The sequence below is a fragment of the Mytilus californianus genome, unplaced genomic scaffold (genome assembly GCF_021869535.1).
Source record: "Mytilus californianus isolate M0D057914Y unplaced genomic scaffold, xbMytCali1.0.p SCAF_4, whole genome shotgun sequence".
Lineage (NCBI taxonomy): Eukaryota > Metazoa > Mollusca > Bivalvia > Mytilida > Mytilidae > Mytilus > Mytilus californianus.
The window spans coordinates 60,614,686-60,736,632 of NW_026262690.1; the positions used below are offsets into that span (position 1 = coordinate 60,614,686).

The window sequence follows — 121,947 nt, forward strand, 5'->3', positions numbered from 1 at the left end:
GTTAATGAACAATAAAGATAATCTAAAACAGTGTAAGGGAGGTAATCCAAATACAACATTTTGGTTACTTCCCTTACACTGCTTTTAAATTATGTTTAAAGAAATGCATATTTATAAAGGAAGACCAGTAAAAATATCTGCAAATGTTTTCATCTTTTTTTTTTTTACAAAAAAATCCATATGAAAGATTTGACACTATATTTTTATTAATTCTATTATAAAATAGATTAAGTTAGCACTATGGTAAATTTAAATGGGTAATTATGGTTGCCAACTCCATTGGAAATTTGAATTGAGATTATGACCATATCTTGAGGGAAAGAATTTTTTTGGGGGAAAAAGGGGGGGGGGGATAAAAAGAAATTGTGGGGGGCCAATTTTTTCTCATTTCAGATTTCAGAAATTAAAAAGAATTATTCTTCAAATATTATTTTTTTTTCAAATTTCAAATATTGAAAAATTTCAAGAAGTAATCTTTAATTGCACAGTATGGCGCATTAGATTTGTAAAATCTTTGATCACATTTATTTATTTGTTATGCCGAATCTAACAGTGTATTTAGATTTTTAATTTTGGGTCCAGTTTTCAAGTTGGTCCAAATTGGGGTCCAAAATTAAACTTTGTTTGATTTCAACAAAAATTGAATATATGGGGTTCTTTGATATGCTGAATCTAAACATGTATTTAGATTTATTATTTGTGGACCCCGTTATCTAATTGGTTCATATTGAGGTCAAAAGGGTCCAAAATTAAACTTTGTTTGATTTCATCTAAAATTGAATTATTGGGGTTCTTTGATATTCCAAATCTAACCGTGTATTTAGGTTTTTAATTTTGGGTCCTGTTTTTTAAATTGGTCTACATTGAGGTCCAAAGGGTCCAAAATTAAACTTAGTTTGATTTTGACAAAAATTTAATTCTTGGGGTTCTTTGATTGCTGAATCTAAACTTGTGTTTAGATTTTTGATTATGGGCCCAGTTTTCAAGTTGGTCCAAGATAGGGTCCAGTATTTAAACTTTGTTTGATTTCAACAAAAATTGAATATATGGGGTTCTTTGATATGCTGAATCTAAACATGTATTTAGATTTTTGATTATGGGCCCAGTTTTCAAGTTGGTCCAAATTGGGGTCCAAAATTAAACTTTGTTTGATTTCAACAAAAATTGAATATATGAGGTTCTTTGATATGCTGAATCTAACCATGTATTTAGATTTTTTATTTGTAGGCCCCGCTATCAAATTGGTTCATATTGAGGTCAAAAGGGTCCAAAATTAAACTTTGTTTGATTTCATCGAAAATTGAATTATTGGGGTTCTTTGATATGCCAAATCTAACCGTGTTTTTAGATTTTTAATTTGGGTTCCGTTTTTTAAATTGGTCTTCATTGAGGTCCAAAGGGTCCAAAATTAAACTTAGTTTGATTTTAACAAAAATTGAATTCTTGGGGTTCTTTGATATGCTGAATCTAAACATGTGTTTAGATTTTTGATTATGGGCCCAGTTTTCAAGTTAGTCCAAGTTGGGGTCCAAAATTAAACTTTTTTTGATTTCAACAAAAATTGAATATATGGGGTTCTTTGATATGCTGAATCTAACCATGAATTTAGATTTTTTATTTGTGGGCCCCGCTATCAAATTGGTTCATATTGAGGTCAAAAGGGTCCAAAATTAAACTTTGTTTGATTTCATCAAAAATTGAATTATTGGGGTTCTTTTGATATTCCAAATCTAACCGTGTATTTAGATTTTTAATTTTAAGTCCCGTTTTTTAAATTGGTCTACATTAAGGTCCAAAGGGTCCAAAATTAAACTTAGTTTGATTTTAGCAAAAATTGAATTCTTGGGGTTCTTTGATATGCTGAATCTAAACATGTGTTTAGATTTTTGATTATGGGCCCAGTTTTCAAGTTTGTCCAAGTTGGGGTCCAAAATAAAACTTTGTTTGATTTTAACAAAAATTGAATATATGGGGTTCTTTGATATGCTGAATCTAACCATGTATTTTGATTTTGGACATTGGACCATAATAGGTAAATTAAAAAAATTCAAGTTCTTAGACCACATTCTTTCTGTGTCAGAAACCTATGCTGTGTCAAATATTTAATAACAATCCAAATTCAGAGCTGTATCAAGCTTGAATGTTGTGTCCATACTTGCCCCAACTGTTCAGGGTTCGACCTCTGCGGTCGTATCAAGCTGCGCCCCAGCGAAGCATTTGATTTAAATTGGTCTACATTAAGGTCCAAAGGGTCCAAAATTAAACTTAGTTTGATTTTAACAAAAATTGAATTCTTGGGGTTCTTTGATTTGCTGAATCTAAACATGTGTTTAGATTTTTGGTTATGGGCCCAGTTTTCAAGTTGGTCCAAGATAGGGTCCAGTATTTAAACTTTGTTTGATTTCAACAAAAATTGAATATATGGGGTTCTTTGATATGCTGAATCTTAAACATGTATTTAGATTTTTGATTATGGGCCCAGTTTTCAAGTTGGTCCAAATTGGGGTCCAAAATTAAACTTTGTTTGATTTCAACAAAAATTGAATATATGAGGTTCTTTGATATGCTGAATCTAACCATGTATTTAGATTTTTTATTTGTGGGCCCCGCTATCAAATTGGTTCATATTGAGGTCAAAAGGGTCCAAAATTAAACTTTGTTTGATTTCATCAAAAATTGAATTATTGGGGTTCTTTGATATTCCAAATCTAACCGTGTATTTAGATTTTTAATTTTAAGTCCCGTTTTTTAAATTGGTCTACATTAAGGTCCAAAGGGTCCAAAATTAAACTTAGTTTGATTTTAGCAAAAATTGAATTCTTGGGGTTCTTTGATATGCTGAATCTAAACATGTGTTTAGATTTTTGATTATGGGCCCAGTTTTCAAGTTTGTCCAAGTTGGGGTCCAAAATTAAACTTTGTTTGATTTTAACAAAAATTGAATATATGGGGTTCTTTGATATGCTGAATCTAACCATGTATTTTGATTTTGGACATTGGACCATAATAGGTAAATTAAAAAAATTCAAGTTCTTAGACCACATTCTTTCTGTGTCAGAAACCTATGCTGTGTCAAATATTTAATAACAATCCAAATTCAGAGCTGTATCAAGCTTGAATGTTGTGTCCATACTTGCCCCAACTGTTCAGGGTTCGACCTCTGCGGTCGTATCAAGCTGCGCCCCAGCGAAGCATTTTATTGGTTATTATCTTGAAAATATGGTCATTTGACCCCTTAAGGAGTTATTGCCCTTTATAGTCAATTTTTAACCATTTTTCGTAAATTTTTGTAATCTTTTACAAAAATCTTCTCCTCTGAAACTACCAAGACAAATTTAACCAAACTTGTCCACAATCATCATTAGGGTATCTAGTTTAAAAAATGTGTCCGATGACCCCGCCCGCGAACCAAGATGGCAGACATGGCTAAAAAATAGTACATAGGGTAAAATGCAGTTTTTGGCTCATATCTCTGAAACCAAAGCATTAAGAGCAAATCTGACGAGGATAAAATTGTTCATTATGTCAAGATCTATCTGCCCTGAAATTTTCAGACCAATCAGGCAACACGTTGTTGGGTTGCTGCCCCTGAATTGGTAATTTTAAGGAAATTTTGCAGCTTTTGGTTATTATCTTGAATATTATTATAGATAGAGAAAAACTGTAAACAACAATAATGTACAGCAAAGTAAGATCTACAAATAAGTCAACATGACCAAAATTGTCAATTGACCCCTTAAGGAGTTATTGCCCTTTATAGTCAATTTTTTACAATTTTCATAAATTTTGTAAATTTTTGTATATTTTTACAAAATATTTTCCACTGTAACTACTGGGCCAAGTTCATTATAGATAGAGATAATTGTAAGCAGCAAGAATGTTTAGTAAAGTAAGATCTACAAACACATCACTACACCAAAACACAATTTTGTCATGAATCCATCTGTGTCCTTTGTTTAATATGCACATAGACCAAGGTGAGCGACACAGGCTCTTTAGAGCCTCTAGTTTTGAAAACTTGTAAATGGTCAAGATCCCTACGGCGAAACACTATATATTCTTAAAATTGAGAATGGAAATGGGGAATGTGTCAAAGAGACAACAACCCGACCATAGAACAGACAACAGCAGAAGGTCACCAACAGGTCTTCAATGCAGCGAGAAATTCCCGCACTCAGAGGCGTCCTTCAGCTGGCCCCTAAACAAATATATATACTAGTTCAGTGATAATGAACGCCATACTAAACTCCAAATTGTACACAAGAAACTAAAATTAAAAATAATACAAGACTAACAAATGCTAGAGGCTCCTGACTTGGGACAGACGCAAAAATGCGGCGGGGTTAAACATGTTTATGAGATCTCAACCCTCCCCCTATACCTCTAGCCAATGTAGAAAAGTAAACGCATAACAATACGCACATTAAAATTCAGTTCAAGAGAAGTCCGAGTCTGATGTCAGAAGATGTAACCAAAGAAAATAAACAAAATGACAATAATACATAAATAACAACAGACTACTAGCAGTTAACTGACTTGCCAGCTCCAGACTTCAATTAAACTGATTGAAAGATTATGTCTTCATCATATGAATATCAGGCACAATCCTTCCCGTTAGGGGTTTAGTATCATACCATCATAACATATATGAGAAGAACATAACCCGTGTCATGCCAACAACTGGTTTTTAAATAAATGTGTTTAGTGCCGATGCAAAGACCCTATAAGTGAATCAATATTAACGCCAAAATATGCAATCTTTAATGACCTGACAACAGTATCGTAACTATATCCCTTCTTAATAAGTCTATTTAAAGGTTTTGTTAGCTTCAGAGGTGAATACTGACATTTTTGTGCTTTATAAAGAATATTTCCATAAAAAATTGGATGTGAAATACCTGAACGTATAAGAAGTCTGCATGTTGAGCTATATTTACGAATGATGTCCTTATACCGATGATAAAATTTAGTAAATGTTTTGACTAGTTTGTGATATCGAAAACCCTGGTGTAATAATTTTTCAGTAATACATAAATTTCTCTCGTTAAAATCTAAAACATTGTTACATACACGAGCGAATCGTACAAGTTGAGATATATAAACACCGTAAGATGGTGACAAGGGAACGTCACCATCTAAAAATGGATAATTAACGATAGGAAATGAAAAATCATCTCTTTTATCATATATTTTAGTATTAAGCTTTCCGTTAATGATATAGATATCAAGATCGAGGAAAGGGCAGTGGTCATTGTTAGTATTAACTTTATTTAAAGTAAGTTCAACAGGATAAATTTCTTTAGTATACATACTGAAGTCGTCATTATTAAGAGCCAAAATATCATCCAAATATCTAAAAGTATTATTAAATTTGTGTATCAGATGTTGTTTCGATGGGTCTTTGTAACTCATAGCAATACAAAAAAAGTTAGTCCCCATTGGAATTCCGATAACCTGACGATATACGGAATCTCCAAAGCGAACAAAAATGTTATCTAGTAAAAATTCAAGGGCATATATAGTATCAAAGCATGTCCAATTGACATAGTTTTTTTGTTTATTGCTACTAAAAAATGACCTAAAAGAGTTTGAAAATATATATTCACATTCTGACTTTTTAAATGCCCATTTAATTAGGTGTGTGCATTTTTTCTTAATGAGAATGTGTGGCAATGTGGTATATAGGGTAGAAAAATCAAAACTTTGAACAGATTCAAAATCACCAATATATGCATGCAATTTATCAAGTACTTCCAACAAGTTCTTGACACTCCAAAAGTAATTAATTCCACTATTTTCGGTGGCCTTATTTGAACAATTTATTATCAGGTTTTTGATTGTACCATGTGTACTGGTAAGAAGAATAGACAATTTAGTAGTGGAACAATGGCTTGAAGACGAAATGAATCTATATTTGTAAGGTGTTTTGTTTAGCTTCTGAAGCCAATACATAGTTGGGACTTTCATTGTATTTGGTTCTGCTTGTAAAGCGGTAGCTAAAAGTTTATGTTTGTTACAGATGTCGTTTTCTGAAAATGGAGTCAGTTGGAATGTTACAATAAAACAAATGAAATGAAATAAAAGGTGAGTTCCTTGGGGTCATTCCCACCTTCTTCCTGTTTAAGAACTTGTAAATGGTTGAGATCTCCGCCCCTAAACCATATATATCCTTGTATGGGACAAAAAAACAAATGTGAAATAAAGGGCAGGTCCCCTGGGAAAATTAATCAGTTTGTGTGTGTTATATTTGAACAAATTAAATATATATAGGGTTCTTTAAGTGCTGAATCTAAACTTATTTTTAATTAGAAAATAATCTATTTTTATTATGAGATAAAGTTTTTGACATTGATAGATAAGTTGCAGATCTGTATTATTTTTTGACACATGAAAGAAACAATATTAGCAACTATTGATTAAATTTGATTATAATATGGAAATAGATATAACATGATATCTGATTTTAGAGAAGTATTTTGCTGGTTTTTTATTGGTTTATGTAAATAAGTTTGAGTTATTTGTTTTGAAAAGTGATTTGTTTAATTGATAGATATAAAATCATATCTAATTTTAGAGATTTATGAGTGGTTAAGTCATATCTAATTTTAGAGATTTATGAGTGGTTAAGCCATATCTAATTTTAGAGAATTATTTTGGTGTTTTGTTACTGGTTCATGGAAATAAGTTTGAGTTATTGGTGAAATATCATTGGTAAATTATTTGAAAGTTTTTTGATAGGCTGTCTGTCTCTCTGTCTCTCTGTCTGTTTGTCCTTCAGTTTGGCAAATCAGTTTGCCACACTTTTATGCCTGCGCTGTAGTTGAGGGGCATTAAGTTTTACCCTTGTCTGTCTGTAAGTACGTATGCTGTATGTCCCAAAATTGATTTTCGTTCCCTATGGGACAATTAAACAAATCAAATGAAATGTAGGGGAAGTCCATTGGGGTAACAACCACCCCCCTTCTTTTTGATAACTTGAAAACGGTAAAGATCCCAACCCTGAAACCATATATATTCTTCTATGTGACAACAAAAAAAATCAAATGAAATAAAAGGCGAGTCCCCTGGAATCACCCCACCCCTCCTGTTTAAGAACTTGTAAACGGTCGAGATCCCCACCCCTAAACCATATATATTCTTGTACGGGACAATAACACAAATCAAATGAAATATAGGGGAAGTCCATGGGGGTCGCCCCCACCCCCCTTCTTTTTGATAACTTGTAAACAGTTGAGATCCCACCCCTAAACCATATATATTCTTGAATGGGACAATAAAACAAATCAAATGAAATTGAGGGGGAGTCCCCTGGGGTCACCCCCACCCCCTTTTTTTGAAAACTTGTAAACGTTCAAAATCTCCACCCTTAAACCATATATATTCTTGTATGGGACAATAAAACAAATCAAATGAAAAACAAGGTGAGTCCTGTGGGGTCACCCCCACCCCCTCCTGTTTAAGAACTTGTAAACGGTCAAGATCCCCACCCTTAAACCATATATATTCTTGAATGGGACAATAACACAAATCAAATGAAATATAGGGTGAAGTCCATGGGGGTCACACCCCCACGCCCTTTCTTTTTGAAAACTTGTAAACGGTCAAGATCCACACCCTGAAACTATATATATTCTTGTATTGGACAATAAAACAAATCAAATAAAAAATAAAAGGCGAGTCCCCTGGGGTCACTCCCAGCCCCTCCTGTTTGAGAACTTGTAAACGGTCGAGATCCCCACCCTAAACCATATATATTCTTGTATGCAATAAAACAAATCAAATGAAATATAGGGGAAGTCCATTTGGGTCACCCCCACCCCCTTCTTTTTGCTAACTTGTAAACGGTCAAGATCCCCACCCTTAAACCATATATATATTCTTGAATGGGACAATAACACAAATCAAATGAAATATAGGGTGAAGTCCATGGGGGTCACACCCCCACCCCCTTTCTTTTTGAAAACTTGTAAACGGTCAAGATCCACACCCTGAAACTATATATATTCTTGTATTGGACAATAAAACAAATCAAATAAAAAATAAAAGGCGAGTCCCCTGGGGTCACTCCCAGCCCCTCCTGTTTGAGAACTTGTAAACGGTCGAGATCCCCACCCTAAACCATATATATTCTTGTATGCAATAAAACAAATCAAATGAAATATAGGGGAAGTCCATTGGGGTCACCCCCACCCCCTTCTTTTTGCTAACTTGTAAACGGTCTAGATCCCCACCCCTAAACCATATATATTCTTGAATGGGACAATAAAACAAATCAAATGAAATATAGGGGAAGTCCATTGGGGTAACCCCCACCCCCTTCTGCTTGAGAAATTGTAAACGGTTGAGATCCCCACCCCTAAACCATATATATTCTTGTATGGGACAATTAAACAAATGAAATGAAATTTGGGGGAAGTCCACTAGGGTAAACCCCACCCCCTTCTTTTTGAAAACTTGTAAACGGTTGAGATCCCCACCCCTAAACCATATATAATCTTTTAAAGGACAATAAAACAAATCAAATGAAATAAAAGGTGAGTCCCCTGGGGTAACCCCCACCCCCTTATTTTTGAAAACTTGTAAACAGTCAAGATCTCCACCCTGAAACCATTTTTCTTCTTGTATATTATAATAAAACAAATCAAATGAAATAAAAGTCGAATCCCCTGGGGTCTTTTTTGTGATTGAGTTATTTTCCTTTGAACAGAAATTGTTAATTATATGCATTAAGTTTGAATACACTAAGCCTTTATAGATAATTTTCACCTGTTTATAAGTCCTGTAATCAGTTTACTAAACATGGTTAATGTCTAATCTTGAGTGACAGATTTATTTGAAAAATTTCTGTTTTCTAAGTGTTGATGATTAAAAGCTATATAGTAGTAAATATTGTTAGAAATTTACTGTTCATTATTAGACATTTTGAAGATAATTACAGATAAGTTTTATAGATTTTTAAAAGACATTGTATTAATGATGAATAAAATTTTTGATTTTTTCTTTACTTTGGTAAATTGTAAATGTTTGTTATTCTGTAAAAACTAATTTTCTGAATGCTATATATATTTTTTGGCTTAGGTGAACTCCTTTTAAAACTTAGCTTAGATTGTCTATTAATAAACATAAATTTAGATTTCTGATTTTGGGCCCAGTTTTCAAGTTGGTCCAAATTAGGGTCCAAAATTAAACTTGTGTTTGTTTCAACATAAATTGAATATATATAGGGTTCTTTGAAATGCTTAATCTAAACCTGTATTTATTTTCATTATTAGTTAGATAATACCACATCGAGGTACTAAGGGTCCTAAATTAAACTTTTGTTTAATCAACAATTGAATTCTTGGGTTCTTTGATATGCTGATTTTAACAATGTTTGAGTGTTAAATCATATCTAATTTAAGAGAACTTAGTCATCAACTCATCACTGGTTGTTGTTATTATACTATTGATTATAATTTGAAAAATTACATCATATCTAATTTTATAGAACTTAGTCATCACTTTATTCATTATAATCATATCTATTTATCAAGTTTGAGTTATTTCCCAGAAAATATATGGATAAAATCAAATTGTGTTTCATTTCAACTTAAATTAAATATATATAGGGTTCTTTCAAATGCTGAATCTAAACCTGTATTTAAATATTAGATTTTTAGGCCCAGTTTTCAAGTTGGTCCAAATCAGGGTCCAAAATTAAACTTTGTTTGATTCACAAAAATTGAATTTATGTGGTTCCTTGAAATGCTGAATCTTACCATGTATTGAGAGATTTTGGATTGTGAGCTCCTTTATCAAATTGGTCCACATTGAGGTCCAAAGGGTCCTAGATTAAACTTTTGTCTGATTTCATCAAAAATTGAATTCTTGGGGTTCTTTGATATGCTGATTCTAATATGTACTTAGATTTTGGATATTGGACCATAATAGGCATTTAAATGTTTTCAAATCAGTTCTTTGACTACATTCATTTTGTGTCACAAACCTATGATTTGTCAAATATTCAATCACAATCCAAATTCAGAGCTGTTTAAAGCTTAAATGAAGTGTCCATACTTGCTCAACTGTTCAGGGTTTGACCTCTGCAGGAAAATCCGGTTTGCTGTCACTCTGACAGCCTCTTGTTTAACTGGTTTGTAGGGAGAGAAAAACAGTTATTGTTTGAAAACTAGAAAACAGTTATTGTCTGAAAACTAGAAAATCGCTTATTTGGGCCCCTTTTTTGGCCCCTAATTCCTTAACTGTTAGGACCATAACCCCCATAACAACAGCATAGTGAATTGCACAGAAGCAAAAAATTGAATATGAATAAAAATCATATAACCAAATCTAAGTTCTTTGACTACACTTATTCTGTGTCAAAAACCTATTATGTGTCAAACATTTAATTTCAATCCAAATTCAGACCTGTATCAAGCAGGAATATTGTGTCCATTTTTGTCCCAACTGTTCAGGGTTGGACCTCTGCGGTCGTATCCAGCTTCTCTCCGCGAAGCAATTTATTAAACTATTATCATGTGTTTTGAAATGAAAATGAAAAATTTATTCGTTGGAATTTTGAAAAAAATGTGGAAAACCCTTTATTTGAGGGGCATAACCAATATTGATTATTACATGTCATTGATTCTGCTGTTAATTGAATACATTATCTCCCTCTTATATCTGTAATTAATATACAAAAAATATCTGAATTACAAGTACACAATAACTTCTTGTTAGAAAACAAAGCAATAATTATTGGTCTACAAAACAATGTTTAGAACTTGTTACTTTTAAAATTTCACTGGAATTGAATAATATTAAACTTTACTTGCTACTTACTAAAATGTTCATCTAAGCAATAAGCCCAAATATTTTACCAGTTGGTTAGTTTGTAGAGATGAATTCAAACTGCAATTGGGAAAAAACAGTTTAGCAAATTTGTATTGTGAAAGAAAACAAAGATCACAAAAAAAGTCAATAGCCGCTAAATTCTAGCAAATACTGGTTGATTGAAATTTGAGTGAACATTAGTATAACAATGTGCACACACTTAAACATCTCGCCTGCTTAACCAACCATGATTGATTTTATGTTGCTTGTCATAAAGTTATCAATAATCCATGAAAATCAAGGTCACATAAACCAAGCAAGACGGACATGTACACCTAACAACCATTCCATACACCAATAATAGTTGACCTATTGCTTATAGTATACAAAAAACAGATCAGATCATGAAAACTGTAGACAGACATATTCACCTTGTTCTCATTCCTTGCATCACAGATAATTGACCTTATTGCTTATATTATCTAAGAATTAAACAACCAGGAAAAGTTGACATTGGGATTGACCAATGAATCATGAAAATGAGGATGAGGTCTGATGAACCCTGCCGGAGCAGTGACATGTTCACCTCACAATCATTCCATACACCACATATAGTTGACCTATTGCTTATTATATACAAATTAACAGACAAAACAATGAAATTAAAAATATGACCAATTAACCATGAAAATGAGGTCAAGGATAGATGGTACATGCCAGATAGACATGTACACCTTTAAATCATTCCATACACCAAATATGTTTGACCTACTACTGACAGTATCTGAGAAACTGACCTAATCACCTAACCTTGATCAATGATCCATGAAATGAGGTCTAGGTCAGGTGAACCCTGTCTGACAGACATGTAGACCTTGAAAGGAACTTGTATACTAAATAAGATGCTTCTACAATATGTTCTATATACATCAATACACAAAGTTATATTGTTTGATTGATGGTGTTTAACAGTGCTCTTGGCTAGATCATGGCAGCCAGTTTTTATTGGTGGAGAATGCGAGAGAGAACATTCATCCTTTGGCTGAAAAACTGACAATCCTGGGTCAATTAAGATTTGTGTTGAAAACACCTTGCCATGAGAAGGGTTCAAACTCCCATCGTCTGTGTTGACGGGCTTGTGATCACTGTATAAGAACTACTTAGACACTCCACCTCTGAGGCCCAAACAACAAGTATGATTTAACTTGATTCAAGGCAATGAAACATGAACAGCTGGTCAGAGATACCTACTTTTTTGTGCAATTCTTTTACTGTAAATTCAGAAATTAATGTGCATTTATTATTGTGAATCCTTTACCTCTGGCAAAAATGTGAAAAAGTTTTATGAAGGCAAATCATTACTGAAAGAATGAATGTGACTATTATTGCTAACCTGATGCTGTCCAATTTTTTGGCATTAATAAAAACTGTAATAAATTCTGAATTTACAGTATACTGAATATACTCCTAGATGCATTCTTATGCCAAGTAATGTGATTATTGTTCTCATACATAAAGACTTAAGTGAAGCATAGAATCTCTGTGAAGGTTAGAATGACTTACTTTTACAGGATTCTGCTATACTCCCCAAGATGCTTCCATACACCTAGTTGCATGTTTGTAGGTCACTTAATATTTAAGCTCTGAACTATGACTTAATTAAAAATTTTAAAATATCAGTAATGAATTAAAAACTTAAGCTATTAAACCGTGAAATACCGGTATTGGTCATGTAACCTTCATCTTATGGCATATAGTCAGTCTCTCCTAGATAAAACTTCATACCTAGTATGTGGATGCAGCCATAAACATGGAAGTGAAGGGTACTGAACTTTGTTGAGAGGAAACTTAATAAAAATCCACTGAACTGTGAAATATGGGTTATGCGACCTTCATGGCAAATGGTACTTCTAGCACAGATGCATCTACACACTAATTATATAGCTGTATATCTTTTAGTTTTTAGAGAACAAGATGCTCACATGAACGGTGTCCCAACAGCTGGCTTCTTAAAACTGATAAATGCAGAGTGTATTTGATCCACTTGTATGCAGTAGATTAGTCAGTTACTTTTTACAGCGCATATTCAAAAGGCTTTAATCTTTCATAATACCAATTGCTAAAATGATTTATCCAATTGCAATTCTTTTGTTTATTGATGTAAGAGAGTATCACAAGACTAAAGGAAATAGGAACTAATGGCCTCATTGAAATAAAAGAAGGAAAAAAATAAAAGATTTTATTTATTACAAAGCGGTAATAATAATAAATTGGACAACAACCGTGACAATTACTAATGAAATATATGAACATGAAATTTGTGCATTGCATACCTATAAAATTACTATTTATCTAATCCCAAAGTACTAAAAACCTAATCATCTACAAAATTATACCATAACTTATTGTTTATATAACTTAACATTAATTTTAACATAACTAATTAACACAAAATATTAAACATCAAGTTGTGTTTTGAAATGCATTTAAAGCATGGATGCATTATTTACTGAAGTTGACTGAAATTCCATATAAAATTTTAGGAACTGTTTGGAATTTTCTTGAAATACACAATTGATGAAAATGTTCTTTCATGTAAAAATTGTATTGGTCGGGTCAAATGCTTAAAAAGCTTGGAATATTTGAAAGCATAACACACTTTGCACCATTCAATAAAAATTACAGATTTCTAAAACATACGTCTAAGACTCAAAGTTGGTTGGTCCTTGCAATTTAAATAATGAATACTTCCAAAGATTTTTTTTAAAATATGATTTCTATACATTCAATCATGCTACCAAATAAATGTAACTACAAATCAATCAACATTTTACTGGAAAAATATGTATTTGGTATCTACCAATTAAAACAATTTGCACATCATCAGTTATTTTATTCAATAATATGACATGATAATGGATTTCTGGATCAGGCTTATGATTGTTGTCCAATAAATTGTGATACTTGATACAGAAGTTTTATAGAAACACTTTTAAAAATTCTAAAATTTAAAGTTATGATGTCACTTTTTAATATAAAAAAAAACCAAACAAAGACTAGTAATAAGCCTTAAAAAATGAAAAAAAAAATCTTTGAACAGTGTCACAACCTATTGGAACAACTCTCATACACATTTATTAATAAACAAAAACTTATAAAAAAGATGAATTATTTTTCACCTTTCTTTTGATTATCTAGCACCACGATTGACACTGAAAATATGGTTAAATTTAATACTTTTTCTTCACTGAGCATAGTGTAATAAAAAAAAACTTTTAAAAACTATAAATAAGCATCAAGAGAGGTATGTTTATAACAAGTTACAATAAAAAACATTGAAAATAATAACAGGATGAATAAAAGACAAAAATAAGACATATATTGAATAATAAGAGACCAGAAACTGATAATGAAAACAAATCTATACAAAGGACTAGGAAGTTTTAAAAACAATGATTCATACACAATCTTCATTTGGATACTAATTGATTGAAATTTACCAGAACATTAGAAGTAAAAGTGTTAAAAAAAACCCATAAAACTACAACACTTTTGATATAAAGACATAAAAGGAGAAATCTGGGAATTATTGAAATCCTGGTTTTATACATTCTGGTTTTCTAACTTTTAGGACAAAGGTTTATATCATATCAAAATCACTTTTTTATACAGACCTAAAATTCATCTTTCATACAAATTAGATTATTTTATACAACTTTCATCAAATTACAATAACATTACCCAATAAACTGCTTCGCTGAGCGCAGCTGGATACGTCTGCAGAGGTCCAACCCTGAACAGTTGGGGCAAAAATGAACACAATATTCCAGCATGATACAGGTCTGAATTTGGATTGTATTAAATATTTGACATATAGGTTTCTGAATAAATGTAATCAAAGAATTTGAAATTGGTTATATGAATTGAATTTATATTCAATTAAAGATTTCTTGCTGTTGTGCAATACACTGTGCTATTGCGCAATACTTAGTAAATCTGTTGTCAGACTATAAACAATTAAAGTTTAGTTAATTCTCAATGTCATATTAGAAATTTATGAAAATGCAAAGGGAGCTTACATCAATAGACATAAACAATTCACCAAAGTTTCATGAGAATTGCTGACAGCATTTTTGAGTTATTGTCCGAAAACTGGAAAATCCCCCCTTTTTTAATGAATAAAACCCAATAACTCAGAAATATAAAATGTAAAATTTATAAAATTCTTAATGGAGCTTACATCAATAGATATAAGCAATTCACCAAAGTTTCATAAGAACTGCTGAAAGCATTTTTGATTTTTTGTCCCAAAACTGGAAAATCCCCCTTTTTATACGCCCGTTTACGGGACGTATTATGGTATACCGTTGTCCGTCCGTCGTCAACATGTTGGATATTAACTCAAAAAAGCTTTAACCAATTTGCATAAAACTTTGGTGAATTGTTTATATCTATTGACGTGAGCTCCCTTTCTTTTTTTATAAATTTTAGATTTTACGTTTCCAAGTTATGGGGTTTTATTCATTAAAAAAAGGGGAATTTTCCAGTTTTCAGGCAATAACTCAAGAATGCTTTCACCAACTTGCAAGAAATTGTGGTGAATTGTTTATATCTATTGACATGAGCTCCCTTTTGATTTTTATAAATTTAAGATTTTACGTTTCTGAGTTACAGGGTTTTATTCATAAAAAAAGGGGGATTTTCCAGTTTTTGGACAAAAACTCAAAAATGCTTTCAGCAGTTCTTATGAAACTTTGGTGAATTGTTTATATCTATTGATGTAAGCTCCCTTTAGAATTTTATAAATTTTACATTTTACATTTCTGAGTTATGGGGTTTTATTCATTAAAAAAGGGGGGATTTTCCAGTTTTCGGACAATAACTCAAAAATGCTGTCAGCAATTCTCATGAAACTTTGGTAAATTGTTTATATCTATTGATGTAAGCTCCCTTTTGATTTTCATAAATTTCTAATATGACATTGAGAATTAATTGAACTTTATTTGTTTATAGTCTGAAAACAGATTTACTAAGTATTGCGCAACAGCACAGTGTATTACACAACAGCAAGAAATAATTCAATTCATATAACCAATTTCAAGTTCTTTGACTAGATTTATTCAGAAACCTATAATATGTCAAATATTTAAATACAATCCAAATTCAGACCTGTATCAAGCTTGAATATTGTGTCCATTTTTGCCCCAACTGTTCAGGGTTGGACCTCTGCGGGCGTATCCAGTTGCGCTCAGCGAAGCAGTTTATTTATGAATAAAACCCTGTAACTCAGAAATGTAAAATCTAAAATATATAAAAATCGTAAGGGAGCTCATGTCAATAGATATAAAACAATTCACCACAATTTCTTGCAAGTTGGTGAAAGCATTCTTGAGTTATTGTCCGAAAACTGTAAAATCCCCCTTTTTTTAATGAATAAAACCCCACAACTCGAAAACGTAAAATCTAAAATTTATAAAAAATGAAAGGGAGCTCACGTCAATAGACATAAACTATTCACCAAAGTTTTATGCAAATTGGTTAAAGTGTTTCTGAGTTAATGTCCAACATGTTGACGACGGACGGACAGACGGACAACGGTATACCATAATACGTCCCGTAAACGGGCGTATAAAAACAGTGAATTTTGCATACTTTGAAACAGTTGCAATAAGAATTTATCAAACTTCATAAAGGCGTATTCTTAACTTTAGAGGTGTCAGGCAAAAGATTCAAAATCAATAAAAGTATAAAACCGAATTCCTAAGTGTGAACATTGCACTATCAGTAGAAGTAATACTCAGTTACAAGATATATTTATAAACACACTATAATGATAACATTTCTGATTCTACAAACCATTGTAAAACCCATGTTTTCTTCTATGTAAAATTTCTCCATTTTTGTAAATTTATATACAAATTTTATTGAGATATTTATAAGATGTATACTACCAGTGCAAAATAATAAGTAAATAATGCAGTGAAGTATATACGTCAATGAAAAGCTGATACAATGTGGTCCCAGGATATAGCTTATGGAACTTCTCAGTTTTACACACCATTTTTAAGTACATCAAATAATGAAAAATTTGCTAACATTTATCTTGGCAGTACACATAATTAGTTTCAACATATTTTCTTGTGGAATCTTGTTTTAAAAATAAAAACAAATATAAAAATCAAAACTTAATTGACTTGTACCAGCAGACCAGCTGATGAAATGTTATCGCCTCCTCCAGCTGTCTGTTTTACCTGAGTACACACCAACACAGGAGCAACACAAATCTGATAATCATCTTCATCCCAACATGACACAGGACGTTTCTCATGTACTGGAATTCTCGTGGAACTAGATGATATACTAGATGAGAATGAATCATCCAACAATAGCTTAGACTTTTGTGTGTGTATGTAGTTTGATCCACAAACATGTCGATGAGCTGTCAAAGAAGCTTTAGCTGTAGCAGACATTGTGTTTTTCCAGGAGGAACCTTTGGTTGTCAATATGGCTTGGTAGGCAAGAGTGTGGACATGAAGACGTGTTAATTTTCTTTTTCCATCAGTTTCCTTTGTATCTTTCAACAGCTTGTATACTTGTCTCATTTGGTCTAAAACAGAAGCCACTCTTGGGTGGGCATCAGACAGGAGAGAAACATTTCCATACTGTAATATATTGACAAGGTTTGGTAACTCTTGCTCATTCATACCCAGTGAATCTGAATACTCAACTACTGTGCTAATTATTTTCTGTAACAGTACAGGATCAGAGAATGAAGCCATTTCAAAATGTGTGTTAATTTTCCTAGGTAAAGTTGCCAATAGTGACCTCAATTTTCCAAGTCTGGATTCCATTTGACCTGAAAAATAACACAATGAATTTATTCATCACATTGGGCTAAACTAGACTTTTAGACTAAGATTTAAAATATTTTATTGCATTATCAAATTTTTCCTGCAAAATGCAAACAAGCTATCATCTCACACTTCTTTAGTTATTGTGACTGTTTTCTATCTGACCTTTTCAATCAGTGTTTATCACTGATGAATGCACAGCTTTAAAAAATAAATGGAGAATGTGTCCCCATGGACACAGATGATGCCATTGCTTGCATACAATGTTATAAAGGGAAATAACTCAAGAATGGTAAAAGTGACACTACCTAAATTTACCCTTGATCTGAGTTTAAGTAAGAGAACGGAAACGAAAAATTTAGCAATTTTTCCAATTTTAAAGGGGCATAACTATAAAACGGTTAAAGTGACTCCACCAAAATTCAAACTTGATCTGTATCTTTTGGTAATAAGCATTTTGTACAAGTTTCATAACATTTGGTTGAGGCAAACTAAGGTTGGAGAAATGAAACAAAAATATTCAGCAGTTTTTATACGCCCGTTTACCGGACGTATTATGGTATACCGTTGTTCGTCTCCCGGTCTGTCTGTCCGTCCTTCTGTCCATCTGTCCATCCGTCGTCAACATGTCTGACATTAACTCAAAAAAGCTTTAACCAATTTGCATAAAACTTTGGTGAATTGTTTATATCTATTGACGTGAGGTCCCTTTCGTTTTTTATAAATTTTAGATTTTACGTTTCCAAGTTATGGGGTTTTATTCATTAAAAAAAGGGGAATTTTCCAGTTTTCGGACAATAACTCAAGAATGCTTTCACCAACTTGCAAGAAATTTTTGTTAATTGTTTATATCTATTGACATGAGCTCCCTTTTGATTTTTATAAATTTTAGATTTTACGTTTCCAAGTTACATGGTGTTTTATTCATAAAATAAAATGCTCCGCTGGGCGCAGCTTGATACGACCGCAGAGGTCGAACCCTGAACAGTTGGGGCAAGTATGGACACAACATTCAAGCTTGATACAGCACTGAATTTGGATTGTGATTAAATATTTGACACAGCATAGGTTTCTGACACAGAATGAATGTGGTCTAAGAACTTCAATTTTTTTAATTTACCTATTCAAACCATATCATTATTATTTGCTTTTATATATAAATCAGAAATAACCAATTTAAAATGGAAAATTTTAAAGAAAAAAAAAGGAAAAAAAAGGAAAAAAAATCCCTCCCCCAAATTTTTTGAACCCCCTTATGATTCATCACCCCCATACTCAATCCCAGCCTGCCCTTTGTGGTATGGTACCTTGCAGTAAAATTTCAGAGAGATCCATACACTTGAACACAATTTATTGTCTGGAAACTAGAAAAATGCTTGTTTTTAGGCCCCTTTTTGGCCCCAAATTCCTAAACGTTTAGGGCAATTACCCCCAAACTCAAACCCAGCTTTCCCTTTGTGATATGGAATCCTGTAGTACAATTTCATAAAGATCCATACACTTACACACAAGTTATTGTCCTGAAACTAGAAAAATGCTAGTTTTTTGCCCCTTTTTGGCCCCTAATTCCTAAAATTTTAAGGCAATTCCCCCCAAAATTGATCCAAGCCTTCCCTTTGTGGTATGGTACCTTGCAGTACAATTTCAGAGAGATCCATACACTTGAACACAAGTTATTGTCTAGAAACTAGAAAAATGCTTATTTTTGGACCCTTTTGGCCCCTTATTCCTAAACGTTTTGGGCAATTACCCCCAGACTCAATTCCAGCTTTCCCTTTGTGATATGGTACCTTGTAGTACAATTTCAGAAAGATCCATACACTTACACACAAGTTATTGTCATGAAACTAGAAACATGCTTGTTTTTTGCCCCTTTTTTGGCCCCTAATTCCTAAAATTTTGAGGCAATTACCCCCAAAATCACTCCCAGCATTCCATTTGTGATATGGAACCTTGTGGTACAATGTCAGAGAGATCCATACACTCACACACAAGTTATGTCTGGAAGTTACAAAAATGCTTATTTTTGGCCCCTTTTTGGCCCCTGATTCCTTAACTGTTGGTACCATAACCCCCAAAGTCAATCACAACCTTCCTTTTGTGGTATTGAACCTTATGGTAAAATTTCATAGAGATCCATTCACTTAAACTAAAGTTAGAGTGCGAAAACTAATTTGTCTTCGGACGACGACGACAGCGACGCCAACGTCATACCAATATACGACCGCAAAATTTTTTTGCGGTCATATAAAAAGGGGGATTTTCCAGTTTTCGGACAATAACTCAAAAATGCTTTCAGCAGTTCTCATGAAACTTTGATGAATTGTTGATATCTATTGATGTAAGCTCCCTTTAGAATTTTATAAATTTTAGATTTTACATTTCTGAGTTGTGGGGTTTTATTCATTAAAAAAGGAGGGATTTTCCAGTTTTCAGACAATGAATCAAAAATGCTTTCAGCAATTCTTTTGAAACTTTGGTGAATTGATTATATCTATTGATGTAAGCTCCCTTTAGAATTTTATAAATTTTATTTGTTTATAGTCTGACAACAGATTTACTAAGTATTGCACAACAGCATAGTGTATTGCACAACAGCAAGAAATCTTTAATTGAATATAAATTCAATTTATATAACCAATTTCAAGTTCTTTGACTACATTTATTCAGAAACCTATAATATGTCAAATATTTAATTACAATCCAAATTCAGACCTGTATCAAGCTTGAATATTGTGTCCATTTTTGCCCCAACTGTTCAGGGTTGGACCTCTGCGGGCGTATCCAGCTGTGCTCAGCGAAGCAGTTTATTCCATTTGTAAAGGGGCATAACTCTAGAACAGTAAAAGTGATTCCACCAAAATTCAAACTTGATCTGTGTCTTTTGGTAATAAGCATTGTGTATAAGTTTAATAACATTTGGTTGAGGAAAACTAAAGTTAGAGAACGGAAACCAATTTTAGGACGTACGGACGGACGAATATACAAACGGACAAGGGTAAAACTTAATGCCCCCTCCGCCACGGCGGGGGCATAAAAACCAACAACATGTGCTCATAGGACACCATGCCCTGCTCCAACCATCAAATTTCCATGTTCAGTGAAACTGTGCAATCTTGGTAAAAACCTAAATTTGGCATATACATATTAAACAGATCACTTAATAAGGAACATGCGTTTTAAGTTTCAAGTTGATGTGACCACAAACTACCTTGAACCATAAATTTAACCTATCACATTTCCATGCTCAGTGAACTGTGAAAGCAAGGTCAAAACCCTTATTTGGCATATATATCAAATAATTCAATTGATAACAAATATGTGTACTAAGTTTCAAGTTGATGTGACCACAAACTACCTAAAACCAAAACTTTAACCTACAATTCTTTTGTACTTTAACCCAAAAAATTAACCTCTCAGGGCAGAAAAAAGGGTGAAATTGTAATTCAAGTTAAATATCCAGTACTGTGGATTCACTTATTTTCGTGGGTACCAATTATTGTGGATATTTGTTTTCATGGTTTTGCTAAAGTCTGTACATAAGCCTTGTGAAAATTTGTTATTCGTTGAACATTTAAATTCCTTGTTCACCTTTTCCCACGAAATCCACAAAAAGTGGTATCCCACGAATAATAAAGAATTCACAGTATATAGCAAATTATTGTAAAATATCTGGGATAGGAAGTTGATACTTGAATCATTGTTTACATAACTACTGCCAGTCTACTGGGTATTTAACAACTGGTTTTAGAATTACTGTACTGTGTCTGGGGCATCATCTGTAGGGTTTGAAAAACTGAAGTATTGAGAGAAAAAAAACCTTCTGTCACACTATTCTAATATGGGAATAACAAATTCAATATCATATGTTGATTGTTCCACTTATATATCAACATTATCCACATGATATTTGTATACTAAAGAATTTGCAGCATGGCTGCACTTTTTTTTTGCGTTATTTTTTTCAAATCATACCATTTTGAAAAGGAAAATTATCCATCATTTGTAATCCACCAACAACAAGTACAGAAGGATCAAACTTTATGATTTCCTTTTCTAAGTCATCTACTGTCTCCAATAAAGGATTACTGTTGTCACTGTGAACTATAAACCTTCAATAAAAAAAATATACAACTCAATTATGAATGATGTGACTGTTGTTAGTGGGGCTCATTTGGGTCTAAGCGTGACGAAGGATTTGCCAATTTTTTGTAAGCGTGACATGTGAAAGTCTATTTATCTTGCGTGAAAATGTAGTCGGGTGGTACACTTGAAAATACAAGCGCTATTATTGCAATGATAAGCGGGATATGGGATTCTGACAAAACAATAAGCGGGATCTGGGATCAGACCCCCTTGTTAATGTTTAAAGTTCTTTTCAGTTAAATGCTTTTCCACATATTTCATTAATTTTTAAGATTTTTAAAAAGATTTTTTTCTGTTCAAAGGTGGCAACGAGGACTTCAACTAATAATTTTGGATATTGAACAATAATGCATTCATTAACAATTAATTTAATGTGTAAATTTACTTCAAATACCATTCATTATATACTTTTTTCTGTATAAATAGGGGTTTTCAAGACAAAAAAAATCCCTCCATTCAAAATGGGGATACCTCATACAAAATTTGAAGAAAAATGGTAAAAGTTCTCAACAAAATGCTGAAGGAATAAAATATTTTCTAATATAAACCGAATTGCAAATTTGTGAACTTTGAAGCAAATATGCAAAAATCTTTTATCTGTAATTTTCTCTACATGACATATTTACACTACAATGTCATTAAATGTAATTAGATATCCTGCTGTTCATTTCGATTCCTGCATTTACAAGCTTGACCATAATAACAGCCTCATAGGTTTATTTCATACATACAGTTGTATTATTTGCTGATTCATGCAAGTTATTTTCAAAAATGTACAAAGACTGCTTTTACCAAATTTAAAACCTTTATGTTATGATCAATTTTTTAAGAAGACTTTGCTACATGTACTTACCTATTAGCTCTAGGAGAGGTAAATTTGCCCCATTTATCTCCTGTTTTGTATTCTAAAATTAAATGTATATCATCCTCTTCTAGAACATCTCCAAGTACTACAAAAAATAAACATTATGTGTAACTTAAGGAAAAAAATGAAAATGAATTCTTAATAAATAATAACCATGTCTTTCAATATTATTCTATTTTGGCAAGGAAATGAAATATAGCTGGAAAAAACAAAAAAACAATTTCATTTGTAAACTTTGTAATTTCAAACAAAGGCAATCATGCATGGCAATGCAAAGCAGATCTCCTTTTTGCCATCGCTATTATATTTATATTCATGTTGCATAACTCAAAAGCTTTTAGCATAATGCTATTAAGTGCCCTATATTATTTAGCTTCATAATAAATAGGTGGCACATCTTCTCATCATGAATGGCCATTGGATCAATTTTGATAAAAGAATGTAAAATGGTACTGTAGATTCATTATAATTCATGTGATACTCATTTTTTTTTTGGATTTCATGGGTAAAGGTGAACCATGAATTTAAATGTTTAACAAAGTACAAATTTTCTTAAGGTTCGTATGCAAAAACTTTTGAAAAATCATGAAATCAAACATCCACTAAATTACAATTTTTACTCAATCCACAAAAATAGGTACCCACGAAATTAAATGAATCCATAGTAATTCCTAGTCTCTAGTGCCTAAAAACTTTGACCATATTAATGCTATCAAATGTAGGTGACCATATGGGCCTCTTCTATAAAATAAGAGTTATGCTTTCTAAAAAATTACCTAGGGCTTGATCATATTTGATAAAGATTGGTCTCAAGTTTGTAGCTTTATGGTGCCTACACCTTAACGGTGTCAATATTTTTTTACTTCTGACCTTAAAATTATATAGGACTCAAAATCAATTAACCTTCTCCCTCCTCCCCCATATTTTAAGGCTTTCATTTAATATACATTGTACATTTTTAACATGTATACATATTTATGCATTTCTATTAAATTTATTGTCTATTTCCTCAACATATGTACCTTTGTATTATTGTATACCTGTAATATCTAGTGTAACATTGTATCTACAGCGGGTTTTTGGAATAAAGTATATATATTATTTGAAGATTGGATTAAAGACTGGACTTTTTTGTTCATTTACTTGCAAGCAAGTAACAGAAGAATGGGCAAACACAATATATACATGTATCAAGTGGTGGATTCAGGACTTTCAATAAGTAAGGGGGCCTGGCAGTCAAAAATCTACTGTTGCATTACTTCAGTAATATAGTTTCTATGCTGACAGATGTTCATTCAGGCCATTCTGACCATATATTGTAATTTACTTTACTTAATACGGGTAGATGTATTTTTGTTATTGAAAATCATTTCAGATTTTTTAATTAATTCTTGCTAGACTGTTAAAATAAAAGTTTTAGTATCCAAATTCAAATATATATCCTGTCTAATTTCCTATAGTTAGATGCAAATTTAAACACTGGCTGTACATTGTACAATAATAAAATAATACTGGCTAAATATTATATTAAATGTTAACATGGTGAATAAAGATATACTACCTACCATGTAAACTAGAATGAAGTGCCTTCCTGGTATCTTTTGATAATTTGGCAGCCAACAGAACTTCTGCACCTTCCTGAGCCAGTCTCTGTGCCATGGCAGGGGCATTTCCACCTATAGCTTCTTTGTAACCAGGTATTGTTTTAGCTGCTCTTGTTAACTGGTTAAATAATGTGTCATTTCCAACATATCGTCTAAAATTAAATCATTGGAAGTTTTTATTAATTTTCCAAAATGCAGTTTATATCATGGATTTTTTTAAATATGATAAAAGATACAATGTATGGGTCAAAGAGCATTTTTTAAATTGTGCAAAAATGTCAGATTTTGTATAAAAAATTAAGGAGATGTGGTATGATTGCCAATGAGACAACTATCCAACAAAGTTCAAATGAAGTGGATGTTAACAATTATAGGCAATCGTATAGCCTTCAACAATGAGAAAAAAACCATAGCCCTGACATGAAAAATATGAAACAATTCAATTGAGAAAACTAATGGCCTAATTTATAACAAAACAATTTACGAAAAACAAATATGACAGACATGAACAAACGACAACCACTGAACTACAGGCTCCTGACTTGGGACAGGCACATATAGATTGTGGTGGAGTTAAACATGTTTGTGAGTGCTCAACCCTCCCCTTACCTGGGACAGTGGTGTAACAGCACAACATAAGAACAAACTATCAATATCACTTGAAAAGGGCTCAACTCATCAGATCGATACAAAGCAGAAAATCATCTAACAAAAACACAGACCGGACCAGGTAGATTATTTTTTTGAAAAAACCAATTATGTGTGATAGAAAAAAACACCAAAAAGACGATAAAGATTTGAGAAGATAGCTCTCATAGTGTGATTTCAGAAAATAAAAAGAAAATTTTGGTCACAGGACTTGTTTTTTAGCTACAAATCAATATAGGTAAATTAACTACACATTCCTTTTAGAAAGCAAGATTATTTGAGTTATCTCCCCTTATATAAATGGTTGAAATAAAATTGAACCAAACACAAATAATTCTGTATTTGTAATTAAAGACAAACTAAGAGATAAAACACATAATTTTCTTCATTCAGACTTGTTAGATGAAAAGTCTAACAAATAAATTACATTCCTCTCTCAAAAGTTGCATATATACATGTACATGCAGTCTCATCAAATATGTAGTCTGATTGTTTTTTGCCAATTTTACAATCCAAAGTGGGGAAGGATATCTGATCTACAAATGTACCTTAAATAAAAATAATTATACATCAACTTTATTGACACTAAACCTGTCTATGTTTTTTGTACTTGACATTTTTGTCGCTAATTAGGCAGACTGGTCAGTCTGCTGTTGAGAAATTAATAATATATTATATAAATAACACATAGCTGAGAGGGTAAAGGGCAGATTGTTATCCTTAGAAAACATTTTGAGGTGAAGCCAAGTTTGACAATGTTTTTTAGGGGTAACAATCTGGTCTATCACCCCCTCAGCTTTGTGTTATTCAATTCATTGAATGTTCTGTTATTATTGTCTTTTAAATTTCAAAAAAATGTACATACATGTCACAGGCTCACAGCCATCCAAATTAAATAAAGGACAAAATTGATCATTAATTATAATAGCAATATGTACCTTTCTTTGTACATTGTACATGTATCAGCCATATCATTCATATGGAAGCAAGACAAGTCGCCCCCCCATAGGAAAAAGGGTTAAATCCCGTTAAATTTACTCCTGCCAACTCGCCCCACTTATGAAAAAGGGTAAAATCTGATTCCCTATGAATATAAGATATATTTTATTACCAATTAAGGGTCCACAAGGGGCATATAGAGAATACATGTATAAGGAAAAAGAACATTGATTAGCGTAGATACATAGAATTTAAATACACAATTACAATATATTGTACAATTAGACTGTAAAAAAGCCCTTGGTTTAAAGAATATAATATATTTATATGAGAAATAAATACATCTAACTCATACTGACTTGAATAAATTTTCCAACAGCATTAAGTACCTGATTGTCTTCACAGCTCAATAAATATATGAATTTTTGCTGATTGTCCAGTAAATTAAAGTTTGGCATTTTGTGGCAAACAAAGTCAAAGAGAGCATCTCTATCAAGAGTTAAATTTATCACATGAAATTAAATAAATTGCTTCACCGAGTGCAGCTGGATATGACCGCAGAGGTCCAACCCTGAACAGTTGGGGCAAAAATGGACACAATATTCGTGCTTGATACAGGTCTGAATTTGGATTGAAATTAAACATTTGACACATAATAGGTTTCTGACACAGAATAACTTAGAATCGGTTATATGATTTGAATTTATATTAAATTTTTTGTGCAATACACTATGCTGTTGCCAATTGCCCCCCCCTCCCACCCCCTCAACAAAAAATTTCACCCCCCTTTTTTTTGGCAAAAACATTTTTTTCACCCCACCCTTTTTTTTTTACAAAAAAAAATAATATTTGAAGAAATTTTCTTTTTAATTTCTGAAATCTGTAATGAAAGGAGAAAAAAAATTGTTCCCCCCCCACCCCCCATTTTTTTCACCTCCCCCCAACCCCTTTTTCCAAAAAAAAAAAAATTTCCCTCAAGATATGGTGATTATCTCAATTCAAATTTCCAATGGAGTTTGCAACCATAACTACCCATTTAAATACATCATAAAAGTCTTAAAATAGAAAATGACATACGTAATCATGTCTAAAAATAATATATCTTTAATCAGCATTTTTATTAGTAACTTCTAAAAATAAATTGAAAGCTAATCACCTCAAGACAATACAAAATTTCTTTATACACATAATTTTAAAGCAGTGTAGGGGAGGTAATCCAAATTTAACATTGTATTTAAAAGTGATTGTCCATTAACAAGGAAACCCTTGTTTTTCCCCCTTTTTTGTCCCTAATTCCTAAACAGTTTGAGCCATTGCCCCAAAAGCCAATTCTAACCATCCCTTTGTGGTATGGAAAATTTCAGAGAGATCCATACACTGTTCTACAAGTTATTGTCTGAAAACTAGAAAGATGCTTATTTGGGGCCCTTTTTTGGCCCCTACATGTAATTCCTAAACTGTTAGGACCATAACCCCCAAAATCAATCCCAATCTTCCTTTTGTGGTTATAAACCTTGTGTTTAAATTTCATAGATTTCTATTAACTAATACTACATGTAAAGTTATTGTCCAGAAACCAAGTGTCTTCGGACAACGACGACGTGATACCAATATACGACATTTTTTGCGGTCGTATAAAAATGGATTTCATCTCCAATACAGCCAGAGGAGCATTTTTTGCAAATTCTTTCATTTCGTGGAATATTTGAAAAACGGCTACATGTATATAATAAAGGTCTGCCAACTCGTGACCCAGTTCTGCAGAAGTTCGTCTGTTATGTCCACAAAACCTAGGTCACCAGCTCTTTCTACCAGATTACTACATGGTGTGTCTTCAACCAACCTACAAGGACAAACAACGATGTAGAAGGCTGGCACAGACGCCTCAACAAAAAGAACAACGACGAAAAGCCAGCCTTCTATGACCTCATCCAGAAACTGCAGGAAGAGTCTCAACAAGTCTACTACCCATCCAGATTAAGTTAGTGTCTGAGGGTAAGCTTACTCTGTACCAGTGCAAGCCCGCCCATGTTACCAGAGTTGGTAGGCCTTAATTCAGTACAGTTAAATTCTTTTTTTTTCATTAGTACACATAGGGCGAGTTGGCAGACATTTATTCAACGGGATTTAACCCTTTTTCATAAGTGGGGCAAGTTGGCAGGACTAAATTCATCGGTATTTTACTATTTTTCTTAAGTGGGGAGAGTTGGCAGACCTATATTCAAAAATTTGTGCGGTTGTATATTGGTATCACGTCATCGTCGTCGTAGAAGACATTTGGTTTCCGGACAATACCTTTAGTGTTAGTATATAGAAATCTATTAAATTAAAACACAAGGTTTATAACCACAAAAGGAAGGTTTGGATTGATTTTGGGGGTTATGGTCCTAACAGTTTAGGAATTAGGGGCCAAAAAGAAGCCCAAATAAGCATCTATTTAGTTTCCAGACAATAACTTGTGTATGGATCTCTCTGAAATTATACTTAAGTTTCTTTACCACAAAGGGATGGTTAGGATTGGCTTTGGGGGGTTATGGCTCAAACTGTTTAGGAATTAGGGGCAAAAAAGGGGGAAAAACAAGGGTTTCCTGGTTAATGTACAATTAAGACAATTTAAAAGTAGTGTAAGGGAGGTAATCTAAACACAAACAATGTTTTAAATTATGTATAAAGGAATGTTGTATTGTCTTGAGGTGATTAGCTGTCAATTTACTTTAAGAAGTTACTATTAAATTTATGATGATTAAGGAATATTGATTTTAGCCATGGTTATGTATATCATTTTCTATTTTAAGACTTTTATGATGTATTTAAATGGGTAATTATGGTTGCAAACTCCTAATGGAAATTTGAATTGAGATTATGACCATATCTTGAGGGAAAGAATTTTTTGTTTGGAAAAAGGGTGGCGCAGGTGAAATAAACTGCTTCGCTGAGCGCAGCTGGATACGCCCGCAGAGGTCCAACCCTGAACAGTTGGGGCAAAAATGGACACAATATTCAAGCTTGATACAGGTCTGAATTTGGATTGTAATTAAATATTTGACATATTATAGGTTTCTGAATAAATGTAGTCAAAGAACTTGAAATTGGTTATATAAATTGAATTTATATTCAATTAAAGATTTCTTGCTGTTGTGCAATACTTAGTAAATCTGTTCTCAGACTATAAACAAATATTATAAAGTTCAATTAATTCTAAATGTCATATTAGAAATTTATGAAAATCAAAAGGGAGCTTACATCAATAGATATAAACAATTCACCAAAGTTTCATGAGAATTGCTGACAGCATTTTTGAGTTATTGTCCGAAAACTGGAAAATCCCCCCTTTTTTAATGAATAAAACCCCATAACTCAGAAATGTAAAATGTAAAATTTATAAAATTCTAAAGGGAGCTTACATCAATAGATATAAACAATTCACCAAAGTTTCATAAGAACTGCTGAAAGCATTTTTGAGTTTTTGTCTGAAAACTGGAAAATCCCCCTTTTTTAATGAATAAAACCCTGTAACTCGGAAACGTAAAATCTAAAATTGTTAAAATCGAAAGGGAGCTCATGTCAATAGATATAAACATTTCACCACACTTTCTTGCAAGTTGGTGAAAGCATTCTTGAGTTATTGTCCAAAAACTGGAAAATCCCCCTTTTTTTAATGAATAAAACCCCATAACTCGGAAATGTAAAATCTAAAATTTATAAAAAAAAACAAAAGGGAGCTCACGTCAATAGATATAAACAATTCACCAAAGTTTTATGCAAATTGGTTAAAGTGTTTTTGAGTTAATGTCCGACATGTTGACGACGGACGGACAGACGGACAACAGTATACCATAATAAGTCCTGTAAACAGGCGTATAAAAGGGGGGGGGGGATTGTGGGAGGGGGTCAATTTTTTCTCATTTCAGATTTTAGAAGTTAAAAAGAAAATTTCTTCATAAAAATTTTTTTTTTGCAAAAAAAGGGGGGATAATTTTTTTTTTTAAACTGTGAGGGGGGGGGGAAATTTTGTTTAAGTTTTTGTTTGAGGGGGGGTTGTTTGGAATAAGGGGGGAGGGGTAAAAAAGAAATTGTTGGAGGGAGAAAATTTTTTCTCATTTCAGATTTCAGAAATTAAAAAAATTTCTTTATATTGTATTTTTTGTGCAAAAAAATGAGGGGGGGGGGGGGAGGTAAAAAAAATTTTTTTTTTTATTTTTTATTTTGGAGGGGGTCAATATGCAACAGCATAGTGTATTGTGTATTGCACAAAATAAAAATAAAGGGGGGGCAGTAATTTTTTTAATTTTTGGGAGGGGGCAATTCGCAACAGCATAGTGTATTGCACAAAAGCAAACAATTGAGTATGAATTCAAATCCTATAACCAATTCTAAGTTCTCAATGGTTTTGTTATAAAGACATGTTGTATTCTTTTGAGGTGATTAGCTGTCAATTTATTTTTTAGAACTTATATTAAATGCTGATGAAGGAATTTATTTTTAGATATTGCTATTAAATTTTGCTGATCAAGGTTTTCTTTTTTTAGTTATGACTATCATGTCATTTTCTATTTAATACTTTAATGATGTATTTAAATTTTATATTTAATACGTTAATGATGTATTTAAATGGGTTTGGTTTATTATTTGTATTAGAGTTACCTCCCTTACAATGGTTTTGTTATAAAGAAATGTTGTAATCTCTTTAGGTGATTAGCTGTAGATTTATTTTTTGAAGTTATATTAAATGTTGACAAAGGAATTTTATTTTTAGATATTACTAATAAATTTTGCTGATCAAGGTTTTCTAATTTTAGCCATGACTATGATGTCATTTTCTATCTTTATACTTTTATGATGTATTTAGATGGGCTTTTATGGTTGCAAAGTCCATTGGAAATTTTGAAAGCAAATTTAAATTTAAAATATGCGCTTCATTTTCCATTGTCTTTTGAATAGCAATTTATATAAGACTGCAAAATTTAGTATGGGTTCATATAGTGCTGTGATGTCGTCATCGTTTGCATCGTCGTCAACTGAAAACACATTTGATTTCCGAACAATAACTTTAGTTTAAGTGAATGGATCTCTATAAAAAATTTTAAGATGGTTCAATACCACAAAAGGAAGATTGGGATTTATTTGGCAGATGATTGTCCCAACCATTTATGAATTAGGAGCCAAAAAGGGACATTTTTCTACTTTCAGGATAATAACTTGAGTATAAGTATTTCAATTGCTCTGAAATTGTACCACAATGTTTAATACCACAAAGTTTGAAAGGGGGGGGGGGGGGGGGGGGTTTCCAATATTTTTTAATCGGTTCATATTTTTTTTCAATATTTTTAAATTTCAAATTTTTGAAAAATTTCAAGAAGAATTCTTCAATACTCTAGTTCAGGGAAAGCTTGTTCGCGACCTAGAATTCTGAGTGGGTTAAGCGTTTAATTAAAATTCATGCGAGAATATGTGAGATTTGGATGAACTGGGGGCAAAGTCATTTGGTACAAATCAATATTTGATGTTAAGGACGCCCGCCTTTTCCCTGTTTACCTGTGAAGTCGTTGAGTGTCATCTGTTTTTTGGTTTATGTTTATGTTTAATAAAGTAAAAAAAATATTGTGAAGAATTTCGAGACCTAGTGTTTGAAAATTACGAGAGAAAATTAGGAAAAGAAATTTGAAGGAAACTTGAAATTTACCTTGCAAATAACCAAAACGAAATGTTTGATAAAGAAGGAACGAGGGCCTACAAGTCCCTGGAAGCTTCCAAGAACTTTGAAGAAGTTTATGTGCAGAAATATCATCTTTGGAGACAGTATATCATTCAAAGGTGACACTATACATAATTTATTCTCTTTGACATGTGTCGGGCGGATATAGATAAACAATTTAACCCATATGATTGTCATGTAAAACGGAGCCTTTTGAAAAGTTGTTGTTGGTCATAACACAAAGTCGATATCATGAATGATATTATGCGAAGTATTCAATAAAATATAACCATGGATTCATAAATGTTATGTTTTCAATATTGTATAAATAGTCGGATCGTTTAACCTTGGAACAGTAAATACGTTCCTTGTTCAACCCATAATAAAAAAGTTCCCATAAAAACAAACAGCTACCGGTCGTCGTATGGAATTAAACTCTTAGCAAAAAAAGCCACACCCACTAATAAGCTATACAATGTCTTGACTCGGACTGTTGCATTTTAAACAAACAAGTGAAAAGTCCAGCGCAATATAGAACAAAACAGTTTCAACATTCATATATCATTATCATGATCTTGACCTGCATGGATATGCATTTTACTTGCAACTGTCCCAATTTCCCGAAATTCCATCATGTTTGACAAAGATTTTGATGTAAAACAAAACTTTAACCACAGACTGAACCTAAATGCCGACGCAGTCGGCGTTAACGCTGACTACGGAATCTAGGATCGCCAAGTCTCGCTTACGCGAAATAAATTTCACAAGCTTGACAAAAAGAAGGATGTATGTCTAAAGATCCAAGTAGGCAGTTATTTCACTCATAAATCTTGAAGATCTACTTGCTTTCGACAAGACGACAATCATTGATTTTTTGTGTGTAGAGGGGGGAGGGGAGGGGGTACTTTTTTCTAAATTAATTGTAATATTACAATTTTTTTTTCACATTTACTCTCATTTTTCTACCTATTAACGTGAATTTTCTGACACAAAAATAAATATACAACAGCACTGTTCATTAAAAGTATGTAATCAAATGCCTAACTATATATATGTGTGAAAATTTACTTTCTGAAGATATAAAAAAATATATAAAGTATCTTTTATTCTGTTTAAGATCTTATAAAATCTCATTGAAATTAATTATATATTCTGCATACTATATTATGTATGCTTCGCGATAAGACAAGATAAATTGCTGAACGACCCAGATCCCCCTTCTTTCAAAATTGTCAATATCTCATGCATTTGAATTAAGCACAACAATACCTTTATGTAAATTTAATACACGCATGCAATCAGGGCTAGTATTTTGAACATATGTTTTAACGGTAACTGTCAGAACATGATTATAATTATTAAGGGTATATTAATTTTGTCCAATTGTCGCCTGGTGAGATTAATAGTTTATGGTAAAACTTTATGATACCATATGGCCTAGGTGTTGATTGACTTTTATTTTTATGACCTAAGAAATGGTAATGAAATAGCACCCGTAACTTATTGAATATATCTGCTAAGTGTACATCACAGCATGAATCTGTCCATTTTTGCGTGAAGGTGACACGCAAAGTCAGGTGACATATCAAACCGTTTCTTTTGTAATTAAGGTTAATTAACATAACAGTCAAAATAGTCTGTTTTAATCTGTCAGTGTAATCAATCACTTCACTTGTGATAAATAATCTGATTACAGTAATAACGATGCCGATCTAAAAATTCAATAAACTGATAATGCCCCCAGTTCATCAAATCTCGTATATAATCAGTCGATAACGCAAAATCACAATCGATCTTGCACATGCGCATTGTTTCCCTGAACTAGAGTATTGCACAGTATTGCGCATTAGATTTGTAAAATCTTTGACCACATTTATTTTGTGTCAGAATCCTATATTATGGCAAAAATTTGATCACAATCCAAATTCAGATAGTATAAAGCTTGAATATTTTGTCCAAATTTGCCCCAACTGTTCAGAGTTCGACCACTGTGGTCGTATCAGGCTGCGCTCAGTGAATCATTTTATTTAGTAAGTGGGGCGAGTTGGTGAAAAAGTGGGGCAATTTAGTGTGGGGCGACTTGTCATAGATTCATACACATGTATGAGCTTGACCTCTTTTTTGTTGAAAGGGAAATGCCAATTATTTTGCTCAATTTACATTCTATTTGTTGATATTTTTTCATAAACCTTAAACAAAAGCAACTCTTATGTGTTTCATTTACATAGGATTAGAATGTCTTAAGCATATCTGTCACCGTATAAGAAAAATGAATTATCTTACTCTGCTGCAGCACCATGCTGAAAAAAATATGCCATCATCTTTGTCAACTCCTGCTGTGTATCAACGGACATAAAGTGTTCCGGGTTTTCTGGTGCCTCAAATTTTAAAGCATCTAAAAGTGCAAGACCATCTACAAACATATCTCGGCAACCACCAAAACCAATTGCAATTTTCGCCTTTGGTTGTGCGATTTTTTTCTCTGCTCGGAGTAACCCTGACAAAATTTGTTGAAGTCTCTCGTTCATATCGTTTTCATAATCGTAGTCTGATGGATAAAAATAAGCAAGCAGGGCGACAAGGACGGGAATAACGAACACATATTTCAAATTTGACATATTCTCAAACAGATTTTTTTTGTGCTAAAGCCAAATAATCATCTACTGGCAAATAAAAGAAAGTTGTCGTTGCAGTCCTTACCGGAAGTTCAGAAAACTTCGTAACGTTTGAGTCAATGACGGACTAGACACACGAAAAAGTAATGAAAGTGAAACTTGAGGAGACGTTTTGTCTACATAAGTAGTAATAATTCACCCTTTAAGAAAATGTAGTGAGGGATACTTGTATATCTCTTTTTTTTTAAACCTTCCAGGTAAATTTGATACTAAAGCTACAATGTTTGAAATAACTGCACTTGCTTAATATAATTTTAGTATGATACATAGACATGCATGGGACTAAATCTTAAGGATCATATAATAATGCATGGATCAATATATAAATTTATTATGTTATACATGTAAAAAGCAGACTCTGGTGTTTCTTGTGAAAGAGGATGAATTTCGTATAAGTTGATATTTGACATAGCAATACTGAATAAGGCCATGAACTAATTCTCACCTCAAAAAAATCGTTAAGAAATCTTACTATACAAATCCTTGGAAATATTTACAAATAAACATACAGTAGTGTCCGGAAATTCCGCCCGTCCGGTAAACCCGCCCACTCCCATTTACTTCTGTAGTTGTCACTTCCGTGAATATTTGGTCTGCCATTTTATTCATAGGAACTGTACTTACTTTTAGGGGCCAGCTGAAGGACGCCTCCGGGTGCGGGAGTTTCTCGCTGCATTGAAGACCCATTGGTGGCCTTCGGCTGTTGTCTGCTCTATGGTCGGGTTGTTGTCTCTTTGACACATTCCCCATTTCCATTCTCAATTTTATTATCATCACTGCATGTCAAATTTTAAAGAATAATCCTTTATTATGAAAATATCTAGTGATATATATTCCTAAAGCTAACAATAATCATATTATTGCTTACAAAACTCATTTCTGACGAAATATTTTTTTGGATTATCTGGAATCCCTTTATAAGTGGTCTATTAATAAATAGATCACCTTTTCTTTTCCTAAATTTGCGATAAACTGGCCCTCCATAAATATTTACTGCAGATGGGTGGATTTACCGGACAAACATATTTCCGATAAAAACATGGATGACCCACTTGTTTTGTTGATGTTAAAATTTATTTCAGATATTTTTTGGGAAATGAAATAAAGAACTCAAAGTTGATTTGTCAGTGAATCGATTTATATTAAATTTGATACAATTTGTATATATTAAAGCAGAAATACATACGATCAAAGCCTTATGTGGGCGGATTTACCGGACTGCATCGTAAGTGAATATATCCTCTTTTCGCCTAAAATCAGTCATTACCCAAAATCGGTCATCTTATCATGCTTATAACATCACCTTTTATTATGTCTTTTGATGTTTGTTGTCATACACCTTATCCAGTTTGACTGTCCCTCTGGTCTCTTTCGTCCCTCTTTTATCGCTATTTAGAAATTTGCGCCGGTTGACCTGAGAATCTGCGTCGCTTGAATTTTTGATGTCATACAACAATCACTTTTCCATTGTGGCGTCAGATATTTTCTGTTGTGAAATCAAAATTTTACGGGAACCTTTGTGATGTCCAGTAATGGCGGACAAATAGCGATAAGGTGTATTGATGTCATTTCTACAAATTTTTGCATTTAGAAATAAAACATCTACTTTCAATTTGCTGGATGACAATTAAAAAACAAGGTTTCAGTCCATAAATGATTATTTTGTAAATTTGAGTGTTACTTGTAATATTTTGTTGGAACCTATTTAACTACCTTCTGATGCCAATTATTAAAAAAACCAAAACACACCACATGGGATACGTAGCTTTTCGCATTAGGCTTGTTTATATTCCTTAAATTAGAGTATTTAGAATTTGAATTTGGGTCCTGTTTTTGAATTAATCCATATTAAGGTCCAAAGGGTCCAAAATTAAACTTTGTTTGATTTCTTTAAAAAAATCAATTATTGGTGTTCTTTCATATGATAAATCTAATATTGTGTATTTAGATTTTTTAATTTTGGGGCCTGTCTTCAAATTGGTAAACATTAAGGTCCAAAGGGTCCAAAATGATTAAACTTCCGTTTGAATTAAAAAAAAATTGAATTCTTGAAATTCTTTGATAAGCTGAATCTAAGCGTGTATTTAGATTTTTGATTTTGGGCACAGTATTCAAGTTGGTCCAAATTGAGGTCAAAAATTAAACTTTGTTTGATTTATTCAAAAATCAAATTATTTGTGTTCTTTGATGTTCCAAATCTAACCTTGTTTTAGATTTTTATATGGTCATTTACGGGACGTATTATAGTATACCGTTGTCCGTCAGTCCGTCCGTCCGTCGTCAACATGTCGGACATTAACTCAAAAATGCTTCAACCAATTTGCATAAAACTTTGGTGAATTGTTTATATCTATTGATGTGAGCTCCCTTTTGTTTTTTATAAATTTTAGATTTTACGTTTCTGAGTTATGGTGTTTTATTCATTAAAAAAGGGGGATTTTCCAGTTTTCTGACAATAACTCAAACATGCATTCACCAATTTGCAAGAAACTTTGGTCAATTGTTTATATCTATTGACATGAGCTCCCTTTTGATTTTTAACCGGATTTTCGAAGGAAATATCGGTTATTGATTTGGGGATGTAAGGCAGGCGGGCGGGCAGACGGGCAGGCGGACGGGCAGCTGCTAAACAGTGTCTCTTCAATAACTTGATAACGCTGTGATGAATATTTTTCAAACTGAAATATGTTGTTTATTGTGACTAAATAAAGTTCAATTTTAATTTTCACAATTTTAGTATTTCCCCTTTTTGAGTTATCACCATTTTTAATATCCAAAAGTGGTATTTTTAAATATTTTCCTCTTGTTATCATATTATGACTAAGTGTATGTAAATGTCTTATCTCACAATAAAAATTGGAGTGACAGATTTATTGGAAAATTTTCTATTTCCTAAGTGGTGATGATTATAAGCTATATTATTAGACATTATTAATTATAATATATGTAATGTTAGAGTACTATGATTAACCATAAGACTGTATATATAAAGTTTGAAATTTACTAGTAGGACTGTATAAATGAAGTTTGAAATTTATTGTTCATTATTAGACATTTTGTAGATAATTAAGTCTCGAAAAACCATACATATTCTTACCCCCACCCCCTTCAATTTAAGAATGTGCATTTATCTTGTAAACGGTCGAGATCCCCACCCCTAAACCATATATATTCTTGTATGGGACAATAAAACAAATCAAATGAAATAAAAGGTGAGTCCCCTGGGGTCACCCCCACCCCCTCTAGTTTGAGAACTTGTGCATGGTTGAGATCCCCACCCCTAAACCATATATATTCTTGTATGGGACAATAAGACAAATCAAATGAAATATAGGGGAAGTCCATGGGGATAACCCCCACCCCCCTTCTTTTTGATAACTTGTAAACAGTCAAGATCCCCACCCTGAAACCATATATGTTCTTGTATGGGACAATAAAACAAATCAAATGAAATATAGATGAAGTCTACGGGGGTAACCTCCGCCTCCCTTCTTTTTGAAAACTTGTAAACGGTCGAGATCCCCACCCCTAAACCATATATATTCTTGTATGGGACAAAAAAAAACAAATCATATGAAATAAAAGGCGAGTCCCCTGGGGATCACACACACTCCCCCTTTTGAGAACTTGTTAACGGTCTAGATCTCCCCCCCCTTAACCATATATATTCCTGTTCGTCATTTCAAGAAGATTTGACAGACATACAGGGTCAGTCCATAGGCGTCACTTATGCATATCACAAACCAATTTGTACTGTCAGACGACCATGGGAATGACAAATTATTGGAGCTTTGTTTTGGAGACTTCATAACAGCATCCTGTTACAATTATTTCTTGTTACTGATCAGTTTTATAGATTTTGAAAAGACATTGTATTCCCTTGTCACCATCTTACGGTGTTTATATATCTCAACTTGTACGATTCGCTCGTGTATGTAACAATGTTTTAGATTTTAACGAGAGAAATTTATGTATTACTGAAAAATTATTACACCAGGGTTTTCGATATCACAAACTAGTCAAAACATTTACTAAATTTTATCATCGGTATAAGGACATCATTCGTAAATATAGCTCAACATGCAGACTTCTTATACGTTCAGGTATTTCACATCCAATTTTTTATGGAAATATTCTTTATAAAGCACAAAAATGTCAGTATTCACCTCTGAAACTAACAAAACCTTTAAATAGACTTATCAAGAAGGGATATAGTTACGATACTGTTGTCAGGTCATTAAAGATTGCATATTTTGGCGTTAATATTGATTCACTTATAGGGTCTTTGCATCGGCACTAAACACATTTATTTAAAAACCAGTTGTTGGCATGACACGGGTTATGTTCTTCTCATATATGTTATGATGGTATGATACTAAACCCCTAACGGGAAGGATTGTGCCTGATATTCATATGATGAAGACATAATCTTTCAATCAGTTTAATTGAAGTCTGGAGCTGGCATGTCAGTTAACTGCTAGTAGTCTGTTGTTATTTATGTATTATTGTCATTTTGTTTATTTTCTTTGGTTACATCTTCTGACATCAGACTCGGACTTCTCTTGAACTGAATTTTAATGTGCGTATTGTTATGCGTTTACTTTTCTACATTGGCTAGAGGTATAGGGGGAGGGTTGAGATCTCATAAACATGTTTAACCCCGCCGCATTTTTGCGTCTGTCCCAAGTCAGGAGCCTCTAGCATTTGTTAGTCTTGTATTATTTTTAATTTTAGTTTCTTGTGTACAATTTGGAGTTTAGTATGGCGTTCATTATCACTGAACTAGTATATATATTTGTTTAGGGGCCAGCTGAAGGACGCCTCCGGGTGCGGGAATTTCTCGCTGCATTGAAGACCTGTTGGTGACCTTCTGCTGTTGTCTGTTCTATGGTCGGGTTGTTGTCTCTTTGACACATTCCCCATTTCCATTCTCAATTTTATTAATGAAAAATAAAATTTTTGATATTTTTCTTCTTTTCTTTGGTAAATTGTTTGAAGAATTTTGTGGCAAGTTTGTTTGTTATTCTGTAAAAATAAATTTTCTGAATGCTTTATAATTTTTTTTGATGAAGTGAACTCCTTTAAAAACTAAGCTTATATTGTCAATTAACATGATTAATAAACATATATTTAGATTTCTGATTTTGGGCCCAGTTTTCAAGTTTGTCCAAATCGGGGTCCAAAATTAAACTGTGTTTGATTTCAACATAAATTGAATATATATAGGGTTCTTTGAAATGCTTAATATAAACCTGTATTTCTTTTCATTATTAATAAGATAATACCACATTGAGGTCTAAAGGGTCCTAAATTAAACTTTTGTTTAATTTCATCAAAAATTGAATTCTTTGGTTCTTTGATATGCTGATTCTAATAATGTTTGAGTGTTAAATCATGTCTAATTTTAGAGAACTTAGTCATCACTGGTTGTTGTTATTATATTATTGATTATAATTTGAAAAATTTCATCATATCTTATTTCAGAGAACTATTTATCCAGTTTGAGTTATTTCCCTTTGCACAGAAAATATTATGGATAAAATTAACCTGTGTTTCATTCCAACATAAATTAAATATATATAGGGTTCTTTCAAATGCTGAATCTAAACCTATATTTACATATTGGATTTTTTGGGCCCAGTTTCCAAATTAGGGTCCAAAATAAAACTTTGTTTGATTTAACAAAAATTGAATTTATGAGGTTCTTTGAAATGCTGAATCTAACCATGTATTGAGAGATTTTGGATTGTGGGCTCCTTTATCAAATTGGTCCACATTGAGGTCCAAAGGGTCCTAAATTAGATTTTTTCTGATTTCATAAAAAAATGAATTCTTGGGGTTCTTTGATATGCTGATTCTAATATGTACTTAGATTTTGGATATTGGACCATAATAGGTAAATGTCCAATTTCAAATATTTCAGTTCTTTGACCACAATTTTGTCAAATATTCAATCACAATCCAAATTCAGAGCTGTTTTAAGCTTAAATGTAGTGTCCATACTTGCTCAACTGTTCAGGGTTCGACCTCTGCAGGAAAATCCGGTTTGCTGTCACTCTGACAGCCTCTTGTTATAAATTTTAGTTTTTACGTTTCCAAGTTATGGGGGTTTTATTCATTAAAAAAAGGGGGGTTTTCCAGTTTTTGGACAATCACTCAAAAATGCTTTCAGCAGTTCTCTTGAAACTTTGGTGAATTGTTTATATCTATTGACATAAGCTCCCTTTTGATTTTTATAAATTTTAGATTTTACATTTCCATAAAAAGGGGTGATTTTCCAGTTTTCGGACAATACCTTTAAAGTGCACTGAGCAGTTTTCATTAAACCTTTGGTGACTGGTTTATACCTATTAAGATAACCTCCCTTTATTTTTTTGTAAATTTCAATTAAGTTATTGAATTTTATTCTTAAAAAATGTGACGGGCGTATCATGCGCTCATGGCGCAGCTATTTATTGAATTTGGGTCCGTTTTTCGAACTGGTCCACATTAAGGTCCAAAGGGTCAAAAATTAAACTTTGTTTGATTAAAAAAAGATGAATTATTGGTGTTATTAAAAAAAAAATGAATTATTGATGTTCTTTGATATGCTCAATCTAACTGTACATGTATTTAGATTTTTGTTTTTTGGGCCCAGTTTTCAAGTTGGTTCAAATCGGGTTCCAAAATTAAACTTTGTTTGATTTCAACAAAAAATTAATATATGGGGTTCTTTGATATGATGAATCTAACCATGTATTTAGATCTTTGATTTTGCCTCAACCAAATGTTATGAAACTTATATACAATGCTTATTACCACAAAATACAGATCAAGATTGAATTTTGGTGGTGTCACTTTTACTGTTCTAGAATTATGCCCCTTTACAAATGGAAAAAATGCTGATTTTTTCATTTCTGTTCCCTAACTTAAGTCTGCCTCAACCAAATGTTATGAATCTTATACACAATGCTTATTACCACAAAACCCAGATGAAGTTTGAATTTTGGTGGCGTCACTTTTACTGTTCTAGAGTTACACCCCTTTACATATGGAAAAATTGCTGAATTTTTCGTTTCTGTTCTCTAACTTAAGTTTGCCTCAATCAAATGTTATGAAACTTTATTACAATGCTTATTACCATAAAACTCAGATCAAGTACATATTTGGGTAGCGCCACTTTTACCGTTATGCTCCTTTATAACGTTATATGCAAGCGGGGGCATCATCTGTGTCCCATGGACATATTCCCCACTTATTTTTATGCCCCTGTTGTAGCGGTGGGGGCATTAAGTTTTACCCTTGTCTGTCCGTACGTCCCAAAATTGGTTTCCGTTCTCTAACTTGAGTTTGCCTCAGCCAAATGTTATGAAACTTATACACAATGCTTATTACCACAAAACACAGATCAAGTTTGAATTTTGGTGGAGTTATCTTCCTTTGTCCATGATTATAGTTGAATCAACTACAATCAATGCTTTATACTATGCAATGTTTAATTTTGACTTCCACTGATAAAACACAAATCAAGTTGAATTTGGGTAGTGTCACTTTAACCATTATTGAGTTATGCCCCTTTATAAATCGAAAGATTGCAAAATTTTTAGTTTCCATTCTGTAACTTAAGTTTGCCCCAACCAAACATTATGAAACCTATACACAATATTCATTACCACAAAACTAAGATCAAGTACAAATTTTTTGTTTCCGTTTTCTAACTTTAGTTGGGGCCTCGGTGGCCGAGTGGTCTAAGTAGTTACTACTGTAATCACAAGCCAGTCAACACTGAGGTTGTGAGTTCGAACCCCGCTCGTGCGGGTACACTTGACTCCAATCTTAATTGACTAGGATTGTCAGTTTTCCTATCGAAGGTCAGTGGTTTTCTCTGGCCAATAAAAACTGGCCGCCACGAAATAGCCCAACAGCTGTGCTTAAAAGTGGCGTTAAGACACAAAAAATAAAAATCAATCAATCTAACTTTAGTTTGCCTCAACCAAATGTTATGAAACTTATACACAATGCTTATTACTACATAATACAGATTAAGAACGAAATTTTGTGGCGACACTTTTACCATTCTTGAGTTATGTCCCTTTATAAACATAAAAATTGCTGAATTTTTTAGTTTGTCTCAACCAAATGTTATAAAACTTATACACAACCGTTCTAGAGTTATTTTTATACGACCGCAAAAAAATTTTTGTGGTCGTATATACCGCAAAAAAATTTTTGTGGTCGTATATTGGTATGACGTTGGCGTCGTCGTCGTCGTTGTCGTCGTCGTCGTCGTCGTCCGGCGTCGTCCGAAGACACATTGGTTTTCGCACTCTAACTTTAGTTTAAGTGAATGGATCTTTATGAAATTTTACCACAAGGTTCAATACCACAAAAGGAAGGTTGGGATTGATTTTGGGGGTTATGGTAATAACAGTAAAGGAATTAGGGGCCAAAAAGGGGCCAAAAATAAGCATTTTTGTAACTTCCAGACATAACTTGTGTGTTAGTGTATGGATCTCTCTGACATTGTACCACAAGGTTCCATATCACTAAAGGAATGCTGGGATTGATTTTGGGGGTAATTGCCTCCAAATTTAAGGAATTAGGGGCCAAAAAAGGGGCAAAAAACAAGCATTTTTCTAGTTTCATGACAATAACTTGTGTGTAAGTGTATGGATCTTTCTGAAATTGTACTACAAGGTTCCATATCACAAAGGGAAAGCTGGGTTTGAGTTTGGGGGTAATTGCCCTAAACGTTTAGGAATTTGGGGCCAAAAAGGGGCCAAAAAACACATTTTTTTCTAGTTTCCAGACAATAACTTGTGTTCAAGTGTATGGATCTCTCTGAAATTGTACTGCAAGGTACCATACCACAAAGGGAAGGCTGGGATTGAGTTTGGGGGTGATGAATCATAATGGGGGTTCAAAAAATTTTGGGGGGGGATTTATTTTTTTTTCATTTTTTTTCTTTTTTTCCTTTTTTGTTTCTTTTAAAATTTTCCATTTTAAGTTGGTTATTTCTGATTTATATTTAAAATCAAATAATAATGATATGGTAGGAGATACACATTAAACAGGATGTGTAAATTATTATATAATAAGTATTGTGCAATAGCAAGAAATTTTCAATTGCACAGTATTGCACAATAGCAAGAAATCTTCAATTGCACAGTATTGCGCAATAGCAAGAAATCTTCAATTGCACAGTATTGCGCAATAGCAAGAAATATCCAATAGCACAATATTGCGCAATAGCAAGAAATTGTCAATTGTACAGTATTGCGCAATAGCAAGAAATATTTAATAGCACAGGATTGTGCAAAAGAAGATACTTCCTATAAATTGCTTATTTCTTGACCAATTTCAATGGGGTTTTATTCTTGATTTCATGGGGTTCTTTAATATGCTGAATCTAACCGTGTATTTAGTTTTTGGATTTTGGGCCCTGTTTTTAAATTGGTCCACATTGAGGTCCAAAGGGTCCAAAATTAAACTTTGTTTGATTTCATCAAAAATTGAATTATTGGGCTTCTTTGATATGCCGAATCTAACTGTGTATTTAGATTCTTAAATTTTGGTTCCGTTTTCAAATTGGTCTACATTAAGGTCCAAAGGGTCCAAAATTAAACTTAGTTTGATTTAAACAAAAATTGAATTCTTAGGGTTCTTTGATATGCTGAATCTAAACATGTATTTAGATTTTTGATTATGGGCCCAGTTTTCAAGTTGGTCCAAATCGGGGTCCAAAATAAAACTTTGTTTGATTTCAACAAAAATTGAATATATGGGGTTCTTTGATATGCTGAATCTAACCATGTATTTAGATTTTTGATTTTTGGGCCCCGTTATCAACTTTGTCCACATTGAGGTCAAAAGGGTCCAAAATTAAACTTTGTTTGATTTCATCAAAAATTGAATTCTTGGGGTTCTTTGATATGCTGAATCTAACCGTGTATTTAGATTCTTAATTTTTGGTTCCGTTTTCAAATTGGTCTACATTAAGGTCCAAAGGGTCCAAAATTAAACTTAGTTTGATTTTAACAAAAATTGAATTCTTAGGGTTCTTTGATATGCTGAATCTAAACATGTATTTAGATTTTTGATTATGGGCCCAGTTTTCAAGTTGGTCCAAATCGGGGTCCAAAATTAAACTTTGTTTGATTTCAACAAAAATTGAATATATGGGGTTCTTTGATATGCTGAATCTAACCATGTATTTAGATTTTTGATTTTTGGGCCCCGTTATTAACTTTGTCCACATTGAGGTCAAAAGGGTCCAAAATTAAACTTTGTTTGATTTCATCAAAAATTGAATTCTTGGGGTTCTTTGATATGCTGAATATAACCATGTATTTAGATTTTGGATATTGGACCCATAATAGGTGAATGTCCAATTTAAAATTTTTAAGTTCTTAGACCACATTCAATCTGTGTTAGAAACCTATGCTGTGTCAAATATTTAATCACAATCCAAATCCAAAGCTGTATCGAGCTTGAATGTTGTGTCCATACTTCTCCCAACTGTTCAGGGTTCGACCTCTGCGGTCGTATCAAGCTGCGCCCTGCGGAGCATTTTATTAGTTTCTGTTCGCTACTGAAGTTAGCCTCAACCAAATGTTATGAGACTTACACACTATGCTTATTACCACAAAACTCAGATCAAGTTCAAATTTGGGTAGCGTCACTTTTACCGTTCTTCAGTTATGTCCCTTTATAACTATATGATATGCAAGCGGGGGCATCATCTGTGTCCACATGTGGACACTATCCACATTTATTTTCAATAACTCTCCATTGGCTCTCAATTTTTTGTGTAAGTAAGTAAGTAATTAAATAAGTAAGTAATGACTTTATTTAAAGAGGATGACTCAATTAGCATTCACTAATCTACCTTGAGGCCCTCACTAAGAACAAACAGTACAAATATTACAAAGCTTACAATTTTGAACATATTATGTAGATGCAATATTCATGCTAACTATACATTGTCGTCTGTAGAACAAGAAAAAATTAAATTCATATATATATACATAGAATACAAAATCATTAGAATATATGAGTGAGTTGTTATAAATCATTTACAGTCAAGAAATCTACACATTTTTGTTTAAAAGTGTCCAGGATTTCACAACATTTTATTTCATTTGGTAGTTTATTCCAAAGTACTGAGGAGCTATATGTGAAAGATTTCTTCATTGAATTTGTGTTCGGTCGCACAACAGCTAAATTATTATTTGCAGATGACCATAGATTTCTACTATGTAGGTTAACAATTGGACAACAGAGTTCCTTTAAGTAATCAGGTGCTTTATCGTTGAGAATTTTATGAACAAGAATAAGTTTATGATATGAAATTCTAGATTTGAAATTTAACCATTTTAGCTCTTTAAATAAATTTTTACTAGGTGTTAGTATTGGTGCATCAAGTATAATCCTTGCAGCTCTTTTCTGCATTTTAAGAATTTTTTGATATCCATCTTCATAACAATTATGAAGTGTATGTGAGTTCCTGATGAAGGTAAATAAAAAAAAACACTTCAGAGACAACACATTTATAAAGTGGTATGCTATATTTTTGTGTAAAAATAATTGATAAAAAACAAATATGACTGCAGACAGCAATGAATTACAGGTTCCTGACTTGGTATAAGCAAATACAGAAAATGATGGGGTTTGAAATGTTAACAAGTGCCCGAAACCAAACCCCTGGCCAGGGACAATTTGTGTAACAGCACAACATAAGACAAAACATAAAAAATCAGTTAATGAGGGATTTTGAACCACTTTCAAATATGATAACAACTAGAACAGTTCACGATTGATTGTTGGGTTAGTGTTGCTAAAATTTTAGTTTCCGAGGAGACTTAATTGTTTTATTTACCTGCCAATTTTTAAAATCTACATTGGATATATTAATCACTATTCAAATATGCTTTATAATGAAAAAAAACAAGTTACTGTGAAAAACTATAACAATTCATGATTGATTGATTGATGTAGGTGTTAAACCCAACTTTCAGCACACTTGACTAAAATTGTGGTGGCCATTTTTGTCGAGCCTGCGACTTTTGTCGCAAAAGTCGAGCCTGCGACTTTTGTCGCAAAAGCGAGACATAGCGATCCTACATTCCGTTGGCGGTTTTTCTGCCAGTTAACATTACATTCACTCTGTGGTTAAAGTTTTAAAAATTTTAATAACTTTATTAAACTATCCTGGATTTGTACCAAACTTGGATAGAAGCTTGTTTATGATCAAAAGCTAGTATCTAGAAGGAAATTTTGTAAAAATTTATTTCCTGTTTTTCCGTATATTACTTATAAATGGACTTAGTTTTTCTTCCAGTTAATATTACATACAGCCTGCAGTTAAAGTTTTTAAAAAATTTATTAGTCCCCTACCGACGAAGTTAAACATGCTGAGCCAATGTATGGAATTATAGAAATTTAATTTGAATCAACAGTATAAGGATATTTTTATATCTACTTTTATCTGTTTTGTTAGAAACATGAGTAAGTATATTATTTTTTGAAGAAAAAAAATATGTGAAAAACAACAATGGCACAATGCAAGCTGGGTTGGTGTGGTCTGCTTTCATTGTAATTCAAGTTATCCTTTTATGTATCTTCTTTCACATGAGAGCTATCAGCTCTTTGATTTTCTTTTACTTTATGAATTAAAGTTTATGAACAAAGTGCTAGTCACAAAGATTTGGTCCAATTTATAATGGATTTCTTTTATTCAATACAGTGTATCTATAGAAATCTAGAATAATCTCTTTAAAAATCCAAATTTTGTCTAAATATACCAATGAGGTTTATCTACCTGAATCTAATCTTAATACAATGTTCATTTTTGTCGATCCTGCGACTTTTGTCGCAGAAAGCTCGACAGGGATAGTGATCCGGCGGCGGTGGCGGCGGCATAAGCTAACTTCTTAAAAGCTTTATATTTTAGAAGGTGGAAGATCTGGATGCTTCATACTTTGTATATGGATGCCTCATGTTACGAAGTTTTCGTCAGTCACATGTCCAATGTCCTTGACCTCATTTTCATGGTTCAGTGACTACTTGAAAAAAAAGTTAAGATTTTTTGTAATGTTAAATTCTCTCTTATTATAAGTAATAAGATAACTATATTTGGTATGTGCATACCTTTCAAGGTCCTCATGCCCGTCAGACAGTTTTCACTTGACCTCGACCTCATTTCATGGATCATTAAACAAGGTTAAGTTTTGGTGGTCAAGTCCATATCTCAGATACTATAAGCAATAGGTCTAGAGTATTCGGTGTATGGAAGGACTGTAAGGTGTACATGTCCAACTGGCAGGTGTCATCTGACCTTGACCTCATTTTCATGGTTCAGTGGTTATAGTTAAGTTTTTGTGTTTTGGTCTGTTTTTCTTATACTGTATGCAATAGGTCTACTATATTTGGTGTGTGGAATGATTGTAAGGTGTACATGTCTAGCTGGCAGGTGTCATCTGACCTTGACCTCATTTTCATGGTTCAGTGGTCAAAGTTAAGTTTTTGAGTTTTGGTCTTTTTTTGTAATACTATATGCAATAGTTCAACTATATTTGGTGTATGGAAATATTTTATGATCTATATGTCAGTCACGCAGGTTTTATTTGACCTTGACCTCGTTTTCAAGGTTCATTGCTCAGTGTTAAATTTTTGTGTTTTGGTCTGTTTTTCTTAAACTATAAGCAATAGGTCAACAATATTTGTTGTATGGAAGTATTGTTAGCTGTACATGACTGCCTAGCATGGTTCATCTGACCTTGACCTCATTTTCATGGTTCATTGATCAATGTTTAGTTTACTTGGTTAATGTTAAGTTTATGTGACAGTTGTAATAAAGTTTTATATTTAGGACTATCAACATATTATCAATGATTAGTAAAGAAGGCGAGACATTTCAACGTGTGCACTCTTGTTATAATTTTAGGGTAAAATGTTTTTGACCTGTCCGTCTGTCTGTACATCAGTCTGTATGTCTGTCCATCAGGATGTCTGTCTGTCCATCTATCCATCAGTCCCATCATTGCAACTCCTCTGAAACCACACAACAGAATTTCATGAAACTTTGTAGATAATAAGGACATACTATGTAGATGTGCATATTGACAGGAAATTATGATTTAAATTTTTTTCTGGGAGTTACACCCCTTTGAACTTAGAATTTTGGCTTAAATATACTACTGCAACAGTTTGTCATCACAACTCTTTTGAAACAACACAACAGAATTTCATGAAACTTTGTAGCTATATATATATATATATATATATAGATAGATAATAAGGACATGCTGTGAAGATGTGCATATTGACATAAAATTATGCTTTGAGTTTTTTCTAGGAGGTGTGCCCTTTGAACTTAGATTTTTTTCTAAATATAGTGCTGCAACAGGTTTTCATTGCAACTCCTCAAACCACACTACAGAACTTAATGAAACTTTGTAGAAAATTAGGACATACAATGTAGACAATTTGGGGGAATGGGGTATGTGAGCATGCTCACAAAGGTTCTTTAACTTTTTTATTGCTAATTAGATACACAGTCTAAGGTTAAAGTTTTTCAGACACCAATAACAGTCTAAGGTTAAAGTTTTTCAGACACCAATAACAGTCTAAGGTTTAAGTTTTTCAGACACCAATAACAGTCTAAGGTTAAAGTTTTTCAGACACCAATAACAGTCTAAGGTTAAAGTTTTTCAGACACCAATAACAGTCTAAGGTTAAAGTTTTCAGACACCAAAAACAGTCTAAGGTTAAAGTTTTCAGACACCAATAACAGTCTAAGGTTAATGTTTTTCAGACACCAATAACAGTCTAAGGTTAAAGTTTTTCAGACACCAATAACAGTCTAAGGTTAAAGTTTTTCAGACACCAATAACAGTCTAAGGTTAAAGTTTTTCAGACACCAATAACTTCATCTTTGAATTTTTCTAAATTAGACAAACGCTTTATCATGATGAAGACCATATTCAGAGAAAATTATGGATCTTTTTTTTTTTCATTTTCCTTATTTAACTGATAAATATATTGGTGGACAATTGCCTCAATGGCAATCATACCATATCTCCTTATTTTTCTATTAGTTTTTTTGCAGTTGAAATTTAAATAGAGGTTGGGGTTAAAGTTTTTATAAACATCAATAGATTTATCAAAATTTATGGAATGCTACAAAAATTGGATGAAAGATTCTTCCTAATAATAAAAAAAATACTATCCAAAGAAAAAAGTTTTAATGTTTTTTTTTTACATTTTTGCATTTTACTGATAAATGGACATAGTTTTTGGCAGTAAATGTAATACCTTTAAACTGACAGCAGCAATACCAGGCAAGACACAGGGTTCCTTGGTCCCTACAATTTTTATTGTAATTCTTCCATGTACCATGCTTATAGAGATTAAAAGGGCAAGGGTTAAGTGTTATAAAACTAGTTAAATCACATCACATGTGGATGTCCCTGTACCAAGTCAGTGACCTCTTCAGTGTTTGTCTTATTTACTTCTTAATGTGTTTTGTCCTCTAGGGGATTCAGTATTGATGGCAAACCTTTGATTATCTCTGTAAAATTTATTGACAACTTTTTCTAGACTTGGGGCCAGTAAGAAATTGACAAATTTTGTCTCATTGAGGTTTCCCTAAACCTTAATATTTTCATAGGAATTGACCAGTATATCAAGGAACAAAAAAAATACTAATACAGACAGTCATTATACAAAAAAATCTATACATCGTGAAAATTTTGTATATATTTACTTTTATTTTTCATATCAATTTAAAGTACCCACCCTGGACCAACAGAGAAATAGATACTTCCAAATGATAGCTAGGTCAGTAAGCATGTAAGATCACTGTGAAATTAGTAAATATACATCTGTCAAAATCTGTTAAATAGGAAGAAAATCTATGAACTTTAATAATTTAAATTTTTCCTGTAGAATGCAATGAGTGTATCCTACTATGAAAATTATATGGATTGTTTGACTAGGTACCTGAAGTTTTGACAGAAAATGCGGCAGGCAATAATTTTTTGTCTGCTCTGTGACAAAAGTCACGGAAGGCGAGGCATAGGTTTTTGCTTTTCTGGCTGCGTCTTTGTTGGCAGCATCAACAATTGTAAAGTTTTCTGCTTAATATGAAAATAAGGAGATGTGGTATGATTGCCAATGAGACAACTATCCAACAAAGTTTAAATGAACTGGATGTGAGCAATTATAGGCAACCGGACGGCCATCAACAATGAGAAAAACCCATACCGTATAGTCGGCTATAAAAGACCCTGACATGAAAAATATGAAATAATTCAATTGAGAAAACTAACAGCTTTATTTATAACAAAACAATTTACAATAAATCAAGTATGACAGACATGAACCAACGACATCCACTGAACTACAGGCTCCTGACTTGGGACAGGCACATAAAGAATGTGGGGGGGGGGGGGGGGGGGTAAAACATGTTTGTGTGCGCTCAACCCTCCCCTTACCTTGGAAAGTAGTGTTACAGCACAATATAGGAACAAACTATAAAAATCAGTTGAAAAGGGCTTAACTGATCAGATTGATACAAAGCAGAAAAAAATCTAACAAAAACACAGACCGAACATGGCAGGGTATTTATACTTCCCTAACAACAAAACAGACACAAAGTACAGATCTGAGAGTACTCGAAGTTACTAACACTGCTAGTTCATAGCCAATAACAACTTATAAAAAAATCATGTATCTAAGACTAAAATATCAATCAGTACAAATCCAACATCCAATGGATTTAGTGTAAAGACGTCATTAACAGTTGGAGAAAAACATGACCTTGTGCAATGCCAAAATATAGGTATTGACAGATTGTAGTACCATGAAAGTGCATATGTGTATAACAATAATAATTTAGTATAGTTTTGATTTACTGATAACTAAATCAGTCAGTTTGATAGGCACTATTTGTGATAGATTGATGATATTTTCTATAAAGTTGAATTACTATCAGTACATATCAGTTTGATGACTCCCAGCCCTGCCTCCTAGGTCATGGTCATGGTCAATTAATAAGCAATTTTCAAAGTTAAGTTTTCTACTTAAGTTTGTTTGAAAGGAACTACTTGTAATAGATCAATGATATTTTCTTTGAAGTTGCATTATTATCAGAACATATCAGTTTGTCGACTATTTATAGGCCCGGCCCCCTAGGTCATGATCCAGTGACTTTGAATTAATTAGCAATTTTTAATGTTAAGTTTTCTGTTTAAGTTACTTTGATGGGAACTACTTTTGATAGACAATGATATTTTCTTTAAAGTTGCATTACTATCAGTACATCTCAGTTTGACGATCATTTTTACGCGCTGCCCTCTATGTCATGGTCTGGCAACTTTGAAATAATAAGCAATGTTGCTGTCCATCTGATTGTCCTTTTTCTGAATTTTCTGCCGACATGTGAGACATCTCTGTGTCAACAGTTTATTTTACACCATAAAACTTGTATTTCATTTAACTTCAGACAAACCATCAAACGAAAAGGTGATTAGTTTTGTAAAATATTATAACATTAAAACTTTAAATGGACCATGCACACCATAAAGGTACAAAAGTTTACTTTCCTCTTTATAGAATTTAAAGGCTACTGATGCAATAAAATAAATAACTTTACTTTAAATTGCATCAGTTGATTGATAAAACTGGTAATGGACTTACCTGATTCCTAAGGATATCATCAACCTTCATTGACCTTGTTTACAGTGCTTAAAACTCAGTGACCATGATTGATAAGATACATTTGATAAAAATTCAAGCTTAAACTAAAGTTAGAACTCTTTCAGTTAAATTAACAACTTGAATTTTTTAACTGTTGAAACTGTCTCTTTTTTTGCAAAATAGTGTTGTTTCAAATTCAAATATGATTTACTTTCATTGGCATAATGATATCTACTAAATTATATTAGATAGATAGAAACTTTGATGAGCAATGATGACCAGCACAACAAGATCTTCAAATAGTTCAACATGGTTGAAATGTAAATTGACTCCTCATAGGAGTTATTGCCCTTTTTTTCCATTTTTACATGTACATTGTAGTTATTATCTTGAAAAGTATAGTAGACAAAGAGAAATGTAAACAGCAAAAAAGGATCAGTAAGACAACTCAGATAAAAATGTTAAAAAACATGACCAAAATCATTAATCCACCACTTACAGGAGTTATCATGGTTATTACTGACATGTATGTACTTAATTTTAGAATTTTTGGATATTATCTCGAAAACTAAAAGAGAAATCTAAAACTGTAGACAGATTAAAGTAAACTTAACTTTATAATTCCCTAGGGACTCAGCCTTTGGTGAGTCATTCAGGTTCATTGGACTGTCGTATCTAGTCTGTTGAGAATTACTATGACTAAAATCAAGCTTGACAGACTTCAAAAGATTTGCTGTAGATCTTATCATTTCTAAGATGAAATGGGCTCATTTGAGATATTTGCCAGTAGTACCAACACCAATGTGCACACTTCTATAAAATGTACAGTTATTTCTGTACATTGAGGATTGTCCAGTTCTTTAAAATAGATGAATATCCCAGAGAATTCCTGGAAACACTTTTTAAGCTTTACATACAAAAAAAAAGAGTTGGAGCTCAGTATTTAGGAAATATTGTCAAAAGTATGAGAGAACAACTTATCTCTTTAAAAGATGAATTAGCTAAAATTTCATCTTGTACAACCATTCTCCCTTTATTTCTTTTTCTCCAGTATTTAGATTAATTTTTAATTTCTTTTAATTTCTACTGATATTCACTTAGCTGATGTGTTCTTGTTCCTATTCGTACCATACAATAAGGGAGCAACCATTTAACTTCAAGAGGGGGGTTATGTGAGTTTAACAGTTGACTTCTTGTTTAACGGTTCATTAAGTTGAAGTTGACAGATATGTTTCATAAGGAATAAACATCTGCGCCACGAGTGCATGATACGCCCGTTGTCTTGTGTGTGAGGTTTTATGCAATAATCATAAATCGTTTCTGAGATACAGTGTGACATGTGAAAACCCCCATTTTTTATAAAAAAGTCAATAACTCTAAAATAAAATTTTGAATCATCACCAAAAAGTATACAGATCTTTAGATGAATATAATTAAGTGTGTAAAGTTTGAAGCAATAATCATAAATCGTTTTTGAGATACGGCGCGACATGTGAAAAACCCCCCTTTTTTTACCAAAAAACTCAATAACTCTAAAATAAAATTTTGAATCATCACCAAAAAGTATACAGATCTTGAGATTAATATAACTAAGAATTGTGTAAAGTTTTAAGCAATAATCATAAATCTTTTTTGAGATACGGCACGACATGTCAAAACTCCCCCCCCCCCCCCCTGTTTTAGTTACAAAGTCCTGTAACTCAAAAAGTTTTAATCTTATTTTCACCAAAAAGGAGACAGATTGTTTGACCATCATAAGAAACAACAAACAAAGTTTCATGAAATTTGGATAAGTCGTTCTCAAGTTGCGGTGCGACATGTGGACGCCGAACAGACGGACAGATAGACAGACGGACGCTGGACATTTGTATACCATAATACGTCCCGTCAAAATTTTGACGGGCGTATAAAAATCGATAATGACCATGCAAAAATGTGTTTACAATAATCTTAACTTGTGAGTAAAATTCACTTTATTTTATTAATCATGTAACAATGATGCATATGATTAAACATGGTAAATATATCAAAATTTTATTTTTAAAAACTCTTAATTTTTGTAAACCTTGAAGGGTCACCTTATGCAACTTACAGATGACAGTAAAAGTAACTTTCAATGTACCTGGACCATATGAGTATATACACATATGGTCGTGTCGTTACAGGTATGGTCCAACTACTCATATGGTCCGGGACATACACAACATGTTATAGTCAGGCTTCATTTTAGGTATGGGTTGTAAGCAAGCTGATAACTCTCAGTTGGAATATACATTGAAGTAAACAGAGATTACTATAAAACACTGTGTTAAAGTAATCCCAAAAATAAAGTACATTTGTTATTCCCTATTCTGACATCATTATTTTTGATGTCACATCCACTCAAGAGTAAGAAATCTGGTTTGAATCAGAGCAAGAAAAATACTAAAAAGTACAAACATTATCTTATGACTATTTTATCATAGGTAAATTAAAGTCCAATCCGATAGAAACTAGATCTCTGCTCCCTTATTTTGGATGTCACACTCCCACTAATAGAATAAGAAATCTGGTTTTAATCAGATCAAACTTGTAAAAGTGTCAGTCAAACATCAAAAAACATTTTTGTAAATGTTTGTTATTTTAATACTTTTCATGCTTCACTAATCAAATTAGCATATGTACGACAACATTCAGTATATAATAGGAGGAAGAAATCAATTATATTCCTCTATCTGTAATTTTTACAGGTGTAATATCGTTATTATGTTATTATATGACACTAACAAGAACCTGTGTGACTATATCATGTTAAATCCAAAGATAAATGCAGTAAGTTTTTTGGCTAATATTTTTTATAATATTATAGTAAAAATCTATTGCTTATTGTGGCAGTAGTAGCCTATATTTTATTGCAAAAATTAAAATAGAAATAATTTTGATTTGATATTGTTGAAGCTAAATAGTACAAAAGTTTTGATTTAAAAATCAGTGACAAATACAATTTAGGCCCTGGAAGTTTAAGTATGGTACACCATATTTATATTTATTGAACATTCAAGATATCTCATATTCTTTATAAGATATTTTCAATTATTGATAAGATATATCTTATAAATTTTACATGTCCAGTTGGAGTGGGGATGTTAAATCTGATGCCTTGGGTAAAGAGAGTGTCACACCCTTGCAACAACTATTTGAGGGGTCAGCAAGTGGCCTGTTGCAACACAACATTAAACTTTACACTGACACTTGTTTTAGAATGTGAATGAAGTTGTACCTGAACTAAGTTTATTATTGTAGTGGATTATTCTTCAGTTCAAACATTTCTGCTAGGAAATACTCCAGTACATACATTTTCTGTTAAAAAATCTTTAAGTATTATGTAAAATAAGAAGTTTCAATACTTATAAAAAGTAGTTATCTAGAACTATTAAAAACTTTAAGAAGTGCTTTATTAATAGAATAAAGAAATTTGTTTTACTACTTTTAGTACTTTAAAATACAATTGATTATACCTGGCCCTGCCTCAAACAGATGGGATATATAGTGATGCACATATTCTTCCGTGTGTTTGTCAGTCTCAAGTTTAGTTTCCTGATAATCAAAATAACAGAATGATCAAATCTTTTGAAATTTTAACACAATGTCATCATGGACCATAAAATATGTTGATTATTATGGTTTTGACATGTACCATTCAGTTTACTTACCATAAAAGTTGGAAATTCTTCTGGATGATAATGATATATTATACCATTTGACAAAATGTTTTTGAAACACAACGTCATTTACCATAAAATACAGGTTGTAAACTTGATTTTCAGGGTTTTGACATTTAAAATACACTGTTTTAATGTAAAAAAAAAAAGGTTTAACAAACACGAATGATTTAGGGCAAAAGTGATCAAGTTTTTTTTAGAGAATATTATTATGATTGAAGCAAACCAGTCTGATGCCAAGTCTAAGCATAAAATCCAAACTATGAATGAGTAAAAAAAAATGTTGATGTCCCTAATTAAAAGGTATAGGATAAGGATTGACATAGATTGAACGATGTAACAAGAAAAAGCCACATCTTGCAAAGCTAGGAATTAATCATATATGCTAAAGAATGTAATTTTTCTAAGCTATTCTTTACCCTGTTGGAAGCTCGCCAACATTGCTCTTTGCTTACTAATGAATAATTTTGAACTTATACCCATTGTGAAAGTGGAAAGTGGTTTGCTGGTTGTCTTTTTATATGGTTGCCAATAAACAGTCACATTTAATAACTGGATAAGTGTGCCAATGTTTGAATTCTTATATGTCAACAGAACATTAAAATGACAGATTATTGAGATAAAAATGTATTTACTTTGTAAATTATAAATGAATTAATGACCCTTTTTACATATTGATAATTTCCTGCAAGTAAAAAACTTAATTTTAGATATTAATAACAAAACTTGGCTATACAACAGTAATGTTTATTGATTATATTTGCTGAGTGATTGGAATTTTATTATAAAGAATTGTAATTTTCAGTGTCCAACTAGTTGTATTTGAATTGTGCACATAACAATTTTTTAGGAGGAGGACTATTGATAATATCTCATATTATACATGTTACATGTTTTAATTCTTGTCACCAGATAGTGTCTTCATTTTTTTATTAGATCCTCCAGAACATATGCATGATATATCTGCTTATTTACACAGAACATCAATAGGATTGGTTGATTTAGATAATGTCCTTCAATTTAATTCCATCAGTCCATTATTTGTTTGTTGTCAAGATGTAGGGAAAAACAGTATCTTCTTGAAGGATATAAATGCATATACCTTTTGGCAAATAGGCTTATCCTTGTGCATATACCCTGGGGATGGTGAAATTTGATAGACAATCAATAGATAAAGGAAAATACATGAAAAATAAACTTGTGATCAACCAATCAAAATCCTGTATACTTATATAAGGTGTCATTAATCACTAAATTCTAGTTTCTGATACTTTGATACAAAATTTGTATGTAATTAATTGCAAATGAAAAGTCTTTTTAGTAGGATTCCAAATTTATTTTTACTTATTTCTCCATTAATCTAGAATAGTTGTAGAAAACATTACATCTCAAAATCGATAATAGTAATATGTGTATTTATATTCTACAGTTTCATACAAATAACTAATACTAGTAAATACACTGAAATCCTACATTATCTCTCTCTGCCTGTAAGTGGTCTGTCATCGTGATGGATATTAAATACTATTGTGTCCAAACATTTTTTGCCGGGCTAGACATTTTTGCTAGATAAGACACAGAGGTAAGAGCACTAGTCAGCTTAATGGAATCTTTGCCAAAATAACCCAACATATATTACTATATTTTTATGCCCCCACCGTCGCGGAGGAGGCATAAAGTTTTACCCTTGTCCATCTGTACGTACGTACGTACAAAATGTACGTACAAACGTACGAATGTATGTTCTTACGTCCCAAAATTGGTTTCCGTTCTCTAACTTTAGTTTGCCTCAACCAAATGCTATGAAACTTATACACAATGCTTATTACCACACAACACAGACCAAGTTGAATTTTGGTGGCGTCACTTTAACCGTTCAAGAATTATGCCCAATTACAAATGGAAAAATTGCTGAATTTTTCGTTTCTATTCTCTAACTTTAGTTTGCCTCAACCAAATGTTATGAAATTATTACACAATGCTTATAACCACAAAACACAGATCATGTTTGAATTTTGGTGGCGTCACTTTTACTATTCTAGAGTTATGCCCCTTTACAAATGGAAAAATTCGACCATTCTCTAACTTATGTTTGCCTCAAATAAATGTTATGAAACTTATAAACAATGTTTACTACCACAAAACTCAGATCAAGTACAAATTTGGGTAGCGTCACTATTACAGTTCTTGAGTTATGTCCCTTTATAACATTATATGCAAGCGGGGGCATCATCTTTGTCCTATGGACACATTCCCCATTTATTTAGTTAATAATTATTCTTTTGTAGATGGTAATATTTTAACAAGCTGATTTAATTAACACCATGGCAGATTTGGATGAATTCCCTGTGGTGTTTATAGACCCTGTCTATGCTACAGTCACCAGTATGTCTGGACTAGATGGTGATGATACTGCTGATCTTAAATGGATGGAAAATTGTGGGATGTCAGGGGGAATAATCAAGTTCTCAACACAAGGATGTGTACAAAGAAGAGTAAGAATTGCTAGAGAATATAATAATCTTAAGAGAAAACATGTTGTATGGCAACATAGAAGTTATTCTGTGGTAGTCTGACAATGAAAGAGAATATGATGCATTAAAAATAATTTTGTATAATTGTATACAAAACAAAACAACAAATGCATCAGAAGGTAAAAACAACAAAATGCATTAACAATGTCAAAATAACAAAATGCATAAACAATGTCGAATAACAAAAAGCATGAACAAAGTCAAAACAACAAAATGTAACAAAAATGTCAAAACAACAAAATGCATCAAAAATGCCAAAACAACAAAATGCATGAACAATTTCAAAACAACAAAGCATCAACAATGTCAAAACAACAAAGCATCAACAATGTCAAAACAACAAAAGCATCAACAATGTCAAAACAACAAAAGCATCAACAATGTCAAAACAACAAAGCATCAACAATGTCAAAACAACAAAAGCAGCAATAATGTCAAAACAACAAAGCATCAACAATGTCAAAACAACAAAAGCTTCAACAATGTCAAAACAAATGTCAAAACAACAAAAGCATCAACAATGTCAAAACAACAAAGCATCAACAATGTCAAAACAACAAAAGCATCAACAATGTCAAAACAACAAAAGCATCAATAATGTCAAAACAACAAAGCATCAACAATGTCAAAACAACAAAAGCATCAACAATGTCAAAACAACAAAAGCATCAACAATGTCAAAACAACAAAGCATCAACAATGTCAAAACAACAAAAGCATCAACAATGTCAAAACAACAAAAGCATCAACAATGTCAAAACAACAAAAGCATCAACAATGTACAAAACAACAAAAGCATCAACAATGTCAAAACAACAAAAGCATCAACAATGTCAAAACAACAAAGCATCAACAATGTCAAAACAACAAAGCATCAACAATGTCAAAACAACAAAAGCATCAATAATGTCAAAACAACAAAAGCATCAACAATGTCAAAACAACAAAAGCAGGTCAAAACAACAAAGCATCAACAATGTCAAAACAACAAAAGCATCAACAATGTCAAAACAACAAAAGCATCAACAATGTCAAAACAACAAAGCATCAACAACGTCAAAACAACAAAAGCACCAAAAATGTCAAAACAACAAAAGCATCAACAGTGTCAAAACAACAATGCATCAACAATGTCAAAACAACAAAGCATCAACAATGTCAAAACAACAAAAGCATCAACAATGTCAAAACAACAAAGCATCAACAATGTCAAAACAACAAAGCATCAACAATGTCAAAACAACAAAAGCATCAACAATGTCAAAACAACAAAAGCATCAACAATGTCAAAACAACAAAGCATCAACAATGTCAAAACAACAAAAGCATCAACAATGTCAAAACAACAAAAGCATCAACAATGTCAAAACAACAAAAGCATCAACAATGTACAAAACAACAAAAGCATCAACAATGTCAAAACAACAAAAGCATCAACAATGTCAAAACAACAAAGCATCGACAATGTCAAAACAACAAAAGCAGCAATAATGTCAAAACAACAAAGCATCAACAATGTCAAAACAACAAAAGCATCAACAATGTCAAAACAACAAAAGCATCAACAATGTCAAAACAACAAAAGCATCAACAATGTCAAAACAACAAAGCATCAACAATGTCAAAACAACAAAAGCATCAACAATGTCAAAACAACAAAAGCATCAACAATGTCAAAACAACAAAGCATCAACAATGTCAAAACAACAAAAGCATCAACAATGTCAAAACAACAAAGCATCAACAATGTCAAAACAACAAAGCATCAACAATGTCAAAACAACAAAAGCATCAAAAGAGGCAAAACAACAAAAGCATCAACAATGTAAAAACAACAAAAGCAGGTCAAAACAACAAAGCATCAACAATGTCAAAACCACAAAAGCTTCAACAATGTCAAAACAACAAAAGCATCAACAATGTCAAAACAACAAAGCATCAACAACGTCAAAACAACAAAAGCACCAAAAATGTCAAAACAACAAAAGCATCAACAGTGTCAAAACAACAATGCATCAACAATGTCAAAACAACAAAGCATCAACAATGTCAAAACAACAAAAGCATCAACAATGTCAAAACAACAAAGCATCAACAATGTCAAAACAACAAAGCATCAACAATGTCAAAACAACAAAAGCTTCAACAATGTCAAAAAAACAAAAGCATCAACAATCATTTTTTATGAAGTATATGTTTGTTCTTTCAATGTAGTTAAATTTGATACCTTATTTCAGTCCAATGTGAGCTACTATGTAAAGATGGCAGAAGAAACCAGTACAGATATGATAGCAGACTATTTCTACAAAGCCTGGAAGTTGGGGACACCAAACATAGTGGTATCTATTATATCTAATCCTGATCTATGGAAGAGATGGAAGAATCAAAAACAAAGAGAAGATTTTCAGAAAGGGATAGTGGAGGTATTATCTGGTATTATCTTGTATTATTTTGGTGAAAACAATATTTTTTATAGGATAACTTGTAATAGATAATGAAATAAGATTACGAGGACTTAACTAACTGTGTTGAAGAAATTTCTCTGCTCTTAGAATTTATCGCCAAATTGCATTTTGTTCCACCAAACTAAACTGCTGGAGGAAGACTGCAGGAAGTCAGCAATATTAGATATGGCAGTACAACTAAAAAGCACTAGCAGTATTCCTGTCTGTTTTACTATCGAGAAAATTGATTATTGTTGAATGAGAGAAAGAATAAGAGTCATAATTTTAATTTGCTATATTGTCATTTGTTAGTTTTGAATAATTTCTTTAGACAAATGATGAGCAGATAAATATACAGATGAAAAATGCTGTATGCCTGAGCTTTCATTTGAAGTGTTTGAATAAAATCACAATGCAACATGAAAAATACACTCTTAATAGACATAAAGAATATTTTTTAAAAAGTCATCAAGTCAGTTTTTTGATACTGCCATATCAAGTTCTGCGAATGTGACAGTTTCACTTTTAATATGATAAGAGAACAACAATGAAGGGTTAATACATATAAATTAGTTTGATATTTGACATGTATAATAAATAGGTTATTGTACATTAAATCCATATTCCTTCTAGGCCAATGCTTTGGGTTGAAAGTGGAATTTTATACTCAATATCTGCAGTGATGTGTGATTAAATAAGGAGAAAGTCATTTATTTGATTTTTATCAACAAATATTTTAACTCATGTGTCTTCTTTTTTAGGCAATAAATACAACATCCATGTGGTTACTTACTGATGGTACTAACACTGGTGTTTCTAAGATGATAGGAAATGCTATTAAGAAGGAGAAAGAAAGACGACATTTGTTAGCAGCAAATATTTCTAAGCAGCACTTAGTTTCAGACAATCTTGAGAAACTACCGAAAATAACAGCAATAGGAGTTATTCCTACTTCTAAATTGTCCTATGCTGAAGTGTTTAAAACAGAGGTTTGTAAATTGTACAAATATGGTAATGAGTGTTTATTACAGTGTTCAGGTATCTTTTATTCAAGATTTTAAGAGATTAAGTTCCGTAGCAGGAATCAAACCTGATTCAGAAATATTTGTTTCTGATGCAATGACAAATATTTGAATTTTTATACGCCCGTTTATGGGACGTATTATGGTATACCGTTGTCCGTCTGTCCATCTGTCTGTCCATCCGTTTGTCGTCAACATGTCAGACAATAACTCGCTTTAACAAAACGCTTTAACCAATTTGCATGAAACTTTGGTGAGTTGTTCATATCTATTGACGTGAGGTTTTGATTTTTATAAATTTAAGATTTTACGTTTCAGACTTATGGGGTTTTATTCATTAAAAAAGGGTGATTTTCCAGTTTTCTGACAATAACTCATAAATGCTTTGAGCAGCTTTCATGAAACTTTGGTGAATTGTTTGTATCAATGGACTTGAGCTTCCTTTCAATTTTTATAAATTTTAGATTTTACGTTTCCAAGTTGTGGGGTTTTATTCATTAAAAAAGGGGGATTTCCCAGTTTTCTGACAATAAATCAAAAGTGCTTTGACCAGTTTTCATGAGACTTTGGTGACTGATTTATTTTGTATTTACATTGTATCATAGATCAAATTTATTTGTTCAGTGTATGTTCACTGGTGTTAATATGTCTTTTGATTGAGTTAAGCCATTTCAATTGATATTTTATAGTGTGTCTTTCTATGTTGTGATGTTACACTATTGTTTCAGATAAGGGTGAAGGTTTGGTACCATTAAAACGTTTAAACCCGCTGCAATTGTTTGCACCTGTCCTAAGTCAGGAATCTGATGTTCAGTAGTTGTCGTTTGTTGATGTGGTTCATAAGTGTTTCTCGGTTTCTCGTTTTTTATATAGATTAGACTGTTGGTTTTCCCGTTTGAATGGTTTTACACTAGTAATTTTTGGGGCCCTTTATAGCTTACTGTTTGGTGTGAGCCAAGGCTCCGTGTTGAAGACTGTACTTTGACCTATAATGGTTTACTTTTATAAATTTTGACTTGGATGGAGAGTTGTCTCATTGGCACTCATACCACATCTTCTTATATCTATTATATCTATTAAAATAACATCCCTTAAGTTTTTTTTATAAATTTCTGAAATGACATTGAGGAGTTATGGAACTTTATTCTTTGAAAAAGCAACGGGCGTATCATGGGCTCATGGCACAGCTGTTTATTAATGTAAGGAATGTGCAATTCTATAGGTGATTTCAGTTTTAAATTTCGTCTTGCCTGTGACGAAAGTCCCAGTATGCGAGACATAGGGATTACTATCTGGCAGGGGCAGCGGCAGTGTAAACTATATGTATAAAGCTTTATATTTCGGAAGGTAGAAGACCTGGATGCTTTCTGTCTGTCATATGTCCATTGTCCTTGACCTCGTTTTCATGGTTCAGCAACTGCTTGAAAAAAAGTAAAGATTTTTGTTATGTGAATTTTTCACTTATTATAAGTATGGTAATAGGATCACTGTATTTGGTATATTGGTTCTTTGCAATGTCTAAATGGTGGTCAGACAGGGTTCACCTGACCTCAACCTCATTTCATGGATCAGTGATCAAGGTTAAAGTTACATGATTAGGTCTGTTTTTTCAGATACTATAAGCAGTAGGTCAACTATAATTATGTGGATGATTGTAAGGGGTACATCAGTCTTGCAGGTTTCATCTGCCCTTGACCTCATTTTCATGGTTTATTGGTCAATGTTGAGTTTTTGTGCTTTGGTCTGTTTTTCAAATACTGATATATTTGGTGTATGGAATAATTGTAAGGTGTACATGTCTGTCTGGCATGTTGGCAGGTATCATCTGACCTTGATCTCATTTTCGTGGTTCATTGGTCAATATAAAGTTGTTTTTTTTTTATTTTGGTATGTTACATCAATAACCATAAGCAATAGATCAACTATATTTGATGTATGGAATAATTGTAAGGTGTACATGTCTGTCTGACAGGATTTATCTGACCTTGACCTCATGTCATGGATCTTTAAAAATGTTAAGTTTATGTGATACTTGTAATTAAACCTTTATCTTTAACACTTTCAATATAAGATAAATCGTCAGTAAAGCAGGCAAGATATTTCAGGGTGTACACTTTTGTTATCTTTCTTTTTGGCTCATAAGACTAGTTGATAAAAGTTATAAAAATTTCATTGTTGTTCAAATCTTGTGTCTTTTTTTACTCATCTAGATAAAGGCCATTGTGAGCTTTGTTATCACTTGGCATCCACTGTTTGTTATCTTTAAACATATTCTAAGATCTTCTCCAACAAAATTAGAGAACCAATTCAATGAAATAAAACTTCACATGAATGGTCCTAAGAGTATCTAGATTAAAGTTTGTGAATGTTATTCAGTCCTAACAGAAACATTGCGACGTTGGATAAAAATAGAACAAAAATGAATGCAATTGTTTAATATCTTAATAACAACCGTAATTAATACAGATAGTTCTGAGGTTGTGGGGAAAAATGTCAAGAATGTCAAGATTTAAAAAAAAAATCCTCAGATTACTCCTTATAGAGGTTATTGCCCAATAATGACCATTTTTGATAAATTTTAGCATTTTTACCTATTAGTTTAAAAACATTAATAGAAAGGCAGAAACTTTAAACACCGTAAAGGATCAGCAATTTGAGATATATATAATTGCGAATATGGTTGACACCATAAAGTGATGGCTTATTGGAGTTATTTCCCTTACAATTACATTGTTAAGAAATTTACATTTCGCCTATTATTTTGAAAATACATGGACAGAATTTGATAAAAAGCAAAAATGATCAACAACAATAGTTCAGCAAAAAGGGTGATATGACTCAAACCATTTATTGACTACTTATAGATGTTGTCGCCCTTAAATGACACATTAAATGTTTTTTGGGCATGGAAAATTTTGTATATATATTGAGTGTATTTGAATAATATTTTCCTCCAGGATACAGAAATCAGCATTGAATTGAGTGATCAAGACAACATGTCAATGTTAGAGGAACTAAATCCTGACCTTACCAACTTTATAATGTTAGATCAGGTTAAGACTAACCAAGATGTAAATGATTATAGACTAGCTATAGAGAAAAGATTCAGACGTCCTGTTGGCAAACCAAAGCAGTACAGAAAAGTTGATGGTAAGAATTGAGTGGGCTGCATTAAGTGTCATTTATTTAGTGATTAATTTTTATTCTTAATGAAGCATTTGTGAATGTGTTGAAAAAATTATCTACTTTTCTTGAAATAGGGTTTGTAAAGCATGCTTGCTTTGATTGTAGAAGGCCACAAACCTTTCCATTTTATGGTCATACAAAAGAAAAAGAAATTGAAATTAGTAATTGGAGTTGCAGAGAAATGTATATAAATGACACATCATATCAAGGCTTTGATGAACTTTTATTATGAAATCCAGTTATTTTTTTTGTTTTAATATGAATCATGGTCTATTCATATGCTCAAATTATAGGCATTATATTTTCTTTTGTATTTGTTCAATTTATTTCCAGACACTGGATCAGGGGAAGTAATCACAAGTACGACTACTCCTCTTGTTGGTCTGCTGATTCAAGGCGGCCGGACAGATATAGAACATGTTTGTGATCTGATCAAAATAAAAGTACCAATAGTCATTCTGAAAGGAACCGGTTCAGCTGCTGATCTCTTCTCATTTGCACATGATGAAATTAAAAGAAGGTAAACATTTAACTCTACATAGGAAATTCTAAAGGAAAATTTAAAGTTGATGTGTTATTATTAAAGTTTTGGGGATTTTTTAAAAGGGAAATGCTGGAAATATAAGATAATTTGACAATTATTTGGTGACTGCATAATAAATAATTTATAATACAGTGTCAAGTTTAATATGGCAATTATTGTAAGTTTTCCATCTTGTATTGGGATTTCCTATTAAACTTAAATCCTCTGTCATATTGCTTCAAATTCAAAAACTGCTACCTATTGCCTTTAGCATGACAATAACAATAAAACTTGTATAGAAACTGTTAGACTGCTTTTTCATAATATCATTGTTGTGGAATTAAAGTTAGAGGATTGTAAGAATGCTGCATTTTATCACCTTGCACTTTCACCACTTGGCTGTGATTTTCTACAGCAGTTTGGTTAAATTTCTGACCAGTTGAACAGTTTGGTATGATAAAATAAATTACAATTTGGTCAGAATTTTAAATAAATTGCAATAGGTAGAGAGCAACACTGAGAGACAAGTCACAGTAAATAAAATATGAGAAGATAGCTCTTCTAAAATGCTTTCAGAATATCAAAAAGAAAAAATGGGGTCACTACGTTTTTTCCTGCTATAACTTAAAATAGAAAAATTTCCTGAAGATTCCTTTATAAATTATACTCTCTCTGAGTTACTTCCTTTTAATAGGCAAAGTTAAAAAAGTATAAATCAAGCAAAATCCTAATGGTATGTAGTATAAAGTTTGTATTTTTGTCCCTTCCTACCAACCAGAAAACCAACATGGCTACCATGGTTAAAAAAGATGAAAACGCTGTCCAGCAAAAATGAGAGCTAGACAAGATGTTGGCCTACGCTGTTTCCATTCAATACAAAAATTCTTATGGCATTGAATAGATTTTATGCAAAACAACCAGGTGAGTGATACAAGCTCCTTGGAGCCTCTAGTTTGAACTGTTTAAATCTAATCAATCTTTCTTTAGACCAGATGAAGAGCATGTGAATTCATACATAAAACCAGAACTTCTAAAAAGGATGATGAAGGCATTTCCTAATGAATTTAAGAATGATGTTTTAGCCAGAAATCAATGTAGAGACAGGATAGTTGAATGTTTACAGTTTTCTTTGAAGGTCTGTATTATTTGTGTGTTAGATTGAATTATTTTATATATGATAATACTTTCTTATTTCAGATTTCTAGCTATATTGTAATATGGTTCATTTACCATCATTGTTTATGAATATCTGTCCACTATGTTTGTTCTTTTTTAATTTGCAATTACCTAGATATTTTGAAGCACTTTTAGAATCATTGTTTGACATGTAGAAGTATTTTTTCTTATCTTGTTCCAATATTAATGTGTCCCAACCTCAAATTCCATATTTTCACCACTTGTTACAGGATTCATTTCCCACAGTTCCTTTGAAAAAGGTAAGTCACTAAGCTTTGTACTATTGCAATGCTTGGTATGGTCACATTGCAGTATCCAGATGACAAATTATCTATGCTGCATTTCAAATAATTGACAGAATATCTGATCAATTTCATCCTCAATTCTTCAAGCTAGGATAAGCATGATAAAAGAGTTTAGCTGAGCTTACATCGAAGACTGGACATACTGTATTTGTATGCATTTCCTCTATGTTTTCTCCTAATTTGATAAATAGTGCATCAATAGTTACTTTTGAGTTCTGACTCCCACTTAACAGTTATAATAATGTTGTTTCTATTTGTTCTTTGTTATGAAAAAGTACCTACTTTAGAATATATCAACTTCCTATGAACTCTGATGGATAGTTGTCTCATTGGCAATCATACTACATCTCCTTATTTTTATATAGTGAAGATAATGAAGAAATAAGTACAAATACAGTACTCATCTATATCACATTATCTTTTGTGATATTTTCACAATTTTATCATTTGTTCTCATCATGGTTTCTGACTCTGTGTAACAGATTGCTCTAGTGCTAGACTTTTATTCATTCTGATCTAATCTCCAAATTCTCTATATCTTCATATCTATGAATTTCACCAGTAACTCTGGTTTTGTTCCTTTTTACCAGTAATAAGTCATCAGTTATGCCCCCATCTTCCAATCATTTACAGCGTCATAAAATCTGATTTTTTTAGGATCAAATCTAACAATAGGAGTTTATTAAAGAATTAAGCACATTTTTGTGGAGTTTATTGATGATCACTCGACCAATTCACCCACATACAAATAAAAATCTTCTTGTAGGTTAGTTAGTTCAGTTTACACACCAAAAAACTCCAGAAAAAATTGATTTTAATCTTTATAATTTTTTAACTGTTTTGTAATTTGTTTATGAAAATAATCCTTAGCAGATTGCTTATATGCAGCGTAGAGTAGTATTTTCCATTTATTTGTATCAAGCATTTGAAGAGTGTATTCAACACAGGTAAAACATATTCAAGCCACCATTTTGTCTGTATTGGCCACTAAAGTAGTCTGATGAACACTGTATAAAAACAAAATAACCTGCTCCAAAAATCACTTTGGGAGGCTCTTGTAACCAATCATAGTAAAGGATTTCTAATTATGCAAATCATATAAGAATTATGACAGTATGTGATAACCATACTATAAACATAACATTACAGGTGCCTTAAATCATTAAGATAAACATTGGCTCTTCCCAATGACTTTACATTAAAGTAGTTCTAAATGATTGATATAGGAAAAACAGATTTTTAAAGTGACCAGAAAGATCCCAGATAGATCCCAGATATGTTGGACCTAAATTGAACCAAAATTAAAGCTATGAAAAGATATGATACTTTGACACAAGTTGTATTATCTTCAATACTATAATAAGTAAACACAGTTTATTATTTTAGGTTGAGCAAAATTTTGTTACAGTTTTGGACATTGATGCAGACACCAGTGTTTTAGAGAATTTAAACAAGTATATTCTTCTTGCTTTGTTTGAATGTAAGTTTAAAGGATAATTTTTCAGATCAGTTCATTTATTTACATTTTGAAACAAGATTAAAAGTGTTTTGGTTATTTTCTTTTACTGCATTGGAATTCTGACTTCATGGACTTTTTTACCTTGTGCTTTTCTTAAGATTACATTTTTTCTGCACTTTTAATGTCATAGCTCTACCTATTGAAGACACATTGACAGCAATAGATATCTCAAGCTTAGGAATCAGATGAGAACAAAAATATAGGACACAAATAATAAAACTCCAACATTTGTTTACCTTTGAACTATTATCTTGGCTAACATTTAATGGATCTATGCATGTCTTCCCTTAGAATGATGTCAGTTAATCTCAAAAGAAATATTCTTTTCATTAAGGAAATATATCTTGAGGTAGAAGTTATATAATGCCCTCTATTCTAAAGATAAATTGGCAGATGTTTATCAGTTATTGAAATGATCCTATGACATTAAAATAGTTGTCAGTGGCTCTGCTTTATAATGGCTGCCTGTTTCTTTTACTCCCTAAATATTGATCAAAATCAAAAACACTTTGACTTACGAAAGTGTTTAAGACACTAGGTGCTGTACAATATGGAGGCTATGAGAATTTTTAATCAGTTATTGTGTTTTGCTATGCTCCATAATGTCTGCCTTACTGTGTGATTTAGATAAAAAAAAAACATGTATAAAGTTTTCTCTAAAATGTACTGGTAATCAACATTGGAAGAATATCCCAAGATACATACAATAACATATATAAAAAGGATAACAGGAATTACAGAATATATTAGACAGTAGAAAAGATCACACAAAGCACCAACCATGCAAACATATATTTTGATGACAAACTCTATTGTTTACTTATTTAATGTTTCCTTTGCAGCACAAGAACCACAGAAAGGTAAAATGCTTCAAGATCAACTGCAGAAAAACTTGAAACTGACATTAGATTGGAACAGACATGATCTAGCATTATCACAGATATTCCAGAAGTATGACTGGGTTAGGATAAAGGTAATCCTGAAATTCATACTTGTGTGATATTGTTATAGTATAACTGGGTTATGATAAAGGTAATCCTGAAATTCATACTTGTGTGATATTGTTATAGTATAACTGGGTTAGGATAATAGTAATCCTGAAATTCATACTTGTGTGACATTGTTATAGTATAACTGGGTTAGGATAAAGGTAATCCTGAAATTCATACTTGTGTCACATTGTTATAGTATAACTGGGTTAGGATAATAGTGATCCTGAAATTCATACTTGCGTGACATTGTTATAGTATAACTGGGTTAGGATAAAGGTAATCCTGAAATTCATACTTCTGTCACATTGTTCTAAAACATCAGAATTAAGCTGAATTTGTAACACCATTTTCACTTTCAAGTTTTTCTGTTACAAGTTAAAAAATGCAAACTTGGTAACTTTTACTCCCAAAAATTGATCAGAACCTATTAACAGTCAAGTCATTGTACAATATGGAAGCTATCAAAATTATTTAAGGATGTTCACTTCTCTTGTTTTTGACTTTTTGTCAGATTTTCAGAATCCTCTGGTTTTATCCATGTAGTGCTGATAAAAGTTTTGCCTGCTAACATCTACTTATCTTTTCATAATTTTATTAGATATAGTTGAAAAGACCATTCTTGAAAATCTTTTAATATCCTTGTTATATTTTCATAGTTTTTGTCTTGCCTTGACGGAGTCAAAATGCGAGACATAGGTATGCTGTTTCCAGCGTCGGTGGCGGCGGCGGCCTCAACAATGTATTAGTTTGTGATTAGGTCTAGTTCATGGTGAACCACTAGTGGTAGGTCAATGATATTTGGTATGCAGTTGTATTAGCATTGGCACATTTCATTACCATGGAGATTATTTGGCCCCGCCCCCTCAGTCAAGGTCTATTGACTTCGAAACTTTGCTTAGTTTACATGTATTAGTTTGTGATTAGGTCAGTTTATGGGGAACCACTAGTGGTAGGTCAATGATATTTGGTATGCAGTTGTATTAGCATTGGCACATCTCATTACCATGGAGATTATTTGGCCCCGCCCCCTCAGTCAAGGTCTATTGACTTTGAAACTTTGCTTAGTTTACATGTATTAGTTTGTGATTAGGTCAGTTTATGGGGAACCACTAGTGGTAGGTCAATGATATTTGGTATGCAGTTGTATAAGCATTGGCATATCTCATTTCCATGGAGATTATTTGGTCCTTACCCCTCAGTCATGGTCTATTGACTGTGAAACTTTGCTTAGTTTACATGTATTGGTTTGTGATTAGATCAGTTCAAGATGAACCACTAATGTTAAGTCAATAATATTCGGTATGCAAATGTATTGGCATTTGCAAGTTTCATTTCCATGGAGATTATATAACCCCACCCCCTAATTATGGTTCTTTGACTTTGAAACTTTTACATAGTTTACAAGCTAATGTTTGTGTTTAGGTTTGTTTAAAGGGAACGACTTATGAAAAATCAATAGTATTTGGTTTGCAGTTGTATTAGCATTGGCACATCTCATTTCCATGGAGATTGTTTAGCCCTGTACCTTCAGTCATGGTTCATTGACTTTAAATATTTGCATAACTTACATGTTAAAGTATTGCTATTTTAATTTCAACATTTGCATTATCAAAATAACAAATAGGCGAGACATATCTCTGTGTTAACAGTTTATTGAAAGAAAAAAGGGGCAATAGCTAAATGTAAGAAAAATCTAGAGAGAATAATTTCCTGCCAAATATTTAAAGCTTGTATTTCAAAAACAAGGACACAGACCTTTCATTTTTATCTGTTTTTTTAGTTCCTTATTCATATGGCATTCAATTACTGTAAGGTTTACTTAGGAGGAATAAATGAAGATGTGAGGTAGACCATGATGACATCAATGTAATTCAGCTCAAAGTCTTTAATTTGTTGAAAGTAGAATTATTCATTCTAACTCTGTAATATTAAAAAGTTAATCCTTCCTAAATGTTGAAAGATTGAAACTTTGTAGTTTTCTAGGTTAACCTATTTTTTAAAGCTTAACATGGGGTTCAAGTATAATTATTATACTTCATGTCAAAATGCCAGATTCAGATTGGTTAATAAGAGGGAGAAAATTTACTCTATCCTATGGCAAATACTCTATTACCCTTCACAGAGACGCTTGATCAACTGTGCGCTTTATTAAATACGGATGGTTATTATGTACAAGACGTCATAGTTTATTACCGGTACTTTGAATTTGAAATTTAATCTACAGTAATAACAGAACATTCAGTATAATAAATTAAATAACACATATCTGAGAGGGTGATAGAGCAGATTGTTACCCCTCGAAAAGACATTATCAACCTTGGCTTCGCCTCAGTTGACAATGTTTTCTCGGGGTAACAATCTACTCTATCATCCTCTCAGCTATGTGTTATTTATATATTATTTATATTGAAAAAAATGGTATATCAACTTTGATAGTTTATACATTGTATTGTAATATCAATGAATTATTTTATGAACAGATTTCCAATAATTTGTTAGACTTAGCCATGATAAAGAAGGACAGACACAAGTTCGTACAGTTATTCTTAGACAGGGATGCGATAGAAGTGCACAAATATTTCAGCCATAAAAAGTTTCTGTATCTCATAAACCACTTTGAGGATCCAGAATTCTTCCGCACAATTTGCCTCGGAGAAATGTTGGGTTACTCACCAGTAGGTATCTTTATGATATATAACCATAACCAAATAGGCTTTAATTTTATATAAAAGTTATTTCTCACACCTACTGTTACCTGTACAGGTAACCATTACCTGATATGGTTGAACCAAACATCGTTTAAGATGGACATCAATTTGCTATAAAAACATGGGTTTTGTTCACCTGTCTCTTGTGGATCCTGCCTTAAATTGTGATTGAAACTCATTTTTACTATAATTTATTGATCCTTTTATTATTTATTACAAGAGAAATAGTTACTGTTTTTTTCTTAGCACATTAAGAGTAAAAATTGCCATGTGGATCTGATTCAAAACAATTTTTGCAAAAATTGCTGCTTATGTTGCTTATAATAGCGATGCATATTTTTTCCAGGTCAGGGAATCAGGTTTCTTGGAGCCTCTGGTTAAGTTTTATTGTTCAGTGATCAACAAGTTTCCATTATTTTAAATGTTAAAACAAGTCAAAACATATACATATGAAGGAAGCAAAGATTAAACTGAAACACAGATTCCATTGAAACTGAATCTTGAAATGCTTTGGATTTTTTTTATTATTCATAGGGTACTATAGGTGACAAAAATGTATATATGTTCTACAAAAAACATAGTTTTTTATAGGCTTGTAAGAAGAATTTGTTAAATAACTAAATCAGTTATCCAAGAAAAACAATTTTTTTTCTTAGTCCATGAAAATTGGCACAAAAATCCAAAGTATAGCTTTTTTTCATGTAATGATTTTGTATGTTTAGATTTCAGACTACCCTGTCAGTAAAAGATTTGTATATGGATACAAATGTGGAATGAATAAACTATTGTATAAAGCAACATATCTGTCACAGTTAGCTGCATTTACTGATTTTGAAGAAATTGAGGCAATGGAAAGTAATGTTTCAGCACCTGCTGTAGCTGAAAGAAAGGTTTGATCATACATATGTATAAGTAAGGGAAGTTATTTTAAGTATAAAATTAAAGTGATGTGGTATGATTGCCAATCAGACAACTATATACCAGAGACCAAAGAAAAATGATGTAAACAACAGTCTATAGGTCACCGTACGGACTTTGACAATGACCAAACCCTTAATTTATAGTTAGCTATAAAAGGCCCTGTCACGACAAAATATGAAACAATTGAAATGAAAAAAAACTAACAGCCTAATTTATGATAAAACAATAAATGAAAAACAAATATGGAAGACAGTAACCAAGGACAACCACTGAATTATAGTATCCTGACTTAGGGCAGGCACATACAGAATGTGGTGGGGTTAAACATATGTGTGTGTGTTCAATCCTCCATCTAACCTAGGACAATGGTTTAACAGCACAACAGAAGTTTCCAAATACAACTAGCTCTTTTGATTTAGAGGTTAACATAGCATCAAAGTGGTGGAGACAGATATTTATTGAAAGGAATAGTAAAATGAATTTTTAATTTTTTAGGCCTTCAATATCTTAGTTTATTGGGCAGCATTAAATTTTGATGCTGAGCTAACAAAGACATTATGGAAGAAAACTGAGGAACCAATGGCAATGGCTATTATTGTCAGTATGATCTGGCATAGCATGGCAAAAAGATGGTGTCCTGATGTTGACTTGAAAAGAAAGCTTTTGGCATCTTCAAAGTAAATATTTTATTTAAAACATCGATTTTTGGCAGAAAAACATAATTATTATTTCTTCCAGGTCTCTTGATCTGTTTATGTTTTAAGATGATTTTATACCATCACTCTAGGAATGGGACTATAGATCGTTCACCTTTACAATAAGTCTCTCGGTTTGTCCACCAGATATTTTCTTCACTCTTTTCTTAAGTTCTCTAGGACAGAATGAATTCATATTTGGTCAGCTGCTTGACAGTGATGAGTTTTAATGTTGTTACAAATGTAATGTCTAGAAACTTTTAAAAAAAAAGGAAATACTACACAAATTAATTTCTCATTGTTTGATAGTTTTTTTTATGGAAAAGCATTGAAATGTGAAATCCCATGCTATCACTTTAATATGCTAGAGGGACTGATATATTGATTAATAAGTCACCAAAGTATATTTTCATTGTGCATTTTTAGAATATATATCAACATTGACTTTGAAAGAAAATTTCAGGTAAAATTTAAATGTAGTATCTTTACTGTATTGTATGCCCTTAAAAGATTGTCATTACGAACAATTTCAAAATTATTTCTTTTTTTTTTCAGAGAATTTGGGAAAATGGCAGTTCAGTTATTAGACTACAGTTACAAAGATTCTAACATAAACACAATTGCACTATTGGATGAACGTCTAGAGGACTTTAATTTCAAGACTGTAATAGAGCTTGCTCATATGTCAAAGAATAAGCATTTTATTGCCCACTATATCTGTCAGAAGTGGCTAAGACGAAGGTGGTTTGGCAACTTACTTATTAGAAAGTATGACTGGGGACCCATTAAGATACCGAACTGGGTAAAGGTAAGTAAAAGTGTAAATCATCAGCTTTATCTTGTTTGATTCACATTTATGCCATATCTCATACAAATGTTTACTGATTTTCTTTCAACTAGTCAAGAGCTACCTAGAGGTATTTAATTGTTCTGAAATGAATTGTGCTCATTTGAAACAGCTTGCTTTTGGATGATTTTACCTCAGATTTACCCAAATTCAACCTTTTAGAGCAATCTCTGCCTTATTATTGTACATTAGAACTGTATTTTTGTTCTTCAAATTCAGTCAAATGACCAGTGATCTTCAGTACTTGCATGATTAAGTTATAGATTCAAAACAAAAATTGCAACAATTGGGCAAAGTTTACCTTAGACAGTTTGTATGTTCTGTTTAGGTCCTTTTTGTTTTGCATAGAAAATTTAGCAAGGTAAAAGAAAGTATTGGAATGGCAGTTTTATTATCTTCTTATTTCCAGGATCTTTACCTCTACATGTTTTCTTTCTAAAGACTGTTATCAAATTTTTCTTTGTTTTATTATAGATTTATTTAAGTTTGGTGCTGATATTCCCAATGTTTATCTGGATAGAATATGATTTAGCAGACAAAAAAAGGAGACAGGACAAAATAATGGATGGTGTGTATAAAATTTTACCTTTTACAAACTTATTTTAAAGAACAGTATAATTTGTATATATATCTTTCCCTATAATCCACATTTGTCCTCTTATTATAGTATTTCTGCTTAATTAGTAGTTTGTTATCTATGTGGATGCAGAAATTTTGTTTTTAATCTTATAACTTGTTCAATATCTTTTTTGTCTTTTGTATACATCCTTCAAATAATGTTCTATGATAACTTTCAAAGTGTGACTTATGACATTATCTAGTTAAAGTATTGTTCAGATTTAGATTTTAAATTGAACATTACATGTAGGTAATAAAATGCAATCACCAATATCAGAAAATGAAATAACTTTTGAGATTGAATTTCAACCTAATTAATGTTAGATGTACATGTTTGTCTGAAAGAGTTCACATTAATTTGACCACATTTTGATACTGCATTGATAAAAGTTACCCTTTTGGAATGAAGTTAGTTTCACGGTTACAAATATCAAATACTTAAACTAATTGGTGGTGAAAGATGCTTTTGAGGTCTGTTGTACTTCAAGAAAGTTCTTTGTGATACTTGAAAAGAAACTGACAAGTAAACTGACTGATAAATGATTAATGGGACAGTATTTCTATATAAAATAGTGGATTCAAACGTTTTTTAAGGGTAATTTTTTTCCATTTTTGTCTCGCCTTGACGAAGTTTAAAAGCGAGACATAGGTATGCTGTTTCCGTCGGCGGCGGCGGCGGCCTCAACAATGTATTTGTTTGTGATTAGGTCTAGTTCATGGTGAACCACTAGTGGTAGGTCAATGATATTTGGTATGCAGTTGTATTAGCATTGGCACATCTCATTACCATGGAGATTATTTGGCCCCACCCCCTCAGTCAAGGTCTATTGACTTTGAAACTTTGCTTAGTTTACATGTATTAGTTTGTGATTAGGTCAGTTTATGGGGAACCACTAGTGGTAGGTCAATGATATTTGGTATGCAGTTGTATTAGCATTGGCACATCTCATTACCATGGAGATTATTTGAAACTTTGCTTAGTTTACATGTATTAGTTTGTGATTAAGTCAGTTTATGGGGAACCACTAGTGGTAGGTCAATGATATTTGTTATGCAGTTGTATAAGCATTGGCATATCTCATTTCCATGGAGATAATTTGGCCCTGCCCCCTCAGTCATGGTCTATTGACTTTAAAACTTTTGCTTAGTTTACATGTATTAGTTTGTGATTAGGTCAGTTTAAGGGGAACCGTTAGTGGTAGGTCAATGATAATTGGTATGTAGTTGTAGAAGCATTAGCACATCTTATTTCCGTGGAGAATATTTGGTCCTTACTTCTCAATCATGGTCTATTGACTTTGAAACTTTTGCTTAGTTTACATGTATTAGTTTGTGATTAGGTCAGTTTAAGATAACCACTAATGTTAAGTCAATGATATTGGGTATGCAAATGTCTTGACATTTGCAAGTTTCATTTCCATGAAGATTATATAACCCCAACCACTAATTATGCTTCATTGACTTTGAAACTTTTACATAGTTTACAAGTTAATGTTTGTGTTTAGGTTTGTTTAAAGGGAATGACTTATGAAAAGTCAATGGTATTTGGTTTGCAGTTGTATTAGCATTGGCACATCTCATTTCCATGGAGACCTTTTAGCCCTGTACATTCAGTCATTGTTCATTGACTTTGAATATTTGCATAACTTACATGTTAAAGTATTGTAATTTTCATTTCAACATTTGCATTATCAAAATAACAAATAGGCGAGACATATCTCTGTGTTAACAGTTTATTACTCTTTTCACCTCATTTCATTAATCAACATTCTTGTGATAAGTTGATTTCTTTTAGTAACTGGCAGTATTAGGTCAACAATATTATGTCAGTAGAGACATTTAAAGTTGTACCTGTCTGTCTTGATCTCAATTTCAGATTTTATTTATTAACTTTTCTTATATCTTTTAAACCTTGATAAAAAAAACAACTTTAAACATATGATTCAGTCATAATATGTGAAGCTTGGGAGACATTTCATGATGTCCACTCTTGCATGTGGTGTGGTTTATTTTCTAAGTCTTTGAATTAAGATATTGAAGAAAAGGCTTCTAGGTTATATTTTTTGTTAGCAGATTGATTTTTTATGAACAAATTCATGCCACTAATACCATTACATTATATTAACTCAGTTAAATGTTGTAAATAGCAGTTTTTAATGTGTAAATGTTTCAATACATTTAACAGGATCAATCACACTGATTTAGTTTGATAATGTGACTAGTATTAATATAGCAAGCATGATATTGACAAATTAATTCAGATTTTTATACGACCGCAAAAAAATTTTGCGGTCGTATATTGGTATCACGCCATCATCGTCGTCTTCGTCGTCGTTGTCGTCCAAAGACAGTTGGTTTCCGGACAATAACTTTAGTATAAGTGTATAGAAATCCATGAAATTTTAACACAAGGTTTATAACCACAAAAGGAAGGTTGGGATTGATTTTGGGGGTTATTGTCCCAACAGTTTAGGAATAAGGGGCCCAAAAAGGGGCCCAAGTAGGCATTTTTGTAGTTTCCAGACAATAACTTGTGTTTTAGTGCATGAATCTCTCTGAAATTATACCACAAGTTTCCATACCACAAAGCAATGGTTAGGATTTACTTTGGGAGTTGTGGCTCAAACAATTTAGGAATTAGGGGCCAAAAAGGGGAAAAACAAGGGTTTCCTGGTTAATGGACAATTAATACAATTTTAAAGCAGTATAAGGGAGGTAATCCAAATACATTTAAAGAACAATGCTGTGTATGTTTTAGATAACCTCCTTTAGACTGCTTGTAAATTATGTATAAAGAAATAATGTATTGTCTCTAGGTGATTAGCTGTCAATTTTTTTTTAGAAGTTACTATTAATTAATATCAATTTTAGCTTTGGTTATGTACATTATTTTTCTATTTTAAGACTTTTATGATGTAATTAAATGGGTAATTATAGTTGCAAACTCCATTAGAAATTTGAATTGAGATTATGACCATATCTTGAGGGGGGGTATATAAGAAATTGTGGGAGGGGACAATTTTTTCTCATTTCAGATTTCAGAAATTAAGAAGAAAATTTCTTCAAATATTTTTTTTTTTGTTAAAAAAAGGGCCGGGGGTGAAGGTTTAATACGCAACAGCATATTGTATTGCACAAAAGCAAACAAAAGTGGGTAAATTTTTTTTAGGGGGGTGGGTCAATTCGCAACAGCAAAGTGTATTGCACAAAAGCAAAAAATTGAATATAAATTCAAAATTATATAACCAATTATAATTTCTTAGACTACAGTTATTCTGTGTCAGAAACCTATTATGTGTCAAATATTTAATTACAATCCAAATTCAGACATGTATCAAGCGCGAATATTGTGTTCATTTTTGCCCTAACTGTTCAGGGTTGGACCTCTGCGGTTGTATCCAGCTGAGCTCAGCGAAGCAATTTATTTTAACATTTTGATCAATAAAAGGAAATTTGTGTATAACATCAATGGACTACCAACCCAATTACACAAAAACCTAGAGACATCAAGATGTCAACATATGGTCTTCAATAAAAGACAAATGTCCATACAAAATGTTAAGCTAAAAATCACTCAATCTCTAGACAAGTTGTGAATAAAAATAAAACCAATCATAGATCTGCTTTTAACGCCAAGTTCCCTAAATGACAAAAACATTTTAGGAATGACTGTAATATGTTTTCTGTCTATGAAGAAATAACATAAAAAATGTGGTGCACACTGAAAAACCCGTGTAGCAGGTTATTTAAAAGTGGGCACCACATATTTTAGGTTATTTCGAATAGACAGTAAAAAATATTACAGTCATTCCTTATAATTTAATTCTGAATTCCACATTTAAGGAGTTAATCATGAAAAAAACATTGATGATGTCACGGTCACATGGACAAAATTATGTTTATGAGCTGAGACAAAAAACTTCCAGCCAATCAAAAGATATGTTACATCCAAAACTAAATTATTAAGATATAACTAAAGACAACCCCTGATGACTTTGAAGTATATTGAGTTTAGGCTAGTGTGTGTTTAACTAAGCCAGTTCCTTAAAAAGACTATGAAAACACTGATTTTACACTGATTTACATTCCATAAAAGGAAAACCATGTAAGTAAAAATATATCAGCTTCTGCATATTTATTTTTTTAAATCTTTCTATATGTTTGATTTCCAATGTTGTAAAATAAGTGATATATACATGTTGAATGCTGAGGTAAAGTTTAAAATTGCACACTGCATGTTAAATTGTTCTTTTTTAAGTTTAGGAACAACATTTTCACACCTTAGCTGTATTATTTTGGTATGTAAATACTGTAAATTCAGAAATTATTGCAATTTTTGAAGAATGGACAAAAATGCGAGATTAATTATTGCGATATCAGGAAAATTTGTGTACAGATACATTTTTCAGATATCAGAATGGGAGTTCTTATTATTGCGATCATCACCGAGTTGCATTATTGGCATTAAGTAAAACCTGGCAATAATTTCTGTATTTACAGTAGCTTAGTATGATTAACTAAGACACATGTTCTGATTAAGATTTATATACAAGAGCAACCCTTTATTAAAGTGCATACTTACAAAATCACTAATTAATATTGCATACTGTATCAGAATTTTATTTTATTTGTTATCAGAGCTTCAGTCATTTGCTTTTGTTTGATAATCTTGAAGATCAAAAGTTGTTATGCACCAGAGAAAGCATTACTGACAGGGTTGTACACAAAGTGCAAATCTGTCTCACAGTAAGGTTAATATTGCATGGGTGAGTGGGTTTGCAGCCATGTAAATAAGGTAATTGGGTTTTTTTATGCTTTATACAATGCAATGTTTAATTTTTACTTCCACTGATAAAACACAGATTAAGTTGAATTTGGGTAGTGTCACTTTAACCATTATTGAGATATGCCCCTTTATAAATTGAAAGATTGCAAAATTTTTAGTTTCCATTCTGTAACTTAAGTTTGTCCCAACCAAACATTATGAAACCTATACACAATATTCATTACCACAAAACTAAGATCAAGTACAAATTTTTTGTTTCCGTTTTCTAACTTTAGTTTGCCTCAACCAAATGTTATGAAACTTATACACAATGCTTATTACTACATAATACAGATTAAGTACGAAATTTGGTGGCGACACTTTTACCATTCTTGAGTTATGTCCCTTTATAAACATAAAATTGCTGAATTTTTCATTTCTGTTCTCTTACTTAAGTTTGTCTCAACCAAATGTTATAAAACTTATACACAACCGTTCTAGAGTTATGCGTGTTTACAAATAGAAAAATTGCTGAATTTTTCGTTTCTGTTCTCTACTTAAGTTAGCCTCAACCAAATGTTATGAGACTTACACACAATGCTTATTACCACAAAACTCAGATCAAGTTCAAATTTGGGTAGCGTCACTTTTACCGTTCTTCAGTTATGTCCCTTTATAACTATATGATATGCAAGCGGGGGCATCATCTGTGTGCACATGTGGACACTGCATTGAAGACCTGTTGGTGACCTTCTGCTGTTGTCTGTTCTATGGTCGGGTTGTTGTCTCTTTGGCACATTCTCCATTTCCATTCTCAATTTTACTATCCACATTTATTTGTAATTAACTTCGCCAACAATTTACAACCCTCAACCTTCAAAATTTCTAAAATGCCTGTTTATTCATTGAAGATGTGCATTTCACTTTGAGTACACTTTTGGAAATTTTTTGCAGATTTCCTGAAGGGTAAACATAGTAAATTTTTTGCAGATTTTCGATGAAAGGTACTTTTCCTATTTTGTGTAATCAACTCCTGCCATAGCCTTTTAGGTTTCTAGAATTATTGCATACTGTAAACCAACTAATTCTGGCAAGCAATTTATTCAAGCAACTTTTCAAGTAAAACTTATATAAATACATCAGTAAAGTTAGAAAACGTGACAAAATAAATCCTTTTGATGTGAAGACCTCAGTAACCAGAAGGACAATAAGTTTGTTACTCGGTATGTATAGGTATATCTAAGGGAGTCAACTCTGTTTTCCATGATGAAGGTCATGTGACCAATATTTTATGGAAGGTTTATGTCTAAGTTTTTGTTGGTTAAATTTTACATGTTTACTTCCTGAGTTCATATCTCTTGCTATAAGTAAAAAGATCATCTTAATTTGCTTAAAGATGCAATTATGGGAGCATCCATGCAGAAGTAGGTCACTGTGACATTCATTTCACACTTAATGGACCCTGTTTAAGTTTAACATTGGAGTCCATATCACATAAACAGACAAATCTAAGTAAAAGATCATCTGAACTTGTGTAAATGATTTTTAGTAGTAGGTCAGCATCAGGCAAAATTATGTAACTTTGAACTAAATTTCAAGCTGCATAGAGTTAAGATTTACATTGGAATTCTTATATCATTATATTTAATAGGATAATCCAAATTTGTGTAACTATGCATTTGAGGAAGTAGGTCAGCATCCAGGCAAAAGTAGGTCACCCTTGACCAACATTTCGAATTCCATTGACTTTGGATAAGTTTTACATCTGAGTTTATATCTCTTTCAGTATTAGTAATGAGATCGTTCTAACTGCGTAAAAATGCATTTTTGGAAGTATGTCAGCATTCAGGCAAAAGTAGGTCAATGTGACCCCCATTTTACACTCCGTTGACTGGTGAAGTTTTATGTTGTAGTTAATATCTCAGTAACTTTAAGGAAATAGGATCCTTTAAATTTGTGTAGAGTTGTATCTTTTGGAGTATGTCAGCATCTAGGCAATAGTATGTCACTTGTCATCTGTCGTTGTTGTACATCGTCTGTTCAATTTTTCAAAAAGCTTTTTTGCTCCTCTTCTGAAATTACAGATTAAATTGGAAACAAACTTGGCCACAATCGTTATTGAAATATCTAGTTTTATAAATGTGTCAGATGATCCTGCCTTCAAACAAACATGGCTGACATGACTAAAAATATCAGATAGGGCTAAAATGAGGGTTTTACCTTTTATCTTGAAAACTATAATAAATAGAAAGAAACTTTAAAAAGAATAATGATCAAAAAGACAAGACCTACAAAAGTTTTACGGAAAAATCTTCCCATATTAAATTTCTGGTGGGGAGATTTTCATAACAACTTTTATTATTAAACAAACATTTATTAGTTTCATTAAAACTAATCTCCTGAAAGGATCGATATATTTAAATATTATGTCTTATGGATTTAGCTGACATTGATTTGTTATATAAACATGTACATGTACAACCTTTTTTATGTACATTTATATAGCTATATAATGAAAATTTTAAATGAAAAACCAGCAATTATAGTATATATACAACCATTTGGTTATTATAGGAGATTTTATCTCTATTGAAGAAACATGCCTTATGTGGGAGATTAAATGTGAATCAGGAAGGTAATTAACAGCTCTGAAACCTCTAACACATCACAACACTGTTCAGTAACATTTATGTCCCTGTGACCTTTATCTTATGCATGAGTAACTTTGTTAATGTTTTTGCATCTTGGTTCATATCTCAAAAGAATGGTTGTGTTGAGAGAAACTTTGTTTTTAACATCATTTATCAGTTATGTAAAGTAAAAACAATCCTACAATATGAGTATCGCCATGACATACATTTTTATTTTTTCAACTACTTTGTTTATTTCAAGGACAAAGGTGTATTAAGGGACATATTAGGCTTATAAAATCATACCATTCTATATTCAGATGCATGAAAGATATGTTCAAAGTCTTTACTGTAATGTCTTTCAAATATTAGCATTTTTTATTAAGATTTTAAGGTCGAAAGAAGGAAAAAGAAAACTTTGTTTTCAAAATGGCAAAATCATTTTGTTTTTTGGATATTTTTATTTGAAAACAATGGGCATATGTAAGAACAACATGAATTTTTTTGAATGAGATGTTATTTGTATAGACAAACAATTTGGTAAATTATTGAGATGGTTCTCAAATGCACTCAGTGGTTGCTAATAAAAATTGTTTGCTTTTTATTCCTAATTTAACTGTAAATAATGCTTTAATTGTATCATTTAGGAAAATCTCACTTGGTATTTGTAGTACATATCTTGCCATAGTAGTCTGCCATATCAATTGAACTATTTGTGTGTTGTCTTAATAGATGTTATATTCCTTGAATCAAATGAAATGTAAAGAAAGGCAAGATACAAAAAAACATAAAAAATACCAATGGGACATTCAAAACTCCTAAGTTGAAGAAAAACTGACAACACTAGGCAAAAAAAAAATGTTACGAATATATGACCAAATCCACCAACACTACATAGAAAACTAAAGATTGATCAACATGAACCCCACCAAATACAGGGATAAACTCAGGTGCTCCAGAAGGGTAGGCAGTTCCTACTTCACATGTGGCACCTGTCATACTGCTCAATACTTTGATGACTAATACCTAAGAGCATGACCAAATGACAGTGGCATTGTCATAAGTTGAACTGATAGCTCAAACATATTGCTAGCTGTGAAACTGTTGTTCTTTTGGTCCTTGTAATAAATTTTTTGACAATTTGCAGACGTCTCCATATCGTCAAAACAAATATCACAAGGACCAAAAGAGCTACGGTTCCCCTGCTTACATTTTCCAGTAACAGCAATTTCAAGGTTGTTATGTTGTTATCATGGTTATAAGGTCAATATAATAGGAGTATTTTTTGGATGTTGATGATAAAACATCACTAAATATATTTTTTCTGTGACTGTTTTGGAGCTCTCCAGCATGCAGTCCAACTTAAATTTTCCTGAAATAACCTGCATTTTTAAAGATGTGGTATGTTATTTCATAGTGTATTGCTTTTAGGACACCTGTTAGCTGTATCTCAATTTTTAAGTCTTCTGAAATATAGGGATGTTTTGTGATCCTTTTTAATTCGATATTGATTTTAAATACCTAATAAAATATATATATATTACAGATGATTACGATGAACAGACAGTGAAAGATGTACCATTAGCTAGCCACCATAGACCTGTTTTTGTTGATGACTGGGTAAGATTCATACAAGTTTAAAAATGTTTTCACTTTATGTATGTGTAAGTTTAGCTGTTTTAAAGGATGGGGAAAAATTGTGTAAAGCATAAAATTGTTAAATGATGTATTATTATGTACAGTTTCATTATGATTGCCCCCTTTGATAGTAAAACCTTGTCTGATTTGTGTCCTGCGACTAACTTTTGTACCGTAAAATTTACAGTGACAAAACTTTGTATGAAGAAGCATCATAATGATATTGACTTTGATTTTGACCCCTATGATAGTAAAAAATTGTCTGATTCATAAATAGTGTATAACTTTTGTACCATAGCACTAAGATTTACAAAACGTTTTATGCAGAAGTATCTGATGGGATCGGGATGTATCGAATACCAAAATCAAGTCACTCTGACTTTAATCTTGACCCTTGACCCCTCTGATAGTTATTTGTGTTCTGGGCATAACTGTTATATTGAGGCCTTAGGTCAACCAAACTAAGTCAAACTAAGTGTGCAGATGCATTATGGGTAGGTGATTTGTAAGTAAGATTAGGTCATTGTGGCTTTAACCCTTGACTCCAAAAAATTTGATTGACCTTTAACATTGATGATATCAGAAAAAATGGATGTGGAATATCCAGCAAATATCAAGTTTGATTGTAAATTGCATTAAATGATTATATAAATTAAATGGCTGAAAGGCGAAAATCTCAAAATGTCATTGTCTCAATATTGAATTTCACCACAGCAAATTCAGGGGGGTTGTATGAGTCCTACTATGCCAACAGTTCTATTTTCATTTGTTGGAAATAATTTCATATTATACAATTAAAGTATCTGTATGCAATGTGATACCTTGAACATCATACAAATATCCATTAATTTAAGATGTTTAATATAAAAGTGGGTCTTTATTTTTACCTATATTAACTTCACTTTGGTTTTAATTTGATAATATTGTAATCATTACATTTTTGTTCTTACATGAGGATAAATGTAGTTATATTTTCTTTTTCTTTATTTTTTTAGCTCACCTGGCCCGAAGGGCCAAGTGAGCTTTTCTCATCACTTGGCGTCCGTCGTCCGTCGTCGTCGTCGTCCGTTGTCGTTAGCTTTTTACAAAAATCTTCTCCTCTGAAACCACTGGGCCAAATTTAACCAAACTTGGCCACAATCATCATTAGCGTATCTAGTTTAAAAAATGTGTCCGATGACCCCGCAAACCAACCAAGATGGCGGCCATGGCTAAAAATAGAACATAGGGGTAAAATGTAGATTTTGGCTTATATCTCTGAAACAAAAGCATTTAGAGTAAATCTGACATAGGGTAAAACTGATTATCAGGTCAAGATCTATCTGCCCTGAAATTTTCAGACAAATCTGACAACCTCTTGTTGGGTTGCTGCCCCTGAATCGGTAATTTTAAGGAAATTTTGCAGTTTTTATACGACCGCAAAAAAATTTTTGTGGTCGTATATTGGTATGACGTTGGCATCGTCGTCGTCGTCCGAAGACACATTAGTTTACGCACTCTAACTTTAGTTTAAGTGAATGGATCTCAATGAAATTTTACCATAGGGTTCAATACCACAAAAGGAAGGTGGGGATTGATTTTGGGGGTTATGGTACCAACAGTTAAGGAATTAGGGGCCAAAAATAAGCCAAAAATAAGCATTTTTGTAACTTCCAGACATAACTTGTGTGTAAGTGTATGGATCTCTCTGACATTGTACCACAAGGTTCCATATCACAAAGGGAATGCTGGGACTGATTTTGGGGGTAATTGCCTCCAAATTTTAGGAATTAGGGGCCAAAAAGGGGCCAAAAACAACCATTTTTCTAGTTTCATGACAATAACTTGTGTGTAAGTGTATGGATCACTCTGACATTGTATCACAAGGTTCCATATCACAATGGGAATGCTGGGATTGATTTTGGGGGTAATTGCCTCCAAATTTTAGGAATAAGGGGCCAAAAAGGGGCAAAAAACAAGCATTTTTCTAGTTTCATGACAATAACTTGTGTTCAAGTGTATGGATCTTTCTGAAATTGTACTACATTTGTACAAGGTTCCATATCACAAAGGGAAAGCTGGAATTGAGTTTGGGGGTAATTGCCCAAAAAGTTTAGGAAAAAGGGGCCAAAAAGGGGCCAAAAATAAGCATATTTCTAGTTTCCAGACAATACACTGCTGTTTCAGAAAAAGGGTGAAGGTTTAGTACCATTAAAACGTTTAAACCCGCTGCATTTGTTTGCACCTGTCCTAAGTCAAGAATCTGATGTTCAGTAGTTGTCGTTTGTTGATGTGGTTCATAAGTGTTTCTCGTTTCTCGTTTTTTATATAGATTAGACCGTTGGTTTTCCCGTTTGAATGGTTTTACACTAGTAATTTTTTGGGGCCCTTTATAGCTTACTGTTCGGTGTGAGCCAAGGCTCCGTGTTGAAGACCGTACTGTGACCTATAATGGTTTACTATTATAAATTTTGACTTGGATGGAGAGTTGTCTCATTGGCACTCATACCACATCTTCTTATATCTAATAACTTGTGTTCAAGTGTATGGATCTCTCTGAAATTGTACTGCAAGGTACCATACCACAAAGGGAAGGCTGGGATGGATTTTGGGGGTAATTCCCTCAAAATTTTAGTAATAAGGGGCCATAAAAGGGCAAAAAAACAAGCATTTTTCTAGTTTCAGGACAATAACTTGTGTGTAAGTGTATGGATCTTTATGAAATTGTACTGCAAGGTTCCATAATACAATGGGAAAGCTGGGTTTGAGTTTGGGGGTAATTGCCCTAAATGTTTAGGAATTTGGTGCCAAAAAGGGGCCAAAAAACAAGCATTTTTTCTAGTTTCCAGACAATAACTTGTGTTCAAGTGTATGGATCTCTCTGAAATTGTACTGCAAGTTACCATACCACAAAGGGAAAGCTAGGATTGAGTTTGGGGGTGATGAATCATAAGGGGGTTCAAAAAATTGGGGGGGGGGGGATTTTTTTTTTTTTTTTTCTTTAAAATTTTCCATTTTAAATTGGTTATTTCTGATTTATATATAAAAGCAAATAATAATGATATGGTTTGAATAGGTAAATTAAAATTTTTTAAGTTCTTAGACCACTTTTATTCTGTGTGAGAAACCTATGCTGTGTCAAATATTTAATTACAATCCAAATTCAGTGCTGTATCAAGCTTGAATGTTGTGTCCATACTTGCCCCAACTGTTCAGGGTTCGACCTCTGCGGTCGTATCAAGCTGCGCCCCAGCGGAGCATTTTATTGGTTATTATCTTGAATATTATTATAGATAGAGATAAACTGTAAACAGCAATAATGTTCAGCAAAGTAAGATCTACAAATAAGTTGTCATGACCAAAATTGTCAGTCGACCCCTTTAGGAGTTATTGCCCTTTATAGTCAATTTTTAACAATTTTTTGTAAATTTTTGTAATCTTTTACAAAAATCTTCTTCTCTGAAACTACTGAGACAAATTTAACCATACTTGGCCATAATCATTATTAGGGTATTTAGTTTAAAAAATTCGTCCGAAGACCCTGCCTTCCAACCATTATGGCCGACTTGGTTAAAAATAGAACATAGGGGTTAAATGCAGTTTTTGGTTTATATCTCTGAAACTAAAGCATTTAGAGCAAATCTGACGGTGGAAAAAATGTTCATCAGGTTTAGATTTATCTGCCCTGAAATTTCAGACGAATCCGACAACCCGTTGTTGGGTTGCTGCCCCTGAGTTAGTAATTTTACAGAAATTTTACAGTTTTTTGTTATTATCTTAGATATCATTATAATATCTAATATCTAATACTATTAATTATGATTTTAACCTTATTTTACATGATTTCCAAAGCATCAGTAAATACAGGTAAGAGACACAGGCTCTTGAGAGCCTCTAGTTTTATAATATCATACATTGTATTCAATCAGATAGTAAAACCTACAGAAACAGTTGCCTTTAAAATGAGAAGTGTTTGGCAGTATGGAAGAGAGAGATTGAAGGTTCCAATACATTTACAGTTTTATTATTTATGGAGTGCACCCATCACCAAGTTTTGGCTTAATCAGGTACTGATGTAGATATTTTTCTAAAATATGTGTTGTAAGTAAATCATACCTGCCAACCTCTAAAACCTTCAAAGAGGGAGATAGATCTCCCCCTCAGCTATGACAGCTGAGGGGGAGATTTTGCGCGAACGACATTTTCAAGTTAAATATATGACTTGTTTGTGTATTCATCTACAAAACACCAATAAGAGTTAATAAATATACTTTATTTCTTCAATTCATGGTTATTATCTATACAAGGTGTTTTTTTTAGCCTTTTCCAATACCTCCGAGTCTCATAACTCATAACATTCCATATTTTGATTTTGTTGTGAGTCTCACACTAAGCATGCTTTCAAACATTGTACAGACCACCAGAAGAAATCGAAAACATGATGTGCAAAAAGATTCATTGCCAAGTGAACTTGGTCATAAAAATTGAAAAATCTTTCATTCAAATCTGCTTGACATTGCGATTTGCAGTTATCTATTTCTTCTTTTTTACACTGCCGCTTGGTCCAGACAAAAACCTCTACCTTGTTGGAGTTGACATAGCAGAACTGAATTTCGATTACTTGTATATCGAACATAAAAACTACTGACCAAAGTTTTCAAATGATTGCCGATTGTTTATTTATTTCTATTAAAAGTAATGAAAAAGCCAGAGAATTATGAACGCGGGTTATTCCAGGTCAAAATATCTGAAAGCAGGAGATTCTATACTCCCTCGCGGGAGGGGACCAGTAAGCGGGAGATTCCCGGAATTTCGTTGTTTGCGCGGGAGACTCCCGCTCAAATGGAAGGGTTGGCAGGTATGAAGTAAATAGTAAATATCTGAAGAGGGAGGTTCTTGTGAACATTCTTTAATTATTGTTATCTAAATGGGTAATCTCTCTTTATGCTTGTTGCCCCTGCAAAATTAACAGTATTTTTCAGAATAATGGCACAGTAAATTGGAAGTGTTTACAAATTTAAATGGAAAATCTGTCTTTTTGATTGTTAGTGGGAAATATTGAAAACTTTATTGTGAATTATATATATCAGAATTCTATTGTAGTCATTTCAAATACTGTAAATTCAGAATTTATTGCAATGTTTTTATTAATACGAAAATTATTACAGTAATGAAAACTCTCATTTATAATTTCATTGGAGATTTTCCATCATAAAATATTCGCAATCACATTACTAGTAATTAAATTTCACTTTTGTGCCAGAAATCAAGGATTCAAAATAATAAATGTATGCATTAATTTCAGGATTTGCAGTATTAAAATTGTGAAATTAAAGTTTGATTTCTCAATAAATGAATAATTTTTTTATGCTTAATTTGTGCATTTGCACAATACATAGTAAAAATAAGCCTTGCAATGCGAAAACTCATAAATTAAAAAAAACTGGTCATTACATTGCTTGAAAATTACACATGGTATTAACAAAAGTAATCCAAGAATGTTAAATAAAAAAATGTTGTCCTCCCTCGAAATAAAAACTAAAGGCATATACATGAACCTTTTCTCTTAGACAGGCATATCTTTTCTGTCATGTTTTAAAGGTGAATACAGTTTCAGGGATACATGTACCGGTATATCTTTTTTGTTATCTATTGAAATTTTTTCTTGGAAATTTATTAATTAAGAGAAATTGATAAAAACATATTAAAGTATTATTTCCATAACATATATCATATATGTGCTTAATTTTTTGATTACAGGTTTTTTATATCATGTTCCTGATTTTATTCAGTTTGGCCACATTGTACCCATACTGTGGTATATTTTCTCTTGATATTGCTGTATTTAGCTGGATTTTAATGATATGGGCAGAACTTGTAAGAACCACATTTGTTAAAAGAAAGGTAAGTGAATAAGAGGTTATAATTAGGTCACTTTTATTTGGCCTCTTTAATAAAAAATGTCAAAGTATTATAAATTTATCAATTAACATCCCCCAGACATTAGTCGATCAGATAAGAGAAAAAATGTATTTGAATTTTGTTTTACATATTTGCTGTAAGCCCTCATAATGAAATAGAATACTGCAAAAACATGGATAATTTCCTGATTTCCAGATCTTTCCATTCATATTAAGTTATGAGCAACAGCCTTACCTAAAAAAAATATTTTGCCACAAGGTGTCTATTACAAAGATGTTTTTGATGTGAAATATCTTTTTAGGCAAGGATGTTGCTTATATTCAATTAACTAAATGGCTGTTTTTTGGTAAAATATATCAATTGTAACTTCTGTGACATTAAAAATTGCATTTCAGCACTAAAATGACCAGACTTTATCATCTGCTTTAATTTTCAATAAAATTAACATAATTTTAAAGGGTTAAGGAATTCTTCAATGATTGAATTTCAGGGGCAACCTTATTGATGTTTTGGAATGATTTCGGTACAATTTGTCTTCATTTCATAATGTGTAAATAGTAACAATGTATGCATCTGGAACTGGAATCTGAACTTTCAACTATGAACTGAAGGAGAGTTAATTTGAATGTTGACTGATTTTTGTTGAGCCTGCGACTTTTGTCGCAAAAGCGAGACATAGCGATTCTACATTCCGTTGTCGGCGGCGGCAGCATCGTCCACAAATATTCACTCTGTAGTTAAAGTTTTTGAAATTTTAATAACTTTCTTAAACTATCCTGGATTTCTACCAAACTTGGACAAAAGCTTGTTTATGATCATAAGATAGTATCCAGAAGTAGATTTTGTAAACAAAAAAATCCTGTTTATCCCTATTTTACTTATAAATGGACTTAGTTTTTCTGCCATTAAACATTACATTCACTCTGTGGTTAAAGTTTTTAAAATTTTAATAACTTTCTTAAACTATCCTGCATTTCTACCAAACTTGGACACAAGCTTGTTTCTGATCATAAGATAGTATCCAGAAGTAAATTTTGTAAAATAAAAATCCTGTTCATCTGTATATTACTTATAAATGGACTTAGTTTTTCTGCCAGTTAACATTACATACAGTCTGCAGTTAAAGTTTTTAAAACATTTATTAGATTCATAAACCATCCTGGATTTTTACCAAACTTGGATAGAAGCTTCTTACAATCAAAAGATAGTATCTAGACGAAAATTTTTAATAATTTTTCCCCATTTTTGTTGAGCCTGCAACTAACAGCAATAGTAGGCGAGACACTGGGTTCTGCGGAACCCTTACAAATTTTTTTATAACTAATTTTAATTATGTATAAATTCTGAATTGATTGCCAATGTCTTTAATGAAATGATTTTATTTATCATTGCAGAAATACAAAGAAATGGATTTGTTTTGGACAATAATTGAAATATTTGTGATGGCCTTTTTATTGATGGTCATATTGACTGCAAGGATACCACAGTATTTCAAGCCCTTCTTTACCTATCTGACGACTAAGTTTATAATGAGTTTAGGTCTGCTCTATTTCTACTACAGAGTGTTGGTTGTATTTTTACCTATTAGTTCAGTACTTGGACCTATGCTCATCAGCATTAAAAGAATGGTAAGAATGCTGAAGTTTCATAATTGTTTTTAAAAGTACTACTGGTAGACTATTTATTGATGATTTAAAGTCAAGTTGAAGCTATTGTATTAGTCCTATAAAATGTTAACTTTTGGCATTATTTTTGGGTCTAGATATTTTATGATTTTCAATCATTACTGTTGTATTGTGATAAAATTTCCCCAAATTTAGTTTGTGTATGCATAACATTTTTTGGTGATAAACTGTGAATGGGGAAGTTATTCCAGATTCTAAAAGGTTTTTTTTCTGAATTATGAAAATAAAATTTGTAGAAGAATATTTGAGATTTTCTTTAATAACAAATATCACAGATTGTTATTACCAGATTAAAAAAATATTTATGCTATCATATTTCAGGTAAAACATGACTTTCTGACATGGTTTAGGATGTATCTGATCATCATGGTATCAGGTGCTATTACCATGCACGCAGTTCTGTATCCAAACTTTCCCCTGGAGCCTGAAGGAATACGAGTTGCACTGTCTAGAGCTTTCTTTGCTATGTTTCTTACAAAAATAGATGATTTAGAAGGTAGGTTACTTATCCCATTCCTTGGTAATGTTTCTAAAGAGTTATTGATAAATAGCATTTAATACAGTCATGACAGTGATATGTGTAATGATAATAACTGGCCTAAATAACAAGTGGCAAAATAGTGAGGTAATTTATAGTGTTGTCAATGATTAACCGTCAGAAGGACTGAATATCAAATACCATAAAATTTAACTATTGTCTATCAGCTTGTGGCAAATCTAAAGTAAACATCATTTATACTGAATAGGTGGGTATTTATAAGTAACTACTGAAGAATTGTAATATAACAATAACAAGATGAGGTATAATTGCCAATGAGACTACTATCCACCAAAGTTCATATAAAGTGGTTGTAAGCAATTAAAGGCAACGGTATGGCCTTCAACAATGAGAAAAAAACTGTCAGTTGATCAAAGATTAAGATTAAGTGCATTATTTCCCTTTAGTTTAATATTGTGTGGACGTAAATGTAGAAATAGCAATCATCCACATCACAGGCTTGGTCATATTTCAAACAAAGTACTGTTTCGAAAATTTAAAAAGCCAAATTTAATGTATACTGGTCGTACCGTTAACCTGCAGACATGAACATTACAGAAAGATCTAGAAAAGGATGCCACGATCACCTCAATCCATTGTATTATATAAACATGCATTCCTAAAGAACTGTAGACATTGTCTGCGAACATCAACTTTAGAACCAGTTAATTGGTCAGAAGATAATCCAAGTAACTGGTTAGTTAAAAATGTTTGATTTAAGAACGCTAGTAATAAAATATATATCCAGCTGGAATGTAATACACATTTGTAGATTTTTATGCCCCCGCAGTAGCAGAAGGGGCATAAAGTTTTACCCTTGTCCGTACGTCCGTCCGTATGTCCCAAAATTGGTTTCCATTCTCTAACTTGAGTTTGCCTCAACCAAATGTTATGAAACTTATACACAATGCTTATTACCACAAAACACAGATCAAGTTTGAATTTTGGTGGCGTCACTTTAGCCGTTCTAGAGTTATGCCCTTTATAAATGGAAAAATTGCTAAATTTTTATTTTCATCTAAATATCAAGTAATTTTTATACGACCGCAAAATATTTTTGCGGTTGTATATTGGTATGACGTTGACGTTGGCGTCTTCGTCGTCGTCGTCCAAAGACCCATTGGTTTTCGCACAATAACTTTAGTTTAAGTGAATGGATCTCTATGAAATTTTACCATAAGGTTCAATACCACAAACTGAAGGTTGGGATTGATTTTGGGGGTTATGGTACCAGACAATAACTTGTGTGTTAGTGTATGGATCTCTCTGACATTGTACCACAAGGTTTCATATCACAAAGGGAATGTTGGGATTGATTTTGGGGGTAATTGCCTCAAAATTTTAGGAATTAGGGGCCAAAAAAGGGGCAAAAAACAAGCATTTTTCTAGTTTCATGACAATAACTTGTGTGTAAGTGTATGGATCGTTCTGAAATTGTACTATAAAGTTCCATACCACAAAGGGTCAGCTGGAATAAAGTTTGGGGGTTAATTGCCCAAAACATTTAGGAATAAGGGGCCAAAAAGGGGCCATAAATAAGCATTTTTCTAGTTTTCAGACAATAACTTGTGTTCAAGTGTATGGATCTCTCTGAAATTGTAGTGCAAGAGTGCAAGGTACCATACCACAAAGTGAAGGCTAGGATTGATTTTGGGGGTAATTGCCTCAAAATTTTAGGAAATAAGGGCCAAAAAGGGGCAAAAAACAAGCATTTTTCTAGTTTCAGGACAATAACGTGTGTGTAAGTGTATGGATCTTTCTGAAATTGTACTACAAGGTTCCATATCACAAAGGGAAAGCTGGAATTGAGTTTGGGGGTAATTGCCCAAAACGTTTAGGAACAAGGGGCCAAAAAGGGGCCATAAATAAGCATTTTTCTAGTTTCCAGACAATAACTTGTGTTCAAGTGTATGGATCTCTCTGAAATTGTACTGCAAGGTCACATACCACAAAGGGAAGGCTGGGATTGAGTTTTGGGAGTAATTGCCTCAAAATTTTAGGAATTAGGAGCCAAAAAGGGGCCAAAAAGGGGCAAAAAAATAAGCATTTTTCTAGTTTCAGGACAATAACTTGTGTGTAAGTGTATGGATCTTTCTGAAATTGTACTACAAGGTTCCATATCACAATGGGAAAACTGGAATTGAGTTTGGGGGTAGTTGCCCAAAATGTTTAGGAATAAGGGGCCAAAAAGGGGCCATAAATAAGCATTTTTCTAGTTTCCAGACGATAACTTGTGTTCAAGTGTATGGATCTCTCTGAAATTGTACTGCAAGGTACCATACCACAAAGGGAAGGCTTGGATTGATATTGGGGGTAATTGCCTCAAAATGTAGGAATTATGGGGCCAAAAAGGGGCAAAAAACAAGCATTTTTCTAGTTTCAGGACAATAACTTGTGTGTAAGTGTATGGATCTTTATGAAATTGTACTACAAGGTCCCATATCACAAATGAAAAGCTGGATTTGAGTTTTGGGGTAATTACCCTAAACGTTTAAGAATTTGGGGCAAAAAAGGGGCAAAAAAACAAGCATTTTTACAGTTTCCAGACAATAACTTGTGTTCAAGTGTTTGGATCTCTCTGAAATTGTACTGCAAGGTACCATACCACAAGGGGAAGGCTGGGATTGAGTTTTGGGCTGATGAATCATAAGGGGGTTCAAAAAATTGGTGGGGTTTTTTTTTTTTTTCCTTTTTTTCCCTTTTTTTTTTCTTTAAAATTTTCCATTTTACGTTGGTTATTTTTGATTTATATATAAAAACAAATAATAATGATATGGTTCGATTTCATCAAAAATTGAAATATTGGGGTTCTTTGATATGCTGAATCTAACTGTGAATTTAGATTCTTAATTTTTGGTCCCGTTTTCAAATTGGTCTACATTAAGGTCCAAATGGTCCAAAATTAGACTTAGTTTGATTTTAACAAAAATTGAATTCTTGGGGTTCTTTGATATTCTGAATCTAACCGTGTATGTATTAAGATTTTGGATATTGGACCATAAAAGGTAAATTAGAAATGTTTAAGTTCTTAGACCACATTCATTCTGTGTCAGAAACCTATGCTGTGTCAAATATTTAATCACAATCCAAATTCAGAGCTGTATCAAGCTTGAATGTTGTGTCCATACTTGCCCCAAATGTTCAGGGTTCGACCTCTGCGGTCGTATCAAGCTGCCCTCCAGCGGAGCATTTTATTAAAATTGGAGTTATCTTTCCTTTGTCCATGATTATAGTTAAATCAACTACAGTCAATGCTTAATACAATGCAATGTTTAATTTTGACTTCCACTGATAAAACACAGATCACGTTGAATTTGGGTAGTGTCACTTTAACCATTATTGAGTTATGCCCCTTTATAAATCGAAAGATTGCAAAATTTTTAGCTATCATTCTGTAACTTAAGTTTGCCCCAACCAAACATTATAAAAACCTATACACAATATTCATTACCACAAAACTAAGATCAAGTACAAATTTTTTGTTTCTGTTTTCTAACTTTAGTTTGCCTCAACCAAATGTTATGAAACTTATACACAATGCTTATTACTACATAATACAGATTAATTACGAAATTTGGTGGCGACACTTTTACCAATCTTGAGTTATGTCCCTTTATAAACATAAAAATTGCTGAATTTTTTAGTTTGTCTCAACCAAATGTTATAAAACTTATACACAACCGTTCTAGAATTATACGTGTTTACAAATAGAAAAATTGCTGAATTTTTAGTTTCTGTTCCCTACTTAAGTTAGCCTCAACCAAATGTTAGGAGACTTACACACATTGCTTTTTACCACAAAACTCAGATCAAGTTCAAATTTGGGTAGTGTCACTTTTACCGTTCTTCAGTTATGTCCCTTTATAACAATATGATATGCAAGCAGGGGCATCATCTGTGTCCACATGTGGACACTATCCACATTTATTTTAACAATTGAATCCCTACATATTTTTTACAGAAAAAGCTTTATTTCAGGGCTTGATAAACCAAGTAGCTAAACTAAAAGGGATTTTTTTTGTGGTTTAGAATGTTTAATTGAAATATATATTTATTGTTTTATTATAGGTGCACCATGTTCCAATGTTTATGCAAATACTACAGTAATTGGTCATTGTTATAGTAAGTTCTAATCTATATTTTAATCAAAAAGGTACATTTCTAGGCATGATGAGTCCATGTAAATTCACCAAAAATAAAACTGTAAGGATGCTGCTATTGATCCCATTTTTGTCTCGCCTTGACGGAGTCAAAAAGCAAGACATAGGTATGCTGTTTCCGTCATTAGTGGCGGCGGCGCAGCAGCATCAACAATGTATTAGTTTGTGATTAGGTCTAGTTCATGGTGAACCACTAGTGGCAGGTCAATGATATTTAGTATGCAGTTGTATTAGCATTGGCACATCTCATTTCCATGGAGATTATTTGGCCCTTCCCCCTCAGTCATGGTCTATTGACTTTGAAACTTTTGCTCAATTTTCATGTATTAGTTTGTGATTAGGTCAGTTTATGGGGAACCACTAGTGGTAGGTCAAATATATTTGATATACAGTTGTATAAGCATTGGTATATCTGATTTCCATGGAGATTATTTGGCTCCGCCCTCTCAGTCATGGTCTATTGACTTTGAAACTTTTGCTTAGTTTACATGTATTAGTTTGTGATTAGGTCAGTTCAAGGGGAACCATTTTGGTAGGCCAATGTTAATTGGTATACAGTTGTATAAGCATTAGCACATCTCATTTCCATGGAGAATATTTGGCCCCGCCCCCTCATTCATGGTCTATTGACTTTGAAACTTTTGCTAATGAATTTTTTTTACATGTATTAGTTTTTGATTAGATCAGTTTAAGATGAAATGCTAATGTTATGTCAATAATATTTGGTATGCAAATTTATTGGCATTTGCAAGTCTCGTTTCCATGGAGATTATATAGCCCCATCCCCTCATCATGGTTCATTGACTTTGAAACTTTTACATAGTTTAAAAGTTAATGTTTGTGTTTAGGTTTGTTTAAAGGGAACGACTTTATGATAAGTCAATGGTATTTGGTATGTAGTTGCATTAGCATTGGCACATCTCATTTCCATGGAGATTGTTTAGCCATATACCTTCAGTCATGGTTCATTGACTTTGAATATTTGCATAACTTACATGTTAAAGTATTGTTATTTTAATTTCAACATTTGCATTATCAAAATTACAAAAAGGCGAGACATATCTCTGTGTTATCAGTTTATTTAAACTTAATAATATTTTTTTATATGATATATTATATTACATCACAAAATGTCTATTTATTATCAAGATCCACGAGGCTGCCAACAAAGAAATCTTGGCTCTTGCAAATCTATTAGTAGAGGTGTTAGATGTCTACTTTGTAGGAATAAATACTGCAACCTTTTATCAAACCGAATGATATCTTTATAAAAATAAAAAGATGTGGTATGATTGTCAATGTAACAACATTCAACCAGAGACCAAAATGATGTTAAAGTTAGCAACTAGAGGTCACAAAAATTTTCCTCTGTAATAGTTTTAGTGAATATAGGGAATGAGTCAACTTTTGTGATTGTTTTTTTTTATGTTTTTAGATAAAGATTCTGCTTCTCTGTGGACTAGGAAGTATTTTAACACCACTAATCTTGGTAAGTATTTAATTGTCATTCCTGTAAATAGTTTATGATGTTATCTCATTAAAGTTCACAAATGGAGGGACTTTTTTTTATGTAAAGATGAAAAAAACTGCAATTGATTCCCAATAGAAACCACCAGGTTAGCAATATGTTAACCATCATCTCAACCTGTGTTTCTGAGTACACACAACAAAATGTATTGAAGAGAACATTATTTGGATCCTTCATATAACTTCTTCTTTTTAACTATTTAACAAAATAGTTTTATGCCAAGATTGCAATAATTTTATGAGGGTATTTGTAAGGTTTTTGTTGAGTAGTTTTAAGAAAAAATTGTCTTAATGAGTTAATGTTAATAAGTGAATGTGGCAATGTAAGAAGAGTTGTGAACTCAGAGAGAATTGTACTTTGATTTCGTTTATTGTAATTGGAGTTCAGATATTTTGATATATATCTCTCATTTTCTTGTAGTATCACAGCCAGGAGATAATACCCCAATAGCCAAGTGTCCATACAGTAGTTTAGGAGGTTACCTGATAGTCATACAGTATCTACTTATTGTTAAATTGATAATGGTCACCTTACTGTATGCTTTGTTTAGGTAAGGTTGAGCTGTAATAGTATACTTTATTATTAGTTAGAAATAGTTATATATCTACTTTTATTATTACAACTAAGGTATAAAAGTCAATATAAAATTTTATTTTTACAGTTATCAATTTTTTTTAAAAAAAGGTCTATAAGAAAAGTCAAGAAAAGATTTATCTTATCCTTAAATGGTCAAAGTTGAATATTTTTCCCTTGTTTCATTACCTAAAATGTTTAGGTCTGTTTACAAATTAAAAACTATTGAGAAACTAAGGTTCCAACTCCCTCCAGCAAATTGAACTTACTGTGTATTCATTATTATTCGTTGGATACTAATTTTCGTGGGTTTCATAGGTACAGGTGAAACACGAAATCAAATTTTCAACGAATTAAAACTTTCTATAGGCTTTGTATGCAGAGATTGGCAAAACCACAAAATCAAATATCCACGAAAATCCAGGTTTTCTCAATCCACGAAAATTAATGCTCTCGAAAATAAATGAATCCACAGTAGATGGATTTGGCTATTTTATTTAGGTTACATTTGGTCATATAGCATTTTACCTGTATCAGTTCTTATACATCCTTGGCTTTCAAATATTTGGTTTTAAATGTTCCTGATGTAGGTAAATCCAGAAAACCACTTCAGACTCTTAAAATTTATCAAGTGTTATTCAAGTTTTAGTAATTCTGTTTACATTTTCAGACACATCAATTATTAATGAAGCATTAATCAAGGCATCTAACAATAATCTAAATGTGATTATTTTTTTTTTTACAGCTCTACAAATTCCAAAGTGCAGGGTCAATCAGAAGCTATATATAAGTACCAGAAGTATAGTCTGATTATAGACTTTGAAGAGAAGTTGATCCTTCCTCCACCATTAAACATCATCAGCTATATTATAATGGTATTCCAATGTATATTCCGCTCATTCAGGTATTGTTGGAGGAGATGTTGCAGGCGTTTATCTGATTGTTGCAAGAAAAAGGAAACAGTAGTGAGTAAAAATTTATATTTACTCCCAGTGTATTTGATAACTGCAAAGAGAAAAAAAAAATCATATATAATTCCATGTTTCCAAGGTAATTTTAAATTAGTTGTGTATAAAAATTTTGATTGAAAAGTTGGCAGTTTGAAAAAGGTAAAGTTAAATTGTTGATCATCCCTTTCAAATGAAAAGGCTTTTAGCACTTTTCAGAAAGAGTTTGAAATCATTGTCATTGCTGGATGTTGTAAAATTTATGGTAGTTAAAATGATAATTGTTTGAAAAGCTTAATCTTATAGTGTTACATTTACTAGAATTAATATTTTAGGATGGAGCTAGTAAAATAAATATCATGATGACTCAGTATTCAGAGAATTACAGTTATTGGGGAAACTTTGTCAAGAAATTGGAAAATGAAGAAGAACAGCTTCAAGCAGAAGATAACAGGGCTAATAAACAAAGTCAAATGTGAGTAATCTAGAAAACAGTACGGCTAATAAGTAAAGTCAAATGTGAGTAATCTAGAAAACAGTAGGGCTAATAAGTAAAGTCAAATGTGAGTAATCTAGAAAACAGTAGGGCTAATAAGTAAAGTCAAATGTGAGTAATCTAGAAAAACAGAAGGGCTAATAAGTAAAGTCAAATGTGAGTAATCTAGAAAAACAGTAGGGCTAATAAGTAAAGTCAAATGTTAGTAATCTAGAAAACAGTACGGCTAATAAGCAAAGTCAAATGTGAGTAATCTAGAAAAACAGTAGGGCTAATAAGCAAAGTCAAATGTGAGTAAGATAGAAAACAGAAGGGCTATTAAGCAAAGTCAAATGTGAGTAATCTAGAAAAACAGTAGGGCTAATAAGTAAAGTCAAATGTGAGTAATCTAGAAAAACAGTAGGGCTAATAAGCAAAGTCAAATGTGAGTAATCTACAAAAACAGTAGGGCTAATATGTAAAGTCAAATGTGAGTAAGATAGAAAACAGTAGGGCTAATAAGCAAAGTCAAATGTGAGTAATCTAGAAAAACAGTACGGCTAATAAGTAAAGTCAAATGTGAGTAATCTAGAAAAACAGTAGGGCTAATAAGTAAAGTCAAATGTGAGTAAGATAGAAAACAGTAGGGCTTATAAGCAAAGTCAAATGTGAGTAATCTAGAAAAACAGTAGGGCTAATAAGTAAAGTCAAATGTTAGTAATCTAGAAAACAGTACAGTTAATAAGCAAAGTCAAATGTGAGTAATCTAGAAAACAGTAGGGCTAATAAGCAAAGTCAAATGTGAGTAATCTAGAAAACAGTAGGGCTAATAAGTAAAGTCAAATGTGAGTAATCTAGAAAAACAGTAGGGCTAATAAGCAAAGTCAAATGTGGGTAATCTAGAAAAACAGAAGGGCTTATAAGCAAAGTCAAATGTGAGTAATCTAGAAAACAGTAGGGCTAATAAGCAAAGTCAAATGTTAGTAATCTAGAAAACAGTAGGGCTAATAAGCAAAGTCAAATGTGAGTAAGATAGAAAACAGTAGGGCTAATAAGCAAAGTCAAATGTGAGTAATCTAGAAAAACAGAAGGGCTTATAAGCAAAGTCAAATGTGAGTAATCTAGAAAACAGTAGGGCTAATAAGCAAAGTCAAATGTGAGTAATCTAGAAAACAGTAGGGCTAATAAGTAAAGTCAAATGTGAGTAATCTAGAAAACAGTAGGGCTAATAAGCAAAGTCAAATGTTAGTAATCTAGAAAACAGTAGGGCTAATAAGCAAAGTCAAATGTGAGTAATCTAGAAAAACAGTAGGGCTAATAAGTAAAATCAGATGTGAGTATTCTGAAAAATTAAAGGGTTAAATAAGAAAATCTGGTGTCAGTCGTCTGAAAACAGACTAGCTATCAAATGATATCTGATAAAAGTATTCTGAAAACAGTGGTGCTAAAGGTTTTAACAAAAAACACGGCCAAAAAATTAAGAGCTGAATAACTCTGATATTAGGTTTTTTATAAAGGATAGCTCTTAAACTCGGAGTTCTTTGTAAGCAACCGAAATTCACAAGTCTAAAAACAGAAGTCCTAAAAACAAAGTCAGGTGTGAGTATTCTGATAAATAAAACGGGGTGAAAAACAAAGTCAGATGTGAGTAGTATGACAAACAGTAGGGCTGATGGTCAGTCAAATGTAAGTAGTCTGAAAAAACAGAAGTGCTTAAGATGAATTTAAGTCCGGAAACAAACTCTGGTAAAGAATTTAAAAAATTAAAGGGCTAAATTTTATGTCCCACTTGAGTAGTCAGAGAATTGACAAGAAGATAGAAACAAACTTATATATGATTTTTTTGAAAAATGATGATACAAAAAAATACTCTCTGTAATTCTGGACTTACAACTTATTTATTTCTAGGTTAGACAGTATAATGAGCCAGTTTTTACAAGAAAGAAAATTTGATGGTAAATTGGTAGAACAGATTTCTAATTTGGAACAGAATGTTACTAGTTGTCAAATGGCACTTGAAGAACTACGACACATGATTGAGAAAATCAGTAAGTTTGTTTTAACGGAGTCAAGTTGAAGGAGTCCTACATTTTTTTTATTTTTGATCTTCTGATAGATTGGTCAATTAAAAAAAAAATCATTTAAAAAGTAATGTTTGAAGAAATATTTTTATGTATCCTACTGTTTTCTGGAGAGAGAATATTTATCTGGTCTTGATTCTAAGCTTTTGGGGAAAAGGTTAATATTTGAATATATGTCTTGATTTTTCCAAAACAATCCTGTCATATTCTGATTTAGTTGAATAAGTTGTATGCATCAAGAATCTTTGTAGTTATGTCTTACAAAAAATCATAGACATCAAATAAACACTTGTTATCCACATGGGCTCTGATTTATGTGGACTTGACATTTAAAAAAGGTGTAAAATGGAAATTGAGTTACACTTTTAGATATTTAAGTAATAGTTAGTACATGTAATCTTGTTTGGTACATGTATAATTTCAACGAGGTTATGTATTTCAAAAAAATGGTGAATCATATGAATCAAAGAGGATAATGGTTAAACCAGAGTGAGGCAGCAAACAAGCAAAAAAACCCAGATTATATTTATAGGTCATTGTTTAACCCTCAGCACTTTTCAGAAGCAGAAATAGTATAGTTCATACAAATTAATAACAAAAAAAATTAAACAGAGATGATCAGAAATCTGAACACTACATTTCATGTATGAATAACAACAGCAATAATAGAATGATCACTGACTTAGGCTATAGACTTGTGTACAGGCTCATGACAATATGATTTGGTTGAACTTGTAACTCAATCTTTTTTCTATTATCTTGAATTGTGATGCTTACTGTATCATGCCATAAATATACATCTGCATTAATAGATAAATAGAAAAAATGTACAGAAAAGTAGTCAAATTATGAGAATCAATCGATGTACATGAACTGACCAAAATAAAACAAATATTAACATTATGTGATCCATTTGTTTTAAATTTAGATCCACAACTGCAGCCAGCCTTGGTAGCAGAAAAAAGTTTTATACATGTGCTCAGTAGAAGATCACCTTACCCAGAGACAACTGTGACCAGATTTCCTGTTTTTGATAAATATGTGCCTTGGGAGGTATAACTATAGATATATCAATATTTTATGCACCTATCTATTGATTGCAGATGTCAAACTTAATTGCAATGCTTGAGCACACATTTATACAAACAAAGCAAGCAAGTCAACCAAACCTTTAAACTACAAGCATTAGGAAAAGAGCTCTAAAAACTTACAATAAACTGTACTTTACCATTACAGATACCATACATTACCTATGATCCAGTTGTATATTCCTGCCCCAAAGACAATTATCCAGAGAGGACACAACCATATGTTGATCAAGACTTCCTACAGTAAGTTAAATAAATACTTTTTTTTTATTTCACTTTTGTTAAACAGAGGAGGTTTTAAGTACTCTTGCCATTCATGTGCATAAAAAGAATAAAAAGAACCACCAAATACTGGACATTACAACACACCACACCCCCAACAACACCTGACTCTTCAGAAAAAACTGACATACAATCAAAGACAAACAATGAACAACACATGGTTGACATAGCTTGACTTTGTACAGGCACAAAAGTAGTGTAGTTAAACCAGTTTTATGTGCAAAAACCTCGCCTGTTTGCACATACATCACATTCTATATAAAAATAAGAAGATGTGGTATGTTTGCTAATGAGACAAGTATCCACCAGAGTTCAAATGAAGTGGATGTTAGCAATTGTAGGCAACTGTTCAGACTTCAACAATGAAAAACCCATACCGTATAGTCGGCTTTAAAAAGCCCAGACATGAAAAATGTGAAACAACTAACGGCCTAATTTATAACAAAATAATTTACGAAAAACCAAATATTACAGACATGAACCAACAACAACCACTGAACTATAGGCACCTGATAGGTTGGACAGGCACATCAAGAATGTGGCTGGGTTAAACATATTTGTGAGTGCTCAAAACTCTGTCTTAACCTGGGACAGTGGTGTAACAGCACAACATAAGAACAAACTGTAAAAATTAGTAGCAAAAGATCAATGCGAGGCACAAACACAACTAACATAAATACAATAGACACAAAGTAAGGAAATAAGAGTACTCGCAGCTACTGACTGCTAGTTCAAAGTCAATTACAACTAATAAATAAATCATGTTCTCTCAGATTAAAGTATCAATTAGTACACATCCAACGGATTCAGTTCTCAAACCCTAACTGACCTATATTTTTGCATCCTAATACTGAAAATAGAAGAATAATGAGCGAGAAACAAACAAGATGTACTGTGAGTTATTGCTCACTAATTATATCCCTTCCCAATGATGTTGGCTCTGTTTCACTGTAAATATGCAAACAAAAAGTTAAGTGTGCCGACACTGAATTATCCTTTGTTAATATGTGTTTTGAATCTTTGTGTACAGTATTATATAAGGTAAGAATTCATAAATATCCAATAACTGATTTGGAAGTTGGAACTGCTGAGATAATTGCAATAGACTGCTGATGCTTGGTTAGTTTAGCAGACCCATAGGACCACTATGAGCTCCTACCATTTGGCATCTGTCATCATTAATATTTTTGTATAATCTTCATCTACAAAACCTCTGAGTCAGTTGGAGCCATGATTCATCCTTAGAATGCATTTTTTTTAAATTTGTGATTTATTTCACCAACCACTAAAATTGCTGCTATAATTAAAAATATAACATAGGGGGTTAAACATAGAAGAAATATGTAAAAAACATCTTTTCTAGAAAAAGTTTTATAGACTGGATTAAAATTATTTATGGACGATCATATTATTGTCATAAATACTTCATTTTGACTTCTAATATGAAGTCCAAAAAGCTAGCTACTCAGAACATATGTTACCATAGGACTTTGTAGGAAATATAAGTTGACAGCTTCTCATGGAAAAATTCTTCACAGATTGATGCTATATAATGCACAGAGAATAATATGATGTAATAATGGTCTTTCAAAATTAACCGTTTTTTGGTGACAATCTGTTCAAACATGGCACAGTTTATTAAACATAGGATCCATTTGGAAATAAGTGTTAAAAACAGCCATTTATCAAATTTTATTGATTTAAGGTATAAAAAATGATAATAGCTTAAAATTTGTGATTTGTATGCTTGTCTGAAATTTACTGGCATCATCAAACATATATTAACATTGGACCCTCTGGGAAGTAAATCTTAACACTTGCTTCTAGGAAACGATTTCAGAGTTGAGTAATATTGTGTACAGAAGAGGATTGTCTTCATAGAATTTGTGATGATTATACAATAAGGAGATGTGGTATGATTGTCAATGAGACAACTTTCCACCAGAGTCCAAATGGTGTGGATTTAAGCAACTCTAGGTCACCATAAGGCTGATAAGCCTGCCATAAAAAAAATATTGAGCCAATTAAAAACTAAACACCAGCCTACATGATATAGAATATACTTGAAAGTACTATAAAAAAAAACAATACATATCCGGTTTTGGTAGTTTTGTAACATGCTCCAGGTCACCAAGTGTTTCATTTTGTTTGGCTTTACTCTGACAGAGTTACTACCTCAGAAAAGCTGTGTCAAGGCACCATTAAGAGTATTACTGATGCAGCTGTTGTTGGTGTACTGGAATCTGTGGTTTATTGTTGAATCGCAGAATTCTGGATACTTGAAATGCAATTGCCACAAGTAGGCGCTGTTTCTGGAACTAATGTTATAAATATAATTGAGACAGGGATGTATTTTAAAGAAATGAAAGTTCAGTGTGTAATGAAAGGAACAGTTAGGTGCCAACAAACTAGTTTAACCCCGCCACATTCTGTATGTTCCTGTCCCAAGTCAGGAGCCTGTAATTTAGTGGTTGTCGTTTGTTGCTGTATATCATATTTGTTTTTCATTCATTATTTTGTACATAAATCAGGCCATAAGTTTTCTCGTTTGAGACATTTCGGGGCCTTTTATAGCTGACTATGTGGTATGGGTTTTACTCATTATTGAAGGCTATACAGTGACCTATAGTTGTTAATTTCTGTGTCATTTGGTCTCTTGTGGAGAGTTGTCTCATTGGCATTCATACCACATCTTCTTCTTCTTATAGTTAGAGTTATTAAATAAGTTAGTATTTTCCAGTTTTGTAAGAACCTCTGAATATTAAAACTATCATTTAAGATATACTTTCAATGCAAATAAGTTTTCAATTAGGGGACAATTTTCATATCTATGATAAAATTTGCTATTTCATTGATGTTACAGATCTCTGATAGACAGTAAAGCCATGTCTATGCAGAATGTGAGAGAATCAGAAATAGTCAGTATAATGCCTTCATGGAATGCATCTACAACTGTTGTTATTAAAGGCAAGAAGAGGATGATTGACAGGAAAACTTATATTAAACAAGATGGAGTCAAAATTAAATATCAGCTAGATACCTGTAATTTGCCTATGTAAGACAGTTTTAATAAATATTATTTTATTGGTTAAAATTTAAGATAAATCAAAATCAAAACCATTTCTCTGCTTGAACGATATTGTCTTCTTAATAAATTTTAAAAGACATCATTCAAACAATAAATTATAAAACATTGTAAAAACAGTTGTCATATATGGAATTGTTTTCAACTTGTATTTGTCCCTATTATTTGCCTTCTTTTTTTATTAGTTTTTACTAAATTTTCAAATGATTCAAAAAATTGATGGACATATATCCTATAGGCAACAAAAAAGTTGTTTTTATTAAAAAAAAAATTCAAAAAGGAAATGCAAAAAACTAAGAATTTATGCATGATATCGGCTTTTTTATTTTCTGTTTATGCAAGGCAAAAAAATGCGTTATAATTTTATATATTTATATATAATAGCAACCCGCGAGGGAGAACTGGTTTAAGAGGACGAGGTAGACTACACAGATGGGGACCTAATCATAATGTAATAGTGGTTATCACACGTTGGAAGAGGAAAGAGAACTCTGAGGATTTTCTCATTGTTGATGATAAAAGAGTGTTAGAAGTGATAGCCATACAGAAAAGTGACAGTTCAGAGTATTCATTACCTAGGGTATGATACTTCTTGAATAACTTTACATAACCAAGATCAGTATATATCTCATCAGTTATAGGAAGTAATTCAAAAGTTACAAACAAAAATAGGAATTGGACAGTAAAACTTCAGATTTGAAAATAATGTTTTTTACTGATTTTTTAAACCTAAATGAAATCCAATCCTTTTCTAAAAAGTAAAAACATCATAGAAGATAACAGATTTGTGTATAATTATCAATAAATAGTAAGCATTTAGGTGAAAAGTTAGTACTTAAATTGTTTGTTTTACAGGGAGGTGATTATGGATATTTGACTATGTATAGTGCTGTATGTCAGAAGTTTTTGACCTTCACAGCTGAAGATACAGCTACCAAGGTCAATCCAGACATGGAAGACACTGATATGATAAAGGTTTGTTGTCATGCATGATCATATTTTGCACTTACATTGATATAAAAATGTAGAGTACATTTGTACATTAAAAAAGTCATATCCATGAAGAAAAATGTCTTCTTTTTCTATTAAAACAAAAGACTATATTCTGACAAAAGAGTTCAATACTTTTTACTTTGAGGAGTACTTTTGGTAGTGATGTATTTATTCTAAAGACATTCTATTGGTGTGTTTCCATTTTGATATTAAAAGCATGCTACACTGAACTTTTCAAACTTTAAAGTTTCAAATTAGATTGGACTTTTTTCAAAAATACTAGACTTGATTATGGAGATATTTGAGGTAAAATATGGTTGTGTTGGTAAAGAAAAAGGTTGTTGGCTTTTCAAAAAAATCTGACACTAGTGTTTTTGACAACGAAAGCATACTTAATAGCTTATATTTTAATGTGTACAAAAGTACACTTAAGTTTAATTTTGGTTGATTGGTAGGTTGACCATCATTAACATAAAATCAATATAAGCTTTATTTACTACATATGTTTCTAGCCAATCAATTCACTTAGCAGGTAATAAAAGGACATCTGTGGCACCAGTGTGGTCAGTAGGTTTCAATATTTATTATAGCTAGAAAACATTTCTTGGCTCGCCTATTTAAAAACGAAGAAGCAAATTTGATTTCTATGTTTACACGAAAAATTGTACTGTAATATAATGATTGCTAATACAAGTAGCTTTGGATTTTATGACCTGCAACTAATAGATATTTATGCCCCCGCCATAGCGGAGGGGGCATTAAGTTTTACCCTTGTCTGTCCATCCGTCCGTCCGTACATCCGAAAGTTGGTTTCTGTTCTCTAACTTAAGTTTGCCTCAACCAAATTTTATGTAACTTATACACAATGCTTATTACCACAAAACACAGATCAAGTTTGAATTTGGGTGGTGTCACTTTAACCGTTCTAGAGTTATGCCCCTTTACAACTGGAAAAATTGCTGAATTTTTCGTTTCCGTTCTCTAACTTAATTTTGCCTCAACCAAATTTAATGAAACTTATACACAATACTTATTACCACAAAACTCAGATAAAGTACAAATTTGGTAGCGTCACTTTTACCGTTCTTCAGTTATGTCCCTTTATAACTTTATATGATATGCAAGCGGGGGCATCATCTGTGTCCCATGGACACATTCCCCATTTATTTTAGTTTATTTTATAGTAAAGAGTGTTTTTGATTTTTTTTAGTTTTTCAGACAGTTTTCTCCATCCCATGGATCTTCATCTCCCTTTACTTCCACTGTTATCTACAAAGGATATTTTGATGATCAGTCCAATTCAGATAATGCATGGAGAGAGGTAGAGGTCTGGAATTTACATTTTGATGAAGAAGACAGAGAGAAAGAATTTAACTTAAAAAATGTAAGTGTTTAATTTTTAGAATTTAACCTTTTTAAAACAAGGTTAATTATTTAGAATTGAGGTGTCAAACTCTTATGTTAACAATATATAATGCTACATCTTATGTTGGAAGGATTTAGCTTAGCAGCCTTGTAGAAATAAGTGATTGCAGATATTTGAATATGAGTAAGACATTATCCAGTATGCAGTTGTGGAAATGTTAAATGACAGAATTTAGTCATAATTTAAATAAGAATGTTTCATTTACACTGAACTGCCTCAGTAGTCTCATGGTTGCATGTTCCTTGTTCTCAGTATTGTCTGTTGATAACCTAGTAGGATATATTCATATGAATATGACATTAAAGGGGCATACTTTGTCAAATTCATGTTCACCGATTTGACTCAAATTCTTATATTCAACTTATACCATACTAAAATGCATATCCAAATTATAAAAAGTCTAAAATAAACAGTTTTCAATGCATAGACTCAATAGTATGTATCTATTTTAGTCTAGATGCCATTTAATTAACCATCGAGGTGACCTCCAAAGACTGAAGACGGTCATATAACAAGATAGAAACATAAACATAGATATAAATAGATTGCGAACTCATGCAATTGGATTTTCCTAGGTCTGTTTGATTTCATATTATAGGTTAAAAAAATATGTTGATAATCGTTTTTACCTGTATAAGAATGTGTTTTTCTGGATCGAATCAGTCAACCAAATGGTTTACCCTTGTTTCACTTCCAATGTTTACATTCTTTTCCATTTAATAACTGAACACGCCCTAGTTCATGCGTAACCCATCTCTAGCTATAGGGATCAATTAAAGTTCACATGAATATGGATTCAATGAGGTCGAATTATTCATTTGCAAGCAAATAACTCATTAGCGATGTTTCTTTGCTTGTTTTGACAAAACTGAACCAAACTGGCTGTTAAAAGCGAAGTATTATTTCACTATTTTACTTTCATTAATGATTGAACAAAAAAAAATTATATTCTATTTTTTTTTTATATCTCGTAGCTATTAATGCCCCTTTAACATGTTATGCTCCTGAATTTGCATGTTACATTTTTGGACATTAAGAACCCATCAATTAATCATTTCAATTATTTACATTTTACAGAAAGAGAAGAAATGGAAGACTGTCTCTTCATACAACACTTTCCTTGGAAGCCAGGACTTGATACTTAGACAAGCTGCTAATCTACATACTGCTTATTACTGAATATATATATTCATGTGTTATTGTTTGTGATTGATCGAATTTTGTGGCTTTTAATTGTGTGCTGAAACTATAAAATTAACTACCCAAAGAAATGCAAATTTTATATGCTTTTTAGGCAAAGTCAGTATATTTTGAACATGGAATTTTTCTAATATATCCTTCAGTTGAGTTCACTTGTTATTTTTTCTCTTTGCCAAGTCACAATCCAGGTTTTTTAGAAACCTATAACATTTTACAATAATTCACAAAATTTCGTTTCCACAAATAGAAGAACTTTCACAGAAGTTAAAATTTCCCAGCACTTTCTATGAAAACCATTTGGGATACCATTTCACAAAGCAGTCATGGGTGTTAAATGTGCATAATTTATATACATTTGTAATGTGAACTTTGTAAGCTTTGTTAAATGATGTCAGGGCCTTGTACTTACAAAACATATTCCACTTGAAATGTAAGCAGAGACTTAATACTGTTCCACACTTTCCATGTAAGCCAAGACTTGATTTTGTACAACACTTTCATGTAAGCTTTGATCTAACACTGTACAACACTTTCCATGTGCAACAGCACCAATGTGACCATGTAAACCATACTTTACACTTTTCATAGAAGCCATGACCTGATACTTTACACTTTTCATAGGAGCCATGACCTGATACTTTAAACTTTTCATAGAAGTAATGACCTGATACTTTACACTTTTCATAGGAGCCATGACCTGATACTTTAAACTTTTCCTAGAAGTAATGACCTGATACTTTATACTTTTCATAGGAGCCATGACCTGATACTTTACACTTTTCATAGAAGTAATGACCTGATACTTTACACTTTTCATTGAAGTAATGACCCGATACTTTACACTTTTCATAGAAGTAATGACCTGATACTTTATACTTTTCATAGAAGCCATGACCTGATACTTTACACATTTACTGTGTAACTCTTTGCCAGTCACTGTACAACACTTTCTGTGTAGGCCAAGACCTGGCACTGCACAATACTTTCTATGGAAACAATCTACTGATAAATATGGCATCTGCTTATTACTAATTACAGGTAAATCTGTTGTGCAGTTTTATTGCACATACAGTTTGACAGACAGTATGCTCAATTAAATGCTCTCATAAGAATGAAATTGTTGAACTACACAGCATGGTTCCTTTGTACGGATCTGTTGACATATTTTTCTCTTCAAGATTTCAGAAATCAAAAAGAAAATCCTTCAAATTTATTTTTTTATTTAAAAAGGGGGGGGGGGTCAATTCGCAACAGCATTGTGTATTGCACAAAAGCAAAAAATTGAATATAACTTCAAATCATATATCATATAACCAATTCAAAGTTCTTTGACTACAGTTATTCTGTGTCAGAAACCTATTATGTGTCAAATATTGAATTACAATCCAAATTCAGACCTGAATCAAGTGCGAATATTGTGTCCATTTTTCCCCAACTGTTCAGGGTTGGACCTGTGAGGTCGTATCAGGCTGCGCTTGGAGAAGCAATTTATTCAAACTGTTTTACTGTATAATGTTGGACTTTATGATAATTTCTATATTAAACATTGGGTTAGATAAAAATGTATGAGAAAACTTGTATGATTAAGATAGTGAATAAAATTCTAATTGTCTGATTAATCATTTCAATATTTCTAATCAATTGTATAGCAAAATGCAACTGTTTATCAGCAAGCAGTAAATTCCAGATTGTTTAATTTAATTCCCTCAGTCTCCTGAGCTCTTTAAGTCACACTCAGTCAGTTGAAGCTTTGATTGATATCAAGGAAAATCAGCTATTTCAAAATCAAGTTGAATGAAATAAAAAGCATAATTTATTTGTTTACATTAAAATATATTGTTAAGTATGATTTCAGATGATATTCTTACCGCCATATTTAGTTTTGATTCTGATTTTTTTTATATGTGTTCAGTTACTAAATGCTATTTTAGTATTTATATTTACATGTATGATGTTTTGTATTGTAATTTGATGATTTAATCATTTTAGACTACTGATATACTACCCACTGTTTTATTTTAAAAAATGGAAGCTTTTTCTTTCATTTCTAGTCATTAACATTTTGATCTGCCATTTTTAGTGCCTAAAATGTCACTATTGCATGATATTTATGAAATTACCATGCAAACCACAAATTAAAGTATATATCTAATTTTCTTTACACTAAAACTTTAACAAATATTAACTTACTTTCTTGCACATGGTCAACTCTATTTTAATTATATAGAGAGCTTTTAAAAAAAAATATCAGGTGTTGAAAATTAAAGTGTTCAAGTGGAAATCAGGTAAATATAAGTAGTCGCCTGGAGCAACATGTTTCAACTAAGTAATAATGATTTCACTAAGTAACAAATGTTTAAGTAGGTCTAGGTAATATTCAAATAGAACTGACCAATTGCAAGAAAATTAGGTACTAAATTCTGATAGGAGTTATTGCAATGACTGAAAGCCTTGAATTAATAATTCATCTGCTTTTTTTTTCTGCAGAGTTTAGTTTATAGTCCGGTAGTTAGCATTTGATTTTCTATGTATGATATTATTGTCAAACTTTACCTCGCAACTGTTTGTAATCAAAATATAAGAGCTTCGCTTTGGTTGTAAAAGCTTTGTTACTGTAATTTTTATTGAATATTTATCGTATCGATTATGAATATTTGACAGATTTTTTTTTTATTATTACTTTTTATTTAAATGGCCTTAAAAGGTTTTGTATCATTCTCTCCACTATAACACAGTGAAAAAAAATGTACCTTTTTGACACCCTCAAAAGCAAAGTAGTTAAGAGGGTGCACTCTGTCTGTCCATCTGTTTGTCCATTCAGATTATGTTAGGTTCATAACTTAAAGGGACACTAGCTACAAAGAAATTATTCACTTTTTTTTATATTTCAAATTCAAATGTTGAGATGAGAATAAGGGATTGGGTAATGGGTAGTGTATCATTTGTGACCTTTGCACTTAGTACTTCTAGTTGTCCTTAGATGTCTTTTAACATTTGTTCGTCATATAATGTAGAGACAAATCTCTGTGTCAACAGTTTATTATAAAACTGTATTTAACTGTATAGGGGAAAGTAAATATTTTTCATTGGTCATTCAAGAATGAATTGTTGATTATGGTAACTCAATATACCATTATAGATTTATGAGAATTGGGCTCTTAATCCAAAATACTTCTCAAACTAGACCAATGTACATACTGATAAATGGACAAAGGTTTATCATTATCCCCAAGACACTTTTTAACAGAGCCTAACTACTAGAGTATACCATTATTATTAAAAAGAACGCTACGCCTTTGCTTAAAACATTAAATTACATATTTTATTTTAGTTAGAAAATTTTAAAAATAAAAATTGTGAATTTTGATAACTTTTGAAAAATTTACACACAGATAAGATTTACTGCTTATTTGTGTAAACGTAATTAAAGACAATTATATCCTAGTCATAATGCTTATTTAAAGATTTTGATCATTGTATTATAACTATTTTATATTAATTGCAATGCATGGATTTTACCTTTTATTATATCTTTCTTTTCTTACCTAGAGATTTTACAATTTGTCTTGATGATTTTTTGCCCTTTTGTCAATAAAAGTTACCTTATTTATTTACTTGTTTTTTTAAGCATTGAAACTAGTGTTCCAATTCTTTCCAAAGGAACAGGCCTTCCAAATAGAAAGTTGCCAGATTGGCTTATTTATTTATTTATACACACTGAGATACAGTTGAAGATCATTCTCATATCTGTGTACATGAAGTCTGAAACATTTTGGTTATATCTTAAAAACAGTTCTTCAAGAATATATGTCTTTAGTTTTGTCAATTTGCTGACTAGTTTAATCATTTTTATTAGATAAGAGTACTGATACAATACCAGTATGATTTACAACTGCCATGATCAACAATCAGAGAAGAGGTGGCGTCTTAACTGGAATGTCCGACCCTCATAGATGCCAATCATATTGAATAAATTACTTAATACTAACTTCAGCAGCGCCTGCATATGGAGTATATAGCTCCCAGTTGATAAAATATTCCAGAGCTTGCACTTCCTATCATGAATTCCTTGATACTGAATTCTTTGATACTGGGTTGCGGCTTACAAGGAAGCAATTAAAACCAAGAGTTCAAAGTGATGAAGTTGAAATCATCCCTTCGAAAATTTTACAAACACCATCACAGGTTTGTTATTTCTTATAATTATATGATTTACAGATGTCGACATATATATTCGAATTGTGGTAACCCCAATCTCCTCCCTTTTTATGCCCCACCTAGGGGCATTATGTTTTTCGGTCTGTGCGTCTGTTCGTATGTCTGTCCGTTTGTCCCTCTGTCTGTCCGGCTTCAGGTTAAAGTTTTTGGTCAAGGTAGTTTTTGATGAAGTTGAAGTCCAATCAACTTGAAACTTAGTACACATGTTCCCTGTGATATGATCTGCCTAATTAGAGTTTTGACCCCAACTTCACGGTCCACTGAACATAGAAAATGATAGTGCGAATGGGGCATCTGTGTACTATGAATTGAATATGCATAAATATTATCAGTGATTGGCTCTAAATGATCAGAGAAATTTTAAAACTCTTAACCTAAGTAAATCAATATATAATTGAGGTAAAGATTGCATTCATGCAATCATTACCCTTATAAGGCTTGATATCTATATCTTCCAGAGTTTGAGCTTTTAATTTTTCCATTTGATAAAGGTCTTTCAGTTTTGAATTTCCTTGGAGTTTGGTATTTTTGTTATTTTACTTTTTTATAGTTAAAACAACATAGTGCAGTGAAGTGAACATTCTTTATGTGATACCAAGGTAATGTCCTGCAACTTTTTAATGATACGTTATACTCAGATATTAAAATTTACAAGATGAAGACTGTATTTTAATAACCTTACTTGTCAAGAAAACTGATTTATTCAAAATTACAAAAGTTGTGCATGGTGAATGAATCTGTTATGCCAATATGAAAATAGGTTCAACTACAAATGTACAATTATGAACAAAGGAAGATTTAAAATATATATTATTTGACTAAAAACAATCAATTGTTTAATTTTAAGTTCACATTACAAAATGAAAGCAATCTCTACCCTTCAGTGCTCAGAAGCACTTTGATTTGTATTTATACCTTATCTAAAATCTTTTAACACTATTTGTATATTTGAATTCAAGAAGTGTAATTTTGCAATGAAGAATGAAACCTCACTCTAAAAAATTAGTCTCTAAATTTGTTGATGGAGGAAAAAGCACATTTTCAATGCCTTTTTCTAGAAAATATGAAATTATAAATTAAATAAAAATACAATTCATCATATTTTGAACATCTTCAATCCATCCTTATCAAATCATTTATGGCATGTTATGAAAAGGTGCATAAGATCAATTTACCTTCTAAAATTGAAATTAAAAACAAATATGCCTCAAAAATTAAAAGTTCTTGATCGTTTTACAATTATAAAAATCTATACATGAAGTAAGCTATGGAAATGAAAATTTCCTTATACCAACCTAGAAGTATTCATCTTCAGTGTCATATAACTGTTTTCAAAATCAATAAGACATCCTTAGAGGAGAAAAATAGTATACCTATGTTTCAACTTACAAAATGCCCCAATAAAAGCAAACAGGTTAATTTTGAGAGACAAAAGACCTCAGTTTCAAGTCTCTCTATCTATTTATCCCAGGTCCTACAAAAATAATTGATCAACTTTTAAGAGGATCTCTATCTTAGTAATTCTTCTGTTGAAAAGATTAAACATGAAACTGAAAACATTAGTTATTAAATAAAAATACGAAATTGTTATGCTAATTAAGGGACCCACTGTCATTGGCTCATACTTTGCTCAATTTATCTACTGAAAAATGATCATCATTCTAAAGAACTGCAGTAAATGCAACAGTCTGCAACAGGGCTATGTTTAAATCTTTTCAGGAATATGGCAGTTGTTTTCCATTCGTTTGATGTATTTGAGCTTTTGATTTTGCCTTTTGATAAGGGACTTTCCGTTTTGAATTTTCCTTGGAGTTCGGTATTTTTTGTAATTTTACTTTTTTCAGATTTTGGTCAGGTTCGTTTTGCTCAATTTTTAGTTTTCTGTGTGGTGTTTTGTGGATTTGTTCTTCTTTTCCTTGTTTATTATTTTTAGTTTATGGCCATGACATTGTCTGTTGTTTTTCTTCGACTTATGAGTTTTCAATGTTCCCTTTGTATCTTCTACCTCTTTTTCCAATCTTTTCATCGGTGATTTCGATCACTTTGATTCTACTAATTAAGAAAATGAATGTCATGTTACTGGCAATTCAACCTGATACATGAAATAATTTTGTTTGCTTCATTCATTCTGATTTGGCAACATTCAAAATTACATTCCATGGAAGAAAAAACAAAGGGGGCAGACACAAACCAGAAATAAAAGAAGAACAGACAATATCTGGGTAAAAATGAAAAGTTGAAAAGAAAACTATTTCTAGACTCAAAGCCATTAGGAGCGTGACATAATGTATAGACAACTACCATATGTTGACCGCTAGATGTCTTTTGGTATATGGGTTTCTATCTTCCAATAACAGTCCTCAAAATACCACACAGAAAACTATGAATTATTTAACTTGGTCTAACCAAAAAAACGGAGATGAACTCAGATACTCCAGGAGGTAAGCTCTTCCCGCTCCACTAGTAACACCTATCCTGGTATGCTTTTTAAAACAAATATCACAGAATATAACACAGAAAAGTAAAGCAGAAGCACCACACAAACCACTAATATATAAGGATATACAGGTGCTGTTGCATGGTAAATATTTTCTACTCTGCAAGGGGCATTTATAATATTAATCAAGCGCTTCAGTAAAAATCCAGTGAGAATTGCTTTTGGTTATAGGTAGGTTAAAAGGGGATCTTATTGTGGTCATGACAATTCAAAGATGTCGCTTCGAACCTTCAGTTCAATCCAGCATTTTTAAGTGTCCATAATTTCACAAGGTTGATGATGATGATAAGGAGGAGGATGTCTGCTTCATGTCCAGCGGCGAATGAAATGCATATTCAGGATAGAAAACATGTTAAGATTATATGATTATTAATCCTGCTTTTTACTAGACCTACAAGCTGAGTCGGATTTTTAATTTGCTAGTTTAAAGGTAACAATCCTCAGGAAGACATGTCACCCTACCCAGACACATTATTCTGACTTCAAGCCGACAGGTCTTTACTCTCGCACGTTAATGCCGCGTACTTAACGGAGAAGCAGCTAATACTAATTTCAAAGTCTTCGGTTTAACTTGGCTGGGGTTCGAACCCAAGTAGGTTTGAAAGATTGAGATGATTTCCCATAAACAATAATGCACTGCAATATACCGGTATGTCACTGTTCGCTATCTGCTGCTTCAGTTATTCTCTGGAACGTTGATGCTGCGTTACATAGTCCAAAGCATTGATGCATACTGTTCAACTCCCCAGTCTGTGGTTGAATACGCAGTCTTTTCTCTGTTACTATGTAGCACTGGTAATTGACGATAAGCCTTATCACGTCCAGTAATGAAAACTACTGAGATCAACACAAAGCATCCAAATTATCGTCAATCTTGGTATCGGATATGCATCGTGTATTGTCACTTCATTTAGTTTCCGGAAATCTACACATAGCCGCAGAGGTTTTTTTTAATAATTTTTGGTACTAGGACAATGGATGAGGACCATAGACTACATTATTTCTCCTATGATACTTTTCTTCCGCAATGATTATTGCTCTATTTTATTTTCCAAAATTTGCATCCAAAACAATGGTACCTTTCACGGGTGTTCTTTGGTTGGTGTTTCATCACGTAATTTCGAAGAATGAATTTCAAACAAAGTTTTTCCAGGTTTTTCATTAGGATTTGCAAAAACCTCTTGGTATTACATTAATAACTTCCAAAAAATGATTGGCCTTTTCTTTCCATCAAGAAATATCTTGTCCAAAGGTAACTATACATCTGTCTTGTATCTTTTCTTCAACACTATCAATCTCTACCTCAACAATGTCACCGATATTCATAACTTGATCGAACAGACCCATATGTGTCACCTTGCACAGTATGACATCGATATGGGTTGCAATAAGTAATCTGGCGCTAAATTATTCCCTCAGATGCATTCACAAGAACTTTGGTCGATACCTCTGCTGGTGGACTATTAGTCCCCTAGGGTACTATGATCATCAGCTCAGTAGTCAGTACTTCGGTACTGACATGATTCATAAAAAACCTTTGTAAAATTGTCCGTTAAAAAAATTTTGAAATTATAAGAAAAAGGGGTTTCAACTCCCTCAGGCAAAGTTGACCTTAAATAAATTTGGGTTTTTTTAGGTCATTTTTGGTCATATAGCTCTTCAACTGTTTAGGTTATACATTCTTGTCTTTCAAATATTCGGCTTTGAACGTTCCTGATGAAGTTTAATCCAGAAAAGTGCTTTGGACGCATGCAATTTATAACGTGTTGTTTTAATTTTTTTTGGCTAGCACTTGTCCATTATTTAAAAAAAAAATCTTTCAGGAGACAGAACACCGTAAATATTCAATGTCCCTACTACTTCATATATAGCAGGTACTATTATTGTCTCTTAAGCAATCACTATATTTCTTTGTCTGTACGTTTTTCCTCAAATATTCTTGTCATTTATATCAAAGAAGAAGTTTGACAATTTAATTTAGTGTCAACGAAAACACTTTATACAGTCTTATCTTAACAAATGTAATGTCACTTCTCCAACAATTATTGGAAAATCGACACACAATTCAGCAAAAGGCACAATCATAACTGCAGTTCATAACGCATTTAAACTACTTCAATTTGCATATTCGAATTTTTTTTCCATAATGCGAAGCAAAGGTTTGTTATCGGACAGAACGTTTCTGTAACTTTCTTCTGTCATAAAGGTTCTTAGATCGGTTTATATTTTCCATATGATTGGAGATCCTTCAAGTTGACCGTCAACAACCATGCCAGCCTTTCCGTTTACCCTTGTTAAGAATGCTACCTCATTCAGTTCGATGTCAGATTCACCTTTCTCATTGTGCTGTAGAAATTCACATTATTTTGACAAAGTTTCCTTTTCCTTGTTAAATTACTTTAGATAAGATGAATTATCACATTTGATCTTTTTGTGAATGAAGACATTTAGGAGTTATGTTCTGGTCGACTTTTCGTTGAGCACATGAACCGTTCAACTGTTTCAAGTGAGCCATGCAACTACTATCAATGTCATCAAGACAGGTTTGAGTGCTACTTGACATCTTTGAAGTATCAGAATACATTCTGATTTACTCTTGCTATGCCATTTTGGAACCGCCGTTTAAGACATGGCCAACTGCCCCGACCGATACCTGTTTAATGTCCGTCGAACGGTGTTGTTGGACAACGTCGGCTTCATCTTTTGGACTTCTTTTAATTCGTTTACAACAGTTACTGCAAGGTGGAAAATTGACACATCTCTCTATCCATGAAATAATTGTGTTCAGGCTTCTGTCTTTGTGCTAGTCTAACGTTTGATTTTGTCAGTTTTTATGGAATTCCTGTTTTTTAATTGTTTTAATATTGTTCATTTCACAAGAAAAGCGCTGACTGTATCCTCAAGTTTTGATATAGACATAAAATTTATTTTATCCCATACTCTTAGTAGTTTATATTTTAAGTTCTTCAAACCAAAAAAGTGATGTGATATCCGAACTAAATATCTTTAAATGTTATGAAAAACAAAATACTTCTAAAACTTTGTCTTTAGCAAAATGAATATCCTTCAGAATATATAAATTAGTTTAGAAAAAATGATTTCGATATGCTAATTACTGCATCGACGAGTGAAGGTTCCGATTGACAGTTTGACAAGTCGACACGGTTTAAATGGTTGATTAGATTTGACAAATCGAATAGAATGACATTGAAATGATTTAGGTACTCGTCAACCAATTGACAGAATAACAGGACTGACATGTCCGCATGGTTGAATAGGTACTGCCAATCAGTCAACATGTTCACAGGGTCACCGTGATATGCTTGGATAGGTTTGACAGAACCTTCAAAATTATATAAATATGTTTTGATCCCTGTTTGTATAATAGTGTGAAGTGTTAAAACAGTTGCCAGAAGTTCCTAATTTGTGCACTTTTGCAGGGTGGACAAGTACTTCTTGTCGAAGTTATAAGCGAAGCGGAATCAAAAACGATATTTTAATTAGGTTGTCAACCTTCCGTTGTATCATAAAACACGAATCACTCCTAAATCTATTAGCAGGAACCATATTTCCGTATACTAGTATACTACGTGACCAGCATATTGGTGTGCCTTGCGCGACATCTCTAGCTGTCTCAGCATTAAGTCTCTTTTATCTATGCATCATAGATAATTTCGGTGAAAAGCTCATCAGAGCTTATTTTCAAAATTTTTGTCAATATGACGAATCTAAATAAAACTTCGATTAAACTTCCATAGATAGCATGCTCTACCTAAGTTCTATATAGGATGATTTGTAGAAAAGAAAATAACTGAAAAATGATAAACAGAGACATATTTAATACTATGTTCGAGCTTCGCTCTCCCCCATATGGAACTGACCCCCTATATATCGTATTCGGTCACTAGCACACTGTGTAACAAATTATATTCCTATCTCACCATTTCTTCACCAAGTTGTTCAACTTTATACTTGTTTGGTTTTCTAACTATTTTGATCTGAGCGTCACTGATGAGTCTTATGTAGACGAAACGCGCTTCTGGCGTATCAAATTATAAGCCTGGTACCTTTGATAACTATTTACACCACTGGGTCGATGCCACTGCTGGTGGACGTTTCGTCCCCGAGGGTATCACCAGCCCAGTAGTCAGCACTTCGGTGTTGACATGAATATCAATTATAGGGTCATTTTTATAAATTAACTGTTTGCAAAAGTATGAACTATTCGAAATACTAAGGATTTTCTTATCCCAGGCATAGATTACCTTAGCCGTATTTGGCACAACTTTTTGGAATTTTGGGTCCTGAATGCTCTTCAATAGATATAAGAAAATGTGGTATGAGTGCCAATGAGACAACTCTCCATCCAAGTCAAAATTTATAAAAGTAAACCATTAAAGGTCACAGTACGGTCTTCAACACGGAGCCTTGGCTCACACCGAACAGTAAGCTATAAAGGGCCCCAAAAAAATACTAGTGTAAAACCATTCAAACGGGAAAACCAACGGTCTAATCTATATAAGAAACGAGAAACACTTATGAACCACATCAACAAACGACAACTACTGAACATCAGATTCCTGACTTAGGACAGGTGCAAACAAATGCAGCGGGTTTAAACGTTTTAATGGTACTAAACCTTCACTCTTTTTCCTGAAACAATAGTGTAACATCACAACATAGAAAGACACACTATAAAAATATCAACTGAAATAGCTTAACTCAATCAAAGGACATATTAACACCATTGAACATACACTGAACAAATAAATTGACCTATGACACAATGTAAATACAAAATAAATAAACTAAGGGAAGAATAATAAAAGTAACATGTTATATCGGTAAGAAATGTTAAACAATTAAAGAAAAACAATATGCTCGAACAAAAATACCATTCATTTGCAATAACTTTAAACACAGGTAAATGAAAATAATTTTGTTGTTAGGTATACGTGTACAGTACCAATAGAGAAAGGAAATATTTTTACAAAATAAATAATTTTGAATACAAAATAAATAACCTAAGGGACGAATAATAAAAGTAACATGTTATATCGGTAAGAAATGTTAAACAATTAAAGAAAAACAATATGCTCGAACAAAAATACCATCCATTTGCAATAACTTTA

General features: G+C 32.3%; 2 protein-coding genes across 2 annotated transcripts; one reads left to right on the top strand and one right to left on the bottom strand.

The window, feature by feature from the left end:
• Window positions 1-13,037: 13,037 nt before the first annotated feature.
• On the bottom strand, window positions 13,038-34,270 carry LOC127698568 (ADP-dependent glucokinase-like). Its single transcript, XM_052202075.1, has 5 exons — window positions 33,844-34,270; window positions 24,240-24,430; window positions 22,663-22,759; window positions 21,639-21,775; window positions 13,038-17,668 (listed from the first exon to the last, which is right to left on the bottom strand). The coding sequence occupies exons 1-5, from the start codon at window positions 34,176-34,178 to the stop codon at window positions 16,998-17,000; spliced, it is 1,431 nt and encodes a 476-aa protein (XP_052058035.1). The 5' UTR covers window positions 34,179-34,270; the 3' UTR covers window positions 13,038-16,997.
• A 26-nt stretch (window positions 34,271-34,296) lies between these two features.
• LOC127737001 (transient receptor potential cation channel subfamily M member 1-like) lies at window positions 34,297-113,710 on the top strand. Its single transcript, XM_052247558.1, has 32 exons — window positions 34,297-34,432; window positions 57,904-58,110; window positions 60,387-60,572; window positions 61,355-61,582; window positions 64,573-64,765; window positions 65,135-65,321; window positions 66,312-66,459; window positions 68,192-68,285; window positions 69,167-69,297; window positions 71,797-71,991; window positions 72,747-72,914; window positions 73,441-73,622; window positions 74,196-74,448; window positions 74,962-75,057; window positions 84,007-84,120; window positions 88,047-88,184; window positions 89,878-90,021; window positions 91,434-91,667; window positions 92,046-92,220; window positions 96,331-96,384; window positions 97,858-97,911; window positions 98,371-98,500; window positions 99,269-99,488; window positions 99,806-99,945; window positions 101,854-101,993; window positions 102,955-103,079; window positions 103,263-103,357; window positions 106,260-106,451; window positions 106,866-107,061; window positions 107,337-107,456; window positions 108,685-108,858; window positions 109,978-113,710. The coding sequence occupies exons 2-32, from the start codon at window positions 57,940-57,942 to the stop codon at window positions 110,077-110,079; spliced, it is 4,779 nt and encodes a 1,592-aa protein (XP_052103518.1). The 5' UTR covers window positions 34,297-34,432; window positions 57,904-57,939; the 3' UTR covers window positions 110,080-113,710.
• The last annotated feature ends 8,237 nt before the right edge of the window (window positions 113,711-121,947 follow it).

What these genes read in the sequence shown, in the direction of transcription:
- LOC127737001 (XM_052247558.1), top strand. Translation starts at nt 57,940, where the DNA reads ATGGCAGATTTGGATGAATTCCCTGTGGTGTTTATAGACCCTGTCTAT. An exon ending in CTGTTTTTGTTGATGACTGG is followed by an intron (nt 84,121 to 88,046) that starts GTAAGATTCATA and finishes GTATTCAATCAG; the next exon opens with ATAGTAAAACCTACAGAAAC. An exon ending in CCACATTTGTTAAAAGAAAG is followed by an intron (nt 90,022 to 91,433) that starts GTAAGTGAATAA and finishes TTATCATTGCAG; the next exon opens with AAATACAAAGAAATGGATTT.
- LOC127698568 (XM_052202075.1), bottom strand. Translation starts at nt 34,178, where the DNA reads ATGTCAAATTTGAAATATGTGTTCGTTATTCCCGTCCTTGTCGCCCTG. An exon ending in CAGCATGGTGCTGCAGCAGA is followed by an intron (nt 24,431 to 33,843) that starts GTAAGATAATTC and finishes ATTTAATTTTAG; the next exon opens with ACGATATGTTGGAAATGACA. An exon ending in ACTTCATTCTAGTTTACATG is followed by an intron (nt 22,760 to 24,239) that starts GTAGGTAGTATA and finishes TATTTTTTGTAG; the next exon opens with TACTTGGAGATGTTCTAGAA.